Below are 144,179 nucleotides of genomic sequence, written 5' to 3'. Positions count from 1 at the left end.
AGCTAAACATCGCTCCCCTGTGTGAATGCGCAGGGGAGGGTATGAACCAGAATGACCTCCACAATTCTCACCCATGTCCAACTGAGGAGGAGGCATACAGCTCATTCTGGGGCCCATGTAAAACCTGCAGCTAATTCCCCGAACCATGTATATAATATACTCTATGTGCTGGACCGATACAGAGGGATCGACAGCTTGGATTAGAGCGGGCACCATGGGGTAATCATGATTTCACCCTTTGAGTGCCAAGTGAATTAGTAATAATAGGTGTGAAAATTGCCCAGCAAACCTTTTTATGCGCAAAATATCTGTTAAATATGCCGGCGTCGCTCACATTTGTTATATCAATTCAAATAAAAAAATGTTGTGTAAAAACAGATGATATTTCCTATATAAGGTAACGTTACGGGTCACTATGATGAATAGAAATGTTTGCTTGCCAATTTTCACACCTAGTTTGACAAATTCACTTTGGAACTCAAAGGGTTAAACTAATAACTGAGGGTTAAGTAATAATTAACCAAAAGATTGATGTTTCAAGGTTGGTATGAGACGCCAAGTTGACATGGTAGCAATACAAATGGGGGCAGTCATATGGTGATTACCCCCTCACTCAGACTCCACTGCGCATGTGCAGATGGCCAGAAAAATGGCCGCCGCGCAATGTCTGTAGCGCTCCTGCCACTGCCACAGGACTCCTGAGGGTAAGTATTACCAAATAGGTGCAGAGTTCGCCCATTATAGATACGCCACTGGCTTTAGGGGGCCTTGAAGTCCGAGGTTGGTAATGCCTGCCCTACACAGGGTATGGGTCATTGGGTCGACAAAAACACGTGTCGACCTTTTGACTGTCGACCTAGCTATTGCCGACCTAATGCTTGTGTCGACCTTCCATCCATGTCAACCTTAGGCATGTCCACTGGTGTCGACCTAAGCCATGTCGACCTCAGTGGTCAACCCAATCCTTTGGTGTGTCAACCTAACAATGGTATATATCCCTTTACAGAGGAAAGCACAACAGCACCACCTGCTGGCTGGTATCTGCATGCACTGCACTTATTCACAACTGGGACAGCAGATAGAAAAGTGATTTACTTGAAAATGTACCATAGTTGTCTACCTGACCCTCTCCATGAGGGAGAAAATGCTCTGTTCCTGGGCTTCCCTGGTAATGTATGATTGCCAGCACCTATGGGGAGCTAGGTAATCGATAAGAAAGGTGTTTCCCCACAGGTGATGGCAATCATACATTACCAGGGAAGTCCAGGAACAGAACATTTCCCCCCCACCCCTCACAGAGAGGGTCAGGTAGACAAGCATGAAATGTATCCAGCCTTGAAAATAAACGAGTACAACACAAGTTAAACAGATTATTTTATCACACACATGGTGGTCTCTGCCAAATTTAACCACAGACTAATAAAATAGTATTCGGACAGTTATTCAAGTCCTTCAGATCCATCAGATAACAGTCATTGAGACAAACTGGGAGATATGTACAAAGGAAATTGAAACATTGTATCCGAAGGTTCTCAAAGTTGGACCCCACACAGTGCATGTTTTGCAGGTCTCCTCACAGAATCAAGTGACATTGGGGCAGATGTATTAAGCCTTAATAAGAGATAAATGCAAGTGTGATAAGGAGAGATAAACGTCCAGGATTAGCTCCACCTGGGGATCTTTTAAAATGTCCCAGTCAGTAATGATTGCACCTGTCGGGTGACCTGGAAAAAGTGAACTTTGTGAGAACCGAGTTTGAGAACCACTGATTGTATCTATTTTTTAGCCAGTATGATGTAATATGGGCGGGGGCTGTGTGAGACTCCGCCCACTGACTGTATAAAAGCCAGGCAGCAGAGTCAGTACAGCTCAGAGAGCAGAAAGCACTACAGCTGAGGGAGTGCCTGTGTCTTGCTTCAACAGTGCTTGAACGGAACAGGACCCTTTCCCAAGCTTCTTACCACCTCGCACACCGCAGACCACATTTCCAGCCTCATCCTTGTGTAACACCTGAAGCTGCCATCATGAGCTCCCAGATCCGCCAGAATTATCATCAGTACAGTGAGGCTGGTGTCAACCGCATCGTTAACCTGGAGTTCCAGGCGTTCTATGTCTACCAGTCACTGGTGAGTGCTCAGTCATCTAGTGCAGCAGTCTCTGGGGATCTTCTATCCCATGTCCTCTCCTGCTAAAGGCAGGTTGCACATGCTTAGACTTGTAGTTCCTCCAGGTTAGTATATTCTTGCCCCACTGGTATTCTGCTGCATATATACCAGCTGCTCAGTTCCTAACTTCTAGCTGCAGAGCTGTCAGTGAGGTCCTGCTGCTCCCATACAGAGCTCTGGGGGCTGCTTCTCCTGGGGAGGCTTCTGTTCTTCTCCCAGCCCTGGCTATGAGCTTGGTGGTCAGGGCAGGCACAGAGAGTGAGTGGGGTCATAGCAGCTCAGGGTTTCTGCTTATGGGGTTCATGTTGCTGTCTTGCATGACTATGGGGGACAGAGCCGGCCCTAGCCTAAATGACACCCTAGGCAAGATTTTGGCTGGTGCCCCCTAGCACCGCCACTGGTTCCGCCTCTGACCCTGCTCCCCTTTCCCAGCACCATCAACCCTCATCATAGCAGTCATCATTTTGGTTCTCCTACCAGCAATATTTTAAATAGAAACAGTGCACACATTTGGTGCGCAGCCCAAACAGGGGTGTGTTCTTGCTGGGAAGGGGCATGGCCACCCAATAGTACCCCCAATTCACATTCTGCCACACAGTAGTGCAACTTTATTCACATATCATGCAATGGTGTCCCTTATTCACATTACATCACACAGTAGTACCACTTTACCTTATGTACATTACTCCTCACATTATACCCTAAGAAAAAAAGGTACTCTTTACCTAGAACGGCGCCCACGATTGAAATCGCGGGCATCGGGGGTAAAATCGCGGTAATCGCGGGCATCGCGGGTAAATCGCGGGTACATCAAAATCGGGTACCCGTGATTACCGCGATTTTCCCATAGGGAACAATGTTAAAAAGGAAGATTGACCGCGATTTTAGCGTTAAATGCCTCAATGCCCGCGATTTTCCCATAGGAATCAATGTTAAATGGGCCACAGAGCCCTAATAGTCCCCCTGAAGTCTTAAATGGCCCCCAAAATTTTTAACGCCACCCCACGATCAACGCGAACCCGAAGCGTGGCGAGCGCAGCGAGCCCGCGAGGGGCGGCGGTACGCGTCCTCCGACCTTTTCATGCCCTACTATCCACGTCGGCGTGGAGTTGAGAATAGAATAGTGTGGCGAGCGCAGCGAGCCACCGAGCCCGAAGCGTGGCGAGCGGACGCGGATACCTTCACAGTTATACGCGTCCCCTCGCGGGCTTCACAGGTGTCCGCGTGGCCACGGACACCTGTGAAGCCCGCGAGGGGACGCGTTTACCTGTGAAGGTATCCGCGTCCCCTCGCGGGGCTCGCTGCGCTCGCCACGCTTCGGGCTCGGTGGCTCGCTGCGCTCGCCACACTATTCTATTCTCAACTCCACGCCGACGTGGATAGTAGGGCATGAAAAGGTCGGAGGACGCGTACCGCCGCCCCTCGCGGGCTCGCCACGCTTCGGGTTGACGTGGATCGTGGGGTGACGTTAAAAATTGGGGGGGCCATTTAAGGGTTAATGGGCTCTGTGGCCCATTTAACATTGATTCCTATGGCCAAATCGGGTCCATTGAGCCATTTAACAGTAAAATCGGGTCCATCGCGGGCATTTAACATTGATTCCTATGGGAAATCGGGAGCATCGCGTCGCGGGTACATTTATGGCCGGCCGCGACGCGACCGACACGATTTTTCATGTTTAACATGGGTTTCAATGGGAAAATCGCGGGCGTCGGTCGCGTCGCGGGCAGACATAAATGTACCCGCGATGCCCGCGACGGGCGCCGTTCTAGGTAAAGAGTACCGAAAAAAATCCTGAGAAAATATTGTATTTTAAGCACCTCCATGGCCACACTGCAACCCAGCACAAAGCAGTGTGTGCTGGGCAGAGGAGAACTGCAGCTGCTGCTGTCACTTAAGGGGAGGAGACCCCGGGGCCCTTCCATCAGACTTTGGCCTGGGTAATTTGTACCCCCTACCCAGGGCCGGTGCTAGGGTGTCCGGCGCCCTCCTGCAAACCATACATTTTGCGCCCTTTCACATTGCCATTGCAACAAGCTGCAGCCCGATTGTGGGAGTGTATGCAACATGCGATCCTATGGAGGATCTCGGGTGCATGTACATGTATGCATACACCATCTTAGTGCTGTGTCCGCAAAATGTTGCAGGCACTAAAGGTGCCCATACACGCTGCGAGAATCACATACGTTATCGGCTAGATCGCATCGAATGGCATGCATGCAATGTGTGTGCAATGCGATCTGAAAGCAGTGAAAAAAGTATGTGCAGCACTTGTGACTGAGGGGAAAAGGAGGGGAGAGAAGGAGGAGATGGAGATAGAGGGGGCGGAGTGTTGAGGACTGGCAGCGGCACTGGCACAGCACACTGAGAAGAGGGAAGGAAGGGGGGGCGGTGCTGCTGCCTGTTCGTCATTTGATTGACAGCTGACAGGTGCAGGGAGCAATGGGTAGGGGGCGGATCCGGACATGATGTCATCCAGGCATTCACAGAAAGTATCCGTGAGGAAGAGGGGGCAGGTCGCAGGAGGAGGACAGTGTGTGCACGGTGCAGGGAGCTGCTCAGCCTCTCCATTCTGCCGCCCGTTGTCAGACAGGCGCTGCGGGCGGCGTGCAGGAGGCAGTGACAGTGAGGGCTGAGGCAGCTTTAGCAGACCAGGGAGGGAGACAGCGCCTTTTCAGCATGGCGCCTCCCTGCTTTGCAGGAGCTGCTGAGTGGGTAGCGCCGGCCCTGCCCCTACCCCTTTCTCTCGGCACCCCTGATAATACCACACAGTAATGCCCCTTACACATAACACACATTATTAATGTCCTTATAACCATAATGCCCCTTACACATTATGCCAACCTTTATTAATGCCCTTCAGACACACATATGTTGCACATTATTAATGCCCTTATACACGGCACACATAATGCCCATTACACATGTTGCACATTATTATTGCCCTTATACACGACACACATAATGCTTGTTACACATATGCCGAACACTATTGCACAACCAACCCACCCGCAGAGAGCACTCACATAGCCGCTAACACTGTGACCTCTGCCTCTGCTTGGATACAGATGTTTCCTCATACATATTGCCTGAATAGGCCATGCAGCTCCTGGCCAGTTCTGCTAACGTTCGCTGCCTTTTTTTGCTGAAAATTTGTCTTATTTGCATTGTTATGACAAGGAGCTTCCGATGATTAAAATGATGTGGCATGCCTATATTCTGTGTGTGGCTGTACCTGCATACGGAATGCTATGTTACAATGATTTCCATGAATACACTATTTCATATGCAGATACAGCCTCACTCACACACAGAATATAGGCATGCTGCATATCATTTTAATCAGCAGAAGCTGCTGATGTCCCTAAGCATTCCAAATGCCCTAGGCAATTGCCTAGTTTGCCTATGCCTAAGGCCGGCTCTGATGGGGGAAGTGGCTGCTATGATCAGCAGGTTATATGTATACTGGGTATGGGTCATAGGGTTGATGTACCTTAGGCTGACTGTGACGCCTGAAATAGGTTGACACAAGCATTAGGTCAACAATGGGAAGGTTGACAGTCAAAAGTCGACATGCATTCGGCACGCTACTATATTCTCCGCCACAACGTAGTGGATGGTAGGGCATGAAATACTGTCTGTCGGCTCAAAAAAAACATACTCGTGTTGACACTTTTGACTGTTTACCTTCCCATTGTTGACCTACTGCTGTCTGTTCTGCTGGTATATTTGCCCATGTTCCTGTGTTTTCCTATAGACTGCACCTTCTAGTGTTGCATGCCTTGGCTACTGCTGTGTGAGGCGCACTTTACTGTTCCCAATCAAAGTTCACATGGATGGGGAAAAGTGTGAAATCCAAGAAACGTGAGATTCATGTGGACTTATGGGCCCCATACATCAGCAATCACAATTTATGGATTTCCAGATACAGGGATTTTTTGGCCAGATAAATGGATTTTACAATCTATCTGACTTTGACCACACATTACAGATTTATTTCAGTGATCGGCAGATTCGGTACTTATGTATTATCTGGGCTCCCATGTTAAATGCACCCGATTTTTTTTTTTTTTCATACCCCTACTATCCAACTACGCATGGAGCTGATTTTATATAGTGTGGCGAGCGCAGCGAGCCCCGCAAGGGGACGCGGTCTCATAAGAAAAACGGGAGCCCAGATATTACATAAGTACCGCAGATTTTTCCATCTAAAGATTGCATCTTCATATCTGGAAATTGCCCAATCGATTGCTGTTCATAATGTAAATAGATGAAGACGAATTGGGAATGCCCACACATATAAAAAATCTGCAGATAACATGTTTAAAAACCTGATTAAGCAATCGATTGGCGATTTTGATTGGGATTGCCAAAAGGGGGAGCCCACACATCTAAAATTAATTGTGGCAATCCTCTCCATATCTGAAAATTGTCACAATTAATTGCTGATGTATGGGGCCCTTTAGACCAGGCTTTCCCAACCACGGTCCTCAAGGCACACCAACAGTGCAGGTTTTAGTGATATCCAGGCTTCAGCACAGATGGTTTAATCAGAATCCCTCAGGTACTAATTAAGTCACCTGTGCTCAAGCCTGGATATCTACAAAACCTGCACTGTTGGTGTGCTTTGAGGACCGTGGTTGGGAAAGCCTGACTTATACACTAAATGTATTAAGCAAACACTCTTAAGTCACCATAAGTGATTCTGGGGCAGAGTTGATGAAGGCAGCAGCTAATTGGCCTCTGACTGTCATTTTTTAAACCCAGTCTGTAACTTAAGTTAGGAGCTGATTGTAGGGTTACCACCTAGTCCCTTTAATTCCGGACACATATTAAGCTGATTGGCTGGTGAGTTATCCCCTGGCTACTTTCACATCACCAGGCTTAATCTGCCTTTTTTTTTTTTAATTTTTTTTTTTTTTTTTAGGATGCAATAAACCAAATCTGGTTGCTATGGGTAACATCACCTCTGCTCATTTTTAGAAGCTTTAGTAAAGTTATCCCTCCTGATTCTGGTTTCTCAGGGGTAGGTTTATGAATCCTGCTGTAAGGAACATTATGGGCACAGGTTTGCTTCATAACTTTATCGTGGTGAAGAGAACCTGACTTTCAACCGACTCTATTAATGTTTGTGTGCACGTTATGGGAGTGCGTTATCCCCTCCTGCCCGGGGATACGCCTGTAGGCGTCCGGCGGCGTCTTCTGCGCATGCGCCGGATACCTTGGTCTCGTGCTGTGTACCCGGCGCATGCGCAGTTTTCTGCTTGCTTGTCTCCGGCGTCTTCAAATTCAAACTGCGCATGTGCCGGGTAATGTTCGCCGGGGATGCTGTGTACCCGGCGCATGCGCAGTTTGAATTTGAAGATGCCGGAGACCAGCAAGCGCGAGTAACATCAGAAGAGACCTGCAGCGCCAGAAAATTCTGTCCATAAGGACAGCACCTCAGAGACGCACGAAGGGCACATAAGGAAGAATCATAAATTAGGTATGGCTAATGCGCGCTGTACTAAAACTAGTACATGCGCTAAGTCCCCACCCCGAACCGCTGCTGTTAAAGTACCCGCACAGCGAGGTTGATAGATCAGGGGACGCGCTATCCCCTGCTTTAGCGCACAGGGATAGCGCATATACCCCACTTCACCTAATGATAAATCTACCCCTCAGTGAGGATACTCCACATTTAGCTCCACCCTTTCGCTGCAGACACACAGATTGTGGGTGGTTTCCTATATTGTGGGAGGGGCCTAATGTCAAGCCCATTCTACCCCAATTCCTGCAGTGTCTCCTCCGCTTGCATCTCCCAGAGAGGAAACTTAAGGTGCGTACACACGCTGAGCGTCCATATTGCCTGCGAGGGGAGTGTGCACCGGCGATATATCGCTGGGTGCACGCTCCCGTTTTTACCCCCGTAGTGATCGCTGGTCGCAGGAACATGCTCCTGTGACCAGCTGATTTTCACTGCCGGGCTCCCCCAGCAGTTTCTTTTGCATCGGCGACCATCTCTGCAAACGGGACACAGCGATATATCCCCCCGTGTGTACGGGGCTTAACAAAGCCAGTAAGATCCTCACACTAATCTGGATGTTGCCTTAGTCCAGGCATGTCCAAACTGTGGCCCTCCAGCTGTTGTGAAACAAAGTCCCAGCATCCCTTACCACAGTTTTAGCATTCCCTAATAGCAAAACTGTTGCAAGGCATGATGGGACTTGTAGTTTCACAACAGCTGGAGGGCTATAGTTTGGCCATATCTATAACCTTCCTCCACTTACATAGTGTCTTCCTCCTCTACTTCAGGGGTTCTACTTTGACCGCGATGATGTGGCTTTGGCCAAGTTCTCAAAGTTCTTCCGTGAGCAGTCTGAGAGGAAGCAAGAGCAGGCGGAACACTTCTTGAAGTTCCAGAACAAACGTGGAGGACGTGTAGTGCTTCAGGATATCAAGGTAAGGCCCCGTCTTGGGAGCACAGTGTATTGGGTCTAATGGAGTAACTGAAATAAAAAGAGAACCATCCTTTTTGAGCACAAGTCCTTAGTGTGGGCTGGTGACTTCTGTCAGTTATTCATGGAAACTGGTAGTGGGCAAGGGACGGCCTGTGGCTCTCCAGGTGTTGCAAAACCACAAGCCCCAGAAACAGGGGCGTAACTAGATGTTCATAGGCCCCATAGCAAACGTTTGTAATGGCCCCTATTTCCCAGCCAATACTGATAAATGTATATAGCACATCTAACTTACAGAGGGAAGATGGGGGGGGGGGGAGGGGAGGGAGAGAGAGAGAGGGAGACACAAATCTCTGGGTCGGGGAAGGATGGGACTTCCAGGTTCGCTACACCTGGAGAGATGCTGTCGAAGCCTACATTAGTATCTGGTGGCATGTCTGCTGTCCTCTGGCAACTGATAGGTTGAACATTAGCACATTGGAGAGATGGTCAACAGTGTGTGGCTTATAATATTTCTTTTTGTTAGAAACCAGATGCTGATGAGTGGGGGAATGGAACCAATGCTATAGAATCTGCCTTGAAGCTGGAGAAGAGCATCAACCAGGCCCTGCTGGACCTGCACAAGATTGCTACAGACTATGCTGACCCTCATGTAAGTTCAGTACTGAATCAGTCTCCGTGTATAAACCAAACGTCTCTGATCAGAAATGAGAAATAAAATGCTTCTACTGTATACAGAGTATCAGTGTTGCCCTTGTATGGGGCCTTCATCTCCAGGAGGTCAGGTAACGATCACCAGGGTCTTCTTGCTAATTCCTTTCCCTGTCTATTCACACCTAATAATGGCAGCTGTGTAGCGCAGGTGGATGCTGGGTATGCAGCTGTCTGAACACACCTGGGGCACCTTGTAATGTAATCCTACCATAGAGAAACGTGCTGGATGCTTTACTCTGCACAACATAAGATTACCGCTGGGGTGAGTTCTGTACTAGCCCAAAATTAGAGGCCCTAGGTTAAGACTGCCAGCATGCTTTTTCTTACAGCAGGGGTGGGGAACCTTCAGCCCTCCAGCTGTTGAACTACACATCCCAGCATGCCCTGCAACAAATTTTTAGCATGGCCAAATAGCAAAACTGTAGCAGGGCATGCTGGGATGTGTAGCTCAACAGCTGAATGTTCCCCCATCCCTGTCTTAAACTATAGTAACACTACATGGGGCAGTCTTACTATTTGGTGGTCAGGTGTGTTGCATTACCTAATTCGGTGGCTCTCAACCTTGGGCCTCGCGTACCTCCGCCAGTGCACGTTTTCCAGGTCACCCGGCAGGTGCACTCATTATTCACTGACACATTTGAAAAGATCCACAGGTGGAGCTAATTACTTCACTTGTGATTCTGAGACCTGGAAAATGTGCACTTGAGTACCGAGGTTGAGAATCGCTGACCTACCTAATATGCTATATCCTGATGTCTGGCGCTGTGATATTCTCTGACCTGCTGCTATCTCCCCCCTGACAGATGTGTGACTTCCTGGAGACTGAATACCTGGAGAAGGAGGTGAAGCTGATGAAGAAGCTGGCAGACCACCTCACTAACCTCCAGCGTGTGAATGCTGCCGAGGGGGGCTTGGGAGAATACCTGTTTGACAAGCTGACCCTGGGGGAGGACAGTGATTGAGCATGTTCCTTTCCGGCCTGTGGCAGATGAATGACGCCCTGAGCCAACGCAACACTTCTGGGGATGGGGTCTCTGGTGTGTGTGGGACTTGCTTGCTCTGATAATAAAATCAATGACTAGCAGCACACTGGTCGTCTGCGTCCTCGTTAAGAATATGACTTGATCTTGTGCAAATGTGATAACTAGAAGCTATAACAGCTGTTATTGGACACCCTGCATAGGTGACCTAAAATGTAATCCTTGTTCCAGTGCATGCGGGTTTGGTTTGAACACACATGTTGGTGCAGACCTGTAAGTACAGACAATGTAGATGCATCGCTTTTGGTTGTTTGATCTAACAAACCTTGTGGGGAGCAGAGTGAGTAATGGGCTATGGCTGGGGGCCATGGGCGCAGAGTGAGTAATGGGCTATGGCTGGGGGCCACGGGCGCAGATTCATACTCAGGCAGGGTCTGACCTAGGAAAGCAGTTATCTCGGGAAGGTGGTAGTGAGACCTAATTACCAGGGAGGACGGGAAAACAGGTTTGGTATCGGTTGCTATGTTTCAGTAGTAATGGCATAGCCATGGTCACTGAGCATTTGTTCTATAGCCGTGTTGGATAACACCATATACTACAAGGGGTATATCTGCACTTTCCTGCGTATCTCTGGTCATTTCAATCGATAACCCAGATTCTCAGAACAACCGGAGTATCACTTATCCCATAATGTTTCCTAGTGCAGTCGCGTGCTCATGTGTCACTCAGACCTGGCTGGAGCTGCAAAATAGCCTCATTACTCCCCAACCCCCATATGAGCCATTAAATCCTATATGTACCCCGGGCCTCCCATTCATGCTCACACAGCAGTGGCGCACGTAGGGGGGTTTGAGTACCACACACGCACCGGCCCTGGGGAACCGGAGATATCTGACTTCAAAGCAGTGGTCCCCATCCAAGCCTGTTAATTGCTCTTCCCAGTCAGATATTTCAGGTTCTGTTTGACTTAGGGGCACATTTATCAAGTAATATTTGTGGCTAAATCCCTGAAACCGCCCGTTTTCAGGGGTTAACCGCAAATATTAAGTATCACCTAAATGTATTAAAGGGGGACTGCAGCAGGAATCTCTGATCCCTGCAGCGCCGCCATGCTGGTTTTTATGGGGGGGTGTGAAGCTGCCCGATGTATCAACATCGGGCAGCCTGGCTTCGCACCCCTGGGCTATTGCCATTCTGATATGATGATAGCCCATTGTAGCCTATGGCTACACATTGCACTGCCCAAGAGGTTGCGGGGGGTCAGCGCGTAATCGCGCATGCGCAGATTTCCCGGCTCTGGGCATCGCAGGGACAGGCTCCTTTCGGAGCCCTGTCCCTGCTCCCTCAAACTTGATACGTTCAGGTGATATGATCGCATTTTCCAATGTGATCCTGGGCGGTAATATTCCGCCCAGATCGCATTGTGAATGCGATCTTAATAAATATACCCCTTAGAGTTTTTCTGAGAGGATATTCCAAAAGCTGGGACTCTCCCCCTTTGATGGACACTAGTAACTTGTCTCTACTGTGCCCAGAACCAGAGATATTAGCCTTCCAGCAGCTGGTTACTGCTCCAGCTCCACACACCTGGTATGTAGTTTTATATACTCGTTGGCAGATTGCTCTGCCTCCTGAACTCTGATCCCCTAGTCCCCAATACCATTTGGTAGGTGGGATTCTCTAGTTTTTAATTCCATTAAAAGCTAAGCAATCTAGTTCCGGGAACTGGAGATATCTGCAGTCAAGCAAGCTGTCCTCCCACCAGAAAATTATGAATAATAAGCCCACTCCACTATACAACCCTCCTCTGCATATTAAATATCCTCTACCACCCTGGAAGTTATGTATCAGGGCCCCTTCATTCAGCCCAATGCCCCCTTCTCCCACCTCATCTCCCACCATCTGTGCAGTAAAGGGGTAATTTGTGGAAATTACTGATCCAGGTACCACCCGCGGGACATCAAAGCTTCCGCTCATAGCAGCCCCCACCAATACCGCTGGAGGATAAGTAGGGGCCCCAATAAATTGCTATGCCCAGGGGTCTACACTGCTGTTATGTATGTGTGTATATATATATATATATTTATATACATTTGTTCTATCTATAATACTTTAATTGACCTGGCATTTACTGGGTCACCAAAGTGTCCATCTCCGTGCTTTGCTCCGCCCCTCTCTGGAAACCACCTTCTGAAAATCCTGCGTTTGCCCCTGCACGGGAAGGACTTTAAGAGCCTAGAACACACCACCTGACTGACAACAATCTGAGCCCTGCCCCATTGCGGTGTAATACCATAATTAGTAACTCCCATCTGGATTTGCAGTATTAAGTAATCAGGGGGTGGGGCCAAATGTCACACTTGTCCTGCCCCACCCATAACAAGTGCTGCTGCATTTCATCTTTGATATGTGTATGTTGAATGTTCATATACATAAACCAGGCCTAGTTAACATGTGGCTCTACAGCTGTTGTGATACTACATATCCCAGCATGCTTTGCCACAACTTTAGCATTTCCTAATGGCATAACCTGGCAATGCAGGTCGTAGTTACACAACAGCTGGAGAGCCACAGGCCTGACATATAACAGTATGGATGGTCTAATAGTTACAGCTACCATGATAACCGCAGTGTGATTTACCCAGACATCCTGAGTAACCTGTGTGTTAATGAGACTTTTGTTGGTCTCACTGATGTTTTGGATGCAGCAGTGTACCAGAAGTCTGTGCATCTTCTGTAATCTGGCTGGCATGTGCGAACAGGACTGTCAATCACTAAGACATACCTCCCAACTTTTGTAGCGCAGCAGGCGGGACGCTGCTGCTGGGTGCCGGAGGCGTGCCAATTTTTTCGGGGGTGTGGCCTAATTTGGGGGCGTGGCCTATACTCGCGGCTCCCCCGCGAGGCCATGCCCCCATTTTGCCGCTATGGGGGCATGACCCAGAGGCTCTATGAGCCTCTAGCCATGCCCCCTGGCTGCGGGAATAGACGCTGTGCGCATGCGAACAGCGTTTATTCCCCGCTGCTTAGCAGCTGACAGGGGGGACTCCCAACAGCCCCCCACACCGCGGGACACTGCCGCCCGCGGGTGGGACAGCGGGACAGGCCCTGACAATCGGGACTGTCCCGATAAATTCGGGACTGTTGGGAGGGATGACTAAGAACCTGTCAGACATTGCGCCCTACACCACAGGACTGGATCACGCACCCACAGAACGGGTCCTACACATGGTGAAGCACCATTAACCGGTACTTTGTGTATCAGGGAGCAGATCCTACGGGACCTGAATTAGGGACATTATGCACCTGCACCCCAGCAGTGTAACTACACAGTGTGATAGTCGGCAGCTGCTGCCTCTGATCAGAGACAGGAAATACCGATAAGTACAGACAGGAGGAACAATGGGGGACAAGGCCCAACTAATGTCCTGAGTGGTTCTGTAGCATGCTGAGACTTGTAGTTCCAGAATTGCTGTGGACACACAGGTTACCCATAATGTAAAGTTGTGCATAAGACCGATGGAGGTTTTCTGGTCCCTAAACCTTCTATCGGACGAGGGGTGTCATGGGTGCAGGTCACTTACCCTTATACTGTAATGGAATAAAGACACAGAGACGTAGATTTGGCAGAGAAGCGTCAGCTGTTTATTAATATACAATTACTGATATATAGGAGGATCTGCCAAAAGAAAAAAATGCTACTAATTGTATTGGCAACTCAGCTAAAGTGGCCTCAACAAACATGAAGACACAGAGGGGAATATGGTGGGGGGGGGGGGGAACACAAGTGAACTCGGCAAGAGGTAAAATAAAAACCTGCTGAGGGACAGACCTAGAACCAAATTGTGTAATTGTAAATAGCCAAATTAGTCCGTCAGTACAGGCAAAAATTGTAAATCCCTCAAGACTCCCATTGCCAACAATGGCGAGTAGCTAATCTCCGAGTAGGATGGACAGGGGAACAGACAAGACAAACACAGGACAAACAACATTGGACATGACCAGTGGCGGATGTTACCTATGGGTTACAGGACTGCAGCCCCCCCAGGTAAATTCCACCACTGTGCTCTGACAAGTGGAGCCAGATGCAGCCTGTGAGACTGTACTGGAAGGTAGGGTTTGAGGACTGCGCTGTCCGGATATGTGTGTTTGCAGCTGAGTAGGAGGTGTAACTGCAAATTACCTCGAAGGATTCTACACAGGAAAGATGGGGTATACTCTGCGCAAAACTCACATATATTCTATCTACAAAGAAAAAAACTCTTCGAGTTTATGTTAAAGGAATATCCTGACGAAGCCGTGAGGCGAAACTAGTCGATCTGAAGGACGTTGGATCCCAAACAGTGCTGTGCTGGACACCACACACCACTAACCTGGGAAAGTCTGCCGGCAGACCCTCAACCACTGCAGTACTCCTGGTAAGCACCACATTTGGATTACAAGTTGCACCATTTCAGTGCAAAGACACAGAAGTGCATTTAACTATTTGGAATCCGGAGCAAACCATACATAACATTGCTTAAACTTTTAAAAGGACATATCCCCTTTATATGTTAAATGTAAGTTTGTCTTGTTTTGTTATACCATCCCCATGTGTATACCGGTATTAGCGTAAATAATTTTTATATGTGTATTTTTACACTGCATTTAATTGTACCTTATTCTTTTATTTTATTTTTATTTTATCATATGAATATACATTGAATAAACTATATATTCCTTTAACATAAACTCAAAGAGTTTTTTTCTTTGTAGATAGAATATATGTGAGTTTTGCGCAGAGTATACCCCATCTTTCCTGTGAGACTGTACTGGCTGCACTGTGACTGGTAGTGACTTCCTATTGGAAGTCCCACCTGCCAGTCACCCAAGGCAGTCCCATTGGGAGGGGTTCCCTCCCTCCGGGATGCCTCCATTGGCTGCTTTGGCTGCAGCCCATAAAATCCAGGGTATGTGTAGGGATGGCCATCGGCACATCCCCCATCGATGGTTGCCATCGATGGCTTCTAGAGCAGGAACCATCGATGGCTATAAACCATTCTACCTCACACCATCAATGGTTCCTACCATCACTTAGCGCGCATGTGCAGAGCAACGGGATGGGTTGCTGCGGGCGCATGCGCAGAAGAAACTTTAGCCATCAATTCAGTTTAAGTTTCTTTTGCACATGCGCGCACCTCCCGGTGGGCTGCCCGCTGGACGCAATGATGCTGCGCACGCAGTGCGCATACGCCCCCAACTTTTACCATCGGAAGCCATCCATCGATGGCATATAACTATTTGACCATCCACTATCGATGCCCAAAACATCGAGCACTAGGTCCCAACCCTCGATGTTTTGGGAACATCGATAGTCAATGGCCATCCCTAGGTATGTGCATGTGTAGTACCAAGGACGATACTGCACAAGCGCCTGTCCCATGACCACAGCGGGCACCAGTGGGGGCAGTGGAGGGGGCTGGCATCACGGCCAGTGGCAGCCCCCATCCAGCACGGAGCCCCCGCTGGACATGACGCACCAGTAACAGACTGAAAGATGAACACAAATCTGTAACTACTAGTTACAGCACCGGCCTAATATAACGTGTGTAACTGGCCGATCTCCATCAGCCCAAGGCCTTAGGGGGTACATTTACTAACATGGGCGTTCTATTGAAGATGAGATGTTGCCCACAGCAACCAATCAGATTTATGGTCTATGGAAAAATGCGGTAAAAACCCTGTTAACGTGGTTTTTACCAGATTTTGATATGCAGAAAACCAGCACCAGCGGCCTCAATCCCTCATCCCGCCCTCAATCTATTATCTTCTACATGGTGCTAAATAAATAACAATTGGAATCTGATTGGTTGCTATGGGCAACACCCCATCTTGAATAAAACTCCCATCTAAATTTACCTCTAATTTCTGGAACCGAAAAACCTGCTGCTGCTGCTGCTGTAGTAGCTGCGTTACTCTGGAGACATTGCGCTCTGACATCCCGAGACGAGAAGCCGACACTCAAAACGCAATGCTTAAGAACCACCCAAACTGATACTTTGTGAGCGGAGTCCAGTCCATATGCATGAGCCATGACCCAGGATGGAACATCCGCACCCAAAGACACATGGCATGGGCAACCGGGCAAATCCACTTATCCCTTGATGGCACCACCAATATTCACCTTCACCTACCCCTACCAGCCTGATCTTCAACATATTCTACAGAGGACCGACATCGGATAGGACAGTGATGGCTAACCTTGACACTCCAGCTTGACACTGGCCCACCTGTCCCCTTATGCAGGACAGTGTGTTATACTCAGGGAACAGGCCCCGGAGTAGGCTGTTCCACCTCACCCCTTGTTAAGCAGAGATTGCCCTATCACTACCTCCGCATCAGCCATTCATTGAGGCGGGCCTTTCACCCTCAGTCGCAGCCCAACAGACCCTGGAATACAAAGGGGCTTTACACGCCTGGCCAAAGAGAGGCCATTGAGAGGCCTCATTGTTGTTAGAGAGTATCAGCAGGATCTTTGACCCCATCGCAGGGTTCATTGTAGAGCAAGACTTTCTTACTAACAGTCCCGGCGCATTTATTACAAGGAGCTGCCCCAGGTAACGGGAGTTCGCTTGTCCCTCCTCAGAGGTTGTTGCTCAGTTTAAGTCACCTTGGAAGACCATTGCATCCTCCGCAGAGAGTCACCCTATATAACGGGGACTTGCCTGTACCTCTTTAAAAAGGGGACTGTTAATTCCTTCTGGCCAGAATCAGTAGTGTGCACACTAAGGCAGGGCCCACCCTTCCCCTAAGGATTTATCTTCATGGGACCTTTACTTGAACTCAGTGACTGTGTATTGTAGCTGGGACTACAGTGTCAACATAGCACCACCTGGCGGACATTAAGAGGTGCTGCAATCTATTTACAGTAGCGTGGCTAAATGCTAGTCCTATTTTTCTTGACATCATTTTTCTCAGAGTGTCTTCTTTAATTACGTCCTATGGTAATATCTTTCTGAAGTCATGCGGGGCGGGTCCGTGCGGGGCGGCGGTGGGTCGGTGCAGGGCGGTGGGGAGTCACATTAGAAGCCCATAGGCTTCTATGGGGCATTGCCAGATCTTTCTGGCGATGCCCCCGCCACGGTGACCCGGGGGGGATGCTTAGTGCATCCCAAAATGCAGTAAAAACCCAGATAACGGGTTGTTTTTTTACCGCATTTTTAGTTTAGAGAATCTCCCCCATAGTCTGGGCTGCTGCCTCACCCCTAGGGGGGATTCAATATGAAACCCCAGCGGTCGGAATCCCAGTGGTCGAAATACCGATGCCGGAATCCCGACTGCCGAAATGCTGACAAGGGGAGACCATGGATCACCCCCCGTTGGGGGCTCGCTGCGCTCGCCACGCAGTGGGCCCGGTGCATCGCTACGCTCGGCACACTATTTTATTCTCCCTCTATGGATGTCGTGGACCCCCATAGAGGGAGAAAGTGCCGGCATTGCGGAGGTCGGGATTGTGGCGGTTGGGATTTCTGAGTCGGTATTTTGACCGTCGGGATTCCGGCCACCGGGATTTTGACTCCATCCGCCTAGGGGTGCTAGGAGTGTACTACCCCCACAGTGTTTGTTCCCAGATTGTAAATAATATGTGTACCAAGTTTGGTGTAAATTGCTCCAATCATTCCAGTTATGCAGTCTGTTGAAATACTCTGTGCTGCTGCCTCACCCCCTAGGGGTGCTAGGGGTGTCTTACCCCACAGTGTTCCCAGATAGGAAGTAATAGGTGTACAAAGTTTGGTGTAAATTGCTGCAGTCATTCCAGAGTTATGCTGGAACATACATAGGAGCAAAAATGGTGGTTTATAATTATTAAAACATTAACAGGAATTAATTTTGATTTGCAATGTTGTGTTGCCTCAGCGGTGTTTTAATACACTCATTTGTAAAATGTCACAATGGGGGTTATTTTGGTTCACTCTTTCTGACAAATTCCTTCTTAGATGGACAAAACCATGTGCACTGCAGGTGGGGCAGATGTTACTTGTGCAGAGAGAATTAGATATGGGTGGGCGTTTTCTTCAAAGCGAGATCTATATTGCAGTGTAAAAATAAAGCAGCCAGTATTTTCCCTACACAGAAACAAAATAACTCACCCAAATCTAATTCTCTCTGCACATTTTACATTTGCCCCCCCCGGCAGTGCACATGGTTTTGTCCATCTAAGAAGGATTTTGTCAGAAAGAGTGAACTAGAATAAGGCCCAATGTTCCCTTGTAAATTGTGGATTTGTATGGGAAGACAGAAGGACAGACACATTTTTGCTTTTATATATTAGACTGTATGAAAACCTGCGTTACCAATCCCAATCACTATGTGCTCAGAATCTGCCATCTGTGGCCCCCGTACATTGTACATTTTGTTTACACAATCATCTGCAAAATGCCCAATCGCCCCAGTTTATAACAGATGTATGGGGGTCACATCTCCAAATGCCGCCTGCATGCTACCAGGGCAGGCGACAGGGGGGGTCAAAGGGGACACCTGTACTGGGCCTCAAGCTTGTTAGGGGCCCCAAGGTTCTGAGGTGCTCAGGGGCTGTTAGCATAGCTGCGGCAGTGCAGTGCCTAGCAATGGTTTATAAAGGCACCCCCCTGGTTCCTGTAAGGGTACTTACTCGGACCCTCCTCCGGTATTAGTGATATTTTTTAACAATAAAAAAAATACATTCAATATGCAGTATACTAAAATGCTTTCAGTGTACCGGGCCCCAAGATTTCTGTTGCCGGCCCTGCATGCTACACAGGGTAAGGTGACATGGGAGGAGATGTATCAGTGCTTGGAGAGTGAGATTAAGCCCCAGCCAATCAGCTCCTAGCTGCCAAGTCACATGATATATTTGAAAATGGCAGTTGGGAGATGGTTAGTTGGCAGTCATTCTCTGTCCACTATATCTCTCTCCAAGCATTAGCACATACACCACTTTGGGGGCGCATCTATCATGAGTTTTAGCTATTATAAACCCAATGTGTATGATAAATGGTCATCCAGCCAATCAGCCCCAACTGCCATTTTCAGACACATGACAGGAGCTGATTGGCTGGAGCAACACTGTACACAAAACTCGCTGATAAATGGTCCCCTTTACCTCTCCCCATCTTATATCTCTCCAAGCTGTCATGAATCTCCCCCAGAGTATAAGGTAGGACATATACTAATGTGCAGCTAACTCCAACTGCCGCCCGCATGCCGCACAGGGTGAGAGGACAGAGTGGGAGATTTATCACAGCTTGTAGAAAGGTAAAACATGGAAAGATAAAGTACAAGCCAGTCAGCTCCTTATTATCATTTTGATGGCAGTTAGGGGCTGGTGGTTTGGTAATTTATCTCTCCCCAGGCTCTGACAAAATTGCCCCCTTAGTATAGAATCACTTCCCCTAACATGTCACTTACCAGGATCTTCATGACGGCTCCTCCATCTTCTCTGGTCCTGGAGGAGCCCCCTCAGCTCTCTTCTGCTCATCTCCAGATGTTAGATGCTAGAAAGGAAAATACAAAATAAAAAAATCCAGGGAAAGCACAGATTTTATTGTGCACTGTGTATCAGTATCCAAAGCCGGAAGTATCACACTAGATGCCGAAACAGTCTAGTTCGCTCTTCCAGAGGCAAGAGTTTAGCACATCAGCAACAACTGCATCAACCACTTCAACTCATCAAATGCCACTGATGGTCCAGTCTGCATGGGTTTTATACCTGTCCCAAGGATTCAAAGTGGCCAATCAGCTCTCAGCACTGCACTCAGGCGGCCATATTTGGTATTGGCATAGAGAAAACCAGCTATTGAGAATATGTATTCCCATGAATGTATTGAGTAATATACACACTTTATAATAAAGCCCCTCCCGCTACCCCATAAGCACCTCCCCTGCAGGGCCACAGATATGGACTGTGTGGCAGCAATAGTGACAGTTGGCTGGTATGTCTCATGGTAAAATCTCATCTCTGTCCCATTGCTATCACAGCTTCCCCTGATATCTGCTCCATCCCAAATCATTACTCACCAGCCTGCAGCATAGTAATACATAGGCTCCAACTGATACTGTGGTAATTTGCATAGAATTCATTTTATCTGAAATTTGCACAAATGGAGGTTAAAATGCGCCAATGAGAGGCACAGTATTAGCGTATTCAGGTATTTCTAAATGTTTTCAGAATATGTACAGTGCAGGGTGGTGTTTTTAAGGTAGTTTTTTTTATTTGGTGGGAGAACACTTACAATAACACAGGAGGGTTTCTCACACATGTAACGCCATGTTATACAGTAAGGGCAGGGCCAGATTAACAATGGGGCGGATGGAGCTGCAGCTCCAGGCCCCTCATCAAATAGTCCCATCAGCATTTGCTGTGCTGCTGCTGTAGACAGGGTTTTTTTCCCCTAACTACAGCAGCCTACCAGTGTTCATTCGGGGTCACCCCACCCCCCAGCAGTTGGCTCTGCCCCCTCCCCCCCCCCATAGTGACATTGGCAGACCAAACAACATGCAAAACCTGATACTCATGGCAGCGCAGCGTAAGGCCTCACAAGCCATCTCTGCGCCACATACAGGGTCTCAGTCTAAGGATTGTTAGTAATACTACGTGTGCATAAATGGCTTATAACTAATCAACACATTAAGAAAAGATACACCACTATATATTGGATACTAGGTGATTCATCTCGCCCTATGGGCGCTCTTCACACGGCGTAAGGGCTGCGCCCCCTTAATTTGCGAACGTTTGTATTGTGAGACATATGGTTAGAATTGTATGTAAGATGGCCTGTATTGCAACTTGAGTTATAGGTGAAATGTGTTAAATAGAGAGCATATGATGTGGAAGGGGGTGTGTATTGTTTTGTTTAATTAAAGAGTAAGATGTACATTGATAGTGTGGAGGGTACAGTGACATTTGTGGGTGTGGGGGGGCAGTGTGCGTGTTGTTTAGGTGTGTGTGTGTGTGCAATAGTATAGTAGGGTGTTTTAGAGTCAGCGGCTCCCCACTGGCGGAGGTCACGACACAGGAAAACAGGAGGCTGGGTAGTGATAGGGGTGTGTGAGCATAAGGGGGACTAAAGAGGAGGGTGGGAGATACTGTGCAGCTTCTGCCAGTGGGTGAGGGTCCAGCGTGGCAGCACAGGACGGTGGCCCTGAGTCAGTGTCTCCTCCTACTGGGTGGGAGTTAGGGTGCATCAGAGCAGGAGGCTGGGCTATGAGGGGATGCAGTTAAAATCCCGGCGGTCGGGATCCCGGCGTTCAGAATCCCGACCGCCGAAATCCCGACACTTTCTCCCTCCGTGGGTGTCCACGACACCCCTGGAGGGAGAATAAATTAGCGTGGCGAGCATAGCGAGGCACCGGGCCCGCTGCGTGGCGAGCAGCAAGCCCGCAAGGGGGGGCGATCCACGTCCCCCCCCTTGTCGGGATTTCGGCGGTCGGGATTTTGAACGCCGGGATCCCGACCGCCGGGATTTCATACTGAATCCGCTATGAGGCATGATAGGGGTATGTGAGCAACACAGCGTCAGCGACTCCCCAGTGGTGGAAATTACGGGTTAGGAGAGCAGGAAGCTGGATAGTGATAGGGGTGTGTGGGTATGAGGGGGACTAAAGCTTTTGCGCTGGTGCAGAGGAGGGTGGGGGATACTGTGCAGCTCCAGCCTGTGGGTGAGCATCCAGCATGCCAGCGCAGGAGTACAGGACGGTGCCCCTGAGTCAGTGTCACTCCCACCCTCCTACTGGGTAAGAGATAGGGTGCATGAGAGCAGGAGGCTGGGTGGTAAAGCATGATAGGGGAATGTGGGCAACACAGGGTGAGCGGGTCCCCACTGGCGGAAGTTACGGGGCCGGAGAACAGGAGGCAGGGCCGTGATAGGGTTGTGTGGGCATGAGGGGTAGTAAAGGTTTTTGGCTGTTGCAGAGTAGGGATTGACATTGGTGCAGACGCCATCAATGGTTGGGATTGAGGTTGATTTTGCACCCTGCCATCGATAATAGTAAAATATTACTTGGATAACCATCGATTGTTGTAGCTATCGATGGTCATCCATCATATCTGACTGAATAGGCCATGGGTCAATCAAAACTCGGTGGCGGGACTTCCGGGTGTCTTCGGTTCTCCTTTCCCATCAATACAGGGAAACCATCTGGTCCTCCCACATCGATGGCAAAAGTATTCAACATCGGCCATAAACCATCGATGATTTGAAATCTTTGATGGTCGATGGGCATCCCTAGAATTGGAGGAGGGTGGTGGACAGTATGCAGCTCCCGGCAGTGGGTAAGCGTCTCCTCCCACTGGGAGGGAGTGAGGGTGCATGAGAGCAGGAGGCTGTATAATAGTGGTATGTGGGGCAAGACATAGATAAAAGTTGTGGCGCTGGTGCAGAGGACCGTGGGGACACTTCTGGCTTCTGCCAGGGACGGATTTCCCACCTAGGGGCGGCACTTTCTTGAGGTGGTACAGGGGGTCGCGGGAGCCCGCTGAGAGGGGGAAATTGCAGGAAGGGGGCGGGTGGGTCCACAAATTGCGGGACGGGGGACCGCGTGGGTCAAGGAATTGCAGGGGGGGGGGGGGTCCGCAAATCGCGGGAGGGGGTTGTGGGGGTCCGTGAATCACGGGAGTGTGTGTGTGTCACCTGGTGGCTGTGGAGTAATGGTGGATGGTGGGTGTGAACTGTAGCCCTGGCTGGGCGGGGGGAGGTGATGTCAAGGGGGTGGTGGTATCACACTGGTCTTTTCCCTACGGGGGGGGGGGGGGGGGGCGGGTTTGTGTAGAACGTTGGGGGGGAACGTTATTCACACAGGGGATGAGTGTCTTTTCCCTAGGGGGGCGGGTTTGTGTAGAACGCTGGGCGGGAACGTTATACACACAGGGGATGAGTGTCTTTTCCCTAGGGGGGCGGGTTTGTGTAGAACGCTGGGCGGGAACGTTATACACACAGGGGATGAGTGACAGGTCTGGCTAAATATATAAGAGATGGACATATATATTTCCATTTAATCAGAGAGGTGGAGTACACCGCTTGTGTTTACTATTCTTGGACATTGTCAGTAGAGTTTGTACAAGGATAAATACAAGATACTTACCAATACATATTTGTTTTATTTATGTTGAATATGTCATTTTATTGTATTTAAATATTAAATCTTAACAATGTAATTGATATAGTGCGCTCTCTTAATTGATTGAATTTCTCTATATTGATTACAGTGTCACCTTGGGAGCAGCAAACATTTATTAGTGAAGCATTCTAATAATTGTTATTAAACCTGTGATACTAATATACTGCATATAGTTGTTATTGTTTTAACATATAAGTTATACTCACTCCAGGGTGGCTCCCTTTACTCATGTAGGGGTGACTCCACCCAGGAGTGAGCATAGCATAATACTTGGACGCAGCATCAGATCATTTACATAGACTGCACCGTAATATGTCACACACTGCACAGGGGGAGGAGACAGCCGGTTCCCCCAGACATAGGGGTGTAAGGTTCGTACTCTGGCCCTACAGCAGAATCTAGGGGCAATATCCCCCCGGATTCCTCCTCACAGCCCTGCGTAAGGGTCAGTCAGACTCAGTAACGGCACACTTGAGGTTTCAGTTCTGGATTTGTTCCTGCTACTTCCAGGGCATTGGGCCTAATTCAGACATTGGGCCAGATGCACTAAGCTTCAAAAGTGATAAAATGAAGTGATAAACCACCAGCCAATCAGCTCCTACCTGTCATGTCACAGACTGTGTTTGAGAAATGTCAGGTAGGAGCTGATTGGCTGGCTGTTTAATAAATTGATATTGAGGTCAGGAGACTGAGATGGTCACTCCAGAACCTTCAATTTATTCTGCTGTAGCCAATGACAGGTCGGCTTGACCTTGTGTTTAGGATCATTATCATGTTGGAACATCCAATGCGCAGCTTCCGGGCTGATGAGTGCAAATTTTCCTCCACTATAGTCTGATAACATGCTGCCTTCATCTTACCATCCATTTGGACCAAGTTTCCAGTGCCTTTGTAGCTCACACATCCCCAAAATATCAGCGATCCACCTCCGTGTTTCACAGTAGGAATGATGTACCTTTCATCATAGGCCTTGTTGACTCCTCTCCAAATGTAATGTTTATGGTTGTGGCCAAAAAGTTTAAAAATTTTGGTCTCATCCCTCCAAATGACTTTGTTCCAGAAGTTTTGAGGCTGTTTGGAGTATTGTAAGCTGGATGCTTTGTGCCATTTGAGTAGTAACGGCTTTCTTCTGGTGACTCCACCATGCAGCTCATTTTTCTTAAAATGCCTCCTTATTGTGCATCTTGAAACAACCACACCACTTTTTTTTCAGAGAGTCCTGTATTTCAGCTGAAGTTATTTGTGGATTTTTCTTTGCATCCCGAAACAATTTTCCTGGCAGTTGTGGCTGAAATTTTGGTTGGTCGACCTGAACGGAATTTGGTTTCCACAGAATCTCTCATTTCCCACTTCTTAATTAGAGTTTGAACACTGCTGATTGGCATTCTCAATTTCTTAGATATCTTATTATATCCCTTTCCTGTTTTATACAGTTCAATTACCTTTTACCGCAGATCCTTTGACAATTATTTTGCTTTACCCATGACTCCAGACACGTCAGTGCAGCACTGGATTAAAGATGCAAGGGTCTTTCAGTGGACCAGAAACTCACTGACCTGTTATACACACACACTGATTACAAGCAAACAGATCACAGGTGAGGATGGTTACCTTTAGTAACCATTCAAACCCATTTGTGTCAACGTGTGTGCATGTTATTAGGCCAAAATCTCCACGGTATGTAAACTTTTGATCGGGGTAATTTGGGCAGTTTCTGTTGTCATTATGATTTAAAAAGAGTAAACAGTTGTTTGACAATAAATGGATTCACCCCTAATGGTACAGCAGCTTATGGACGCAGGCTACTACTGACTACACAAGTTCTCATAGAGGGGGGTAGATGTATGAAGCAGTGAAAGTGCGAGAAGTTGCCCAAACGCAATGACTGCCGCGGATTCTGAGGAAATATTTTATTCAATATAGATTTTATGCATACATTTATCTGTACTATACATTAAAGAAATGTGTCAAATAAAACACATTCACAGATCCAGTACAGCTATAAATATACACAAGTAGAATATTGGAATCTAGGCAAACACACTCCTATGGGTGCTTTATGTACATAGTACAACATATGGGCTTCAGTCAGCGCTCAGTATAATCAGGTACATAGTATAGAGCACATGGAGACGTCATCTGACAGAAGCCCACAGAGCTGCAGCCAGCAGACGTCAGTCAGTGCTCAGTATGGTCAGGTACATTGTATAGAACACATGGAGACGTCCTCTGACAGAAGCCCACAGAGCTGCAGACGTCAGTCAGTGCTCAGTATGGTCAGCTACATTGTATAGAGCACATGGAGACGTCCTCTGACAGAAGCCCACAGAGCTGCAGCCAGCAGACGTCAGTCAGCGCTCAGTATAATCAGGTTCATTGTATAGAGCACATGGAGACGTCCTCTGACAGAAGCCCACAGAGCTGCAGACGTCAGTCAGCGCTCAGTATGGTCAGGTACATTGTATAGAGCACATGGAGATGTCATCTGACAGAAGCCCACAGAGCTGCAGCCAGCAGACGTCAGTCAGCGCTCAGTATGGTCAGGTACATTGTATAGAACACATGGAGCCATCCTCTGACAGAAGCCCACAGAGCTGCAGACGTCAGTCAGCGCTCAGTATGGTCAGGTACATTGTATAGAGCACATGGAGACGTCCTCTGACAGAAGCCCACAGAGCTGCAGCCAGCAGACGTCAGTCAGCGCTCAGTATGGTCAGGTACATTGTATAGAACACATGGAGCCATCCTCTGACAGAAGCCCACAGAGCTGCAGACGTCAGTCAGCGCTCAGTATGGTCAGGTACATTGTATAGAGCACATGGAGACGTCCTCTGACAGAAGCCCACACAGCTGCAGCCAGCAGACGTCAGTCAGCGCTCAGTATGGTCAGCTACATTGTATAGAGCACATGGAGACGTCCTCTGACAGAAGCCCACAGAGCTGCAGCCAGCAGACGTCAGTCAGCGCTCAGTATGGTCAGCTACATTGTATAGAGCACATGGAGATGTCATCTGACAGAAGCCCACAGAGCTGCAGCCGGCAGACATCAGTCAGCGCTCAGTATGGTCAGCTACATTGTATAGAGCACATGGAGACGTCCTCTGACAGAAGCCCACAGAGCTGCAGACGTCAGTCAGCGCTCAGTATGGTCAGGTACATTGTATAGAGCACATGGAGATGTCATCTGACAGAAGCCCACAGAGCTGCAGCCAGCAGACGTCAGTCAGCGCTCAGTATGGTCAGGTACATTGTATAGAACACATGGAGCCATCCTCTGACAGAAGCCCACAGAGCTGCAGACGTCAGTCAGCGCTCAGTATGGTCAGGTACATTGTATAGAGCACATGGAGACGTCCTCTGACAGAAGCCCACAGAGCTGCAGCCGGCAGACGTCAGTCAGTGCTCAGTATGGTCAGGTACATTGTATAGAGCACATGGAGACGTCCTCTGACAGAAGCCCACAGAGCTGCAGCCGGCAGACATCAGTCAGCGCTCACTGATGGCCACTGGCTATTCTCCCCCGTGCCCGCAGCGTGGCGAGCGCAACGAGCCCGCAAGGGGCTTTGTTGCGCTCGCCATGCTGTCTGAGTCTGGCCAGTCAGGATCCCGACGTTGGGCTAGTGACTGTCAGGATCCCGACTGTAGGAACCCTATACCACACCCAAATGAACAAGCCAACCAACCGTCCATTTCCCCGCCCCTTTGTTCCCTAATAACAGTCAATAAACTCTGTAGAAGTTTCCTGTCCCACCCACACCAATATCATAGGATGCTGCCAGATTCCCGATGGATCCCAGAGCCAAGTACTGGCCTTGGGGTAAGGCTGCCAGGTACTAGGGGGAAGGGTTAGTTAGGCTATGGATGAGGGAGCTTTGGGTTAGGATAAAACAAATACTGCAATCTCCCAGGAGATTCTGAGGGTCGCTGTCCCACTGTTGGTATTCTGACTGTTGAGATCCCAACTGCTGGGATATAATACCCAATACAAACAACAACAGTATGGGCGAGATGTACTTAGCCTAGAAAAGTGATAACATGGAGGGTAATAAACCACCAACCAATCAGCTCCTCTCATGTTTCAAACCCAGCCTATGACATGGCAGTAAGGAGCTGATTGGCTGTCTGTTTATAACTCTTCATTTTATCACTTTTCAAGCTTAGTACATCTGGCTCTATGTCTAATAACAGTATGCGGCTTCACATTCTAGGGCTTGGGAAAAGTGACAGCCTCGCAGAACCCTTTTAGAAATGTAGGGACCATTTCACAGTCCCAACTTTTAGTGATCCAAGTATAGGTTCTTTCTAAACCCGTGATGGCTAACCTTGACACTCCAGCTGTTGTTGAACTACACATCCCAGCATGCCCTGCGCTACAGTTTTGTTTGGCCATTCTAAAACTGATGCAGGGCATGCTGGGGTGTGTAGTTCAACAACAGCTGGAGTGTCAAGGTTAGCCATCATTGTAACCGTAGAACATTTCCCTGGACAACCCACCCTGGCAACAAATTTTTGCAAGGATTTTTTTACACCAAACAGAAAGAGGTGAAACAAATGAGAACTAATCCAATGTATCCATCTACGTATTACAGGTTGGGATGACCGTTACCCTGAACCTCCCCAAAAAAGAAACTGAACAAGCAGATTAAAGCTTAAATCTTCCATTTATAAAGATCATTGCTACAATTTGGGATGCACGGGCAATTACATGACTGCTTTAAGGGTCACTGAAAAAGCTTACATTATAATAATTTCACCACGATCGGTCTTTCTGGTCACACATTGAGCTTGAGACTGCGCCCGCATGGTGCGGGTTCCTGAACGAGGCACGGGGCTAAGACCCCAGAAATATGGACACTTATTGTGTCACAGTCATTGCCGATTACAGATCATTCTGTGGCTAAGTCGTCCTCTACATGGGAGAATTAGCCCGATTCTCTGATCTGAATAGAGCCAGGAGCTGAAAGCACACAGGATACGGACATACCGCCCCTGTCCCGTGTTCTCAAACATGCCACAAAAACGGTGCTGGAAATCTATGTAATAAAAGGGGCGGATTAAACATCTGCCTTTAACCAGGTAAGGCATCACTGAAAAACTGATTTGAATGAATAAATCAGGAAAATAAGTGCTAAAGACCCAAAATTATTTTTTATTTAAAAAAAAAACAAAAAAACAAACATGTCAAAGCCATCCGGAGTTTCCAAACCAGTAATCAGGAACTAGAGAGCCCTGTGCTATAATATTATTATACTATATAAACTATGGGTCACTATATCTGTCTCCACTCTGAAGAAGTGCTGGGAGCAAATTTATATATTACATTTCCTTGACATTGCACTGCCAAGTATATAATCTCTGCCAAATATCAGAGGACAAACACCTCTCCCCTGGTATTTAACACACAGCACCGGTTGTCGAAGCCCCTCCCACCATGGACATTCCAGCAGTATATATATATTTTTTTAACTTACATTGAATAATATCCCAGATAACTGCGGGATCCTTAGTGAGACCCTGTGGTGATTAATTTGGGAATCCTTTTCAATTTAATAGAACTTTGAATAAATCTAAACCTTATGTTTTGGCGGAGTTTATCTTTGAAGCCAATTTCTACTCAGGACCTACTGTAAGTCACTGATCCTGGATAAGTATAACTCTGCACGGTCTGTGGAATATACAAATAATACCTTGTGTATAATAAATTGACTTTATCCTAATGGGATAATTATTGTGAACACAGATCTGTAGGAGGAGCTAGCATTGCTGTATTAGGATTAAGCACATAGGATCCCTTTCGTGTTCTCTCCTGGTAAAGGTCCTTGTATCTATCTCACCAGGTTCCACGCAAACCTTTCAGCGATCCTTATAACCAAATAATGATGACCTCAGGAAGACGATCGGTTCATGTGGACATTTAACTGGAAAAGGTTGAGCACCATGACCAACTTAAATCCCCCAAACATGATACTTTCGCAGAACTACGCAACAAAAGCGGTGTCGATTAGTGATTGTCAATATTTATAGCGTAAGTAATATGTGGGGCCTAGGACAATGGGTATGAATATGTATTTCCCTATTTCACACGGGCAAAAATACACATTACCCAAACTGGCCTGTTCCGTCGCACCGCCCATAGTTCTAGGATTTATTCCCGATCCTAGAACCACTGTAGGCCAAAGCAATTCAAGTGCCAAAGGGAATATCTCAGCCATTCTTAGCAATAAGAAACCTGTTGTAAGTGCATATGTAAGAAGGAGGTGGGGAAAGGAAGAACCTAGCGAGATCGAGGAAGGAGACGGGAAAAGGTAAGACGTCATTGGTGCAAGTAACACATGCACTATTGCGATTCAAGGTGCGTGGGCTACGTTCCTCATTGGTGGAAGAAGCTTTGGAAAACTGAAGACTGTGACACCTGACTCAGTAGGTCACCTACCTGGAGAGGCAGCCGGCCGCATGACACAACAGTTACCCCCCGCCCACATTCCCTGTATTAGAAAATACTATTTTACTTACACATCAGCAGGGTTAGTGAGGCATGGCCTCACGCAGCTACACCTAAAGCATCTCTGTACATATTACATCTACCACATGACTTGCGCTGAAGTCACCGCCGTATTCTCAGGACTGAAGAATTATTCTAAAGCCTAGCGTTGGGCCTTACTTTATAAAAGTGATCACCTGGGGGTAAAACAACCCTGCTTACAAGCCATGACTCTCCTCCATCAAACTGAAGTTCATCGAAAGTCAACCAGTGCCTTAAAACGGTATTGTTAGAGCCTCAGAAAAAGGAGACCTCCCTTTCCACCGGTGGCTGCTAGCCACGGACGAGTCACTGTAAAGCGGTTGACAAGTCTCCACCAGATCTTCTGACTGAGTTTGGACATCCGGGGAAAGAAGCCTTCTTCAGGTTATGCTGAAAACCAGGCCTATCTCCCCCCTAGAGAGTATCACCGATGTCAGAAAACTGATCTGCGTGCCTACATCATCCCTGAGCACATCGGGAGCTAGATAGGTCTCAAGTCCACGTTTTCAATGTCATCCACATCCCAGATCTCAGACAATAATGGTGGCAGTTTCTTGTCCTGAAGGCGGAGGGCAAACACCTGCTCCGAGTGCACGCTGCTAAGTGTCCGTAGGCTGACCAGCTTCATTAACATGCGAGGGAACATCAGGTGATCCTGCGGGAGAGACACATAACCATTATTTGACACGGATGAGCCACACCTGCCTTATAGTTATACCAAGGTTATTGGGGGGGGGATGGGTCATAGGGTTGACTCAATGAAGCTCGATATACACTGGGTCGACCACTGAAGGTCGACATTGCATAGGTTGACATGGCTAAGGTTAACAGGGTCGGAAGACAGACAAGCATCAAGTCGACAATGGGAAGGTCAACAGTCAACATAAATTTTTTAAGTTTTATTCTTATCCTGAATGTCGTCATGTACACCACCTAAGTGTACCGCTGCACTTGGCACACTATTATAGTCTCCCACCATGCCATTGTGGATGGTAGGATATGAAATACCGCCTGTCGGCACAAATAGGCAAAAAACTCCTGTCAACCTTCCCATTGTCGACCTAGTGACCATATCCCGGTATTGTGCGTACCAAATGCGCCCCCCCCCTGCAGGCTATCTATGAGGAGCTGTAAGTTATCCTGTTGTAGTGCAATTGGATGCTGCGCCTGGACTATTTGTTCTGCAGCCTGAAACAATATTAGTGACCTTTTGCGGCACAAGATCGCATTAGAGATGATTACTGCACGTCCTAATCCATTCCCCCTTATAATATGTGGTATGTTGAGTGTTAAATGAGATTTATCAATAAAACGGCTGTAAGCGCAAGTTTATTAGAACTCTGAGATTTCTTAAGTTTGCCAACTACGGCAGTCCCTCTGCAAGCATACTCTCAAGGCAATGCTGCCACCTGTAGGACAGGAGGAAGTAATGCGCCTACATTAGTAAATCGATCACTCTTATCAATCGAAATCTCTCTAAAATGTAACTTACAAGAACTTCCCCAAATCTACATCTGTGTGAAGGAAAGTCCCACTGCAGGGGTATGTAACTTCAGCCATCTACCGCCAAGTACCCTTACTTGCTGGAGACAGATGTTGAACACTTGCCGCACCATGATCGCTATGAAGTTTATCTACACTTTTGGGCGACTGTCTAAAGTACCTGAGGTCTCTTGATACGGGTGTAGGAGTGCAGCGCTTCCACATACGGCAGCTGGAGGTTCTCCACGAGCTGGTGGTTCTGCACGTTTGGTCGGTCAGCGGAGAAGATGTTTATCGCTATGAGGAGGGCGTATTCGGCGTCGTCCAGCTGCATCTGCCTCATTCCACGGGAGAACTCAAAGATGGGGTTTATGAACTCTACTTGTAATCCTGGGGATAGAGAATACACCAGAGTCACTGAGCCGCCTGATAGTACAATAGCTCTGCAGTCGCTCACAGACAGCGGCTACTAGAAGGGCTTTGGAGAACACAATGAAGGGGAAACGTTGCCCCCAAAGGTAGATCTTATGCAACAGAGTAGGTGCGGATTTAAAAGGCCCAAACTATCAAATGGCACCTTAACCTTAGTGAACCAGCTAGTAGATCAGACATGTCCAACCTTGGCCCTCCTGCTGCTGTGAAACTATAAGTCCCATCATGCCTTGCAACAGTTTTGCTATTAGGGAATGTTAAACTATTGCAAGGCATGCTGGGATGTGTAGTTTAACAACAGCTGGAGGGCCGCAGGTTGGACATGCCTGTACTAGATTGAGCGCTAAGCAAGCAAGATCACAGATCTGCACAAGTGTTTGTGATAAAAGGGTCTAATTCAGATTCAGGCAGGGAAAATTATTCTTAAAATGTACAAAACCATGCTGCACTGCAGGCGGGGCAGATATAACCGGTGCAGAGATAGTTAGATTTGGATGGGAAGTGTTAAAACGGAAATCTAAATTGCAGTGTAAAAATAAAGCAGCCAGTATTCACCCTGCACAGAAACAAAAGAGCTCACCAAATCTAATCTCTCTGCACCTGTTACATCTACCACACCTGCAGTGCAGCATGGTTTATAACAGGATATAACAGTGCCCTGCAGATGACTTTGTACTCACCTGCCCGGTGGAAGTCATCCTTGCTGTAGGTAAAGTCTTTCAGGAAGGTTATACATTCAGTGTCGTGGTTGTAGCGCCTTGCTGTCTCCAGCAGCATTATCTGTCAGTGTAAGGAATAGAGCGCCATCTAGTGTCTGATATATTACAGTGATCAATACTACTACACACTAACAGAAGGGATTATAATCCGGTTCACAGTGTTCCTACCATTCGTGCATGTGTATATACAGCCGTGTAAACGGCATGAAGGCACCCATAGCAACATATGCAAATTATACCACCCTCCAGCTACTTTCTATTGCTAATCCCACATGGCATGAGGCAATGCCATTGCCCCCCAGACGCAACCACCAAAAGTGCCATCTGGCTGACTGGTCAATCTGGTTGATCAGGGTCACTGTACAATACACTATAAAGTGCCTCGTCTCGTAATAGATTCACACACAACTAACCTCCCTTTCTAGCTGTTGGATTTATTTTTATTATTTATAATTATTATATCTTATTCTATATACCGAGTCAAAATCTCAGAGCCCTGCAAAGGTTCAAATTTAATGGACGGAGTTGAATTGTACACTCCTCATGGGCACAGTGCAGACGTAACCAGCGGCAACAAATTGTAAGCATATACAAGAGGGAAGATTAAAGTACAGGTGTACACTGATGGGGCAGTGTAAGCAGGATTGTAGGGGGAAGAGGGCACAGCATCGATGTTTGGGCCAGCTGTGACAAGCAATGAGGCAATAACGTAGATTTTACAATGCCAGCTGCATGTGTGATAGACATATATGGGTTGTAAGATTCTCCTTTATGTCAGTTTGTTTCTACCCAGTTTGTTTTATCAGTGTTGTTCCCAATTGTAAAACGGAATATGCTGCGCACTGTATATAAATATATATATTCCAATATGGCCATTCCTGCCCTAAGCGGGTTACCTCAATGGTGGAAGCCTTCAGAAGTGCGATCTGATCCTCCCGCGACAGCTCCATAAAACCTGGTACTTGTTTGGCAAAATCCACAATCTCCTGCACGGAGATGATGGCGAGCTCTGTGAAGTGAGCGAAGCGTTGTTGGCGAGCTTCTCTGCTGTTGGGGTCGCTAGTGAGGGGCCATGGCTGAAAAGGAAGCACGCAGGCTGTAACAGATCCCTAGTAAGCCCTAAAGGGGCATACACACGGAGCAAATTTGTGCTATGTTCTAAGCAATCTGACTAGATTGCTTAGAAAGTAAGCAAAGATCTCTCAGTGTGTATGCTCCAAGAGATTAAATATCTCTTGCTAACCAACTCAGTGCATGCAGCCAAAATCTAGTCAGATTGCCTAGGAAGTGATTGCAAATCTCTCTGTGTGTACAGAATGAGAGATACTGATCGCAATCTCTCATTCTGATCCACTACCCGGCTTTTTTTTTTTGCTTAAACAAAATAGCTTAGCACAAATCTCTGCATGTGTATGTGCTCTCCATGGGAGATATTGACACCAGATAATTTGCTTAGCACAAATCTCTACGTGTGTATGCCCCTTAAGAGTACAGCAAAATTGTTGCATTTTATATTAGACTCAGGGGTAGATGTATGAAGCAGTGATAAGGGAGGAGAAGTGATAAAGTGCCGGCCAATCAGCTCCTACCTGTCCTTTTTTAAACCCAGCCTGTAACTTAACAGTCAGGAGCTGATTGGCCGGTGATAAAGTACCAGGCACTTTATCACTTCTCCTCCCTTATTACCGCTTCATACATCTTCCCCCAGTAATTACTCTGGTCTCCGGCTCTTACTGCTGTATAGACAATTTTACTAAATGATGGGTCATAGGGTCGACACATTAACGCCAATAGGTCGACTACAATTGGTCGACAGGCAAAACGGCAACACACAAAAATGTCGACATGCTTTGAGTCCCCATGGTCAAACGGTCGACAGAAGCAGATGATCGACATGAGTTTTTCCCTTTTTGTTGTCTATGCCGACATGTACACCATATAAGTGTTCCGCGTCCCCTCGCATGGCTCGCCATGCATGGTGCCAGGCTGCGCTTGGCACAACATTATATTCCCCCTCCACGTCGGCTGGGACGGTAGCATTAGTCCTTTTTTTGGAAAAAAAAAAAATGCAAAAAACTAATGTTGACCTAATGCATCTCAAACTTTTTTTCACTATCGACCAATAGTAGTCGACCTTCTGTCTTCCGACCTAGATAATCAACCTAATAACCGCTTCCCCTCTGTATTTGTGCTGCGGTCCTACTGTCCCGTCATTGCACTCTGCATGCTATGTACCATAGCTTTATGTTACATCACCTGATTGTGAAGGGTCACTGGTAGATTGTACGCATCAAAAGGGCAGGAAATGAGCACAGATGACATCATACAAAATAGCAGCTTCGGATGGAAGATCTTCCATCATCATCCCTAATTCAACGTTTCTGTACCATGAGGAAGTATATTATTCTATACAAAACGACCCAACATTTCTCTCCTTGCATTAATACAAATAGATAAAATGTGTTTCACAGAAAGGAGACCAAATCCAGAGCCACCCCCTCCCCCCCGTCCGTTCAATCATGTACACTAAGAGAAGTTACATGTGGAGCTTTGTAACCCTCAGTTATATCAAAGGATTCCGTTTTATATTGCAGAGCCCGTGATGAGTCTCTGGGCAGTATTTGTGGAGAACTTGTGCTTTGTTCGCCTTGGACGGAACATTTTGCTCTCCAAAAGCGAGCAACCCTATTCAATGTGAAATGTTCTCCGTCTTTCTAAGTGATTTTCTCCGTGTAGCAATTCTCCATCTTTTGATGGGGAGCAGGAATATGAACTTTTAAACTAAAAGGTTTTTTTTTTTTTAATTTTGGTGTCAAAAAATCAGGTTTTTTTTCTGTGAAGGGGCATGTTATTTTTATTCATGTGCTTATAGCACATGAATATATATTTAATTTTAAAAAAAAAAAATATTTTTTTTTTTTTTTTTTTTTTTACACAGTGCAGCCAGCAGGGGGCCGGAGCGCTCGAGCCGCTCATTACATATTCATATATTCACTGCACCCGATCGTTAATATGCACGATCGGGTGCAGTGAATACTGGGTCCCCCGCTGGCTATAGGGGGGGGGCAGCCTGTGCTGCCTGGGTCTCGGAGAGCCCCCCTCATCTCTACATTCCTCTGGAGCAGCCAGGGAGACTATAATCTCTCTGGCTGCTCCATCCCCCGGCTCCCTGAAAGCTCCCTGCCGCGGACACTCGTCCGCTGCAGGGGTTAAGACTCGCCGCGAGTGGCGGCGAGTCTTAACCACATTGAATAGAGGGAGCAGGAGTGGCAGCGAGCCCTCCGGAACACGGAGAGTGCATGGAGAGCGAAATAAAACGCTCTCCATGCACGGAGAACTTGGTCATTGATTACTGCCCTCTGTAGGTCTGAAGCTCTCCCTCGCTAGGTGTCAGGGTGTGGTACGGGATCCCGACTGCCCGGACTCAGACAGTGGGGGGGGGGGGGGGGGGGGCAAAGTGGCTTGCTACACTCACCACCTATTCTATTCTCCCTCTATGGGGGGTCATGGACCCCACGAGGGAGAATAGCCGGTGGCCGTCGGGACCCCGACGTCGGGTTAATGTTGGGACCCCATCCGGCACCCTAGGTGTCATACCGTTACTTTGGGCTGATCGCTGAAGGACCTCTTGTTACACTGCTGCTGTGCGGAGACCAGCTGCTGGATCATCTCTTCCTGCTGGGCTGTGAGCTGGACAATATCCTGAGTCAGCATGCACGGGCTGGGGGGCACTAGGACCGCAGAGGACTGGACCACATCATCCTCTTGTTGCTGCTTCTTTATCTTTTTGCTCCGGATCTGTACTTCGGACAGAACGCCTGAAACACAGGACACGGCAGGGTCACAGTCGGCAGCTTCCACTTGTGGGATTACCCCAGGACAATTGTGATGAAGCAGAACTGGAAGACCAGTGTGGGGGTGTTGGATATGAGTGCGGATAATGGATTATGGGAATTAAGCAAAGTTCTCTTTATATATTTTGTCCGTCTACCAAAATAATGTTTTATCTTATTTCACTTTCCGTCCCACTGTAATAATTTCTATAAAGTAACAGCACAATAAGATATTAGAATAATGGGGCAAAAGGGAGGTGTGCCGGAAAAAACGCCACGTTCCTGTGCAAACACATCCAATCATTTTACAGACAGGGAATCACATGGCTGCACAGTAAGGGCCTGACTGTGAATCAGATACACCTGGGGGCGTGGCAGCCTGCTTGCTATCTATTGCGAATGTGAGTATACATCCCATCTAAGCTGAAGGGAACAAGTGAAATCACCGATAGCAACCAACTGCCTTCAAACAGCTACAATTTATCAAGTCTAAAATAACAGGCACAAGCCGATTGGTTGCTCTGGCCAACTACACCTCCCCCAAAGTCTCCGCCCACTCACACTGTTCCCGCATGCCGGCCTCTCTGCACTTCCGAAGCCGGCACTCCTGGCACTTCCGGCGCATGTACATGTCCATCTGGCACTTGCCGCTGTTCTTGCAGGTATACTTGGGCTTCTTGATGACGCTGCGCCTGAAGAAGCCTTTGCAGCCCTCGCAGCTCAGCACGTTGTAATGGAAGCCCGACGCCTTGTCTCCGCACACGCTGCACACTTCGTTACCCAGCATCTTTGGGGCAGGACCCTTCTTCCTTTTACGCTCCGGCTCCTCCGCTAATTGTGGATAAAAAAAACATTTGTTTTAAAACACACAGACTGCAAACAAGACACATGCACATCCCCTAAAGACTATCATAAAGGAGTTGCCGATTTATGGCTCTCTTTGGGGGAAAAGTAATAGGGACTGGGGTTTGTAGATGATTTTCAGCAAAATATATAAAGTGCCATTTTTTGAGAGATTCAAAAACCAACCTAATGGAAATACAGTAATATCGCTGCTTTGAAAGCGGCAAAATCACAGGCAAAATCCGTGCTGCGTTGCATTCCCCCTGAGCCGGTATATCCAGAGCATCGGCTGTTTTAGATAAAACTTGCTGCTAAGCTGTGAACAGCTCCACCTAGTGGCCACGTAAATCAAGAAACTTGTGTAAGCATTACTCAGAGCTAAAACCTCTTCACTAGGAATCCTACAGGGCTACACACAGCACAGGTGCACCCGCATGACAGCTGGGTTAGGGACTGATAGGCTATTGAACAGCCCTGTGAATAATAATAGGACTCAAGGCGCTTAACAGATGGAATGAATGTAATACAGTACAGAACCAATGAAGTACAGAAAAGCTTTTCAGAGAATGAAGGAAATGCTTGAGTAAACAGGAAAGTCTGGATTCTGTTTATGAAGCATTCTAGAGTTGGGGCCTCTCGAACTGTGCGGGGAAGCTGGACCCCCAGATGAATTACCAGAGATCCTAGGTACTGCTAAAAGTCCTTCATCTACAGATCGCAGTAATCAGGTGGGTCATGTAGGGCTTTAAAACTCAGTAAGTTGATCTTAAAAATGATGCACCATCCTATGGACAGCCAGTGAAGGGAGTAGAGAATGTGAGTTATGCCCATACACACTGGGCATCTTTGCCCAGTGTGTATGGACAGGGATAATGAAAAAAAAAAAAAAAAATTAAAAAAAAATAAATCGCTGGGCTGAAAATCCCTCAGCTCATTTTACCCGTTTTAGTGATTTTCCCCGGGGTGGACGCTATGGAAAGCTGTCCACCCCATCGCTTAATGAGCGCAGATGAGCGGCGGTGGCCGCTTTCAGCTCAAAGTCGCTGTGTAGGCCCCTTTAGAGGAAATAAACCGGGCTTCGGTAACCCTTCTCGGTTGCTTGGCAATGGAAGAGAAGCAACCAATCACAGAGCTTATTGCTAAATGGACACAACCCTGTCTATGGCCTGCCAAAATGCTGCATTATCACATCCCAAATGATCCGGATACTAGATATCATGAAGAGGACATTCCATAATAAAAGGGGTTTAGCTTTAAATGCAGGCCATGTGGCATCTAGCTGGAGGCCAGAGCACCATCACTGATAGAGGCCAAAGCACAAAGAAAATATGGACACTTACCAGCGCTGTGGGAGGAGCCTTCTCCATCTGTTCCCAAGACTTCATTTTCATTGGGCAGCGATGAACTTCCCCGAGACTCCGACCTCTCCTCCTTTATGTGCACCTTAGCAGAGCTGGCAGAATCCAACAGCAGAGTGTCCACAGAGTGGAAAGACTCTTCGTCTGGGCAGGAATAGAAATAAGGCGGATAACGCTGGTAATGTATATGTGCATTAACCAAGCCGCTGTATGGGTAGGGAATAGTCAACATTGACCTCTGATGGTATTACTGGGGTTTCAACCAGCCAGTAACATCAAACAGTGGCAGAGCTGGAGTAGGGGCTCATCCGCCGGTTCCCTCCAGCAGATACAGCGGCCAATGCCAATCAATTACAAATAACAGGGCAGCTATTAATTACACAGAAACAAATCCTATTTCCCATTGAAAATCAAAAATTAGAAAAATGATATTTATGTCTTACCTGTTAAATATTTTTCTTCGAGGACGTCAGGGGCCCCAGGGATAACATTGGGGTCTAGAAGTGACGTCATGACCAATCCAGCACCAGAAAGGTTAAAAACTTCTGGCTGCTCAGAGACAGCCCCTGGGCTCTCACCTCCTATACCCCGCCTCCCAGGCTAGTCAGTTTTTTTTCCCAAGCCAGGCAGGAGACAAGATAGAAGGAAGAGAAACCCGTACAGAAACACATTCAACAAATATATGTGTGTGTGTGGTTGCTCAATAGAGAAACCATAACTGTAACATGTGTAAACACCCTCAACAGAGGAAATTTTAACTAAGTTGACTCAACGGAGTAACTCTGAATGTTAATATCATGAAGCAGGCACGCCAGGGAGGGATCCCTGTGGCCCCTGACGTCCTCGAAGATAGATATTTAACAGGTAAGACATAAATATCATTTTCTTCTGCGGTAGACGTCAGGGGCCCCAGGGATAACATTGGGATGTCCTAAAGCGGCCACCTATGGGAGGGGGCGCGCCTGGGCCGCAGCCAATACACTCCGGCCAAATGCCGAGTCTTGTGAGGTAAACGTATCAAACGCATAGAAGCGTAAGAAAGTATGAGGGGACGACCAAGTCGCCGCCTTGCAAAGTTGCTCTGCTGTCGCACCACCCCTAACAGCCCAAGACGCACCCACAGATCTCGTGGAATGAGCCCGGAACCCCGTCGGAAACGGAAGGGCGGCACCCAAATAAGCTTGTTTGATGACAGACCTTAGCCACCGGGCAATGGTCTGCTTCGTAGCAGGACAACCTCTTTTCTGAAATCCATAGAGGACAAAGAGAGTGTTAGATTTCCTAAGTGCTTTAGTACGGCGCACATAGATACGTAACGCCCGCACTACATCTAGGAATCGCTGTTCAGGAGAAGCCTCCGGCCCACGAAAGGCTGGGACCACTATCTCCTGATTAACGTGAAATTTGGACACCACCTTGGGAAGGTGTGAAGGGACTGTTCGAAGGACCGCCCTGTCAGGGTGGAAAACCAGGAAAGGAGACTGACAGGACAGAGCCGATAAATCTGAAACCCTCCTGGCCGAAGCAATGGCCAGCAGAAAAACAGTTTTCCATGTAAGCCAAGATAGATCCACTGATCGCAATGGTTCAAAAGGGGGGCCCTGTAGAGCCTTAAGAACCAGAGAAAGATCCCATGGAGCAACCGGTGGGACAAACGGAGGTTGGATTCACAAAACCCCCTGCAAGAAAGTGCGAACGTCCTGCAACAACGCCAGCCTCCTTCGAAATAGAATAGACAAGGCCGACACCTGTACCTTTAGTGAGGACAGTCGAAGGCCGGCCTCTAAACCCTTTTGCAGAAAGGACAGAATTCGAGACAAACTATAGGTTTTTGGATTAAACTGGCGGGAGCTACACCAGGAAAGTAAGCCCGCCAGATGCGATAAGCACCAGCCGAAGAAGGCCTACGAGCTCTGAGCATAGTCGAAATCACCCGTGAATTAAAGCCTTTAGCTTTTAACAAGGCGGTCTCAACAGCTACCCCGTTAAAGACAACCGCTGCAGATCGGGATGGAGGCATGGCCCTTGCGAGAGCAGATCCGGCCACAGAGGTAGCCGGATTGGAGGGGCCACTGACAGGGCCTGCAGATCTGAGAACCAAATCCTCCGAGGCCAATGAGGGGCCACCAAGATCAACGGGCCCCCTTCAGCCTTCAATTTGCGAAGAACTCGGAGGAGCGGAAATGGGGGAAAGGCATACATGAGAGCAAACGGCAACTGGGCTGACAGAGCGTCTACCATGCAAGCGTTCGGATCTCGAGACCTGGAACCGTACAGGGTGACCTGGTGATTGTGGCATGATGCCATCAGATCCACCTCTGGTCTGCCCCACCGGTCTACCAACATCTGGAACGCTTTCGGATGGAGGGTCCATTCGCCGGCATCCAGAGTCTGCCGACTCAAGAAGTCCGCCTCCCAATTGAGGCGGCCCGGGATGAAGATTGCCGATAATGCCGGGATCTTGTTCTCCGCCCACAGGAAGATACAAGAGGCCTCCGCCATAGCTGCTCGACTCTGTGCCACCCTGGTGGTTGATATAAGCCACCGTCGTCGCATTGTCCGACTGGACCTGCACCGGGTGACCTTGAAGCCAAGGCTCCGCCTGGCGGAGGGCTAGTAAGACAGCCCTCAGTTCGAGAATGTTGATGGATAGCAAGGATTCCTGTGGAGTCCAAAGCCCCTGAAAGGATTTCTGACATGTGACTGCTCCACAACCACGAAGACTGGCATCCGTGGTGAGGAGAGTCCACCTTTGAATCCAAAAAGGCCTACCTTCCATGAGGTTCTGATCTAGAAGCCACCATGATAGGGAACTCCAAGCTGCCGGGGATAAGACAATCAGGTGTGACCGTATGTTGGAGTATGACCCGACCATTTCCTTAGAATTTCCCGCTGTAATGGGCGAGAGTGGAACTGTGCGTACTCTGCCATGTCGAAGGTCGAGACAATGGAGCCCAGCACCCTCATGCAGGCATGGATTGAGACACACCTGAGCGAGAGAAGATGCTGAACCCGGGACTGTAGGGCCTTGTGGCGGATCTCCGGCAAGTAAATCCGCTGATTTACTGTGTCCAACAGGGCCCCTAGGTGAATCATGGATTGAGTAGGAAATATGGATGACTTTGGCCAATTGATTATCCAGCCGTGGTGTTCCAGGACCGCCACGACTTTGGTCAAGTGTGCCTGGAGAACCTGAGGCGACTGAGCCAGGATCAACAGATTGTCCAGGTATGGGAGAATCCGAACACCCTGGTGGCGAAGAGCACTGCACATCACTGCCATGACCTTCGTAAACACCCGGGGAGCTGTAGCCAGGCCGAAAAGTAGTGCCTGAAATTTAAAATGACGGTCCTGCAGCGCAAACCTGAGGAACCGCCAGTGTTCTTGTTTGATGGGTACATGCAGATACGCATCTTGTATGTCGAGGGATGCCATGTAGTCCCCTGGTTGCAACGCCAGCACAATGGACCGCAAGGTCTCCATCTTGAACTTCGGGACCCGGAGGAATTTGTTTAGCCTCTTTAGATTCAAAATGGGTCGGAAGGTTGGGCTTCCGTACCAAGAAAAGACTGGCGTAGAAACCTGTGCATTGTTGCGACACTGGAACGGGGGCAATGACACCTGCTGACAGTAGTTTTTGTATGGCCTGTTCCAGGGCTACGCGCTTTTCCAAGTCCTTGGGAGAACTTGTTGAAAAGAACGAGCTTGGTGGTCGACGGCGAAAGGTTATAGAATAGCCTTTGGAGACTACATCTCGAACCCAAGCATCTGTCGTGGATTCCAGCCATATGTCTGAAAACAGAAGCAGGCGACCCCCCACCCTGGGATCCCCCAGGTGGAGCGCCGGCCCATCATGCCGAGGGCTTATCCTCGGGTTTATGTTCAGCACGTCTAGTGGGCCAGGGACGTTTTCCCCTGGCCCTAGAGGGCTTTGCGGGTTGGGCCTGAGTCTTTGTGAACGACTGTCCCCTACCCCTGCCCTGGAAACGCAAGGACTGGAACGCCGGTCGAGGACGTGGAGCAGGAGTGGATGGCAGGAAAGCCGCCTTTGAGGCAGCCACCGTGGCCACGATTTTGTCCAGCTCTGATCCAAACAATAGAGAACCCGCAAAGGGTAATGCCTCTAGAGTTTGTTTGGACTCAGTATCCGCTTTCCAAGAGCGAAGCCACAGGGATCGTCGTGCCGCCACTGCCGAGGCAGATGCTCTTGAAGTAAGAGTGGCTGCATCTAATGCAGCCTCCCCCAAATATAGTGCAGCCTGATGCATGATGTCAAGAATAGGAAACATGTCATCTACACTATCTCCCTCAGTAATACTATTAGTGAGGAGAGAAATCCATTTTACCATGGCCTTCGCCACCCAGGCAGATGCCAGGGTAGGCCGTGCAACCGCCCCAGTTGTTGTAAAAATTAGCTTAAGAAAGTTCTCCAACTTTCTGTCAGCGGCATCTTTAAGAGAGGCGGTTGGAATGGGTGAAGTACTGGAACGCACAATCTTAGCGATATGTGCATCCACTTTGGGAGGAGTCTCCCAGCGAACTCTATCCTCTGGAAGGAGCGGGTACAAGGAATTAAACCGCTTAGGGAGCGGAAACTTCCTATTTGGTAACACCCAGGCCTCGCCAAGGACATCCTCTAGCTCAGACAACTTAGAGAACACTGACCGCGTCTGCTTGTGACGCTTAAAAGATGGGCCCACAGACTGTGTGGGCTCAGAGACCTCCTGTAAATTTAACACGTCTCTAACCGCAATTACCAGGGCCCCTACATCGACTTTTGCTGCTATGTCACCTCTAGAGCATCTGCGTCGACTGTGTCGTCAACCAGCTGATCCTCCTCCTCATCATTATCATCTGCATCAGTATCCTGATGGGTGAGGGTAGAAGGAATCTCCCCACCCCGGGGCTTATGGGTTTTACCCTTCAAAGAGGCACGGATGCCCTGAACTGAGTCTGCCAAAGCACGCGCCCATGCAGGCTCCTCGGGGGGGGGGGGGGTACATGGCCGAGACACGGATGGTCCCGGCTGCAGGGATGGTGCAGAAGAGAGCTTGTCTATTAACTGCGACATGACCTGGGTAAGCTGGGCCCAAGCAGGTTCCCGCAAGGAAGCTGCCACAGGGAGCTGCGCATGCGTCTTTATACATTGTAAGCATAACCCCTCCAGTGATCGCGAAAAAACCCCAAAATTATGGGTCCCTGGGACCCCTCACTTAAAAAAATCGGGGTCCTACTTGACCTTTTCTGGGTCCCAATGGAATAAAGCCTCCTCTCCCCTTCCCCAGCATGGCACATACAGAAGCCTCCTCCTCTCCTCCATATGGCATATACCCTGAGCCAATGGCCAGCCTGAGCCTATTTTTTTTTTTGGCCTGGAGGTGACAGTGACACACAAGAGAGCAGTACCGCGAGGTAGGAGAGGAGGAGGGAAGACTGCAGCCCGAGTCCTGCTAGCAATAAATCCCCTTACATGACACAGCCAAGCGGCCTGCTAAATGGACCACGCACCCCTCTTACCTCTACTTCCTGCCCGGGTCTGCTCCGTCCTCACTGTCACACCTTCCTGGTTCTGGCCCCAATGCTTGTTTCGGTTCCTTGGGCTCCGTCCTCACACCAGCCACAGCTCTGTTCCCCTGCTGAGCAGCAGCTTCTGGTGTTGGCTCCAGCCGTCTGTTGTTGAGGCACAGTGCAGGAGCCAGCTTACGCGGCTTCCGTGCACTGCTGCCTATGACTCTGCGGTGACAGGGACCCTTTCATTTTCGCACCCAGCAAATGTGTGAAGTGGCCGTAAGTCACGCTGTGTCTTCTCCACGGTCACATCACAACTGAGGGGGAAACAGATCCCTCCGCCCTTGCCACACATATTAACACGGCGTGCAGTCCGAAATGGGCAGAGCGGGTCCCAGGGGACCCAGCCATTCATAAAAAATGAGTCCCTGGTGCTCCAAAGTGGGTAAAATACTCACTATAGCGAGTATTTGCGAACCCTGCCCTCTACAAGCTGGGGTACGCCCGCTCTGCAACGCGTGCAGGACACCAATATAGGGGCCCATGTGTCGTCACCGCTCTCCTCGGACATTGTACAAGAGGCAGCTGACTAACATTTAACACAATATACTTTCTGACAGGCAGTGATAGTGTTAAGACAGTATGAGACACAGCACACAGACAAAGCATGCAATGCAAAATAAAAAACCTGGCACTGGGCTCCGCAAAGCACAAAGGCCGGCAGGAGCATAAATTACTGTAACCTGGTGTCCTTGAAGGAGAGGTACAGGGGGGATTTGCCCAGATGGCCCAGCCGTGAAGAGATGGAACTCCAGACTGGCAGAGAGCTCTCTGTGTCCTTCCAACACGTGCAGCAGGCAGGCAGGAAGAGATCAGGGCTGGAAACCCCGTGGGTACATCCTAGCTCCTGTCTCCGGGGGAGGGGCTGTGTGAGGAGAGGCTCCCTCCCCCTACTAGCAAATGGCCGCCGGGATTTTATGAGTCATGTGGCGCCGGTAAAATGGCGGGGATCCGGCGCTTGCCGGGCGGCCCTGCGTACCGACGCCACTGCCCACACTCAAAGTCTCCCTGGTGGTCCAGCGGGACAGAGTGCTCAACACTACAAGAGGCGGCGGTTCTGCTACTTGCTAGTGCAGCCCGGCGATCCCCCTTCGCCGAGCTGCTCAACCGCCATTAGAAATGCGCAAGCGTGCGCTCCCGGCGGGGAGCGCATTACCTGTAAGCGCTGCTCACCGCTGATGTCCCGGTCCCCGTCGCGGCTGTGCTCTTCAGTGCTTCAGAGCCAGCCGAACACCCACGTGGGTGGTGTGCGGATGCCGGGTCCCGGGTGATGGAGCGCAGTGCAGGGGTCTAAAAGACCCCCGGCGCTGCTGCTCTGTCACTGACTCCGGTCAGTGTAAAAATCAGAATAAAAAAAAGTAAAAACGAAGTTTTATGCTGCTATTATAGCAGCACCTTTCAAATGCGTGTTGGCTCCTGCCAGCACGATAAAAACTGACTAGCCTGGGAGGCGGGGTATAGGAGGTGAGAGCCCAGGGGCTGTCTCTGAGCAGCCAGAACTTTTTAACCTTTCTGGTGCTGGATTGGTCGTGACGTCACTCCTAGACCCCAATGTTATCCCTGTGGCCCCTGACGTCTACCGCAGAAGAAATACAAACTAACATTTGTCTCTCCTATATTATATAAGTAGCCTATATCAGCATTTGCACGTACTGTGCTAAAGCAGAAGGGTACTTGTGGAGTATAACGGCTCCCATCGTATGGCATCGTATGCCATATGTAGTGGCATACGATGGCATACAATGCGATGTTTTACCGATTTTTGAGCATTTTTGCTCAAAAATCGTATGCCATCGCATGGCATCGTATGCCATATGTAGCTGCATACGATGGCATCCGATTTTGCACTGAAATGCATCAGAATGCATTGAAATGTGTATTAAATTAGTGAAATGCCCCCAAATGCCATTTTTCATAGTGCACCACCCCCACTATCAACGTGAACCCGAAGCGTGGCAAGCGGCGGCGGTACGCGTCCTACGACCTTTTCATACCCCCACTATCCACGTCGGCGTGGAGTTGAGAATAGAATAGTGTGGCGAGCGCAGCGAGCCACTGAGCCCGAAGCGTGGCAAGCCCCGCGAGGGGACGCGGATACCTGTGAAGCCCGCGAGGGGACGCGTATAGCTGTGAAGGTATCCGCGTCCCCTCGCGGGGCTCGCCACGCTTCAGGCTCGGTGGCTCGCTGCGCTCGACACACTATTCTATTCTCAACTCCACGCCGACGTGGATAGTGGGGGTATGAAAAGGTCGTAGCACGCGTACCGCCGCCGCTCGCCACGCTTCGGGTTCACGTTGATAGTGGGGGTGGTGCACTATGAAAAATGGCATTTGGGGGCATTTCACAAGTTTAATACACATTTCAATGCATTCTGATGCATTTCAGTGCAAAATCGGGTGCGATCGCATCGCATGCGATGCGATTTTTAGCATACGATGAAGGTCGTGGGAGCCGTGATACTCCACAAGTACCAGCAGAAGTGTTGGTTTTGTGCATCATTAATCTGGTTAGGGGGGTATATTTATTAAACAGCAGATTTTTTTTATTAAAAGTGGAGATGTTGCCTAGAGTAACCAGATTCTACTTATTGATCTAGCACCTTCTAGAAGATAATAGCTAGAATCTTATTGGTTGCTATGGGCTAAAACTCTGCACTTCTAAAACCCTGTACATGCAGCTGGAGCCATCTAGTGTCCAAAAATAGGAAAAGAGTTTAGAAAGCATTGAAAAATGATTGTAGCGGCTGAGATTAGTTTGGAATTATGCAGCCAGCGCCTGCAACGAAAATGCGTAGTGGCGACGTACTTTGGCAATATGATCATTTCAAATGCACTTTAAATATACTGGTCAATACCATTGCTTAATGGTCTGGATTTGCAAAAACCAGTGCTGGGGTCTAATTCCGAAATCTAGGCCGAATATCCGTAAACCTAAACATGTGCTCTTCTTCCTCAACTCCTTGCAAGTACGATAACTCCTGTGTTGTTGGATTATTGGCACCCGGTCTTAAGGGGTGTGTACACATGGGCCGGCTGTTGATACAGATTCAACATCGATGGCCGTCTGGACCAGGTGGGTTGCCGGCATCGGGCAGGGACGGTGGCGTGCAGGGGGAGGGAGGGGGGATGCTGCATTGAGCAGCATGGAACTGCTTTTGACTGGCAGATCGAAGCAGAAATTTACTTGCCTGCCAAGTCTATTTCTGCTTTCGGTCCCGATGCCGTGAGGCCGCGCATTGGGATCGAACCTGCATCGAATGCAGCTCACACTGTGTGATTCAGTGTCATTTTCGATTCAATTTGGACTATATAGTCCAAATCGAATGGAAAATTACACTGAATTGCACAGTGTGTACACAGCATTAGGGTCAAACTACCACGGTAATTTTCCTCTAAGAAGAATTTCATCAATCGGAGAATTAACTAGAAATCGCAGCTGGTGTAGTCGCTAGCAGATGTGCCTTACAGCAGTGACACTGGAGCGGTGTATGTAAATAAGTCATCATATGTATAAATCCTGATCTATCAGAACCTACGGAGATTGATAATATTCTCTGCCTGTAAAAAAAAAAAAAAAAAAAAACCACATGCTTTCAGGACCCTCAGCACTTACCAAGTGAAACATCGGAGCCATCGACAGCCGCGGCTGACATATTGGGTCAGGCGTCTCCAGGCATTTTCCAGGCCAAACACTGCGCAAAACACAAACTGAAAAAAATTAAATATTACTCATGCTCACTTATTCCAACCACTCAGCTTAATCTTAGTCCATATATTTTCAATCTCTTTCAACTCGTGGCACACCAAACAACATTTGAAAATAGCCAAGGCACCCCATCAGACCCCCACAGGAAAAAAAAAAACACCTATTGACTTCTATATGCAAACAAACAATCACACTGGTCTCCACAGGTAACAAACATAAACTGTCCCTGGCATGAAAACAAGAGACCAGTGAACAACAGGTGAACTGGTGGAGGCTGTAAACTGGTTTGGGCATCTCTAGATCTGGGGGCACACTTGAAAAAAGCTCAAGGCGCACTAGTGTGCCACGGCACAGTGGTAAAAAAACGCTGCCTTAGTTTGACCCACAGGTTTGTTGGGGGGCATACAGCTTGGTGGGCAGACCTGGGGCCTGGGAATCTGTGCCGGAAGCCAGTATATAGTATCCCCCCCATCCCCGGCTGACCGCCACCGGACAATAGAATTCCTTGGAGGCTCCTTTACATACCACAATGTTCAGCGGCGGTTATTTCAAATGGGAGCCCGATGTCCTAATCCATCACTGGGATTAAACGCAGTCACTTCTTAGCCTGGAATCTGCAAAACATGGGATTCAAACATTAAGGATCGGGCAAATAGCGGACTGGCGGAACGTTAACCAAGACACTGTGATAAGGGGGTTTAAAAAAAGAAAAATATCAGCTCTGCATGTGACAATTAAGGATGCAAGAAAACACGAGGCTCCTGTCTGGCAGCACTGTTTCCCAATCAAGTTCCTGTATCTCAGGGGGGGGGGGGGGGTAAAACAGGACAAGCACAGAGAATTCAGCAATTACTCTGTTATCTATAAAAATAAGACATAAAAAAAAAAAAAAATACTGAGGTTTCTGGACAAAATGTTCGGGATCTGCGAGTCCTTGGCCAAAGGGGAAAAAAAAAATTCCAAAGAAATTTCAAGTAATTGTTCTCACACTCCAAACTCATTTTGAAAAGTGAAACGTCTCCTCTCTGCGACACATCCATTGCTTGCTGTATTTCAAAGTGCTCACTATAGCTGGGTACACACTGTAGGCCTGATTCAGACCCGTTCGCTAGGGAACAGGAAGGACCCCCAAGTGCCTGAATTCCCTCACTAGCATGGGAGTAGATGTGTACATCGCATGCAGCCGAAGGAGAGAGAAATCTTTCGATGGTCACTGACCATCAAATGATCCCCCCCCCCCCCCCCCCCCATCGGTAATAAAAGTCAGTCTAGACTCTAGACTGACTTTTATACAGGCCGCTATCTGCCAAACTCGGGGCGGGCACTGACGCCCCGAGCAGGAGCCTGTTTCTTCAAGGGGACACCCAGGGTTTTTAGGGAGATGCCCATTAAACGCCCCCGCCCCCTAGCTCGGCGAGTATGCGCAAACCCCAAACATCGGGGACAATGGTGAATTCTGACCCAAACAGGGTCTGAGTCGGGCCCTATATGACTTGCATGAACGATATACACGACGATCCTGGTAACGATATAACCGTGCATATTGTTCAGTACGTACCCACTATATCATTACCAACAATCCTGATCATCTGAGCGTGCACTCCAATCTGACAATATAATCCGTGACTGCATGTTCAGCGGGGTCCCGATAACGGCACTGAACAAAATCATTTAGTGTTTTGCCGTGGGTCGTTCATTTTCACGGCACCGCTGATAACAACAGCCGCATATCGCGCAGTGGGGTGGTTTTACTGAAGGTGGATGTCGTACGATTTGTGAACAATGTTGCTCAATTCAAACTGTTGGATTTCCAAGTCTAAACCACACATTTACTGACAGATGCTTTTTATTTTCACTTTTACAGGTTAGTAAATGTGTGTTCTAGCCCTGGAAATCCGACCAGATCCATATTTAAATCGTTCAGAATGGACCTTCGGTGGACACAGCCCTTGACGTGAATCACGTACTATAAACCCCTAGCACCACACAACGCAGGAGTGACCAGAGACTGCCGCCACTTACCGTCCGGTTACCATAAAACCGCCTTCACCGTCCCTGTAATTAGCATGCTGTATCCAAGACCTTTAGCACAGAAGACGATCACTGACAACCACCCCTGTAGGGAGCAATGACCGTGGGTAACCCGTAAAGACTTCCTGAATGTAATCACTGCATGTGTTTAGCCTTCGGCAGGCACAGCAACGAGCCATCCTATCATTCACAGTATCTGTAGTACAGACACAAGGGGCAAAGTCCAGCAGAAACCAGGGAGAAGATATTCTCTCGTTCAGTGACATGCAGCATCACCGTGAAGGGTGGGTGTCGCTTTGTTGCACAACACCCACATGTCCTATAGTAGCGGTGTGGCCTGGGTAAGGTGAAACGTGAGCGGGCGTCTGTCTGTCCGTGCAGTAACGCAGGGGTAGTCAGCCTTCAGTGACAACAAGGCCACAAACCATCCACAATTCATGAGGGAGACGGATAAAATCAGCCACCAAAACAAAGAGACAAAATGTAACCAGTGGACTTACGGCATCCAGTCTATGGGACGATTCAGTCCTGCTCGCTAAGCAGCATTCTTTCACTGCGTAGTGAGCGTTTAAACACTGCCCGCCCTGCGAGCAAATGCCTGCACCCCTCCTGCCGCGTGAATTTCCGTGCCGGCATACGAATGGATGCGTAGGCACCCACTGTTTTTGTGGGCATGCCCAGGAAACACTGGCCGTCCCCCCTGCCCACCCCGCTGCGTGCAAACTGTGATAGTCGCTGAAGGCGTTCACACATCAGGTCTGCACATACGTATATATTCGCCGATATGCTTGCGCATACCCAAAACATTGGTTCCCTCAGCGAATTTGCAGGGGACTGGGTAAACCTGAATCAAGCCCTATGTGATAATGCCCATACAGTCGATGAACGACATCATTCACAGACCAATCCGGGTGGCCCTGCTGCGTGGCTGATGAAAATGGGAGTGGTATGATTAACTAACAGTCAAAATACCGACATAAAAAAATACAATGTCAACAGGTAAAAAAAGTCGACATGAGGTGTTTTTTTCCATTTTTTGGGCGTCTATGTTGACATGAACCCCGTCTAAGTGTACCACGTCCCCCCGCATGGCCCACTATTATAGTTTCGGTACTTGTGACTTATCTGGGCGCCCGATTTTCTTCATCGCACCTAAAAATCGCATCGCATACAATCAGATTGCATGCGATGCGATTTTAATACGTGAAGGCACCCAGATGCCCGTTTCATATGTTAAATGGCCCCCCAGACCTCATTTTTAATTGTATACCCACCCTGATGGCTAAATGCCCCCCATTGTTAACGCCACCCCACTATCAACACCAACCCGAAGCGTGGCGAGTGCAGCGAGCCCGCGAGGGGCGGCAGTACGCGTCCTCCGACCTTTTCATACCCCCACTATCCACGTCGGCGTTGAGTTGACTTTATATAGTGTGGCGAGCGCAGCGAGCCCCGCGAGGGGACGCGGATACCTGTGAAGCCCGCAAGGGGACGCGTATAGCTGTGAAGGTATCCACGTCCGCTCGCCACACTATATAAAATCAACTCCACGCCGACGTGGATAGTGGGGGTATCCAAAGGTCGGAGGACGCGTACCGCCGCCCCTCGCTTCGGGTTGGCGTTGATAGTGGGGTGGCTTTAACAATGGGGGCCATTTCACATATGAAACAGGCATCTGGGTGCCGTACATATTAAAATCGCATCAAATCGCATTGCATGCAATACAATAGCATACAATGCAACGCGATTTTCTCTTCAAGGGAATTTCAAGGGAAATCGCGTCAAATCGCATGCTTAGGGTACTGGCATACAATTTCAACATCGGGCGCCCAGATAAGTCACAAGTACCATAATTTCCATCAATGCCCACTGGGGTGGTAAATTATGAACAAGTTGGTTTTAAAATAAAAAAAAAAAAAAAAAAAAAAAAAAAAAAATCAGGAAAAACGCATGTTGACATTTGTTTCCATGTCGATTAATTGTCCGAAACCCAATGAAAATATATCACCACATCGGCCTTTGTGTATGAGCATCAGGCACAGAATCCATTGATTATGACATCACAAGGGGGCTGGTCGGACATACTGGACGGCTGTTTGGGAAGGTTTGGGAATAAACCTTCCCAATCAATACATCAGACGGCCCAATTGGCTAAGTGTGTACCCAGCTTATAAATTCACTGTCATCAGGGACAAATGGGTGGCGGGGGGCACTCTGTGGTAAAATGGCTGCCTTCATTGCGAGGCGAATTTGCGCTGCAGATGCTCAGAACACTGCCCATGTAGCTTTCTGACTATTTCTGCCAGTGTACAGCAGCCTGGATGGGCTACAGAGGGCAGGATGAGTTAATTGCAGGAGCAAATCAATTGTTTTACCCCACGGCTGCCACTAGATGTCACAATGCAATTGTTACTCCAATCAGGTGTGAATAGTTGCACAGAGGGGGATTTATCACCTCCTGAGATGGCGCAAGTGTTCCGTGTGTGCAACCAACGGCACTTTTCACGAAGCAGCCAGGACGTTAGCCGATTTGCACTTTAGGGCACGTCGGAGGAACAACTAAATTGTCCTCATAAAGGTTAATTCATAAATGATCGGATGGGGGGGGGGGGGGGGGGGGGGCTGTGCATGCGCGTATTTGCACTTGTGCAGCACCGGGGAGAAAGCGGCTTCGGCGAGTGTCACACTCTTTCCAGAAGGGGCGGGGGGACGGACACGGGGCCGGAGCAGGAGTATACCCGGCACTTTATGGACGTCCCCATGAAAGCACTGGCCGTTCCTCTGGGAATTCAGGCGCGCGGATGCTTCCCCCCTCCCCGCAGGCCCCGACAGAAATAAAAGTCTGTTTTCACCGACTTATTTCTGAAGGGAAGAGAAATCATTCGATGGTCGCGAATGGCGTTCGGCCAGGCGGCGTTAAGACGCTCGCTAAGCAGCAAATGACAGCAAGCGTTACTGAATCAGTCCCATAATGTATTACCCCAGTCACGGGATAGGAAGGGATTTGTTGTACTTTTTATTTCATTAATAGTCACTGATCAGCAGAAAACCCATAATCATGAAGCTGATTTCCGCCTCTCCTTCCTTTCCGTCAGTTCCCGAGCGGTCACGTTTCCTAGGTTTGCCTACTACACACACCACCTATATTGATTCGGAGCCCAGCAGACACAACCTGTCCCCTGCGAGGACACTCACTGCATGGTCACATTCCGCAGTCTCGTGTCTAGGTCACATCTGTCTGTGGATCGTTTGGTTGACAACAGGTCAATCACTATTTGTTGACAGGCAAAAGGTCAATATCTCAAAAAAGGATGACATGACTTAGAGCGACACAAGCAAAAGGTCAACAGGATTTTCTACATTTTTTATCTGGTGTCAATGTCAACATATGTCGACAGTGACGCTGCATTATACAGCCCCATTTGAAGCAACCCCTTTGTCCTCCCAGATGACAAAATTCCTATTAGATAGAAAGCTGCAGTCTTGGTTCAGTAAAAGCGCTACTGTACATTCTCCAACATGGCTCCTCCGGGGATGATGCTTCATTCGCCTTACCAAGATGGCCACCCGTATTACTCCTGCACACGAGCAGCGCCATCTTGTTACTGTGTAGGAGATGGAACTTTATCTCCAAGAGCCCTGAGATTACCCCTGATAAAGCTGTTTTAGCACCCTGCACCATTACCAGCCACCACTCCCAGTCACCAGCTGTCAGACCCCAGCCAACAGTCAGTACAGCTGTGTCATTACTTATCCATAAACCACAATACCTGGTTTAGTCACTGGACTCGGAGATCTTAGGTTCAGCATGCACAATCTCCGGCTCCGATCCGATGATCGAACGCCACACACATGCTATTTGGGCCAATTTCACACAACCATTTCTTGGCCCGGTATGACCGAAACGGGTGAAAATCAGGCTTAAATTGCATGGTGTATGTGGACCTTATACTGCTTTGATCCCCCCCTGTCGGTCCCGGAGGCCACCAGGTTGCACCGTGTGTACACACCAATAGACTTGCCAGCACAGTCTATTTCTGCTTTCGAACCCGTGCATCAGAATCAACTCTGGATCGAATGTCGATGTACATGTTATATATACGGGGCAGTACGGATGGTGTAATGGTTAGCATTACTGCCTCACAGCACTGAGGTCATGGGTTCTATTCCCCACCATGTGTTATATATACGGGGCAGTACGGATGGTGTAATGGTTAGCATTACTGCCTCACAGCATTGAGGTCATGGGTTCTATTCCCACCATGTGTTATATATACGGGGCAGTACGGATGGTGTAATGGTTAGCATTACTGCCTCACAGCATTGAGGTCATGGGTTCTATTCCCACCATGTGTTATATATACGGGGCAGTACGGATGGTGTAATGGTTAGCATTACTGCCTCAAAGCACTGAGGTCATGGGTTCTATTCCCTCCATGGCCCTAACTGTGCAGAGTTTGTATATTCTCCCCGTGCTTGCGTGGGTTTCCTGCTGGTACTCCGGTTTCCTCCCACAATCCAAAAATATACTGGTAGGTTAATTGGCCACCCACCACCAGAAGGGGGCGCACGTACGAGACGTTCCGCCGGAGCCCTCTGTCGCCGGTCCCCTGCACCTCCGCGCAGCCCCCACAGACTCCTCCCACTCCCTGAAACGGAGACAGGCAGGGAAACCGCTCCCCACCGCTATGCTGGTGGGGACACACATGTATGTGAGGTGCACCATCTGTACTGAGTCTGCAGACTTGTAGCGCTGCCTGGGGCTAGTCAAGCCCGCGCAAAGCACTGTATCTCGAAAACTGTAATCCGGGCGAGCCCTTAATAAAAAATTTCTTCTACAACCAAATCTTTCGATTCATTAACAATAGTTGGATGTGGGCAGATATAAAGTGCAGAGTAGAATTCATTAACCCTTTGGATGCCAACGTTGCTTTGGAGATCCTCAAAACATCCCGGATCCGCTAAAAATGCCATCGTCGCTCACAGCAACTGTTGGTTTAGTATAAATAAATACAAATGCAGCCAAGACAATTCATTGAAGTTTAGTTAATTATTTAGTTAACAGCAGCGCTGCCATTTTTAGCAGATGTTTCGTGGATCTGTCACAGCAATGATGGCACTCTCTTGGTTATATCGAGCAATAATACTGAACGTTGCTTGACTGGGGGGGGGGGGGGGGGGGTGACAAGCATCCTTTCTAAAGAAATTATGAGAATACAAAGGAGATGCAGGATCAGATGAGAGCCAAGGGAATTACACACAAGATGATCATACACAAGGATGGGTATTTACGCTGCGGAAAATCTTAGATACTGGAAGAAGACTGACTCACTGCCACATTCAGCAAATATTCATGAACAGATTCCATTCAGTTTGGGTTTTTGTTCCCTGCACCGTAAGCCAGACACAGGGGCCTCTGTCTGTATTGCTTACATACACAATTTGGTTAATACAGCAGATTTGGATGTGTAATCAGCATATTATACACAACAATGGCAATTGTGCCCTAAATGGCAACCCAAATGCATTTAAAAAAACGTGGTGTATATTTAATTAAAAAGCCAGGCACAGGCTATGAACACGTTAAGACATTCGTGATTTAGATTTCACCTTATCATCCCTTACAAGGATCCACGTTTTATTTTCATAGGAATGGACAATAACGAATTCTCAGATATGTACAAGAATAACTCCATAAGAATGGTCAACGACAATGACAGCTGCCAGTCATTAGACAGGAAGTGCTAAATATAGCTCACTGCTTAGTCAATTCTAAATAACATTTTAACATTGCTGCAATCAGCCACATTAAAGTGGTACGAGCCCCCTATCGTTGGTTGGGTTCTGGGGGAAAAAAAAGAAGAAGTAAGATTTCCAAATATGTACAGTAGATGTAACAGGTACTGGTCGGAACTAAATATAGAGCACCCATGTTTCCCTCCCATTTCATACTGCTTCCAGTTCAAGTAGCCAGCCAATAAGTAATGAGAGATTACAGAATTCTATCAAATACGGTGTTAGAGCTGCTGGAGGTGTCCAATCAGCTACTGACTTCTCCAGTGATGCCCCGCCCCTTCCCCAGCTAGGATAGGTGTGCAAACGTCAGTGTTTGGGGTGTATCTACAGCACAATGCAGAGTAAATCTGCCATTCTCTCTTATTTAAACATGTAATCTAGATCACACATAGGGAATAACAATTACTCTTTCTAACGTGCAAGTTTCATTTACTGTGTATGCAATTCTCAAATTTGGGGTCTATACTGTTAGTAATGCCATATAAATATATACATATGGCATGGCAAACTTCACATCGACTCTATGACCCATAGGCGATCGAAATAGGATAGTACGTTATAACCCTTTTACACCAAAATCCCGCATCCGAATCGGTATTTGGAATGCGGATCCAAGCCAGGTTGGATCTGGGGTTTGCTTCCTTTACACTGCGGTGCTGACCCACAGTGTAACCGGGGGCGGCGCTTGGAGATTACATCATCCCCAAGCGACGGAACTGCCGCACTAGGGGCAAGCCCAGCACCAGGGTTAGCTGCTGTATTTTCCCCAGCCTCCGTGCAACCCCCCTAGCCCCTGTCCGCGAGATGAATGGATGCCACACACAGGCATCCATTCACCTCCTCCCTGCCTCCGCTGCAGTACAGCTATTTTGACCAGAATGTCGACAGTCGACGTGGACACAGTTTGAAGTGCACCGCATCCGCTTGCAATGCTTCGGGCACACTATTTTATTCTCCCACCACGCCCTAGTGGATGGTAGGGCATGAAATACCGCCTGTCAGCATATGTTGGCTCAAAAAACAGTGAAAAACCCCAATGTCAACCTTTTGACTGTCGCCCTAGCCCATGTCGACCTAGACCCATGTCGACCCAATGACCGCACCCCGCCGCCAGCATCTGCCAATGCAAAACAATCGATTCCACCTGTCACCACCAAGCCGGGTGTGCAGGACAGCTCCTTACCACAGCACCATGTACACTCTTGTACAGGGCTGGGCAACACCGGCCCTCCAGATGTTGATGAACTACACAACCCAGGATGTGGCCATGCTGAAACGGATGCAAGGCATGCTGGGATCTGGAGGGCTGGTGTTGCCCAGCCCTGCTCTTGTATCACCAGGAGGTAACATCGGCAGAGGCAAGTCTCCACAATGCTACAGTTCCTTACCACATTACCCCGAGTATTGGGATTGGTCCTCATCGGACATCTACGCCACCCTGAAATCACCTGCCCTCCATCATGCCACTTTCTTCAAACCAGCACAGGGCTGTGCAAGCAGCGTTTAATCCACATGCAACGCTGTGAATTTTGCAGCGTTGCGTGTGGACCAGCGTAAGGTCACAAAACCAGCTATCCTAACACAGTATGGAAGTTGGTAAACACTGCGTCAACCAATCACTGCTATTCTTCAACCGACATGGGGGGGGGGGATTCAATCCCCACCGCTATTTCTGACAGGGGAAATAGCGGCGGCATATTCAATGCTGTCATTTCCGCCAGCATTGAAGATGGAATTCGACAACACGCATCCGACTATAAAACCAGTCTAGTATTCCCTCCTAGCATCTTTTGTAGGGTGCTGAACCCTGCCTGTTTCTAAAAGCTCAAAATGCACCCTGCCCTTTTTGTGTGTGACACTGTGCGCCCTTACGATGCCCCCCATCAAGCTGACATGCCGCTGAGATTTTTCAGTGTGTGCCATCATGTTTAATGGGCATTATTGTGTGTGGTATAATGTGTAAGAGGCATTACAGTGTATGACGTCATGTGTAATGGGCGTTATGGTGTGTGGTATAATGTGTAAGAGGCATTACAGTGTGTGCCATAATGTGTAATTGTCATTACAACAAAATATGTAATGGGCACAGCAGAGTATGACAATGTTTAATGGGCGGAATCCTAGTGCAGTGTGCAATTTTTATATATATTTTTTGTTGGTTATAATGTAATTCTAATATGTGCCCTCCTGATTGAACAAAGTGCCCTGCCCGGTGGTCAGCACCCTGCCCTAAAAAAATCCTAGAGTGAACACTACAGTCAGATCTGTTTTGTGAAATTCACAGGCGGATCTTGACAATCCACGGCCGTTTTCGCCGACATGCCCACTATTTGACAGTAGACAGGCAGAATATATTCTGCCCGTCAATATACTGTCAAGCCGGGCAAAACCGACCAGGATTCCGGTTGTCGGAACGTTCGAGCAGTCGGAAACCAGGGCTGAATAACCCCCATAGTTATTGTGAGCAAAATACCTGAGATTCTCTGTAACCATTGTCAGTGCCATATCGTCCTGCAACTATAATGCCACTTAAGGTGCCCACCTACTAGAAAGATCTGTGATGTTAAGATCTATCTAGAACTCCCCGTCCGTCCTGGACAAAAGGTTTTGTGCAAAGATTACATTCTGTCAAAGATTTAGCTTAAGATTTCAGAAAAACGTGAACCCCTTTGGTGGTATGCTGCCAGCGCATGCCAATGACGTCACTCCACCACACACACTTCGCTCACACCCCTTCCCCCACCCCCCGTTCGCCTAGAAGCCCGAACACTCGAGCGCCAGAGCGTCCCAATGGCTGAGCACTCAAGCGTGCCCAAATACCCAAGCACCCAAACAAGCCCAATTGACCAAATATCTGAGGATTTCAATGCGCCCAAATGCAATCAAACACCTCAGCGCCCGAACTTGTTGAGTGTGCGAACACGGTCAAACACGTCCCATTACTCGAACTCCCAAATACATGATTGCACAAATGCACCCAAACTCTACCAAGCATGCAAACGTGACGAAACACCAGAGTGCGTGATCACACAGAGCCCCGAATCCATGAGCACGAGCAAGTGAATACGCCCGAACACACCCAAATCCCAGAGTGTCCGAACACCCGGCAGTGCTAACGCTGCCGAACACCAGAATCCACGAAAACCCAAACATGTCCGAGCGCTCCAACTCATAAATACCGGAACGCACGAAGACCCGAATACCTGAGTCCCATAGGTCTTTAGCTGCATCTTTCCTGCAGTAGGTTTGATCAATAGATCCCGCTAAAGATCTGCAAATCGCTGTGGTCTGTGGGAACCTTTAGTGCCTGTTATTCCAATGTAATGCAATCCCACAGCCAGTGTAAGAGTGCCATACACCTGTCCTCTGCTCTAATATAGTGTTGTAGTGCCATACACCTGTCCTCTGCTCTAATATAGTGTTGTAGTGCCATACACCTGTCCCCTGCTCTAATATAGTGTTGTAGTGCCATACACCTGTCCCCTCTACTCTACTCTCCCACAGCCAGTGCTGCAGAACCATACACTTGCCCAGTCAACTACCCTAGAGTGCCATACAGCTGCCCACCTTAGTTACACTATAGTCTGTGCTGTAGTGCCGATATACCTGTCCACCTCTGCTATCCCATAGCCTGTGAGGTAGTGCCATACATCTGCCTATCTCTGCTCTCCCACAGCCAGTGTTACAGTGCCATACACCTATCCTCTGCTCTAATAGTGTTGTATTTCCATACACCTGTCCCCTCTACTATCCCACAGTGCTGTGGTGCCATAAACCTGTCCTCCTCTGCCATCCCACAGTGTTGTACTGCCATACACCTGTCCTCCTCTACTATGCCATAATACCATACACCTGTTCTCCTCTGCTATGCCACAGTTCTGTGGTGTCATACACCTGTCCTCCTCTGCTATGCCACAGCGCTATAGTACCAATACACCTATCCTCCGCTGTTGTGCCATAGTATCATACACATACACCTGTCCTTCCCTGGTATGCCATAGTGCTGTAGTACCATATACCTAGCCACCTCTGCTATGCCAGTGCTGTAGTACAATACACCTGTCCTCTGTTATGTCACAGCGTTGTAGTGTCATACACCTGTCACCGCCTGCTATGCCACAGTGCTGTAGAGCCATATACCTGTCCTCTGCTATGTCACAGTGCTGTAGTGTCATACACCCATGACCCTCGGCTATGCCACAGTGCTGTACTGCCATACACCTGTCACCCCCTGCTATGTCAGTGCTGTACTGCCATACACCTGTCTTCCTCTGCTATGCCATAGTGCCATATACCTATCCTCCTCTGCCAAGTCACAGTGCTGTAGTGTCATACACCTGTCACCCCCTACTAAGCCATAGTGCTGTACTGCCATACACCTGTCACCCCCTGTGATGTCAGTGCTGTACTGCCATACACCTGTCACCCACCGCTATGTCAGTGTTGTAGTGTCATACACCTGTCACCCCCTGCTATGTCAGTGTTGTAGTGTCATACACCTGTCACCCCCTGCTATGCCACAGTGCTGTAGTGTCACACACCCATCAACCCCGGCTATGCCACAGTGCTGTACTGCCATACACCTGTCTTCCTCTGCTATGCCATAGTGCCATATACCTATCCTCCTCTGTAATGTCACAGTGCTTTAGTGTCATACACCGGTCACCCCCTACTATGCCATAGTGCTGTACTGCCATACACCTGTCACCCCCTGTGATGTCAGTGCTGTACTGCCATACACCTGTCACCCCTTCTATGTCACAGTGTTGTAGTGTCATACACCTGTCACCCCCTGCTATGCCACAGTGCTGTAGTGCCATACACCTGTCCTACTCTGGTATGCCATAGACCTGTCCTCCCCTGTTATGCTGTAGTGCTATACACCTGTCCTCCCCTGCTATGCCATAGTGCTGTAGTGCTATACACCTGTCCTCCCCTGCTATGCCATAGTGCTATACACCTGTCCTCCCCTACTATGCCATAGTGCTATACACCTGTCCTCCCCTGCTATGCCATAGTGCTGTAGTGCTATACACCTGTCCTCCGCTGCTATGCCATAGTGCTATACACCTGTCCCTCTGCTATGCTATAGTGCCACACACCTGTCCCCTGCTATGCCATAGTGCTGTAGTGCTATACACCTGTCCTCCCCTGCTAAGCCATAGTGTTATACACCTGTCCTCCCCTGCTATGCCATAGTGCTGTACACCTCTCCCTCTGCTATGCCATAGTGCTGTAGTGCCACACACCAGCGCGCTGACCACCTATCTGACCCAGTGCACCCAGGTGCTACATACAGCCAGCAGCAGGCTCCTCCCCCGTGCCCTCTAGTGTCACCTCCTCCCCCCGTCCCACAGCACCGGTCCCAGGCAGCAGCAGTGCCGCGCACCCTCCCCCTCGTCATTACCTGCCCCCGGGACACGGCCACGGCCGCCGCCGCCGCCTCGTCCCATCATCCGCTGCCAAACTCTCTCCAGCAACTTCTTCTCCTCTTCCGCGAGTGGCCGCGCGACACTTCCGCCGCTGGCCCCGCCCCCGGGCACGGGACTCAGGCTCTCAGGAGCCCGGCAGCCAATCAGGCAATATCAGGGCATTGACCTCGCCGCTAGTGGCGGAGGCGGGTCCTAGGGGCGGGGCTGCAGGAAGACGGACGGCGGCCTCTGCCAATCTGACATTGCGGTGGGAGGCAGTGCCGCTTTCCCTCTCTACATATTACACTGCGTCACCCCTACGCAATCAGTGCAGCTGCTACTTAATACCACTGGCAGCCCCTGTGCATATAGTATGCTGGGTGACTGACAGACAGCGCTAGTGTCACTCATAGACAGGGAGAGCGGTGCTCAGTCAATTCCCTTGGTTCCCCAGTACAAGTCTTCCTAACAGGCTGGGGAACTACAAGTGCCAGCTTTCCCCGCCACACTGAGTAAGCTGTACATGCAGATAGGCCGTGTTCAGATGATGCTGGTGTATTTACTGTCTACACATAATCATTTATATATAATGTCTGATTCTGTGTCTGCAAAACATTGCCATCTGTTGGCAGCAAGTGAAACTACATCTATTTCTCACACATGCACAAACACAGGTGCAATCACAAGGTAGACTAGCTTTCAAAGCATTTGCTTAGAGCGGGCTTACTAGTATATATACTGTATATATACAGTGGTCGAAGTGGGGTGGTATGGCATACCTGCACTTTTAGTTTTTCATTTTCTTTTATTATTAAAAAATTGTAGAGGCAGTGCAGTGAGTAGCTGCTCGATGCTACTCTGCTCTGGGGTGCCTCCCATTCAGTCCTGCTGCCACTGAAGTCCTGCAGCCGGGCAACACCATGAGGTGCGCCCGACTGAGCTCTAAGCACTGCGGCCACTGGAGCCCCCCCTCGCCGCCCACCCAGCGTTATCATTGGTGCTGTATGCACCAATTGACAGGCATCAGCGGTGCCGAAAGCATGAAGAGCAGGCTCCACAATTGTAAGCAAAAGCTGCCCGGTTCTCCCCCAAGCAAGCGCCAACCCACCCCCAGTCATTCCCTGTTTCTCATTCCCTATCTCCTGATGCCACGCCACTATTGTCATTTAGTCACTCCTCTAGCTTTGTGTGACCACGCCCCCTCATGACACATGGTCACGCCCATTTTTTGGTGGAGGCTATCAGTACCACCAAGAAAAAATTCTACTTGCACCACTGCTGCTGCTAGAGCCTCTGTGCCGGGCGTGCAGGTAGGGTGCACCCGGCTCTCATCCTCACCGGTGCTGGACACCTGCGGGGCATCACTGCTGGACCCCTGGTAGGTCTGTCCCTGCTTCCCCATGGTCTCAGTCCCTGTGTCCCCATGGTCTCTGTCCCTGCATCCCCACCAGGGGTTAAAGTAGGGGGGAACGGGGTGGAACTGAGTTCCATTACCTCTAATGGTAGGGAAGACTGAGTTCCACCTCTACCACAGTCCTGAACAGTAATTCCAACAGGAAAGCCTGTCCCAGCAGCTTCTCCTCATGGTCTCTGCCTCCCCTCCCCAAATTTTGGCTCAATCTGAGTGGCATAATGCGAAGTTTGGCTCAATCCAGGAGGCATGATGTGAAGTTTGTCTCAATCTGTCCCCACGGTCTCTGTCCCAGCAGTCTCTGCCCCTGCATCCCTGCGGTCTCTGCCCCTGCGGTATCCTCCACATCATCTTCATGGTATGCTGTCCCTGGCACAATATGTAATCCATAGCAATGCACATGCAGGAGGCAGTGTTTGTCTACCACCTCATGCATGCATTTTGTATTAACAACAGTTATTATTACCAGTTTCTTATATAGCGCACACATATTCCGCAGCGCTGCACAGAGAATATTAGAACATTCACATCAGTCCCTGCCCCAGTGGAGCTTACAATCTATATTTTCTACCACATTTGTGTGAGATGTGAGAATTGTGGGAGGAAACCAGAGTACCCGGAGGAAACCCACACAGGCACGGGGAGAATATACAAACTCCTTACAGTTAGAGCCATGGTGGGGATAGAACCCATGACCTCAGCGCTGTGAGGCAGTAATGCTAACCATTACACCATCCGTACTGCCCCGTATATATAACACATGGTGGGGATAGAACCCATGACCTCAGTGCTGTGAGGCAGTAATGTAACCATTACACCATCCGTACTGTCCCGTATATATAACACATGGTGGGGATAGAACCCATGACCTCAGCGCTGTGAGGCTGTAATGCTATAACCATTACACCATCCGTACTGCCCTGTATATATAACACATGGTGGGGATAGAACCCATGAACCTCAGCGCTGTGAGGCAGTAATGCTAACCATTACACCTTCCGTGCTGCCCTGTATATATAACACATGGTGGGGATAGAACCCATGACCTCAGTGCTGTGAGGCAGTAATGCTAACCATTACACCATCCGTACTGTCCCGTATATATAACACATGGTGGGGATAGAACCCATGAACCTCAGCGCTGTGAGGCAGTAATGCTAACCATTACACCATCCGTGCTGCCCTGTATATATAACACATGGTGGGGATAGAACCTCAGCGCTGTGAGGCAGTAATGCTAACCATTACACCATCCGTACTGCCCCAGTATATATAACACATGGTGGGGATAGAACCCATGGGGATGCAGTTAAGATCCCGGCGGTCGGGATCCCGGCGTTCAGAATCCCGACACCGGAATCCCGACCGCCGAAATGCCGACACTTTCTCCCTCCTGGGGTGTCCACGACACCCCTGGAGGGAGAATAAAATAGCGTGCCGAGCGTAGCGAGGCACCGGGCCCGCTGCGTGGCGAGCGCAGCGAGCCCGCAAGGGGGGGCGATCCACGTCCCCCCCTTGTCGGCATTTCGGCTGTCGGGATTCCGGCGTCGGGATTCTGAACGCCGGGATCCCGACCGCCGGGATTACATACCGGATCCAACCCATGACCTCAGTGCTGTGAGGCAGTAATGCTAACCATTACACCTTCCGTGCTGCCCTGTATATATAACACATGGTGGGGATAGAACCCATGACCTCAGCGCTGTGAGGCAGTAATGTAACCACTACACTGTCCGTACTGCCCCTTGCAATTGCAAAAAAACTGTGATGTGATCACAACTATAGAGGAACATAACAACCATGGATTCTTCTGCAACTGTAGCCTGAGTAAATCTGCCTTCAATCAGGCTGTCAGTTGCAGGGGGCCCTCTGAGGCAGATCTTGACCTCTCCACACCTGGGAAATACATACCTCCCAACTTCTGTCCGTATGAAATAGGGACACTCGCGCAGCGTCCGAAAAGGGGGCGGGACGTATGCAAATGAGGGCGCGGCTTATGCTAATTAGCCGTGACCTCATTTTCATACGAGAATAGATGCTGTGCGCATGCGCACAGCGTCTATTCTACTAGATTGGGGGTCTCCCAACTGTCACCCCCCGCAGCGGGACAATGCCTGCCGCGGGTGGGACAGCGGAACAGGACCCGAAAATCGGGACTGTCCCTCTAAAATCGTGACAGTTGGGAGGTATGGAAATAGGGTGACCCCCCCCACACACACACACACACACACAATATCACAGGAACAATCCTGCACATGCGCAAAAACAGGTTGACCATTTTAGGCCCACAGTACACTAAAACTAAGCAGCTTTCTGGATTTAGGGTTGATTTAAGCAACCCCACCCCTCCTTCCCCAACGATCCTTCCTGGAGTACTTATTTGGCCGACGTGTAAAATTGTACCTTCCAGCTGGATTTGTTCCTAACTGTAAGTGAGGCCCCATGCGTGCAGCGCTTATTTGTCCTCTCTCCAACTCAAGCATCCTCTTGTTATAGTAAATGCAGTTGTATGTCCTCCTGAAAGACAAACAGGCCAGCCCTTGATACAATCCAGCCATTCTCCATGACCTAATGGTGACAGAGAGGATGCAGCCATCTAGAGCCAGGAAGAGCCTGGCGTACACTTCCTTCTGTAACATTACAGAACAATAACTAGCAGATTGCGTGTGTGAGCTCAGAGCTCCATCGGTTCTTATCACTCCAATTGTTTGCTCCATGGCGGCAGAATTACCAGTGTATTGTCTCCTCTTGGTGTTCTCCATACCTCTCTTCTCCATCACTTCCTCCAGTATGGATAATCTGGCCTTTGTGGTTGTGGTGAGTAATTCCGTTGGCATCTACTGTATATAAGAGAATAGGTAAGTGGAGAGTTCTCCCATAGGAGGCTCTAGAAATTCTTGATGATACAATTCTACCTGTAGAAAGTTGGAAACCTAGGAAGAATACCAGGGGGTAAATGTATTAGGCTTCCATCTGCATCTGCGGTTTCCCGGCATGTCTGCCCAATCTCCTAATACCCCCCTTTCACATAATAAATGCAGGGATTTAGCTGGGAACACGGTAGCCGGATCATGCAGGGACATTCCCGAGTTGGCCCCTTTCACCCCAGCCTAGTTCCTGTATTATCTGGTGTGAGCGGGGAGAAATAGTGTGGGCAGTGGGAGGTGGGGGGTTACTGCGGGCGGGAGCACCCAGCAGCTCCGTCTACCAGCGGCGGATGCGGGGGGGGGGGGGGGGGGCTTCGTGTCTCTATAGCGATGGGTGGGCAGCGACAGGCAGGCGGGGGCTCCCAGCAGCGGGGGGGGGGGGGTGGCGCCCGGCAGCTTCATGTCCCCAGAGCGACATGGCGGCAGCAGCAGCAGGTTCCCGTCCATGACCGGGAACCTGGGTAAGTACCTTTCACACCAACCTGTATCCCGGGCTAGCTAGCAGGGTTGAAATTCCAGGAATTCAAGCTGGTGTGAAAGGGGTATAAAGAATAAATAGTTTACAAGGCAAAACCAGGTTGTGGGTGAACAATGCCTGCAGATCACTGGCTGTTACATTTGGTTATAATATTTGCGCCTAACCTCTGAAAATGGTATTGCCGCAAATATACTTTGATAAATGGGCTCCATAGCGTTACTGACGTTGTACCTGATGGTTTATGGTAGATCTTCAGTCAGCATCCCCCTGCAGGGGCCAGTATTTGTCAGGACAAGTGCGGCAACAAAGTGAAAGATTAAATAAAATTAAAATCAAGACAAAGTTCTGTAGAGACGTTTCGGACATAGCAGAGGCGCTTTATAAGAGCAGGAGGCCCGTGTGCAGCCTCCACCGTTCAGGCCGCCTACTCTCTCCAGCACCACCGCTCAAGTGCCACCGCTCCAGTGCCACCGCTCCAGTGCCACCGCTCCAGTGCCACCGCTCCAGTGCACAGCACAGTAAAGTCTAAGCCCAACTCTACTGCCCATATGGAGAACTCCGCTACTGCCTTCATCTCGGGACTCCAGAGGGGTAAGTATTAAAAATGGGGCAGCGAGTGAGGTGTGGCCCGCCTGGGACTCAGGGGCCCATGTGCACCACGCACATTGCACCTATTATAAATAGGCCATTGGGACAGAGGCATCATTAGGGAGGTGTCACCCTTTCATACCTTCCAGAACTGTACGCTAGGCTGCCTAAAATGACGGCTTCTGCAATGTACTTCCACTTTGAGCTGTGACAGTTTTTACTTTCACTTTGAGCTGTGACAGTTTTTAGCCCACAAACTCTCCACCCCACCCCAAGTCCCTATCTGCTCCTACCTCCAATCTCTGTCTTCACAGCTCCCTCTCTCCATATCCAGCAAGTTTGAAACATATCAGTGTCCCTGCAAAAATTGCTTTCACTTTCTGTTATGGTATCTTTTAGCACACAAAGGAGTGCTCGTCAAGTGGCCTCTAGTGGTCAGTGGCGGTACTTCACCTCATAGAGGTGAGGAGTAGTTAGCCACTTCTATAGATTCATTTAATGTAATATACACCATTGGTTTAACGCCTTCTTATCAACTAAATAGGTGCTGCCAATCATACAGTATATGCAGGGGGAAGTCCAGGTAGAGAGCAGTTTGTCTCTCCTGAAATGGGTCGTGTTGGGATGTTTGCCCAATCTAATATACACCCCCCTTCCCCAGGGCCCCCCTGATTTAGGTGCATCTGGCCCCCGAATGCTTAATCCGGCTCTGATCTCCGTGAATGATGGCAAACCTTCAGAGTGATATAAACAGGGGGTCCTTGTTAGGCTAGACCGTTTCCCATCAGGCCACATCCCCTTCCTGCTAGACCACGCCCATGGACACCTCACATCAGGTTTCAAAGCTTAGTGACAGAAGACCTATGAACCCCCTTTTCTGTTGTGCTGTGGAGGACACACCCCTAGTGGACATTGTTGATTGTAGTGTAGATCGTACCTGATCTTGGAGGTCTCTTCTTAGCCGTCTTCTTGTCATGGCACAACAGAGAACCCCAAATCCCAAAGCACAAGGAGAACACAAGGAACTAAAGATCTAGGCCACAGCCATGTGAACACTGTTGGGCCTTTTTTTGATAGACGGGAAATGTCACATAATGCAAACAAATACTCAATCACATGCAGTCAGTTTAGTTATACTATCTACCTCAAGCACAATGAGCCCTGCAAGGAATGGTTAGTGGCCCTTATTCTGGTTCACTTGCAAAGGCAAATTCATGTGCGCTGCAGGGGGGTGGGGGCAGATGTTACATGTGCAGAGAGATTTAGATTTGGAGGAGTTTTTTTGTTTCTGTGCAGGGAAAACACTGACTGCTTTATTTTTACACTGCAATATTATAGATCTCACTTTGAAGTAAAACCCCACCCAAATCTAATTATTTCTACACAAGTTACTTACATCTGCCCCCCCCCCCCCCCCCCGGCCATTGCACATGGTTTTGTCCATTTGAGAAGGAATTTGCCTTTTGCGAGTGAACCAGAATAAGGGCCATTATGTAATCTTCACTGGCCAGCTCTCATTGGTGCACATATAAAATGAGGAGAAAGTGGACAACTGGATTTTAAATTTGAACCAAGAGTCTCTGTTGCTTATGAGGTAGATTAAAGCTTGTTGTACTGCATGTTCCTAAGCACAGACAGTTTGTCCCAACAAATTGTAGAACTAACGTGCGTCAGGGTAGATAAGTCCTAAAGAAATACACAGTCCTTTTGTACTATTGCCGTAACAATACTGTGCCCTTGCAGAGATGGTCGCTGATGAAAAAGAAACTGCCGGGGGGAGCCCGGCAGTGGTAATCAGCTGGTCACAGGAGCATGTTCCTGCGACCAGCGATCACTACAGGGGTAAAAACGGGAGCGCGCACCCGGCGATATATCGCCGGTGCACACTCCCATCGCGGGCAATATGGTCGCTTAGCGACCATATTGCCCGCGATATTACACAAAATCGCCCCCGTGTGTACGCACCTTAAGTTTAGCCCTGTATAATGCATACCTCCCAACTGTCACGATTTTAGAGGGACAGTCCCGATTTTCGGGTCCTGTCCCGCTGTCCCACCCGCGGCAGGCATTGTCCCGCTGCGGGGGGGTGACAGTTGGGAGACCCCCAATCTAGTAGAATAGACGCTGTGCGCATGCGCACAGCGTCTATTCTCGTATGAAAATGAGGTCGCGGCTAATTAGCATAAGCCGCACCCTCATTTGCATACGCCCCGCCCCCTTTTTGGACAGAAGTTGGGAGGTATGATAATGGCTTGTGCTTGGCTCAATCTGCAGTCAATATTATAAATGATCACGCTGTCTCCTAATTGCAAATGCTGCACTGAAAAGTGTAAGGCTACAAAGCTTCTCTTACATGGGTAGTTTCAGGGAGCAGGCTTAAAGAAATGAAAACACAAGGCACTGGTCTTGTGGTCCAGCGGCCTAACTACTGCGCGGCAGACCCTGCGGCTGCTTGGGGGAGCGAGCACCAGCGGGGTCTGTCGCAGGCGCATCAGGTGGCAGAAGCAGCACCAGGCGGCAGAAGCAGGGAGGGTGGCTCCAGTAGTAAACGAGCTCCGGGAGCACTGTGCACCCGCCGAGAGTTGCCCGCCATCGCCAACCTCCCGTTGTGTTAGGCTTGTCTGCCGCAGCGCTGCCGAGCAGTTGTACACTTCGTACTGCAGGTAGTCCTTGTCCCTCATCGAGTGGGGAGTATGCTACAAATCAGGGGGAGGGGGCGATGCTAGACGATATTTTGGCTGGGGGGAGGGGGCACCAGACTATATTTTGCCTGGGGGAAGCAAAATTTGTAGTTACGCCACTGTTGTGGTCTCAATGTACTATACACTTGTAAGGTGCACTGAAAATCAGGGCCGGCGCCACCACTAGGCAAATCTAGGCATTTGCCTAGGGCGCCGGCCACTGGAGGGCGGTATTTCGCCCCCAGTGCTGCCCGGGTACCTGTCCTGCGGCGTATATGTGCGTAAAAGCTGGCTGCGGCGGCAGCGGGGGGTCCCTGCAGTCAAGAAATAACGAGCGCTATCCGCCGGGCTATGCGGAAGTGCTTCTGTTTTGGAAACACTGGGATTGAGCCAATGTTGACTGAGATTCAGCCAATCAGCGTGCGCCGTGCGGCCAGTGTTTCCAAAACAGAAGCGCTTCCGCATAGCCCGGCGGATAGCGCTCGTTATTTCTTATTGACTGCAGGGACCCCCCGCTGCCGCCGCCGCCGCCAGCTTTACAGCGCCGCAGGACAGGTACCCGGGCGGCAGACACCGGGACACCCCCACCCCGACTTGCCTGGGGTGCTCTGGTGCCTTGCACCGGCCCTGCTGAAAATGTCAGAACTGTTCCCATTGGTGGGACAGCGGGAGAGTGCCTGAAAAATGGGACTGTCCCACCAAAATTGGTACAATTGGTAGTTATAGGACAAACTGGAAGTGTGGCCATATCCCCCACAAAGGGGAGCATCTGTCCCCCTCAGCAACTAGCTCAAAGCCCCTTTGGGCCCCTTACACAAGGCTAGACTCAATAAATTATTGACCAAAAATATCCCCCCTCCAGCACCCCAGAGTAAAACACATATTATGATAGAAAAACACCAATTACATACTGACATAATATTAGGCCAAATATATAATTTTGTGTGACATCACACACACACACAGCAAACAAACTAACAATGGTAAACAATGGATTATGCTAATGACATTGTCATTATTATTGTTTTCTATGTAGACTAATGGAGGTGGTGTTTGTTACTGTGAAGGAGGATGTCGCTGGATGTTTTGTTACCAACACAGAACATTACTTGTAGTTCTGTTCAGCTTTGTATTATTCCCGCAGTGTTATCTGTTGCTTACAATCCTGAGTGCCTGCAATACACAAACAACAGGGATCTCAAGGACGCTGTGGCTGGATGTGTCTGCTGCAAGGTGCTGAGTGTGGCAGAATTACGCACACTGAACGCTAGCCAACAATTACACAGCTATCCTGCAAGAAATATACATGTGTAAGCATACCGAGTTACTAAGGGGCCAATTTATCTGTTTCGGACCAAAATCATGTGCAGAAGCCGCAAGAGACGTCCTACACGTGCACAGAGGGCATAATTCAGACTTGATTACAGGGAACATTTTTTCTCAAATGGACAAAAACATGCTGCACTGCAGGTGGGCCAGATGTAACATGTGCAGAGAGGGTTAGATTTGGGTGGAGTGTTTCCAAACTGAAATCTAAATTGCAGTATAGAAATAAAGCAGCCAGTATTTACATGCACAGTAACAGAATAACTCATCCAAATCTAACTCTCTCCGCACATATTACATCTGCCCCACCTACAGTGCAGCATGGTTTTGTCCATTTGAGAAAAAAATTATTTTGCAATCAGGTCTGAAGTAGGCCCCAATGACGGCTTTCACTGGCTGCATCCGAAGATGTTGTATCGGGCCCCCGGCATAAACATCAGCCGGACCATAAGATAACAGGATTCTGTTGGGAAGCAGTTATCTCACCTCAAACTGCGGAGAGAAGCGTTTTTATTGGTGCCACCCATGAGGACTTTCCTGTGTGATGTCACCACATCTGGTCTGCCTAAGAAAGCTTTATGCCTCAGGTGTCTGCCTATGCATCACTTGTGTGACCATCAATCAAACCCCCCCCTCCCCCCACCTAACCCTCAACGTCGAGCTGCCCGCATACTTACCACTGGGCCTCCGGCACCGGGATCAGACTTGATGTCAGGATCCTGGCCTCCAGGATGCTAACCAAATCCCGATCGCAGGGCCCAAGGACCATCTATCGAACTGGGGCCCTAGTTTCCTCTTGACCGCCCTACATTTATGTTGCGAAAAAAGTTCACCAAGTACCACAGCTGTCCAAAAGTGCAATGGTGCAAATAAGCACATCTATTATCTCTTATATATTTAGCCAGATCTGTCACTCATCCCCTGTGTATATAACGCTCCCGCCCAGCAGGATACACAAACCCGCCCCCCCTAGGGAAAAGTGTTGTATGTGTATAACGTTCTACACACCCCACCCCCTTGACATCACCTCCCCCCGCCCAGCCAGGGCTACAGTACACGCCCACCATCCACCATTACTCCACAGCCACCATCCAAAAACACCCCCCCCCCCGGACACACGCGACCCCCCTCCCGCGATTCGAGGGTTCCCCCGTGACCCCCCCTCCCGCAATTCGTGGGTCCCCCGCGACCCCCCCCCCCGGGTTTAGCGGCACCACCCGCGACCCCCCTTCCCTGATTCGCGGGACCCCCGTGACCCCCCTCCCCCGATTCGCGGGACCCTGCAACCCCCCCTCCCGCGATTCACGGGACCCCCGCGACCCCCCTCCCGCGATTCACGGCCCCCCCCCGCGACCCCCCCCCCTGCCGCGATTCACACCACCCCGCACGACCCCCCTCCAGTGATTCATGGCGCGCCCCCTCCCGTGATTTGCGGACCCAAGCCCCCTCCCGCGATTCCCGGACCCCCCCCTCCCGCTATTCACGGCACCCCCCCTCCCGCGATTTGCGGCCCCCCACGACACCCCCTCCCGCGATTCGCGGCACCCCCGTGATTCAAGGCACCACCGCACCCCCTCCCACGATTCTCCGCTCCCCTTTCACGTGATTCGCTGCGCCCCACTCCCGCGATTCACGGCACCCCCCCTCCTGCAATTTGCGCCCCCCTTCCCTGTGATTCTAGCCCCCCTCCCACCATTTGCAGACCCCCGCCCCCTCCCGCAATTCATAGCACCCCCCGCGCCCCCCTCCTGCAATTTGCGGACCCCCTCCGCGATTCACGGACCCCCACGGCACCTCCCTGACCCTAACCCTCCTGACTAGTGATTAACCCAAACCCCTGCACTCTGCCAACTGACCCCCCCCCCCCCCATAACCATAACCTTCCACTCCCGCACGCTAACCCTTAATTCCCCTGCTCGTGCCTGAACCTACTCACCGATTGGTATTCCAGCATTGGCATCATGATTCCATTTGATGTTCCAGCCAGGGGCACTGACAGGTAAAATGGAGGGGCGTGGTCACCAAGAGGAGCTTGTGCTGAGCAGGGGAGAGAGGCTGTACCCTCTATCAGACGCGGGCCCGGGTAAAAAGTACCCTCTCCCCCCCTCTCAACGCCACTGGTTTCAGCACCAGCGTTTTAATGGCAACATCAGAACAATGAACGCCGGGGTGCTGACTGCTTCCCAAACCAGGATATGTGTTGTGTACAGATAGGCAGAGATTTGGATGAAGTAACAGCGTCTGTGCCTGAGCTGTCCTACTGTATTACTCCTGAGATTATGTTACACACCAGCGATTCCCTGTGAGTACGCTGGAATGTCCTGTATGCTGTAGTTACAATATCCTGTTTGGCCCTGGATACAGAATGCCTCACACACATCATGGACCCTGTCTATCATTTCCCACAATTCCCTTATTGCGTCTCCACGAGGTCCTTCTCTTACTCACTGGCACTGGTGATGTCACCTACATTATTAAACTATTTATATGACACCACGAGAGTTTTGTATTGGCGTAACAGTAACATAGAAATCGCTTCTCGGCCTTTTGGCTAAGATCAAGTGTAGTATCTGTTCTTATCAGTGGGTATGGACTGGCCTCTGGCAGAAAATAGAGAAAGGCTGGACTGAGTAGCTGCTCTGATGGGCGTAGGGTGTTGGACCCCTCTTTTTTGCCTGGGAGTGGTGAAAAGTCTGGCTGAGTAACTTCACCTCTGCCTTTGGTAGGAGGTGTTGTTTCCGTAAATCCACTGGTAAGAGGGGGGGAGAAACACTGGGCCTAGTAGTTTGAGTCTCTTGACGGGGTTCGTAGCCCCCGAAGGATGAGACAGCGAAAGGCTCAGTCTAGTATCCATTCCCAGGGAGCGGAGAAAGGCTGGGACTGAGTAGATGGCTCCTGTTCCAGAGGTTCGTAGCCTCTGATGGGGAGACCGCGAAAGGCCCAGCTTAGTACCTTAACCTTGGGATCGGAGAAACACTGAGACTGAGTAGATTGCTCTTACGAGGGTGTCGCAGCCCCTAAGGGAGTCAGTCGAAAAGCCCAGTGGAGTACCCATTCCCATGCCAGGGGCTGGAAAGTGCCCTACGATGGGAGCAGAGAAACACTTGGGCCCTTATTCTGATTGACGCGGACTTTACCGCGTACTTACGGATCGCGTCTTTACGGCGTCTGCGCATGCGTGGAGAACGCTACGCGCATGTGCCACGCCTTGACTCGGTACCAGTTCGGCCAAATCCCGTCCAAAACTGTTCACCGCTATCAGTCGGGAAATAGGGGCGTATTATGGGCGTCATGCGGAATGACACATGGGCGTAGTTTCAAAGTGGGCAAAACGGGGCGGAAACATGGGCGGACACGGGGGAGTACACTTATGTTGGGGGGCGTACATTCGGAAACCACTCCGAATGCACGCGATCAAAAAGGGCAGAAATGTGCGGTGTCCACAAGTGTACTATTGCTTTGCGGACACCACTCGTTCATGCGGTAGGCGAACGTACGCCTAATGACTACAACCATTAACACCTGAACCCAATAGAATCTACTCCTTTACTCATTACTCACTAATAGGACGCTTGTCAGTGCTTTAATTGAAACCATTGCACTTCAATTGCTGTAAGGGTTAATGTGTGCAATGCATGTGTTAGGCATGCTTGTAAGGATATATTGGCATCTAATTGATTCCAATTCCAAATAAGCAGTTTTTTATGAGGATAGGTAATTGAATAAGTGGGTCATGTGATGTATTGCAGAAGATACTTAATAGTGGGTTGTTTGGCGTAAATACTCCGCTTATGGGCGGTAGCACCGCTTGGCTCCCGTTCGGATGCGGTATTTCCGAGCATACTCTGTAATACTCTGTAATACCGTGCAGAATCGGAGTGTTTCTCCCGCACACGCATGGTTTGTATGTCGTCCGTAAACACGCCCTGTTCTTAAAGAGTCAGTCCGTCCGAATGCGGAGGACACGTGGGCGTTTCTACGGACGATGGCCGCATGCGGCAAAACACTGTGGCGTGCGGACCGCTCCGTAAGAATGCGGGAATATCCGCACCGATCAGAATAAGGGCCTTGGTCGGATGCTGATCGGTCGGCTGCTTGGAGTCCGAGGCTGCACTGTGCCCCAGGGGAAACTCGGGGGTGCTGAACATGCACGGGTGATCCCAAAATCACCATGCACTAGTAAGCACTAGCACTGCGCACTTCCCTCTAGGTTAGCGCTTCACATCCTTACCTCGTCCTTTTGGATGGGGTAAGACAATTTTTCACACCCCCACCCCGGCCTTCTGGCTAGGGTATCTTTATTATTTATTTCTTTTCCTTCTCACGTTCGTCACTTTCACGTTTTCTGTTTTTTTGTAGTTTGTCACGTTTTTTTGGGTAGTGTGGTCGACCCTTACGGGCCTTCCATTTCCCCAATGTGCCGAAGCTCTCGCCTTTTGGGGAGAGCTTCGGTCCCCCCGAGGACGACCCCGAGCCGCAAGTCGGAGGGAAGTCCACTGAGGGTCTCTCCAAACCTTCGGGTGCGGAGGACCCACCCTCCTAACCCTTCCGGGGGTTGAGGAATGAGGGTCTCTCTAAGCTTCGGCGAAGAGGACCCACCGTTCCCTATTTTCCCCTCTTCGGCCTTATGGTTGAGAGGGGTTAGGGGAAAAACGGGGCCCGTCTCCTTCGGGAGATAAGCCCACTTCGATCGCACGGCCCCCTTTGCACGTGTTTAGGCACAGCACTGGAGGTAGGGAGCACACCTCGGGCTCCTGAGTTTCTTCAAACTCAGTAACATAGAAATATAACATTTGCAGGCAGGTAAGAAAAGTGTGATCCCTTTTAGTCTGCACCTTTATGGCTAGAGGATCAAGTTTAGGGGTTTGAGTTAGGGTATAGGTTTAGGAGGTATAGTTAGGGTTAAAGTCAGGGGCAAGTGTCCTTAAGCCCTGTGCACACAGGGCGACGGGAGCCGGAGGACACAGAACAATGATATGGTATACATGTCGACTTGCGTCGACATTGGCCAACCAAAACATGAAAAACTGAAGTTGACCTTTTGACTGTCGACCTTCCCTTTGTTGACCTAATGCTTGTGTTATTATTATTTACAGTTTCTTATATAGCGCAGCATATTCCATTGTGCTTTACAACTTGTTAACCTTCTGGCCCTGTAGACCATGTCGTCTTATTTCATGCGTCAGCCTAAATCCTGTTGATCTTTAGTGGTTGACCTCAATTTGTGACATCACGCGTCCTTTTACAAAACCTTTGCGGTTACTTTGTGGTGGGAAGCAAGTAAATAAATGTCAGTAATGTATAAAAGCTAGCACGTCTCCAAAAGTAACAAAAATACATATTACAGCATAGTTACCTCACCTGCTGCATTCTGCAGGAGACTCCCTGACATAGCAGCAATCTCCCTCTCTCCCTCATTAGTCTAGCAATCTCCCTCATGTCACCTAGCCCACATTACACTGTTACATCATAGTTACCTCCCCTCCTGCATTCTGCAGGAGACTCCCTGACATAGCAGCAATCTCCCTCTCTCCCTCATTAGTCTAGCAATCTCCCTCATGTCACCTAGCCCACATTACACTGTTACATCATAGTTACCTCCCCTCCTGCATTCTGCAGGAGACTCCCTGACATAGCAGCAATCTCCCTCTCTCCCTCATTAGTCTAGCAATCTCCCTCATGTCACCTAGCCCACATTACACTGTTACATCATAGTTACCTCCCCTCCTGCATTCTGCAGGAGACTCCATGAAATAGCAGTAATCTCCCTCTCTCCCTCATTAGTCTAGCAATCTCCCTCATGTCACCTAGCCCACATTACACTGTTACATCATAGTTACCTCCCCTCCTGCATTCTGCAGGAGACTCCCTGACATAGCAGCAATCTCCCTCTCTCCCTCATTAGTCTAGCAATCTCCCTTATGTCACCTAGCCCACATTACACTGTTACATCATAGTTACCTCCCCTCCTGCATTCTGCAGGAGACTCCCTGACATAGCAGCAATCTCCCTCTCTCCCTCATTAGTCTAGCAATCTCCCTTATGTCACCTAGCCCACATTACACTGTTACATCATAGTTACCTCCCCTCCTGCATTCTGCAGGAGACTCCCTGACATAGCAGCAATCTCCCTCTCTCCCTCATTAGTCTAGCAATCTCCCTCATGTCATCTAGCCCACATTACACTGTTACATCATAGTTACCCCCCTCCTGCATTCTGCAGGAGACTCCCTGACATAGCAGCAATCTCCCTCTCTCCCCCATTAGTCTAGCAATCTCCCTCATGTCACCTAGCCCACATTACACTGTTACATCATAGTTACCTCACCTGCTGTATTCTGCAGGAGACTCCCTGACATAGCAGCAATCTCCCTCTCTCCCCCATTAGTCTAGCAATCTCCCTCATGTCACCTAGCCCACATTACACTGTTACATCATAGTTGCCTCACCTGCTTCATTCTGCAGGAGACTCCCTGACATAGCAGCAATCTCCCTCTCTCCCCCATTAGTCTACCAATCTCCCTCATGTCACCTAGCCCACATTACACGGTTACATCATAGTTACCTCCCCTCCTGCATTCTGCAGGAGACTCCCTGAAATAGCAGCAATCTCCCTCTCTCCCTCATTAGTCTAGCAATCTCCCTCATGTCACCTATCCCACATTACACTGTTATTTTTTTGGGGAAAACTGAATGAAAGACAGATAGTTACATTGAATCATCAGCGCCATTTCCTAGCACTTTACCAAGTATAGTATCTCTTACTAACTGCTTTGGGGCTCATCTACATTTGGATATAAGTAATTTTAAAAGATTCCTCTCAGATGTAGCAGTACACACCCACGCTTCTAGGTGCCACGTTCACAATCTCTTTTCTCAATCTCTCCATATATGGAACTAGACACGCCCTTTAAGTGGAGCATGACACGCCCCCTCAATGAGGCGCTGTGCAAAATTCTTCTACCAACTATAATCTCCCTCAAACTAGTTTTCAAAAGTAGGCAAGTATGTTACAGAAAGATGAGCTGTTTATTCCATATACTGCTGACCTAACAGATGATAAATATATGGCTTCCATATAATCTGTATGTTTATGTGACTCGTGTTCTGTTCGTCTTATAGTAAATAATAATCTCACATAAAGACCGTCTGTCTGCAAAAACACAGAAGCATAGAAACATCATCGTCCGCACTCTGGAGTCTGCTATTAGGGAGAAGCTTTATAAACACACATCCAATCCGCCTTCACGGGTTCCCTAATGTGGTTCAATCTGGGCCTTTCATTTGTGGCAAACTCTCAGGGTTTATACAGTGTTTAATGACAGGCTTCAGTTTGTGCCCATTCAGCAACCTGTCCTGCTTCCTGTGTCTGGTTCCCCCCATCCCTGATAAAATGCGAGAGGTGATAGTTAGTAAGAGAGTTGGTGTCCTTGGTGTTCATCTCTCCATGATGTGGAATATACCAGTCACATCGCTGGGCATGTAACATGACTTTGTCATACGTGTGGCCTCTGTGCGTTGCATTTCTCAGTGGATTCACGCTCAACGGTTCTGCCAAGAAGCTGAAGTTTGTCACTGTGGTAAGTTACGCAATGGTGTAGCACAGGGCTAGGCAACCTGTGATATTCCAGCTGTTGTGGAACTACACATCCCAGCATGCCCTGCTAAAGTTTTGCTATTAGGGGTGTGCTTAAATCGTGGAAGAGCATGCTGGGATGTCTAGATTCACAGCTGGGTTGAATTTGCTCAGAATGGTTATTGGGAAAGTTTACAAATCGCCTCTAATTGTCAGACCAGTTTTGATTTGCGCCATGTCTTGGTCGAATTTTGGCATGAGGAATTTGTGTCAATTTGATGGCTTTCCATTGGAATTCGCATAAGAAATTGTGCTCAAATGTGCCAGAAGTGCAATTATCTTGTACTTCAATTCACCATCAATCAATGAAATTCCTAAATACATTACAGAAATGTATTTTCATAATCATGATGGTTTTTCGCATGGTGCTTTTTGAAACTAGTGCATTGAGGTACAATTTCGATTGGGATTTGATTAAACTTAATAAAAAAAAAAATCATAGCACCTCTGTAATACAATGTATGGAGGAGAAATCCGTGCACTGCGTGGAGCCAGCGGAAGGAAATAATCCAAACTTTGGGCCAGACGTGTCAAGCTTCCAAAACTGATAGTGAAGAGTGATAAACAGCCAGCCAGTCAGCTCCTACCTGCCATTTTTAAACCCAGCCTGTAAATGGTAGGTAGGAGCTGATTGGCTGGTGGTTTATCACTCTCCCTTTGATCACTTTTTGAAGCTTGATACATCTGGCCCTGCGTTACACATCCATTTTCACGCTGCGAACGATTGTCATTCATATCCGTACACTGGATTGTACACGTTCAGACCAGTTGTTTGTCCTGCTTTACTCACCTTTATATGTTTATTGGAGGAGCGATAAACTGGAGTATTTGTCCATAGCAACCAACTTTTAGTTATTTATCTAGTGCACTCTTTAAAATGACAGTTAGAAGCTGATTGGTTCTTATGGGCAACTTTAAGGCTATGTGTATACTCTAACCCCCGGGAAGTCTGTCCCCACGGGATGCTGTTATGTGTGTCGGTCACTGTTATCGACAGAGTGACAGATCCTTTCTGGGCCATTGTATAAAACCAGAGATGAAGCTGCTCAGTGTGTTATATTTCCTTCATGTATACTGCAGTTTCCTCGGTATCCAGATGGCTGACATCATAGCTGCCTCCCGTCCTGCATTCTGCAGGAGACTCCCTGAAATAGCAGCAATCTCCCTCATGTCATCTAGCCCACATTACACTGTTACATCATAGTTGCCTCCCCTCCTGCATTCTGCAGGAGACTCCCTGAAATAACAGCAATCTCCCTCATTAGTCTAGCAATCTCCCTCATGTCATCTAGCCCACATTACACTGTTACATCATAGCTGCCTCCCGTCCTGCATTCTGCAGGAGTCTCCCTGACATAGCAGCAATCTCCCTCTCTCCCTCATTAGTCTAGCAATCTCCCTCATGTCACCTAGCCCACATTACACTGTTACATCATAGTTGCCTCCCCTCCTGCATTCTGCAGGAGACTCCCTGAAATAACAGCAATCTCCCTCATTAGTCTAGCAATCTCCCTCATGTCACCTAGCCCACATTACACTGTTACATCATAGCTGCCTCCCGTCCTGCATTCTGCAGGAGACTCCCTGAAATAACAGCAATCTCCCTCATTAGTCTAGCAATCTCCCTCATGTCATCTAGCCCACATTACACTGTTACATCATAGCTGCCTCCCGTCCTGCATTCTGCAGGAGTCTCCCTGACATAGCAGCAATCTCCCTCTCTCCCTCATTAGTCTAGCAATCTCCCTCATGTCACCTAGCCCACATTACACTGTTACATCATAGTTGCCTCCCCTCCTGCATTCTGCAGGAGACTCCCTGAAATAACAGCAATCTCCCTCATTAGTCTAGCAATCTCCCTCATGTCACCTAGCCCACATTACAATGTTACATTTTAGGGGGGAAAAAGTAATGAAAGACAGAGGGGGAGATTCTCTAAGAATCTCCGCCCCCCTTCTCCGCCCATCGCATACTTAATTATCGCATATGTTGTAACATATGCGATAATTAAAGCAAAGGACAGCTCTTGCGTTAAGAGATGTCCTTTGCGGTGGGAGTCGCCGGGTCCCAGCAGGTCCCGGCGGCTCCCCCCTCCCTCACACACCCGGCGCTGCTGCTGCGCCGGGCTCTCCTCCTCCCTGCACCCGGAAGAGGATCAGTGCAGGGAGGAGGTCACAGGTCCGGGCAGCACTGCGCTGTGCTGCCCGGACACAGGTGAGGGGGCGATGCGGGGCGGCGGGGGGGCGGCGTGGGGCGGCGGAGGGTTGCGATAGAAGCCCATTGGCTTCTATGGGGCATCGCCAGATTTTTCTGGCGATGCCCCCCGCCGCGGTAACCCGGCGGGGGATGCTTACAGCATCCCAAAATGCGGTAAAAACCCAGATAACGGGGTTTTTACCGCATTTTTAGTTTAGAGAATCCCGCCCAGATACATTTACTTTGAATCATCAGCACCATTTCCCAGCACTTTAGCAAGTATAGCAGCTCTTATGTGGGGTACATACCAGGACGATATGGCCCAAAACGGGTCAATTTAGGTACAAACTCGGCCGATTGTATGTAAATTGGCCATTTTTGGGCCATTTTTGTGCACTTTTGATGCGATCCCGATCCGATATCGCATCAAAGCTTCTAAGTGTCACGTTCGCAATCTCTTTTCACAATCTCTCCATATATGGAAGTAGACACGCCCCTTTGTAACGCCACCTTAATGGGGCACAGTGCAAAATTCTACTACCAACTATAATCTCCCTGAAACTAGTTTTCAAAAGTAGGCAAGTGTGGCTGACATGGACAGCTGTGGTGAACCGCCTGTAATGCAGGGTGGCGGTAGAGAAGAGTTCCACCACCTCACCGGGACCACTTTAATCCCTGGTTGTGTTTATTTTAGGATTTAACCGGTTACTTCATATTCAGCAGTCAGCGTACAGCAAACAGGCTGAGATCACAGACAATGGTGTTAATTATTTCCCATCAGCACAGAGGGCATAATTCACTACCAATCGCAATTCGGGCATTTGTGCGTATGTGCAATCCCCAACACCGAACGGCTTTGGCGAGTTACACACTCACCGGGCCGTTCGTTGCGGGGAGAAAGGGGCGGATGGCGCGGAAACGAGGCTGCAGCAGGGGAACGCCTGGCGTTTTATGGGCGTCCCTATGAAAACGCTGGCCGTTCCCCTGGAAACGCAGGCAGGCGGCTGACGTCACAGGACCTCAGCGTCCGCCCCGTCAGTTCAGACTGACTTTTATTTCCATCGAATGGTGACCATCGAATGATTTCTCTCTCCTACGGCCACATGCAATCCCCTTGCATGGTCCCGAGGAGAGCTGCATTCTACTAGCCATACTGTAAAATGATAAGAGGCCCATTTATCAAACAGATCTTTTGTGATGTGATATGGGTCCAATGCAAGCTTATACCATAACTCCCAACTGTCCTGCTTTTCATGGGAACATCCCATTTTTTTAGGGGGCGTTCCCATGCCACCGTCCGGGCCGGCAGTGTCCCATGAAGGGGGGGGGGCAGTTGGGATTCCCCACTGTCACCGGTGAATAGACACTGATGCGTACAGCATCTATTCCTGCAGCTAGAGGGCCAGGGGGCTTGGCTAGCAGCTCACAGAGCTGCTGGTCAGGCCCCCACAGCAGCTAAAATGGGGGCGTGGCCTTGCAGGAGTGTCGTGCATATAGATGACGCCCATTGACGCTAGGCCACACACCCCAAATTTTGGGTGTGCACAGTGTCCCTCTTTACAACCCACCTCGCCCCTCTCCAATCCATTCTTAACGCCGCTGCTAGGCTCATCTTCCTCTCCCGCCGCTCTACCTCCGCCTCCCCCCTCTGTCTATCTCTTCACTGGCTCCCCATTCCTTTCCGAGTTCTCTTTAAACTCCTCACCACCACCTACAAGGCTCTCTCCTCCTCCACCGCTCCTTACCTCTCTTCACTGATCTCTATCCACACTCCCTCCCGTCCTTTTCGCTCCATCGCTGACCGCTGACTGACCTCTCACCTAATCACCTCCTCCCACTCCCGTGTCCAAGACTTCTCTCGCGCTGCCCCCCTGCACTGGAACAACCTCCCGCCACCCATCAGGCTTTCTGATTCCCTTGCCTCCTTCAAGCACTCCCTCAAAACCCACTTCTTCCGACTAGCCTATCCCTCCTCCTAACCTCTTTTGATCCCCCTATCCTGCCTCCATTCCCATCCGTTCCTACTTTCCTATTGTTTTTCGTTCGTCCACCCACCTCCTCTTAGTATGTTAACTCTTATGAGTAGGGCCCTCCTTCCTCACGTACTCACCCTACCGCATTACCTCACCTGTGCTCCTGTCCTGTTCTTCCCTTCCTCTACTTCATCCTCAGTCTCCTTGACAATTTTGACACCTACTTCTGAACTGATGCTGATTTTAGTTCTACCAGCTATACCCCTATTCATACTGTATTTTTCAACACACCCTGTACGTTACCTTGTAATTTGTTTTTTTGTTTGCTATGTACGGTGCTGCGGACACTTTGTGGCCCCTTATAAATCAATAAACTACTACTACTACTACTTGTGTCAACCTTGTGACCCTGTCGACCTTTTTCATGTGTTGACCTAAGGCCTGTCGATCTTTAGTAGTCGACCCAATACACACCTCCCAACTTCTTTGTGTTATGAAGAGGGACACTTGCGTGGCCTATGCAAATTAGGGCTTATCATATGCAAATGAGGACACCATCAGACCACGCCCCCCATTGTCCGTCCTCTGAGTCACTGAATAAACGCTGTGTGCAGTGTCTATTCTCTCCAGGTTTGGGGGACTCCAAACTGGCCACCCACCACCGCAGGACACTGCCGGCCCGGGCGGGGGTGCATACCTCCCAATGTGACCCTCTCCAGGAGGGACACAATGCTCTGTTCCTGGACGTCCCTGGTAATGTAGGATTGCCAGCACCACAGGTGCTGGCAATCCTACATTACCAGGGAAGTCCAGGAACAGAGCATTGTGTCCCTCCTTGAAAGGGTCATGTTGGGAGGTATGGGGACGGGGCGGTCCCCAAAAAAACGGGATGGTCCCATGAAAACCGGGACTGTTGGGAAGTATGCCAATGTATGTCAACCTTAAAAGTGTCGACCTAACGACAGTATACATAATACATGCAGTTGCTTGAAGATACCGGCTGCATGCGTTAGTGATACTGTATCTGAATCTATCCCTGATAAACAAACCTCACCTGAACTCTGGGGAACAGGAAATACTTGAACTCTCTACAACCTAAACAGGACATGTAACATGTTACACACAGAACCTCGCCCTCAGCTGATTACATTGCACAGAAAATATATAAGGAGAGAGAGAGTGAGAGAGAGAGAGTGAGAGTGAGAGAAAATGTCATATTTATTATCAGTTATTTATATAGTGCACACAACTTTCATTGGTGGACCAGCGGGACCTTCGAGCGCAGCTGCGCCTCGCGCAAAGGTCCCGCTGGTGCACCAATGAAAGTCCGTTATTTTGTAGGCGTGGCCTTGCAAGGAATGGGCGTGTCTTTCAAATGTGCCACTCGTGCGAGGCCACACCCCCGTTTTGCTGCTGCTGCCCCTCTGCCTGCGGGGAATAGACACACTGCACAAGTGCACAGCGTATATTCCCCGATGACAAGCGGGTAGCAGCGGGGACTCCCAAATCCCCCCCCCACCGCGGGGCACTACTGGCCCCGGAAGGGCCGCGGGAACGTCCCCAAAATCCGGGATGTTCCCGTGGTAAACGGGGCAGTTGGGAGGTATGCACACATATTCAGCAGCGCACTACAGAGAATATATGAACACTCACATCAGTCCCTGCACCAATGGAGCTTACAATCTATATTCCCTACCACATGTACACGCACACACAGACATTCTAGGGTTAATTTTGTTGGGAGCCAATTAACCTACCAGTATATTCTTGTATTGTGGGAGGAAACCGGAGTACCCGGAGGAAACCCACGCAAATATGGGTGGTGGATATCGAACCAAAAACCTCAGTGCTGTGAGGCAGTAATGCTGAACATTACACCGTCCGTGCTGCAGCGCACCCAAAAAAAATAAAAAAGTGAAAACCTCATGTGAACGATGTGACCGTCTACCACACTTCCATTGCTGTAACGTTGGCGTCTAACTTCCATTACTGTTGATCTAGACGCAGCCGCCATCTTTAGGCTTCTTACTTGTTCATAACATGGTCAATCTGGTCAGCGTTGTTCCACTATATCAGGGGTGGCCACATGCGGCCTGCGAACAGCTCCTGACAGGCTCGCTGCTCAGCGCTGCTGTATGTGTGTCCGACGGCGGCTATGTGCACGTGGCGTAGTCCTGTGTAGCCAACGCTCAGCCTGTGCATAGCAGGCGCAGGCCAGCGCATGCGCGTAAGGCTGCAGGACTATGCCACGCGCACACACAACCGCCATCGGACACACATACAGCACCAACGAGCCGACGCGCCCCCTGCATGTCACTACAGCCGCAGCGCCACCGCCGAGGATGGGTGAGTTGCCGTGACTGCATGGGGCTGCAATCGGCGCCATTTTTCTAGGCTGGCACACAGGTGTGTGGCATTACTAATGGGGGCAGGTGTGTGGCATTACTAATGGGGGCAGGTTTGTGGCATTACTAATGGGGGCAGGTGTGTGGCATTACTAATGGGGGCAGGTGTGTGGCATTACTAATGGGGGCAGGTGTGTGGCATTACTAATGGGGGCAGGTGTGTGGCATTACTAATGGGGGCAGGTGTGTGGCATTACTAATGGGGGCAGGTGTGTGGCATTACTAATGGGGGCAGGTGTGTGGCATTACTAATGGGGGCAGGTGTGTGGCATTACTAATGGGGGCAGGTGTGTGGCATTACTAATGGGGCAGGTGTGTGGCATTACTAATGGGGGCAGGTGTGTGGCATTACTAATGGGGGCAGGTGTGTGGCATTACTAATGGGGGCAGGTGTGTGGCATTACTAATGGGGGCAGGTGTGTGGCATTACTTATGGGGGCAGGTGTGTGGCATTACTAATGGGGGCAGGTGTGTGGCATTACTAATGGGGGCAGGTGTGTGGCATTACTAATGGGGGCAGGTGTGTGGCATTACTAATGGGGCAGGTGTGTGGCATTACTAATGGGGGCAGGTGTGTGGCATTACTAATGGGGGCAGGTGTGTGGCATTACTAATGGGGGCAGGTGTGTGGCATTACTAATGGGGGCAGGTGTGTGGCATTACTAATGGGGGCAGGTGTGTGGCATTACTAATGGGCGCAGGTTTGTGGCATTACTAATGGGGGCAGGTGTGTGGCATTACTAATGGGGGCAGGTGTGTGGCATTACTAATGGGGGCAGGTGTGTGGCATTACTAATGGGGGCAGGTGTGTGGCATTACTAACGTAAGGGGCCTACTATTGTGTTGATAATGTATAAAAGGGGTATATGGTGTGCTACAATACATTCAAAGACACACCCTCTTTTGAGTGACCACACCCCCTATTTATTGAGTGCGGCCCTCGAATATCTGCTGGAAATATTAAGTGCCCCCTCCCCCCAGCTGAAATAATTGCCCACCCCTGTACTATACCCTAACCGTGTACACACAGTGCAATTTTGGTTTCCGATTTTGACTAGTAAAATGGTATAGTGTTAGCAATGCATGTGATACTGATGCTTGGCCCGAGAGGTCAGTATCGCAGGTAAGGATAGACTGTGTGGGAGATAGGAGAGGCATGAGGTACTAGGGGAGGCATATCCAACCTCATTCCTCAACGCACACTAATACTCCAGATTTTAGTGATAGCCAAGCTTGGTCACACTGACCCCCGTCCCTGCGCTGTGGCCTGGGGGAATGAATCCGCAGTTAACTCTATAGGTGCATACACACTGTACAATTTTTTTGACCAATTTGGTTGAAACACATTTCCATTGAACCCAGTGTCCTGGACGGAAGATGTTGACAAAATATATTGTCAACAAACAAACAATGAATGATGATGCGCATACCCGCCAGTTGTTCATCAAGATTGTTCGTCAACTGTGCATGCAGCTCAATTTGAATATCTTTCAAAAAGAGCCTATAAACTGTAGCTAGATCTTTCTTCTTTCGTCTGTCATCAACATCTTTAGTCCAGGACACTGGGTTCAATGGAAATGTCTTTCAACCAAATTGGTCAAAAAAATTGTACAGTGTGTATGCACCCTATGCGTCACCAGCACCAGGCTCACTTTTTTTACGCAAATCTGCCAAGACTGCATTTCCCATTATAAGTATGGGAAATGCGATCTGGTTCAGCTTTTTTTACTACTCTAAAAACCCTTCAATGCAGTCATGTGATACTAAAATAATGCGAAAAGAGCATGAAACACCCGATTTCACATTACTTTAGTACCAATAATGTTACTAAATGGACCGCTTAGCTCTTTCTGTGTAAGGATGTTCATATGCCTATCCCAAGCAGGTTTAATGTAAATTGCACTGCTCTCCTAACCTCTACCACCTCTGACGGGAGGCTATTCCCCTTATCCACTACCCTTTCTTTGAAGTAACCACCTGCGGCACCGTGCATCATTTGTCGTTTACACTGGTGGTTCTCAACCTCGGTCCACAGGAACTCCCAACATAGCACATTTTCCAGGTCACCCGGCAGGTGCACAGGTGCACTCATTACTTATTGACACATTTTAAAAGATCACAGGTGGAGCTAATTACTTCACTTGATTCTGTGAAGAAACCTGCAAAACATGCACTGTGTGTGGGGTCCTTGTGAGGCTGTAATGCAAACTGCTCCATCATCATACAATCTCCGGCATGTACAGTATACTGTGCTTGTACCGAGACAAATACAGTTGTTTCTAGGATCCCAATTGAGCAATGAATTGTTTTAATCTATGGTCCAGGTCTTCTATTTAGTGATGTTATTATTATTGTATCATTCTAGGTCTATCGTCATGGAGATCGTTCCCCAATTGATACATACCCAACTGATCCGTACAGAGAAAAGGTTTGGGATAATGGACTGCAGCAACTCACCCAGGTAGATGCAAGAAATCCACACAAAGGCCCTTATTCTAGTTTACTCTTTCTGACAAAATCTTCTTAAAATTCTTAAGCCCCGTACACACGGGGGAGATATATTGCTAGCAATACATTGCTGAGCAATATATTGCCCAGTGTCTCCTTTTCATCAGCGACCAGAGCTGGTCGCTGATAAGGAGGAACCTGCCGGGGGAGCCGCAGAGGTAATCAGCTGGTCGCAGGAGCAAGCTCCTATGACCAGCGATTACAATGGGACTGAAAACGGGAGAGCGCACCCGGCGATTTATCGCTGGTGCGCACTCCAATCACTGGCAATATGGTCGCCAGCGACCATATTCCCAGCGATTTCAGCCCCTATCGCCCCCGTGTGTACACAGCTTTAGATGGACAAAACCATGTGCACTGCAGGTGGGGCAGATGTACCATGTGCAGAGAGAATTAGATTTGGGTGGGGTTTTACTTCAAAGTGAGATCTATATTGCAGTGTAAAATAAAGCAGTCAGTATTTTCCCTGCACAGAAACAAAATAACTCACCCAAATCTAATTCTCTCTGCACATGTTATATATGACCCCCTGCAGTGCACTTGGTTTTGTCCATCTAAGAAGGATTTTGTCAGAAAGAGTGAACTAGAATAACCCCCAAAGTGAACAATATGCCACAATGCCTTGTTATATAGTATCTCCATTATGTCACAATGCCTTGCTATATATTATCTCCATTGTGTCACAGTGCCCCATTATGCCACAATGCCTTGTTATATAGTATCTCCATTATGTCACAGTGTCCCATTGTGACAGAGCGCCCCATAAGACCACGCAGTGCCCCACTAGGTTCTCTCTAGTGACTCTAAGCCAGTGCCAAATCCAAAATGACACCTGCTGGTCCTGATTGGCTGCCTGTCCGTGAGCTGCAAGCATGCCAAATTGAAAAAAGCCACAGCCTGGGGTTGGCCATTAAGGTGGTCGCCATCGTTGGCTGACACCAATAGTGATACTGCAAGTGGCTATCGATGACAGCATACTATGTAATGGAAGACCATCGATGGTTTCACCATTCTATGGTCATCCCTTTTCTTTCATAAACTGTCCCGAGAGCCAATCAGAACATGGGGCTGTGTCATCAATGTAGGGAAACCACCTTCTTCTCCCCCATTGATGGCAAAAAGTATTCTACATCGATCGTACACAATTGATGATTATGAATCATCAATGGTCTATGGCCATCCCTAACCCAGCACCTTCTTGACCGACACAGTGACTACGTACTTGCTTCATGCCAACACACGTCAAGCTCTGATTCTTATTATACATTAATCTGGGAATAGATGTGATAACCACAGGTGTACGTTGGTTGTGTTGTCTTACCGGTGCTGCCGCTTGGAGGGTGCTGCTTCTTCTAGGTCACAGAGTATCAGAGGCAGGAGACTCAGCGTGGTTCAAAATGGGTTAACACTTTATTTGCGCAGGATTAGGCAACCTGCGCCTTCAAAAAAGACAGTAAATAATACACAATGACAGTAATACCCCTTTCACATCGCACTTTTAAAACGGTATATTGCCGTTTTTTTTCCATTTTAAAACGTTTAAGGCTGCAATGTGAAAGTGCCAGAGTTGATTTACCGGTTAAAGTTAACCGGTATTTCAACACGGTTAAAAAGCAGAGTCCTACACGTTTTAAAGCCGTTTTTTTGGCAGTTTGAACAGCTCTATTTCATTGGCTTGAAACGTGTCCCTTGGGGGTTAAACGGGTTGAATGTTTGAATGGTATTAAATTATTTTTAAAACGTTTTTCACCTGCAATGTGAAAGGTCTCAAGGCTCAGACCCGATTTAAAGTCCCATTTAAGAATACCGTGTCATTACCCATTTCTTCAATGTGAAAGCAGTATGAATAATTTACCACGTGCCTGACTGGCTACGACTGCAAGGAATCGCTAGCTCTGCAGTCCTGACTGTCATTTTCGATCAATTGGAAAATACACTTCACCTACTGTTTCTCATACTACAAGTCTAAACTCACATTCAATAGAACATAACCCGAGTAACACATTTGCATGAATCATAACAACATGTACAATGGTTATTGCATAAATCACAATAAACAAGTAATTATTGTTGAGCAATAATGAACGTTCCTATAGTGCACTTTTGGTACCTGAGTGACATCACCGTAGTTCAGTAACTTAATGTGTTCTTTCCTTTGTATATTCAAATGGAGTCATGGGAATTAGAGTTCAACTATCCCTCAGGAATATATAAATAACTACAGCGTCTTTAACGTTAACTTGCTTGCCTCCAAATAGGGCCTTAGGGGCATTTGTAATCCACAGAGTTATAATGTACTCAGTACAGGTGTCTCCTTGAAAGTTCCTTGAGCAGGGTGCTGCTCGTCACTCAATTCAAGAAGGGTTCTTAAGTCAACTCAACTATGTAGTGGGGAAGTGTAGCGGAGGGGTCACTAGGTCACAGCCATTCCTTAGCCATTAGGCTATTTAGCCCAGCAATGCAGCCCAGCAATGCACCTGTCTCACTGGGTTGGTCTCTGCAGGGTAATCTCTCTGTGTTGCCCCTTTTTCCTTTAGCTTAGGGGTTGATTTGGGCAAGCAGCTATTTCCCAAGTGTGGGATTAGGGGGCGGGATGTACTAAACTGAAATTGCAGTAAAACCCCGTTATCAGGGTTTTACCGCTCTTCTGTATGCTGTAAACCCCCTCCGCCGGGACAGCGCTGCTTTTATATAAGCCTAGGGGCTTCTCTCTACAGGGGACCCTCCCAGCATGCCCCGCGGGTGGGCTGTCACTCTGTCAGCTGTCCCTTGCATTACTAATCGCATATGTTAGTGCATATGCGATTAGTAAGAATGCGGTAGCCAGCAGAGACAGGCGGCGGATATTAGCACAAACTCTCTATTATAAAATGATATTTTATCTGGTTGGGACACTTATAAAACAGCTGCACGGAATAATTCACCACATGAGATATACAATCACAAATCGCCAGATATAAAACTTTATTAATAACACCAGGTTTGACAACCCACTCTGTGCAAGGCTCACTGCAGTCATGCAAAGGTCATCTAACGCTAGCAACTACAAAGCCACCCACGCATGACACAAACCTGCCAAGTGGTCGAAACAGCGCACCATGAGGCCAAATGACATCACATCCGGCCATTTTGGCCCTCAAACCAAACATCTGGATTTCTTGGCATCAATGAGATTGTCCAATTAATCTGCTATGGGTTAAAGAATCTTTCTCCGGCACACTCATGCTTCCCCACATATTGTTGTAAAATAAACCACGTAAGAGTACAATAGCTCTTCAATTCCTTGCACTCTTTAAAATGCTCAGAATAATGACCTGGATTTGCATGCAAAACGTATGGTTTATGTACAAATCTGATGTTTGTGGGTCTGCACAGGCGTAGAATGGCGCTTGTGACAAGGCTCACAGCCAAGGTCAAATAGAGGGGGCATGGTCACCAGACACGGGAGTGACCTCTGGAGAGGGGCATGGCCATGCCCCTGTGGGGAAATAATAAAAAAAAATAGCAGCATGTGCTGAACTGGGGAGAGAGGCTGTGCTGCGAGTCGCAGTCTGTCATCTCTCATCCCACTGCCCGGCTCCCTGCAATGGGAGATGCAAGAGAGCTTTATAGTGACTTCCCTAGGACAACAAGATCCCAAAGATGCTATTAATTAAACACAGAACATATGCAAATATATAGGGACAAATGTAATAGGGTGTGAGAATCAGAAAGTGAGAGATTTTGGGAGAGTCTTTCCCTTTTTTTTTTTTTTTTTAAAGCGGCAATCATTTACATGGCACAATCTATCTGGTTTTGCAGTGTAAATGATTGCCGCTTTAAAAAAATGAGAATACTCTTCCAAAATCTCTTTTACTTTCTGATTCTCTCACCTTATTAAAATTGGGTCCATAATATATTTATTTATTAACAGTTTCTTATATAGCGCGGAATATTCCGTTGCGCTTTACATATATACATATTTGAACACTATATCGTCTAATGTGTACACTGAATATCATTAACGATGCGCGCTCGTGTGCATTGTTAATGACCCGCTCCCTTATCCTCCATATTCAGACTAGAAAGGGTCCGTATTAACAACGGTCAATCTGCAGCTGCAGCATGGTCGTCGCTCCCCCCGTCACCTACATTTATTGTATGTGCAGATCAGTGCCCTCAAACATCGCAATGGACCAGGGAGTAGCTGCCAGGAGGAAGAGACAGGAGCCTTACCATGAAGTGGGAGATTGGGAACTTAGAAAGTGCAGTACTGGTTCTATAATGTTTTTGTACATGTTTAACCTTTTCCTGACCACTTACCTTATTTAAATGTTTGAAACAGCTTATCCTAGTATAGACCATCTGTACTGTTAAATAATAATACTGTATTCCATACAGTATCCAGTGTATAGAAATACCAATTTTCAAGGCTGTTACTACTCCCCTCCCAGATTTTGGATTACATTTGGAAACCCCCTCTGCACGGTGCATGTTTTCCAGGTCTCCTCACAGAAACAAGAGAAATAATTAGCTCCACCTGTGCATATTTTAAAATGTCAGTCAATAATGAGTGCACCTGTCGGGTGACCTGGAAAACGTGAAATGTGTGGGGTCCTGAGGACCAACTTTGAGAACCACTGGTCTAACTTAAACGGCAAAGCATTCATAGGCCGAATGTCAGTGAAACCGCCACTATTGTATTTTTATTGGAAATGGCGCAACATAATGTATCTGTCCTGTCACCAGGTGGGCATCAGACAACAGTACGAGCTGGGGCAATACCTGAGGAAGAGATATCAGAATTTCCTGAGCCCATCATACAGGAAAGAGGAGGTAATTGTGCTCATGGCACCTCACGTTACATGTTTGCATGTTGTAGTAAAATAAATATTCATTTACACTGAAGCTGAAATAAACAGCCGGCACTGTGGGTGGCATTTGGGCCACATGCAATGCTGCGAGATTCGCAGCATTGCATGTTGACCAGAAAAGGTCCCATGTATGAGACACAGGAAGACACAGCCCATAGACCACAACATTCACTCCTGACTCATCAGTGACATCTGATGGTGCACGGAGTTCGGTCTGTGTGTACTCCTTGACCTGTATTACACTCACAGCCGGTATCCCCGGCCTGCTAATGTAATGTGAGATTTCCCCCTGCAGAAAGCATTAGAGCGTAACCGGTCCAACCACTATCATGATGGAATATTGCAGCTGCACAGGATACGAAGGAAAGCACAGGAGGAAACAATGACATTTAAACTTTGCGTTGCTGATGGAGGATTGGACTATTTTATTGTCATTAGTAGTATATACAGTATGGGACATATTCAGACCTGTTCGCTAGACCACGTAGGGTCACAGCCTATCGAACAGATTAACGATGCCCACCGCCCGACTGAATTCCCCCCCCCCCACTGCAGGATTCACGCATTTGCATGCGAGGGGATATAAACGCTTGGGCTCTGGTTCTGGTTAGCTCGCAAAGCAGCATTAGTTCGCTGCTTTGCGAGCCATGTAACGCTGCCCACCTCCCCTACAAACGCCCGCCCTCCGCTAATTGTTGAATTTCCCTGCAGCAATGCAAATAGATTTTTTGCATAAACATCCATTCGCAGTTTTGCGTGTGGGTCCGAAATCATTCAATGGTCGCCGACCATCAAATAATTTCTGTAGTGCCCACCTGTGGAAGGCAGATGGCCTCCCCCGTTCACAGGTGGACACCCAGCGGTCCTCGTTGTGGGGCGAACCAATCAGAATGAGGGCCTTGATGTGTCGCTCACCATCGCATGAATTTTTCTCCGTTCGTGGATACAGTAAGTCTATACTTACTTTTATTCTGGGAGGAGATGTCCGAATAGGGGGGGGGGGTGAAAGACGCTACGTGATGTTAGTCGCCTGCTCCACACAGGCATCAACACACCTGTGTTCCCAGGGGAACACCCAGCGTTCGTAATAAAACTCCCCTGCTGCCGCCTCATGCCACCCCCTTCCCGCACACCATTGAGTGAATGGCCCAGCTAGTGTGACACTTGCCAAAGCCGTTTGCTCCAGAGGATTGCACATGCGCATATTTGCGCATATGCAAACCTCAAACATCGGACAGGGGAGAGAATGTGGTCTGAATCGCCCCCATTGTGAAGCCACAACAGCAGAGTCTCCTGGTGTAAATCAGGTGCCGGTGCTGCCCTCCAGGAGCATAACCTAACTTTGCAGGCTGCGCAGAACACAGACATATAAGGTTTGCATTAGCAGTTGGGGGGTCATCAGCTCCCTTCTCATGATCATCGGACAACATATCTTGGTTTAGACACGACAAGCGCTCTCTCTATAGTGCCAACTACCATTGTGTGTATTCATCAAAGGCCAGATTAGGTCACAAAAGACCAGAACACCGTGGGCGGGATTCTCTAATAACCGCGGCCGCACATTGCCAGCATTCGCATTGTTAATAATCGCATATGCACTAACATATGTGATTATTAACGCAAAGAGCTAAGAGCTGTCCTTTGCGTTGTGGCCGGCGATGTGCAGCGGGTCCCCTCTCCCTCCCTGGACTCTTATCCGGCTGCCAGGGCTCCGCTTCCTCCTCCCTGCACCTGGAAGCGGTGCAGAGAGGAGGAGGAGGTCACTGGTCCGGAGAGCACAGCAGGAGGCTGCCCGGACACAGGTGTGAAGGGGGGGGGGGGGATTGGTGGGGACACGTGGGGCGGCGGGGGACACGAAGGGAAGCCCATAGGCTTCTATGGGGTTATGCCATCTAGGCTGTGGTAAAAACCCTGAAAATGTTTTTTTTTTTTTACAGCATTTTTGTTTGTTGCATCTCGCCCCTTGTATGCACTTAAGTTTGTGTTTTTGTAGCTTAATACTATTTAGTATTAAGCTACAAAAACACAAACTTAAGTGTCTGCCTCTGTTGTTTCTACATACAGATCTATGTACGCAGTACGGACTATGATCGGACTCTGATGAGTGCACAAGCCAACCTGGCAGGATTGTACCCACCAAATGGAACCCAGCTGTGGAATTCCGGCATTCCGTGGCAGCCCATCCCAGTGCACACAGTGCCAGTACCACAAGACAGGGTTGGAGACAGTAAATCTCTATCATATATTGTGTGACTACATTTGTTTCTGTATTGTCTTGTAGCCCAGAGGTAGGCAATGTCTAGTGTGAAACTACAAGTCCTCAAAGCTGGCATGACTTATGCCCCGTACACGCGGGGCGACAGGAGCAGCTTGCTGAGCGATCTAGTTCAGCACAGAGCACCCAGCATTCTGTCACAGCCAGTGTTCTCAATGAAGAGAACACTGGCGATGACTAGATTTATGCTGCATGCAGTATAAATCTAGTCAGGCGATAGCGATGCGCGGTCGCCAGGGACCATACACATGCCGGCCACTGGAGGGCAGAAGTTGGAGCAGGTGTCTCCCCGGATGGTATGGAGGTGAGCGGAAAACTCCATCCCTTCCCCAACCCCCCCCCCCCCCCCCGCCGACATGGAACGACTTTCCAGGCTGGGGTGAGAGCAGTGCGGCCCGCGCCGCACGCCCAGCACCCACAGCAGCAGCCAAGGTCTCCCATTTCTGTCCCAGCGTGCAGGCATATGTAAGTATCTTGAGGGTCACTTTTATATGCGTGTACCTTCCACATCTTTCCATAAACATCCATTTGCAGCCTGTGCATGGGAACACATGCTACGAGGGGGGGAGGGGTGGGGGGGAGGTGGCAGGTGGCCCGGTGAATTAACCAGAATAACCCCCTAATTCCGCTAAACTCCCCCACTTCATCTGCTGAACCACAAATGCCACTTTTGTGCCCTGTGAACCCATGTGACTTGGCAGAAATCTATGCGCACTTGGGCAAATTTGCTGCTAAACGAAAGCTGGTATTGCCCTGTGCACCGTTTCATGCTTCCATTCTTTGTATATGTGTTTTATGCACAAAATATGGCTGTTATAAACATTTGGCACTTTTGTTCGTGTACCATGGAAATCTTGTTTTTCAGTATTAGTGATCCTGTACCGATTTATTATTTGCTGTCTAGCTTCTGATATTTCCTTCCAAAGACTGCCCCCAATATGACGAGCTCATCAGGAAGACCACCCAGATGTCCGACTATCAGAACAGGGTGAACAGCTGGAAGGTGAAGCACGTGACGCAATATGACAATCAGATGGCTTTAATGACCGATTGTAACATCTCCAAATGTGTATATTGTTATGTCTGTGCGTATGTCCGCCACCCGACTGAACGTCCCCTGTCCCCCGAGCAAATCCCCTCATTTGCATGCAAGGGGATGTGTACACTTACACAGCCCTTCGCATTAGACCACACAAGGGGAAACTCATTCATAAACTGACTTTTATTTCAGACGAAGATGGGCGAGAAGGGGGCGGGCACCGTAGTCATGTGTCCTCCCTGTGCTCGCTTCAGGACACCTGTGTTACGGTTTGACAGGTGTACCACCCCAGTCAGACTCCCAACCTGCCAATTTCCCCGTAGAGGGTCATGTGACCGTTGGGAGGTTTGATAGTGTGTACCAGCAATCACGATCAAGTGAAATTGAAGCATGTCGAATGTATGAACGGTCAGCACCGCTGAGGGTCCCACCCGCTGCTGCTATCGGCTTTGCCAGCAGCAGACTGCAGTGAAGCGCTATCTCCACAGCGGGGACAGCACTGTCCATGCTGTTGGCTCTGGGCTGCACTGGAGATCTCCCGTGAGTAGCAAGATCCCGCGAATGCCCAGTCCAGCCGGCCGGGGACTGATGCGCTGTCTCCAGGAGGGGACATCGCCGGAGGGGGGAGTTTGTGCTCCTCCGCTTTGGCAGACGAAATATTAATACATCTTTTCAATGTCCCTTCCTGCTATGCGCCCCTATGATACATCTGCCCCACTGTTCCATAAATCGGGCCGATTGTCGGTTACTGAGTGTGTACATGGCTTTAGTACATATGACCCTAAGGCAGGGGTTCCCAATCTTTTTTGAATCACGGCACCCTAGAGTATCAGATTTTTTTCACGGCACCCCTAGGCCAAAACAAAATTAATTAGATTGGGTTTATAGATGATTCCTAGGGTCAGTTATGTGGTAAAGGGCAGGATTTGCTTCTGTTTGTACACATTTTATGATTGGCAGCCACCAGCACTGGTTTTGCTCATAAATAATTAACCATTAATAATATGAGTTGGTCCTGGACCACCAACCCAGGGCACCCCTGCATGTGTCCCGAGGCACCCCAGGGAGCCACGGCACACAGTTTGGGAACCACTGCCCTAAGGTATTTCACACTGTTTTTATCTTTATTAGATACTGGTTTATTGACCCTGCCCACTTTATTCTGACCCCACCTCCCTGCTCCATGCTTGTGTCTATGTATCCAATAACCATTTTATTCTCTACTTTATTTGATTCCCTCTTTATAACCTGCTTTGTATCAGGACTTTACCGAGCGCATAGCAAACAACACAGGCTACAGCGCGGACCGCATCATCCCTTACGGTGCGTTGAAGGTCTACGACACCCTCTTCTGTCAGGTGAGATGGGTGAGAGGTGGGTGTCATTGGGTTACCGTAATGGCACTCTGCAAAGCTGATGGCACGTCCCCTGTTGGGAGTCCCCCCTGTCGGCTGCTGAGCAGCAGTGAATAAATGCTGTGCGCACGCACAGCGTCTGTTCCCGCAGCCAGGGGGCTCGGGGCATGGCTAGATGCTCACAGAGCCTCTGGGTCTTGCCCCCATAGCATCAAAACAAAGTTTTTGGCACGCATACCTCTGTCCCTCCTCCGTCTCCCTAGAACTTGGGAGGTGTGCGTGCATGTAATAGTTACTATAAGGAACAAGGGGCCAGATGCACTAAAGCTTCAATTCAAAAAGTGATAAAATGGAGAGTGATAAACAACCAGCCAATCAGCTCCTACCTGTCATATTTCAAACCACGCCTGTAACAGGCACCTAGGAGCTGATTGGCTGGTTGTTTATCACTCTCCACTTGAATTTTAAGGTGCATACACACTGTACAATTTTTTTGACCAATTTCGTTGAAAGACGTTGATGATCGGTTTCCCTTGAACCCATTGTCCTGGATGAAAGATGTTGATGAAAGACAAACAATCTAGCTACAGTCTATAGGCTTTTCTTGAAAGATATCCAAATTGAGCTGCATGCACAGTTGATGAACAACTGGCGGGTATGCGCATCATCATGAAAACACTGAAAAATATTTTGACCAATATCTTTTAGAAGGGCCAAAATGAGCTAAATTGGTCAGAAATATTGTACGGTGTGTATGCACCTCTAGTGCATCTGGCCCAAGGCCTTATATGATCTGCACTCATAATGTTATGTAAATGTGTCTTGGCTGCAGAGCTTGCACAACCTGAGCCTACCTACCTGGGCCACGCCAGACGTACTGAGAACCTTGCAAGAGATGTTCGCTTTCGGCATCGAAACATATATGGGACTCTACAGGCCTAAAGAGACGGCCCGGCTGACGGGAGGTGGGTGTCCTTTATCTCAGCTATCCCCCAACATAACCACATATTTTACTTAAGCCTGCTCTTTTAGCAGCCAATATGTTTGGCTGGGCGGCATTAGCAAACAGGCCTGAATCAGACCATCAATGGTGAGCAATATAAGCCAGTGTTTCCCAACTCCAGTCTTCAGGGACTCCCTAGCGGTGCATGTTTTCCAGATCTCCTAGCAGTTGCACAGGTGTGTTCATTACTGACTGACACATTTTTAGAAGAATCACAGGTGGTGCTAATTATTTCACTTGTGATACTGGGAAGATCTGCATTCTGCACAGCATAGCTGCGACCCAACTTGAGACCCCTTTACATTGTTAGCTTGGTGACATCACTGGAGGCGGGTTCAGGGCTGGCGCTGGGAGATGAGGTCATCTCCCAGCAGCAGCTATATCATTGCTGTAAATGGGTCCAGCTTATCTGTGTACACCGCACTGCGAGTCAGATTAAATGCCTGGTCGCTTGACCTGGGTCATTTCAACTAGGTGGCCTGCACAATATCCCAGGATGCTGCACCTTCCTGAGCAATAACTCTGGATATTTATGGCAGTGTAAAATGCAGATACTGCATACACACTATAAGATTATCTGTCCAATCTTTCTGGTTGGAGCGTAAATCTTATAATGTACGGGACCACATGCTCCCAAAAACTGGAAAATGGACAAAAATGGTCATTCAGATAAATTAGTCAACAAAAAAACTTGTCATTTTTTTTTCTTCAGAGCTTGGGAGCAAATAGTCAGTTTTCATTTGCTCCCATACATTACCAGATTTTTGTTCTAACCAGAAAGATTTTAGGGTACTTGTTTAGTTTCACGGCAGCACTTCCCAGCAGATCGTATGCAAATCGCACGCAATATTTGCATACGATTCGATCTGCGATGCAATTTAACACACCCCCACTATCCACGCCAGCCCGAAGCATGGCGAGCGCAGTGTGCCCCGCAAGAGGACGCGGTACACTTACTCCCGACCTGTTCATACCCCCACTATCCACATCGGCGTGGATCTGATTTTATACCGAGCCTGAAGCGTGGCGAGGGGCCGCGGAAGACACGTCAAGCAATTAATGTCCCCTCACGGGGCTCGCTGCACTAGCCACGTTTTATAAAATCAACTCCACACAGACATGAATAGCGGGGGTATGAACAGGCCAGGAGGCCACGCTTCGGCCTGACGTGGATAGTGGGGGTGTGGTAAATCGCATCATAGATCGAATCATATACAAATTGTATGCAAATCACATGTGATATTTGCATACAATTTGCATATGATGCGATCTGCTGGGAAGTGCCGCCGTGAAACTAAACAAGTACCGAATTTAGAGATAATCTTTTGATCCAGCTAGAGTGTTACATTACTGTTGAAACAGGTTGTGGTAAATGTACTGATATGGGAGTTCTATGGGAAGATGGGATGTTGTTATGGGCAACCAATCAGAAACTATCTATTATGTTTTAGAAGATGTTTAATAAATAAGCAGACTTGGGTTGGTTAATATGGGCAACATCCCATTTTAATAGAACTCTCATCTTAATAAATGTACCCTGTAGTGTGGCTATGCTCCGCAACAACCAGATTACTGCAATGTAGCAACTGAGCGTGCGTCCAGTGGGGTAGAGGGGGTACCAGGGGGCCCGCTCCCCCATTGCAGGGAGCCGGGCAGTGGGGAGAGATGTCAGGCTGCCGCCGCCGCCGCAGCACAGCCTCTCTCCCCAGCCCATGCTGCTCAGTGCAGTGTGCTGAGCTGGGGAGAGAGACAGCTGCAGCGGCTGCCTGTGCTCTCTCTCGCTCTCATTTAATTTCTTTTTCAGGGGTGGTGGCCACGCCCCCTCAATCTTACCAGGGCCTGGACTACCTGTTGGTGCCTCTGCGTGCGTCCATACACACAGAGCTATTTGTAGCCTAATGAGTACTGGTTGGAGGTCTCAATTTTAAAGCAGCTCATAGGATGTGATCTCCAGATACCAACCACTGCAGGAGCATTTCAAGGTGGTAGGTCGCCCCAATAATTGCGTACATTAGCTGTATCCCTAGCTTGTATCTGTATCTCTGGGGAAATAATATCATTTACCACTACTGCATTCTGCTGGCTGAAATGTAGTTGTTTTTTTGGTTTGAGACTCCGGATTAATCCAATACTCTTTTTTTTATCCCATAGGGATTCTTGTGGGAGCTGTCATTCAGAATTTCACGGACGCCATTCGCAAAACGTCACCACTGAAAATGGTGATGTACTCGGCTGTAAGTGCTACCAGTAGTAAGGCTGAAGCCGGCATATACCTTTACCATTATCTGTCCAACCATCCAACTAGTAGGCTGGCTGCAATGAAATTCAATTAGCCTGAGTCCCTCAGAGTCAGACGGAACTCGCAGCTGAAAAGTCTGCGTATAAACACACACACTGGTTCTGCAGTTTACACGGAATCAGTGGGTTTACATTCACGAGTCCGGATTATTTTTTTCAGAGTGGGAAAATGGCTATTTCATTGATAGCCTTTCCCTGCACCACCGGGATTTTAGCCAGCAAGTAGCTCTGGGGAAAACCTTGGGAGCAAATGATAATGACAGTACAACAAAACAGGCTTGCATTGACCAGTGTACAAGTGACCTATATATATATATATATATATATATATATATATATATATATATATATATATATATATATATATATATATATATATATATATATATAATTCCTAATTCCTCAAGGTATTGCCTGGCACGCACTCCAATTAGCAGTATGTGCGGTGCCCTCTCTCCTTGTAACTAATGTACCAACAGAATGACGAGAGGCACTCCCAACTATCAGCAAATCAGCAGTGTAAGAATTACAGTCTCACACAGGTAGGTAGTATCAACTTTTCAGTGTATTGATAAAGGTTTTCCATACCCGAAACATCAATACAGTACCTGCGTGGGTCTGTAATTCTTTACACTGCTGATTCACTGATAGTTGAGAGTGCCTCTCGTCATTCTGTTGGTATATATATATATATGTCTTGCTGATGTCCGGCACTCCCCGCACTCGTAGTGTTCTTGCCTGGGTGCCATCCAGGGTGGAGTATCCACCAGATATAATGAAAGCAGAAGGTGAGGCGTCACTCCAAGGCTTAGTAGAAATAAACTTTATTGTGAGGCGGTCAACGCCGTTTCGGGTTGGAGCACTTTTTGGTCCTGACGACGGGGAAACCCGAAACGGCGTTAACCGCCTCACAATAAAGTTTATATCTACTAAGCCCTGGAGTGACGCCTCACCTTCTGCTTTCATTATATATATATATATATATATATATATATAATTAAACCTAGTTAGCTCTCTGCCTTCCCCTGTGAAATGGGTGCCAGACGCGGGATCCCGACTGTCAAAACTCCGACGGACGGGTTCCCGACAGCCACCGGCTATTCTCCCTCGTGGGGGTCCACGACCCCCATAGAGGGAGAATAGAATAGGTGGTGAGCGCAGTGAGCCACCGTGCCCGCAGCGTGGCGAGTGCAGCGAGCCCGCAAGGGGCTTTGTTGTGCTCGCCATGCTGTCCAGCCAGTCGGGATCCCGACGTTGGGCTAATGACTGTCGGGATCCCAAATGTCGGTACCCTATACCACACCCTGTGCAATAGATAGGAGGAAAACATATAAGCCCCGTACACACGGGGGAGATATATAGCTCAGCTTCTCCTTTTCATCAGCGACCAGAGATGGTCGCTGATGAAAGGGAACCTCTGCCGGCGGTGCCGCAGAGGCAATGAGCTGGTCGCAGGAGCAACCTCCTGCAACCAGCGATTAGAACGGGGCTGAAAACGGGAGCATGCACCCGACGATTTATCACCGGGGCACACTCCCAATACTGGCAATATGGTCGCCAGCGACCATATTTCCAGCGATTTCAGCCCCTATCGCCCCCGTGTGTACACAGCTTTACAGTAGTATGTAGGTGCTAGATTGGGCGTTGGTCTAAATGATATGTATATCAGCAGCCCCCAAGAAGGAGGTATGCCGGCCTCCAAAAATACTAAAATTTAAATACCACCAGGTTAGCGCTGAATAATACATTTGCCACAGGATTACATATAGGCCCTTATTCTGATCGCTTCGCTTGGACGCGTGCACGGGCTGAAGCGAATGTACCAAACCCCGCCTAGTGAATGCATCACCTGCTCCACCCACGCCCGGCATGCGAGCGGATGTTTTATGTGGACATCCATTCACATGGCCTGTGGGAGCCTTCCCCATCATTCGATGGTCACGACCATCGAATGATGTGGAAAATGCTCAACCGCTCGCTCCCTGAGTACAGACATACACAGAAATTCATGTCCAAGAGAAGCGATCAAAATAAGGCCCATAATGGTATTTATTGAAAACAAAATAAAATATTTAAATCTCCCTGGATTAAAATAAATAAATACTTCAGTCTAATAAATTTATTAACATAATAAGGAAATTTAATAAACTATGTTTAAAATATGTCTTTATATATCTCCAAGTCCTGGCATACCCATACCTCCCAACAGTCCCGATTACCTCGTCTATTCCCGCAGCCAGGGGCTGGGGGCATGGCTAGAGGCTCACAGAGCCTCTGGGTCATGCCCCCATGGCAGAAAAACAGGGACGTGGACTCACGGGGGGGAAGGGGGGAGCCGCGAGTATAGACCACACCCTCTTTAATTAGGTCATGCCCCCATGCATTCCTCTGTCCCTCCTCCATCTCCCTAGAAGTTGGGAGGTATGCCACACTCCTAGCTCGGAGATACCCAATGCGGCTGAATAGCGCAGACTTTCCCAGTAAAATTTTGATCTTATGGCAGACGCAGGATAAAGCCGCCCCCACCCCGGTACAATTTTGGGGCGTAGCCTAATTACGGAAGGTGTGTCACCTCCAGCGTTAGGCCACACCCCCAAAATGTTTGGGGGTTGTGTGTGAAAAAAACAAGGGAGTGTTATTGTCCCCCCTCCCTCAGCATCAGCACACAACTTCAGCTGTAGGTGTGTGCTTCTGCCTGCCCGGGGGGGTTGGACCAGGGCTCCTACCGGGCCCCTCCAGCAAGCCTGGGCTTGGGTAATTATTACCCCCCCCCCCCTCTCTCAGCTGCCCTGCCCAGCTTACTAGAGACGCTGGGCTCAGAGGCGTAACTAATAATTGTGCGCCCCCCCCCCCCCCAAAAAAAAAGAGCTGGGACCCGGACGGTGCACACAGGCAGCCAGACAGTGACTGTCGTCCCGCAGCCCCCCCGGCGCCCACATACCCTCAGCGCCTCCCCACCACGGCGGGGGCTGCGGGACGATAGTTACGCCTCTGGCTGGGCTGCAAAAATAACTGCACAGGGAACTACTTTTACACACAAAGCTGCAGATAAAGCACAACAGAACCTGGCGCGGGGAAACGCAGCCGATGCTGCATCACATAACTTCTCACAAAGATTCAGACCCGTACACACGTGTGTAAACGTCGCACATAAAAGTGATCAGTGTAATCTAACAATGTCGTGTTGTCACCGATAGGTTTTATTTCTGCAAACAAGATGCCCATTTTCAGCAACAATAAGCATCCCGTCTCTGCGCGGCCAAGTTGCACAGGAGCTGGTGCGCAGAGAGGTGCTATAAGCAGGGACTTTGAGGACACTTCTGTATTTAAACAGGCCGCAGAGTTTTCAGCTGACCTATTGTCATCCCTTGTAACACACTGACATATAGATGAGGAGTGCGACAGAAAGATGAATATGGATTCCGTTAGGGGAACACACTGAGCTGACAATACACACAGATAAAGCAGTGTATTTACATTATAGTTATACCGAAGACGTTCTTCATGTTGATAAGTAATTGAATGTCATTTGCAGCATGACACCACTCTCCTGGCCCTGCAGGGGGCACTGGGCATATATAACAGGATCCACCCTCCGTACGCTGCATGCCATATATTTGAGTTTTACAAGGAGAGTGATGGGTAAGTTACACAGCTGTTTATTTACATAGTTACATAGTAGATAAGGCTGAATAAAGACTTGCGTCCATCTAGTTCAACCTAGGTTTTAATAGCTTATCCCTTGTAAAAGACAGAATATGGTTCTTATTAGTACCCCTGGATATTTTTATCCAATAAATGCTTGTCCAACCTTATTTTGAACGTATTTATTGTATCTGCCAACACCACTTCCCCAGGAAGAGAGTTCCAAAGTTTGACTGCTCTGACCGTAAAGAAATTTTTTCTTTTGAGGGAACGAAATTTTCTTTCCTCTAATCTAAACTCGTGCCCTCGTGTCCTAGATTCCTTTCTTGCAGTAAAAAGGGTGTGTGACAGTTCCTTATATTTGCCCCTGATATATTTGTACATGTTGAGCATGTCCCCCCTTAAACGTCTCTTCTCTAGTGTAAATAGTCCTAGCTTGCTTAATCTCTCCTCATAGCTTAAATTCTCCATTCTTCTAATAAGCTTTGTTGCTCTTCTTTGGTTTTTTTCCAATTCCATGATGTCCTTTATAGTGTGGGGCCCAGAACTGTACTCCATATTCAAGGTGTGGTCTAACCAATGCCTTGTACAGTGGCATAATTACTTTTGAGTCCCTAGTTTCCATGCCCCTTTTAATACATGCTAGAATTCTGTTGGCCTTTTTTGTTGCAATGTGACATTGAACACTGCACCCCAGCTTATTATCTATATGGACTCCTAGATCCTTTTCAAGTGCTGAAGTACCTAATGCCTCCCTGCTTAGGATGTAACTTGCACACTGGTTACGTCTCCCGAGATGCATAACCTTGCATTTATCCACATTGAACCTCATCTTCCACTTTTTAGCCCACTCATCTAGTTTGTTAAGATCATTTTGAAGTATGTTCACATCCTCTGTTGATTCAATAACTCTACTCAGTTTTGTGTCATCAGCAAAGATGGATACATCGCTGAGAATCCCCATCCCGATATAGTTAATATAAATGTTAAACAAGATGGGCCCCAGTACCGAACCCTGTGGCACTCCACTTAGTACTGGTATCATAGTTGATACTGCACTGTTCACAACCACTCTTTGGGCCTTATTTTGGTTCATTCTTTCTGACAAAATCCTTCTTAGATGGGCAAAACCATGTGCACTGCAGGTGGGGCAGATGTAACATGTGCAGAGAGAATTAGATTTGGGTGGGGTTTTACTTCAAAGTGAGATCTATATTGCAGTGTAAAAATAAAGCAGTCAGTATTTTCCCTGCACAGAAACAAAATTAATCACCCAAATCTAATTCTCTCTGCACAAGTTACATCTGCCCCACCTGCAGTGCACATGGTTTTGTCCATCTAAGAAGAATTTTGTCAGAAAGAATAAGGCCCTTTGTTCTCTATTACGCAGCCAGTTCCCTACCCATCTACAGATATTTGCACCTAGTCCCAGGTCCACCATTTTATTTATCAACCTCTTGTGTGGTACTGTATCAAAAGCTTTTGCAAAATCAAGGAAGACCACATCTACTGCGTTTCCATTATCAAGGTTTTTGCTGACATCCTCATAGAAGCCCAGTAAATTTGTCTGGCAGGAACGATTTTTCACAAACCCATGTTGGTTAATACTAAGTAAACTATGAAGGTCTAAGTATTCCAGGATACCATCCCTTAAAATTCCTTCAAATATTTTACCCACTATTGATGTTAAACTCACAGGCCTGTAATTTGCAGGGTCATCCCTTTTACCTTTTTTAAATATTGGCACTACCTCTGCTATTCTCCAGTCTTTTGGTACCATACCTGTTGATAGTAAATTTTCAAAAATGCAATATAGAGGGGTCGCTAGTTCCTCCCTTAATTCCATTAGTACCCTAGGATGTATCCCATCTGGCCCTGTTGATTTGTAATGTGGGGTACACACCAGGACGACCCGCTCACGATGGGGGGGGGGGGGGGTGGGGTGTGTCGCGAGAGATGCCGGGACATGGCCACATCGTTCATCATGCCTACACATGGCCATGATCCTGCATGACAGATCGTTAATCTTTTTGTGTGCTCAAGGGATCAGCAGGCCCGATGAATGACCTGCGGGCACCCGCATCGGATTGTCATCAAGCCCACATACGGATAATCGTTCCGGTCAGTCAGAAATGACCATATCCAGAGCCCCTACACACGAAATGATTCCCCACCGACACCGATATTGGCGGCATCAGCAAATGCATACACATTTGCCAATGCCGGAGGGGAAAAGGGAGTGCAGGTCATGCGTTGTCGTTAACGAATGTGTATGGGGCTTTAACGTGTGGGGGCACCTTTATGAAGCATCATAGCAAAACAGCATTTGTATATCTGAAACCGGTTCCATAATTGTGATCAGGAAGAGATGTCATAGGACAGGATCGATGAATAACATTGTAATCCTTTCCCAGCACTTACAGTGTCGGTATGTACTATCGGAATGAGTCCACTAAGGAGCCCTATGAGCTGGTGCTGCCAGGCTGCCCATCTCCCTGCCCATGGCCGATGTTCACTAAGCTGCTGGCACCAATCATCCCAGAGGACTGGAGGAAGGAATGCCAGCTTCAGGAGCAACAGCAAAAGCCAGGTGACTCCATGTGGGCAGAATATGTCTAGTTATTCTCCCCGTAGTAAAGGAAGGAAAAAACACACATCGAATGGTTTTTAGAACACGTTCGATCTGCATTCAATTCAATGCGCGCTCCGGTTTTTTCAAAATCGAATAGAAAAATTGGGTACTTATGTAGTATCTGGGCTGCCGATTTTGTGATTGTATGCCTTACCTTAAGGCATACAATCAGATGCGATGCGATGCTGCATAGGATTTAATGTTAAGAAGGTCCTGTTCATTTCCCCACTATCCAAGTGGGCATAGAGTTGATTTTATATAGTGTGGCGAGCGCAGCGAGGCGAGCGAACGCATATTTCTTAAAAAGTATTCTGTGTCCGCTCGCCACAGGTTTATATCCAACTCCATGCCCACTTGGATAGTGGGGAAAGGAAAAGAAAGGACCCCTTTTTCCCATTGAATTCTATGTTAAAATGGACTCAGACCATTTTAACATTGAATCCTATGGAAAAAATCTTGACCATTGCATCGCATACGATTTGGTCGCATGCGATGCGATGCGATTTCTAAATCGAACGCCCAGATACTACATAAGTACCGAAAAATCTACTGTGCAGCCAAGGAAAACTCCAATTCGATCCAGTAAATCATACAGTACATTGTGCCTACATTGTGAAATCGAATCAAATGCAAAAGTACAGATCTAATGCCAAATCTAATAGAAAATTGAATCTAACATCAAATCTAAAGCAAATCTAAGCCTGTGTACAGGGCTTTAAGCTTATGTACACACTTCGTTTTGCTTTAGATTCGATGTTAGATACGATTTTCTATTAGATCTGGCATTAGATCTGTACTTTTGCGCTATTGATTTCGATATCGAATTTGATTTACATTCATGGTACATTGTACACATTTACTGGATTGGATTCGATATTTCCTTGGCTGCAGTCTATTCTTCTTTTCGATTTTGAGAAAACGGGAACGAGCATCGAATCGAATGCAGATCGAAAGGGTCCTAAAAACCATTCGACGTGGATTCGATTATGCTTCTATAAGCAAAATCGAATCGAAAGCAGAAAAAAAATAAAAAAAATCAAAGCGTGTGTTCAGGGCTTTACTGCTGGCAGAAGATCAGACCTGGAAGCTCAACAGGATCAGAATAGAGCACGCATGTCCAAACTGTGGCCCTCCAGCTGTTGTGAAACTACACATCCCAGCATGCCTTACCGCCATAGTTTTAGCATTCCCCAATAGCAAAACTGTGGCAAGGCATGATGGGACTAGGAGTTTCACAACACCTGGAGGGCCATAGTTTGGACATGCCTGGAACAGGGGAATTGGCGAGTATGTGGCACGGGTTATGAGCACGCTTGATATGGGGGGGGGGGGGGGGGGGGGGTAGGTTTAGACACTAGTGGGGAGGATTTGGATTTAGGCATTAGCAGGGAGTGTTAGGCTGCTGGAGTTCATACCAGACATCTGGTGCATCTGCACTAATACCATGGGAATACCAACAAGTGTCCCCCTGCACTGAGCATATTTGACCAGAATGTCTGCTTAGGGCTGCAAACAGGTCCAAAAAGCTGGCCCATGCAATGTATCCAATGACAAATAGGTGACCGTGTGTTGCAGGGAGAATACTGGTCATGTGGGTGTGGAAAGGGCATTAGATTAGAGCTACTGAGGAGAACAGCTTCGTATTTACAGGAAGTAGGGCTCATTTATTAGGACCTGGTCTGGTCCCCTATTTTGGTGTTATATTGTAATGCCCACACTACTGTCGCCCACAGTCCAACTCAAGTAATGTGACACAAGCCAACAGCTCCTGTTCAGTCTTTACAAACTGCCTTTTGTTTTGCATATATTGGCATAACATGGAGAGTAGCCAGCCTAAAGCTGTGTACACATGGAGCAATACAGTCGCTAGCAATCATATTGCTCAGTATCCTGTTTCCATCAACGACCAGAGATGGTCACTTATGAAAATGACACTGCCGGGAGAAGAGGCAGGGGAAGTCGCTGGTCCGCGGGTGCATGCTCCTCTGACCAGCTACCATTAGGGGCTAAAAACAGGAGCATGCATTTAGTGACAGTGCACCCTCCAATCGCTCAGCGACTATATTGCCAGGGATTTTATGCCCATGTGTACGCACCTTTACAGTCATGCATTCCAATACATGCAATTAGAGCCGGCTTATGACGACAGAAGGAACCAAGGGCCTTATTCAGCACGGACGCTGGTCAGACAACCACACATGGTGCATGCATGAGCCATCCGTGCTAACGGCCATCACTGACTGTTCGCAGGTTGAGTGACAGGCACTGGGCATTTGGGGGCAGAGTTTTCTGGGAATGCCCCAAAAATTGCAGGTGTTGCTTGGCCGCTTCTTTTTCCCCATGGCCATCGCAGCACCGTATTAAATCCTGGACCACTGCTGTCGATTCTCTCAACAGCCTTGATCCAAGCCCTTTTATGTTTTGCTGAACAGTAAATCGGCAGGCAGATTCAATGTCCCGCCTTCCGACCTGCAAAAAGTGGGCGTGTCCAGGTAAAACTGCTGTGGATTGTCAATCTGCAGCCGTTATCGGGCCCAACAGCTTCTGAAGTCGGGCTCGTTCTGCCATGATCCCTCTTCCATGTTGTCGGTAAAGACAGCATTGAATAGGGCCCTGGTGTCATTTCCCCCTTCAGGAATAGCAGCGGGAGATTAGATTTCAGGATGTATTCAGACTCAGCAGCTGCTACCAGGTGGAACCCAGGATTGCAAATCATTTTATTAAGTGCATGGCTGCAAATGTATTTGCCGCTGTGCGCAGGGGCAGTCAGCATTTACCTGGTCTCCAAACATTTGCAGCCCAGCGATCAGGTCTGAATTAGTCCCCGTGTGTCAACATTTGAGGAGTTTCCAGTTAAATATTTCATTGCGTATGTATCAGAGTATGATAAACAGACCATCTTTCATGTAGGTGGAGCCATCCTAGCACTGTCCATTGTAGTGGGATGTCTGGCACTTGCCTGTGTGCTACGGTGATTTGGATATGGAGAAGCAATCGCAGGAGGAGACCTTAACGCCAGACCAACAAGCCATCCTAGGCCCAAAGAGTGCTGGAGCCTACAAGTTTTGTTTAAACTAGAAAGTGCCTAAAGGACCGTTGTAATTGGCTGAATTAGGGACATGCATCAGTTTTACATTTCCTCATAAAGCAGGATGCTTGTGCCCTGGAGAGTACAGCTGCTGAGCACCACCCATCACTCTCCTTTCTCAGCCACTGTAATTGGCTGGACTGCTCAGAGGCTCTCAGCTACAACTCATTTGTAAATGCAAAGGAGTATTTAAGTTACAGCCAATCAGATTTCTGAAATATTTTCTCGGCCAATGGCAGAGCATGCCGCTTCCATGATGCTTATTAGGCCCAGACACTAACAGCAATGTATGACCAGGCTGTTCATTCAGGTGTTCTGGTAATACTATGTTGTAGCCATATGACGCCTGTCTAGATCACTTTACTGGACCCATTAAACCAGAACTGGGCCATGTAAATCCAGAGATATCTTTAGAACATTACAAAGGCTATAAAAATAAAAAGCAACAAGCTTATCAGTACATTTTTTTATTAAGTCTATAAAATAGAGTAATTCCCACCATTGCATGTATTATGGCACATGTTTGATGAAACAAAGGAATTAAATACAAACATTTGTTACACTGGACACTGCTTGTTGGCTTTTTCTTCCAGCAATTCTCTTTAATGGCCTTTAATGATCTGCAACTGAAAAACAAACCATAAACGATTAATTCCATAGAAACGTCAGTAACCCAGGCAGAAGAGTAATACAATGTACACTGCAATTCAGGGTCACATTCTATTCGTTTGGGCTATATATGCAAATAGAAGGTTAAGGGGCATACACGGGAGTCACCCCATATGTAAAGGGCTTTAGTCTGAATTGCAAATCTACAGCTGCATTTGATAATGACACAACCCTACTAGAACGGTATCAAATGGGCAAATAGACAAATCCTTTACTATATAGTCAAAGTCTAATGCAATCCCATGGAAGAATCACTGCAAACACCTAAGACAGTGGTTCCCAAAGTTTTTAAATCACAGCACCCTAAAGTTGAAATTTCAAAACACCCCTAGGATAAGTATTGGAAAATTAAAAAGGTTAAAATTACACCAATTGTGTTTGTCAATCTAAAACTGGGTACACACTGAGTGATATATTGTTAATGCTATGCCCCATATTGATATATTTCACAATATTGTGTGCATATCGTTCAGTGTGTATGTTAACGATGCTTGGCCACAGGTTGTTAGTGATCCCTGTTGTCTGTGCAAGCTCAGTCTGACAATAGTCAGTGACCGCATGGATGGAATACAATATCTGCCAGTGTGCCCTATATAGTTCTCGCAGCACCACCGATAGTTAACTTTCTAGTGTACCCAGCTTTAGGTTCAGTTACACAATGTGGGACAGACTCCATTCTGTTTGTCCAGATAGTCTAAGACTGACTGCTACCAGCCCATCATAATGACCATAAATAACTTGCATATTAACAGACAACCACCCCTTAAAGTGTCCCGCGGCACTCAGGGTGCCTATGCACGGTTTGGGAACCACTGCCTTAGACTTGACTGCTGGCCAGTTCAGGGTTAACCAAGCTGGCCATTAATTGATGCTTTATCAAGACTGACAGCCCTATCAGAAATGCACCACAAGTCATAGGAAGATTCAGCGCTCAGGTAATCCTGATACAGACACCAAGCTCCATATACACGTGAGAAATAGCATCAATGACCACCCTACACATCATGCAGGTTCCCACCAGCAGCCTGTCCCTCAGACCCACTGCATGTCAGGACAGTGGGGCACAGTTCTCATTCACAGGAATCAGAGCCCAGTGCTGACATCATTGGGACAGGACAGCCTCATTCATACAAGTGAATAAGATCTGATAACTCAGAGACTTCACTTATTCTACTGGGCCTGCTTGGCCAGAAGGAGCCTGCACACAGGTTCCTATGCAGCTGTCCACTCGCAGTGAAGCTGCAGCATTCTGCGGTTGGACCAGATGACAGGATTCCAGGGTGAGAACATACATTTCATTATGAAATACAGTCAGTGGCCAGATCTAGAGTAGCATCTGTGTTAATGGGCTCTCCCCAATTGCTTGGGGGATGTTCCCAGCAAGGAATTTAGGAAGTGGGCACTTATAGAGGTGTCTAACATCTCATGATTATGATCTCCCTTTAAAGCCATCCTTGTCATGTCCCGCAATAGTTACCTGGTCAGTGGCTGTGTCCCTGGTTCCTATAACCACTCAGTCACTTTTTGCTTCCATTGCTTTGTATACAAGCAGCATTTCTGCCGTCTCATGCATTGCTACTGCTCTGATGACATCACCTGGAATAGAAGGAATATAGCAGTTACAGATAGGCCTCCGTATAAGCTATAAAGAAAACAATCTCCAACTTAAGTGTGGCTTCAGAGTCCATCCACTGAAGGACCCAAAGTGTTTGAGCAGTGGTTCTCCAATTCTACACACCATTACCATAACACCCCAGGTTTCAGAAATATAAGTGCTTTAGCCAGGCATGTCCAAGCTACTGCCCTCCAGCTGTTGTGAAACCACAAGTCCCATATTAAGAGGAATCTCGCGAGAACTAACAACTTCTCACAGAACTCCTCTGTACTTGACTACCGGCAAAGCCGCCATGCGGGTCACTCAGTCCAGCTACAGGGGCCATAGGTTCCCCACCTCTGGGGTATAAGATACCAGGCATCCCGAGTGGGATCACGGTAGAGCTGCTTCAGGCCATCCCTCCCTTAGAGATCTTAGACCGCCAGCCACGGAATGATGTGCAACTATCCACATACACCCCCCACAGCGAACATTCACAGTGACCGCATGCACCCAGTGTATACACATGTGCAAAACATTGGTCCCCAGGCGAACGGACCACAATAAGGTCCCACTGTACTAGCGCTCCGAAATACAAAGTTAGGTAGCAGGTGTATATATAGTCTAGTCAGAATGACTGTTCTATTGCCGATCATCTTTTCCCTCAGACCCTCTGCATGTCAGGACAGAGGGGCACAGTTATCGCTCACATACATTCAGAGCCCAGTGCTGACATCATTGGGACAGATTTAGGACTTTATAACCAGTAGTATGAAGCTCACAGGTGTACAAGCCATTTCATATATGTACAGTATCAGGTTGCAGTACAGATACGGCTATAGTGTTCCACACATACCTTTAGAACCAAACCAGGTCTTCCATCAGACGCCATTCCGGAAGTCACAGGTTGCGGTCACCCACTGTCCCAGGGACAGCTAAATGTTAACCATCGTACCGGCACGACCATAACGCTGTAACAAAGATGACACCATTAGACAAAGACACCGGTTACAGTCAATGGGTAAAGGAAAGTCAGCACAGAGCCCAGCCCAGCAATAGTGTCAAGTGAGAATACATTAGAAATAGATGGCAAATAAGAACCATTTGCCCCATATCTAGTGTGTCCACAGATAACTCATCACACAGAGCCTGACCACACAGCGCAACGGCTTCCCGACATAGAGAGTAAAGCTGGCCATACATCAGAAAGATCGATCTTAAGATCGATTGCGCTCATGATTGTGTACAATTTCCCTTGAAATCCCCGGCAGTCCTTGGTGGTTTTTGGACACACAATCCATCTGCTGTATGATTGTGTATACAAGATGTGCACACAATCTGCATACAATCAGTCATACAATCCATCTGATGATTGATTGTATGATTTGTGTACACAAGATGTGCGCACAATCTGCATACAATCCATCTTACAATCAATTGAGATTGTATGATTGGGTACAATATCTTTCTGATGTATGGCCACCTTTAGGTAGCAGGTGTATTAATAAGCTGGCCAAAATAACTGTTCCCTCAGACCCTCTGCATGTCAGGACAGAGGGGCACAGGTATCGCTCACAGAAATTCAGAGCCCAGTGCTGACATCATTGGGACAGATTTGTGACTTGGCAGTCTCACCCCTATATTCTGCAGCAGCTTTATAGCTATGAAGATTGGGTACACTATGAAATGCCAATGTCTGCACTGTGTATGGTCATCGGTTTGACAAGAGGAATGTAGATGTGCAATGGGTTGACCACTGAAGGACAGGGTCATTAGGTCGACAGTCAAAGGACATGAGTTTCACTTTTTTATGCCAAGTGTCAGTCAACATGGATACTAAAACAGTGCGCACGCCATGCTTCGGGCACGGTGCCACGTTATGCTCAGCAAACTTTTACTCTCCCACCACACCGTAGCCGAGGGTAGGGCATGAAATGTGACCTGTCTGCAAACATCAGCTCAAGAGTGAACCTTTTGACTGTTGACCTAGTCACTAGTGCATGTGTCAACTTAACCCCATGTCAACCTTCAGTGGTCACAGTGCATGCCGACCTTCCTATTGTCATCCTAGTTATCGCATCCCATCTGCGCCACCTCAACCCTAACCTGGCAATGTACTTATCAAAACGGACATAAACGGTGTACCCTCGTTACTACAGTGCAGTTAAGAACATAGTGATAGTATTTTACATGCAGAGAAATACATGCAATACGTATGCTTTCTGGGCCCAATCTGATGCACGCAGGACTGTGCATCTAATGCTATTTGGGTCGATTTTAACCCAAATTGCATAATTTATGAGGGACTTTAGTACTACACACGCAAAGAGCAGCTGGCATGCGTGGGCATTACTATCAAAAAAGGCACAGGGGTAGGGTACTATATTAGGCTGATCAGGTGTGTAACATCAGCACCCAGCTGTAGTATTATACATACAGGGCAGCTGGCACTAACCACACATAACTTGTGTGGGCACCACCCTCTGCAGGACACCAAAAGCAGAGACTATGTGCCAGGGCAGTCAGGTTAAACAGAAGTGCCCCCTCCGCCACCCGCACAGATTACTTACCAGTGGCACAATGTTAATCACACAGTCACCGATGTGGCCGGAGAGCGGCGCTGGTACCGTGGTCCACACCCGGGGAGGATGGGGTCTGTAGCACACGACAGGCCGCGGGAGCACATGCATCGCACACCATCTCATGCCGGGAACAGAGCGAGAAAGAGACACGTGCGCCTGCCTGGGGGCTTTATGTACGGCGTTGTAAGGACCCCAAGCACGGCGCCCTGCACACTGCCTGTTTTCAGTGAGGGCAGGTGAGGTATTTATCCGGGGGTATGGCGCTGTAATATGAACAATGTTATTATATTCACTAACAAAGTGTAAATGTACAGAAAATAAATCCATTTAGTGCAGGCGTTATCCAATGGGTGCGTGTGTCTATAGACCCACACTTCCGTTTTTGGGTGGGTGTAGATCCCCTTCTGTTTCTTGATGCTAAGGATGTGACGTTGGGTGAGGGCGGAAGTTGTGAGATGCCCTCAGCGTTTTTTTATGTTATAGTTTATGTAGGGCATGTTGTGGGTGCTTTTCCTTTATTTCAGCTGGTTTGTACCCTTGTAGGGGCACTCCATGCTTTGGGCACAGTGGCTCGTTTCACTCGTCCACAGATTTATTATACATGGACATACCCTCCAAACAGTTTCGTAACTACTGTAAGGCAGCCCCAGCAGCCGCTTGGGGGAGCAAGCAGCAGTGGGGTCTGTGTGGGCACCGGCTTCCGCTCGACGCAGTGACATGCTGCTGCATACCCTCCAACATGCATACCTCCCAACAGTCCTGATTACAGCGGGACTAGGGTGACCAACTTTCCAATGGCCCAACCCGGGACAGGTCTGGGCGGGCTCGACACCCCCCCGCGCGCGCGCACCAACCGCCGCGCCCCGCCCGGAATGTCGGGTAAGACACTGTAACGGAAGCTGTTGCGCTATATATAAGACGCTGTAACGGGATATGCTGCACACTATATAAGACACTGTACCAGAATCTGCTGCTCTATATAAGACACTGTAACGGAAGCTGTTGCGCTATATAAGACACTAACGGAATCTGCTACACAATATAGGTCACTGTAAATAAAATAAATAAATTTAATGGGATTTCCATTCTAGGTTTTGTATGGAATTATGTAATAAGTTTACATAGTGCTGTGTAAAACAAAATATAGTAACACAAGAGATTTCAGAAAGAGAAACTTCAATAAAAAGAGTTTATTGAATCAGATAGCCTATACATTTACAGGTCACAAATAGAATTAGGCCCCAACATGTCTTTGAACAAATGAAGGTGCATTAGCCACAAGTACAAACCTAGTAGGCCCCAACATGTCTTTGAACAAATGAAGGTGCATTAGCCACAAGTACAAACCTAGTAGGCCCCAACATGTCTTTGAACAAATTAAAGTGCAATAGCCACAAGTACAAACCTAGTAGGCCCCAACATGTCTTTGAACAAATGAAGGTGCATTAGCCACAAGTACAAACCTAGTAGGCCCCAACATGTCTTTGAACAAATGAAGGTGCAATAGTCACAAGTACAAACCTAGTAGGCCCCAACATGTCTTTGAACAAATGAAGGTGCAATAGTCACAAGTACAAACCTAGTAGGCCCCAACATGTCTTTGAACAAATGAAGGTGCAATAGTCACAAGTACAAACCTAGTAGGCACCAACATGTCTTTGAACAAATGAAGGTGCATTAGCCACAAGTACAAACCTAGTAGGCACCAACATGTCTTTGAACAAATGAAGGTGCATTAGCCACAAGTACAAACCTAGTAGGCCCCAACATGTCTTTGAACAAATGAAGGTGCAATAGTCACAAGTACAAACCTAGTAGGCCCCAACATGTCTTTGAACAAATGAAGGTGCAATAGTCACAAGTACAAACCTAGTAGGCCCCAACATGTCTTTGAACAAATGAAGGTGCAATAGTCCTACTGCGGCCTACCCTCGCTCGCTGCTCGCTCGTGAGTCGTGCTTCCTGTCAGTGTGCTGCTGCTGTGCTGAGCGGCTCGCCTCAGCCTGAGCCTGTGTGTGAGACTCTCACACTCACAGTGAGAGTGAGAGTCAGAGAGTAGTCTAGTAGGCCGCCTACTAGACTACTCTCTGACTCTCACTCTCACTGTGAGTGTGAGAGTCTCACACACAGGCTCAGGCTGAGGCGAGCCGCTCAGCACAGCAGCAGCACACTGACAGGAAGCACGACTCACGAGCGAGCAGCGAGCGAGGGTAGGCCGCAGTAGGCCAGAGTCTACTCACTCAGTCTCCTCGCTCTCCCTCCAGGAGTCCACGCACTGCACTGCGCTGTCTCATGCGGTGGACGGTGCGAGTGGTGACCCGCTGCCGCGTCTCTCCTCGGCTCGTGGGCCACGAGTCGTGGCGTGGCCCGGGCGGTGGTGGTGACGGACGGGAGTCTACGCGCCGTGGTCCATCTCCGTCTTCTTGCGCGCCTGCCCCACCCCAGCATGCGCAGCACAGCTTTATATGGGGAGTGTGTGGGAGGTGTCCGGCCGGGTCACGGGTGGCTAAATAACCAATAACAAGGAAGCGGGAGGCCGGAGGGTGGGCGTAAGAGTTCCCTCCCCTCCCCCTGACCCCCTCACACTCATTTTTATGCTGCGCCGGTAATTGTTTGCACGCGGAGGGATCAAAACCCGGGACTTTCTGCGTCCCGGCATGGGTTCCCCCGGGACGCGGGATTTCACTATTGAAAACCAGGACAGTCCCGGCAAAAACGGGACGGTTGGTCACCCTAAGCGGGACAGTCCCGAATATCAGGGCCTGTCCCGCTGTCCCTCCTGCAGCCAGCAGTGTCCCACGGTGAGGGGGGGCAGTTGGGAGTCCCCCCTGTCGGCTGCTAAGCAGCGGGGAATAAACGCTGTGCACGTGCGCACAGCGTCTATTCCCGCAGCCAGGGGGCTGGAGGCATGACTAGAGGCTCACAGAGCCTCTGGGTCATGCCCCCATAGCGGCAAAATGGGGACGTGACCTCGCGGGAGAGCCGCGAGTATAGGCCACGCCCCCAAAAATTTTCAACGAGCCTGCGGCACGTAGCAGCTACGTCCCGCCTCGGGGACGTCAGAAGTTGGGAGGTATGAACATGACCCATTGCATTCGATACACAATGCTCTGCTCCTGGACTTCCCTGGTAATGTATGATTGCCAGTACCTGTGTGGAACTAGGTAATTGACGAGAAGGGTGTTTCAACACAGGTGATGACAATCACACACACCCACACACCCTGAGGAAGCCTCAGCAGGAGGTGAAACGGCCGTTGGTGGAAGTGGAGGGTCGCCATTTCACATACTATCCCCCGCAGCCAGAGCCAGCAGCTACCAGGAGCCTACCAGCACAGCGGGCGCGTCAGCGCGCTGTGAGTTACTGCTTATTCGGCACCTGGCATCACAGGAGCAACGCTCCCACGGACGTAGTTCCCGCAGTCTGTAGATAACAGCCGCCCGGGTCCTCCGGGCACAACGAGCGCACCAGCGCGCTCAGAGGTATTTGCACACATACTGATCCCTGCTAAGGGACAGCGGCACTGTGAACTCTCAGGCAACCGCTCATCCCAGCATCAGGGCATCACCTGTAACCTTATAACGCGGACATAGCAGCAGCTTTTTGAAAGTCTGCTTCACTAAATTAACAGTATCTGGAGATATTTACTGCGTACACACCAGGAGATATTCAATTGGTTTGCATATTTAAAACTCCTAGAAAACCTGCTCCATTAAATTAACAGTACCTGGAGATATTTACTTCGTATACATTGGGTGTTTAATTAACCGGCTTGCATATTTAAAACTCCTATGCTGTGTCTGTATCCAGTGGCAACCTAGGTGTTAATTAATGAATCTGCATTGGTCACTGTGAACTCTCAGGGAACCGCTCATTCCAGCATCAGGGCATCACCTGTAACCTTATAACGCGGACATAGCAGCAGCTTTTTGAAAGTCTGCTTCACTAAATTAATAGTACCTGGAGATATTTACTGCGTACACACTAGGAGATATTCAATTGGTTTGCATATTTAAAACTCCTAGAAAGTCTGCTCCATTAAATCAACAGTACCTGGAGAAATTTACTGCGTATACATTGGGTGTTAATTAACCGGCTTGCATATTTAAAACTCCTATGCTGTGTCTGTATCCAGTGGCAACCTAGGTGTTAATTAATGAATATGCATGTATAAACCCTTATGTTATGTTTTCTCTTGAGTAACAAACAGCTATAAACGCTGCACCCAAGAGTCTTTGGCCCACTGTGATCATACCATTTGTTTCAACTCGCTATAAAATTGTATCCAGCTGTTACCCATATGTAGCGCATTTAAACGCTCAAAAAATACACTGTTTCTGTGATCTCCAACGTTTAAACGTCTATGCTGTGTCTGTATCCAGTGGCAACCTAGGTGCTAATTAATGAATCTGCATATATAAACTCCTATGTTGCGTTTTCTCTTGAGTAACAAACAACTATAAACGCTGTACACAAGAGCCTTTGACTCACTGTGATCATACCATTTGTCTTAATCTGCTATAAAATTGTATCTAGTAGTAACTCATATGTAGCGCATCTAAACGCTTTAAAAATACAATGTTTCTGTGACCTCCAACGTTTAATAGCAGTGTATCACCCGGAACAGTATTTGGACTGTCTGGGCAAATGTTATCTCAGAAGTGTAGTTGTATCCATGAACCCATGTCAGAAGGTAAACTGTACTACTCCGGGGTATTATGGATACAGTCATAATTATTATGCAGCACAAGTAAACGCTTCTTTCCCTGTTATCTCCAGCATATAACTACAGCCGCATAGCTTATATTTTATACGCACACTGCTTGGAACTGTATTAAGACAGTTTCGATCTATAATTAGATTCATAACCACTCCGTGTAGACAACAGCCAGTTACATAAAATACCCAAAGAACAAGTGGTTCTCTAATCCATATACTTACCTGTAACTCATTTTCGAGTTTCTCATTTACTTACCCCTTTCTGTCTTGGCTGGTCTCTAAACTGTAGGCAGCACTCACCCCCCACCTCTGTGGTCAGCCACAAGGGGAGGACAGCAACGTGCCACACCAGCACTTTCTTTCATCTATTTTCTCAGGGTCGCTTACCCAGTCTCTACCCCTCAGTATCTCCCTGTACTGGAAAATCTCTTTTCAACAGGGAGACGCGGGAGAGAATTGGACAACAGCACCCTTATCTATTGGCTCCCTATTTAGGAACCCCCCTGCTGTGCACACAGGCCCGCTCACCCGCAATACCCCAAAGGGCCCACCTAATTTAAACTGGTGGCAGCCTACCAGGCATGTTCGAAAACATTTTCTGAGGAAGGGAGACCTCCTCGGATAACATGTATTAATTTCCAGTCTGGTTATAAGGTATATAAAGCTGGGCAGCAGCCGCCTGTCACGCAAGGGCCCATACAGAGCCAATCACCACTTTTTCGAGACCTGGAGGGGAGGTGCTCCCCCACAATACCTAGAAAGCCCACACGATCTATATTGGTGGTAGCTGACCACAGGATTCGAGGGACCTGCCAGTCAGGAAGGGTGACCTTCTGTGAACTGACCAGATCCCACTACCTGTCTGTTGAAGGTATATAAAGTCGGTTTGGGAACACCTCACATCATCCCCACAGGAATCCTCAGATCACCCACTTATTCTTGCATCTTTCTTCCCTCATCAGAACCCTACCTCTTAGATTCCTAGGGATAGCTTACAATTAGCTGGCCATCCTAGGCTGAGATCCACCAGAATCCAGCTTACGGGCTGCACTAGTGGGACACCAACAGATTAGCGGATACCAGAATTTGGGTGAACATAAAGAAGCACCCTTATAGTATCGATTAAACTGATATCCCAGATCTGTATTTGGCGAAACTTCACTACTGACGGGATATTTATATTTATATTTGTATAAGGATTGACAAACGGTGTACGTATCTGCCCTCTGTGGCAATCACTAAGTATCTTACGACGGAAATTGTTAAATACCGTATCGTGCACCGCATTTCTTCTTCCTTTTTTATGTTATTTATGTATGTGTGTCTAGTTCAAGTTACATGTTTGTCCAGTAATCTTTTTTAAGTAATACATTATTAAAAGTTATATTTTAAGAAACCCATTTTTCACTAGGAGAATGAGGGGAATTCCTCATGAACTCCCCCAGCCTCCTGTACATTGTGTAAACTAGATCAATTATTCACGGTTATTCTACTACCAGAGACATTGTTTCTCCATCTATGTACCCAACAGGTTAAACCTAGTGTAACCCTTTCCCATCCTATATAAAAAAAAATTTTTGACCATTCCGGATACGCAGGGAAAGAGTGCCCCGAAAAACAGAGAGTCTTTTTCTTCTTTCTTTTGTCTGACAATCATACATTACCAGGGACGTCCAGGAGCAGAGCATTGTGTACCGAATGCAATGGGTCATGTTGGAGGGTATGCTGCCACTGCCCACTGACTGAGCACTGGAGGCGAGTCAGCTGCAGCATGGGTGTGGCCAAATCCCCCCCATTGATTCAATTGGCTGTACACAGAGCCAGCTATTGGCTACTGTGTACAGGATGGGCGGGCAGATGGACGTGCTAGGTCAGTCTGGGATGCGTCAGAACCAAGGGAAGCAGCAGTGTCCGCTGGTCTCTCTTCCTCTCTCCTGCTTCAGCTTCTCCGTTAGGGGGGGGGGACGGGACGGACACAAACTTTTTGGCAGGGGGGAGCAAAATTTATAGTTACACCACTGCCTCCAACTGTACTGATTTAGCCGGTACATTACCATTTTTTTACGGTCTGTATTGGCTAAATCAAAGTGTACCGAATGTACCGATTTTTTAGGCATCGGAGGTACTGTACACAGCGGCAACCAATCATAAGTGGTGGCTGCAGAGTGTCCAATCACAGCGCAGGGGGGCGGGAGGCGGCGCTTCAGTCCACTGCTCTCAAGGGCGATTAGCAGTAACTGCAGCCCAGCCTCCGCTCCTGAGTGACAGCTCCTATGGACAGTCGTCACTCCACCCACCCTGCCTCTCAGTTGCAGACCATCGAACGGTTCCCGAGTCCCGACCACACCTGCGCAGTGCGCACTCTCCATTCCAAGACTGCAGGCTCCGGCGGCAGCTGGAGCGAGCGGGTGACCGGCTGGTCCAGATTGCTGCAGAATACAAGCCGAAAGCAGCTCTCTGGTCAGTGTTAAAACTGTGTTACACACCTAGTCACTCACCAACCAATAAATGCGAGAAGCGTAACACTACATACATGAATACTACGCTCCTGTAACTACTGACATACTGTATATACCCATTTCTGTTATTCTCTCCCGTCGGGTGTCTTCCTCACAAGTCTGACTTATTGAATATTTATTTAGGTGTATTATTATTCACGTCACTGTTGATGACATGTCCATTTTACCCATAGCCACTCCCTTTTGACAGTTGCCATGCCCCTTCCTAATGTGTACCGATTTGGTACTTGTGTACTAGCACGGCGCCCACAATATTTTATAAGCCCCCTATGCAATGTTTAATTGTATAAGCACCCTAATGGGGGCTTACAATGTTAAATGCACCCCCACGCCACCCCCACTATGAACGCCAACCCGAAGCGTGGCGAGCGCAGCGTGCCCGCGAGGGGCGGCGGTACACGTCCTACGACCTTTTCATACCCCCTTTATCCACGTCGGCGTGGAGTTGATTTTATATAGTGTGGTGAGCACAGCGAGCCACCGAGCCCGAAGCGTGGCGAGCGGACGCGTATGACTTTACATGTATTCCGCATGCCCTCGCTGCGCTCTCCATGCTTCGGGCTCGGCGTCTCGCTGCGCTCGCCACACTATATAAAATCAACTCAACGCCGACGTGGATAGTGGGGGTATGAAAAGGTCGGAGGACGCGTACCGCCACCGGGTTGGCGTTGATAGTGGGGTTGCCGTTGGGGGTGTTTTTAACATAGTAAGCACCCAACACATTTAATTAACTTATAGGGGCCACTTTTAACATGGGAAAACCCTTTAGGGTGCTTATACAATTTTAAATCGCACACCATTGTATATGCGATAGACTGGCATACAATGCCATACAATTCGATGGTATACAATTTCACACCATGCCCGATCATGGAGAAAAGGAGGAGCCGGCTATACTTTAAAAAAAAAACGTACAATCGGTACCTTCTGATTTAGTCGGTACAGACCGTTAAAAGCGGTACTGTACCGGCAGTGGTGTAGCTAGAAATTTTTCTCCCCCCTGCCCAAAAAATTCTGGCACCCCCCAAGAAGGGGCACCGCTGGCTGAGTTGACAGACGACCCAGGCTGCAGTGAGTGCTGAGCATATGCATGGGGCAGGGACCCACTCATTACATATACACTGCACTGTGTCCCCACTCATGAAATATGCACGGAGCAGGACCTGCTCAGCACTCACTGTTGCCTAGGTCGTCTGTCAGTACAGCCCAGGCGCCCATCACAGACCCTGCTGGCGCCGCTCCCCCAAACCACCGCAGGGTCTGCCACATATGTAGCTACGCCACTGTGTACCGGCTAAATCGGTACAGTTGGAGGGTATGAACATACAGACACTCTACAATTAAATACTGCATACATATGCACACTAAAATAATGAAGCTGAGGAGCTTAAACACTGGGATATAACCATCAATTATGTTTTTTTTCACTAAAACTATGCCATTGTGAAAAGAATCGCAAATAATGGATTCAAATGAAGTCTTTGGTATTTATTCTGTATAGCAGGTCACTGCATACCAGATCAATCCCACAGGCAAGTGTAGTTACAGCACACAGGAAGTCACAGCATAGTACAGGTTTTTCCAGATGCTCCAGTGGTCCCTACCACAGCCCACAGCCCGGCCTATCACTTGGGCAGCTGATCCACCATCAAGGGCATTTACCCATTCTTTGCCCTGGAAACACTTACAGTATATCAGATCAGAGGTGTTGCTGATCACACAAGCTTGCTTCTGCTAATGATCCAAAAGCTGGTCTGGATCTTCCACATCATGTGGCGATATGCTGACTTTGCCACTATATATGTATAATGACCAAAGGGTCTGGCACTCCGATATATGAATACAACAGCCTCCGGTGCCCATCCAAAGTATCAATATGTATGTCCAAAGATAGATGTCACTCAGAGTAAACAGCAAGGAAACTACACAACTGTAATCAAGTAGCCGGCTACTTAACTACAATCGTGTATTTTCCTTGCGGTTTACTCTGAGTGACATCTATCTTTTGACATTATATATATATATATATATATATATATATATATATATATATATATATATATATATTCCCAAGTATGGATCACACTCTCCTCCAGCTGGGTGTCGACTGCCGGGGTGCCAACTGAGGTGTTTCCAGAATAATCCAGATACCAATATAGCTTACAGAGAAAAATGAGGACACTCACCGGGCTTCATATATGGATAGATAACTTTTTTCTTTTTAATCCATCTTCAGCAGTTCACAAACATAAAGTGCAATGTGCATGACAGTGGGCCATGGGCCAACGTTTCGGTCTGCCCCCAGACCTTTGTCAAGGCCCCCACTATCTCCTCCTAAAGTGCACTGATGGATTAAAAAGAAAAAAGTTATCTATCCATATATGAAGCCCGGTGAGTGTCCTCATTTTTCTCTGTAAGCTATATATATATATATATATATGGAATGGGATCATTCTTCAGACTGCATTTAGGTCTACAGTCATTAGGTCGACCCCACTAGGTCGACTGGCAGGAAGGTCGACCTGACTTAAGGTCGACATGGGCCAAGGTCGACATGACAAGGTCGAATTTGCATAAAGGTCGACATGAGGAAGGTCGACTGGTCATAAGGTCGACGTGGGTTTTTCACTGTTTTTTGATCCGAATGTCGACACAGTCGACATGGACACAGTTGGCAATGAGAATCGGACCCTCGCATCGCTCGCTTCGCTCGCAATGCTTCGGGCACGATGCCTCGCTGCGCTCGGCACACTATTTTATTCTCCCACCACGCCCTAGTGGATGGTAGGGCATGAAATACCGCCTGTCGGCACATGTCGGCTCAAAAAACAGTGAAAAACCCATGTCGACCTTATGACCAGTCGACCTTCCTCATGTCGACCTTTATGCAAATTCGACCTTAAGTCATGTCGACCTTGGCCCATGTCGACCTTAAGTCAGGTCGACCTTCCTGCCGGTCGACCTAATGACTGTAGACCTAAATGCAGTCTGACGAATGACCGCATCCCATATATATATATATATATATATATATATATATATATATATATACAGAACAGGAACAGAGTGCGCTTAAGAGTGAAAGTACACAACTTTTTCCACAATGTAAAAATTTAATAAAAGCCCACAACACGGCTCATAAAAAATACAGTGATAGTACGGTCATATATTGGAATCAATTTGACAAAATCTGTGATAATTCAGTACAACAGCAGGCCCAACGCATTTCGTCAACCACGTGACTTCATCAGGGGCATTTGACGACTTGATTATCAAAGCTGCAGTTGCTCTAAAAATAACAATAAAGTATATCAGAAATAAACAGAGATGGAGACATGTGTATCTCATTTAAGCTGGAGAAGAGATTCGGAAGGAGGAGGAAGACACTTTATTATTAGTTTATTTCAACGTAGTATTAAAATCCAAATAAGTAGAAAGGACCTTATATAGGGGGAAGACTTTTGTCTTCTATCCCCCATTTGCTTTAAATAGCTTGGATCAGGATAAAAAAAACCACTGCTTAATATGGCCAGTGCAAGTGTGCTCTCCAGTGTCCAAATAGCAAGTGAGTCGGAATACAAAAGACAAAACTTCCCCCCGTATATAAGGTCCTTATATTTGGATTTTAATACTGAAGGTACAGTGGCGTAGCTACGTTTTGGGCGCCCCCCCGCCGTTAGGGCCCCCCCCCCCGTCGCCGCCCCGCCGAGCACCCCTACCCCGCCGAGCACCCCTACCCCGCCACCCCGCCGCCCATGCAAACCCCCCCTCAATCCCCCACAGCCTTACCTATCGCGCTGGTCCCGGCGGCTCCGTTCTTCTGCTGAGGACCACCAGAAAATGGCCGCCCCCATACAGCAGACAGTTTCAGAGAACTGTGTACTATATGGGGGCGTCCATTTTGTGGTGGTCCTCAGCAGAAGAACGGAGCCGCCGGGACCAGCGCGATAGGTAAGTCTGCGGGGGATTGAGGGGGGGTTTAACTATAGCACCACAGCCCCCGGCGCCCCCACATGCACAGCGCCCCCCCCCCCGCGGTGGCTGCGGTGCTATAGTTACGCCCCTGTGAAGGTACCTTGCACAAACTCCATGGTAAAAAGGAGTGCGGGCTCCTGCAGCACATCAGACTCGAGCACTGTACAGTGCAGCAAGTAGGTGGCTCAGGCTGCACTTTGAATAATCTCCTCACTTGACAATCCATCGTATGAGGTGCATCATGTGCACCTGCTGCCTGCAGCTCATGTCACACACACCCTCCAACATGACCCATTCCATTAGGTACAAAATGCTCTGTTCCTGGACTTCCCTGCCAGTGGCAGTTGCAGAGGTGGGGCTCCAGCACAGTCCAATATTCAATGATTCTGTTGACCTAATGTCCCTAATAACCTAACCTATGTCAACTTTCAGTCACGTCGACATTCATTCATGTTGACCTTCAGTGGTCGACCGAATGCTTGTTGACCTTCTCCTTGTTGACCCTGTATCACTGTAGCCTGCTATCAGCAGCAAAAATATAGTGATATGGATTGTTTTTGGAGGAGGGCCCCTAGGGCCCCACAAGGTCTAACTCTGCCTCTGGTCTTCGCTGCAGGAAGCAGCTGTGGATCTCCCCATGCAGTAATTGGGAGCCAGATCGGATGATGGTATAAATAAAGTGCATCTTTATCTTCCTGTTGTCAGCCTTCCGACCATGTCAACCTTTCTTTTGCCGACCATACAGTGTCGAACTTTTCATTGTCAATCTTATTATTGATGATCCGTCATCCCTATACCTGAATACCTCAGCACATGACTAAGGTGCCTTCTAGCACCGAAACGGCTGTCGTGCGATGACCTTTGGTGGAGGATGACCGGCTTTACCTATCTTATGCCTACTGCTGTTAAGTATTTAACATGCTTCTTGCTGGACTCCTCTTTTTGAATTTTTGTCACTATGCACTTTAAAAAATATGCCATACAAAAATTTGGTTACTTAGAATTTGACGGCAGATAAGAACCACTTGGCCCATCTAGTCTGCCTCTTATTTATCCTTCAGGTAATCTCAACCCTTTTTAATCCTTATTTCTTTGTAAGGATATTCATATGCCTATCCCAAGCATGTTCTACTGTCTTAGCCTCTACCACCTCTGATGGGAGGCTATTCCACTTATCCACTACCCTTTCTGTGAAGTAATTCTTTCTAACATTTCCCCTGAACCTACCTCCCTCCAGCTTCAGTGCATGTCCTCGTGTTCTATTACTTATTTTCCTTTAAAGAAAATTTCCCTCCTGTACTATGCTAAAACCCTTGATATATTTGAAGATTTCTATCATGTCCCCCCTTTCCCTTCTCTGCTCCAAACTATACATGTTAAGATCTTTTTGTCTATCCAGGTAAGTTTTATGATGTAGGCCATGCACCATTTTAGTTGCCCTTCTTTGTACACTCTCCAATGTATTTATATCCTTCTGGAGATATGGCCTCCAGAACTGGACACAGTATTCCAGATGAGGCCATACCAATGACCTATAAAGTGGCATTATTACGTCTTTTTTTCTGCTACTGATTCCTCTACCTATGCAACCAACCATCTGACTAGCCTTCCTCATTGCTTTCTACATTGCTTTCCTGCCTTTAAGTCTCTTGAAATAGTGACTCCTAGATCTCTTTCCTCCTCAGTAGTTTCCATTATAGTATCCTTGATACTATATTGAGCCTTTGGAGTTTTGAGTCCCAAGTGCATAATTTAGCATTTTTTTGCATTAAACTGTAGTTGCCATGCTCTTGACCAATTCTCAAGTTTACTTATATCATCAGTCATTTGATTTAACCCTCCTGGTGTGTCTACTCTGTTGCATATCTTTGTGTCATCTGCAAAAAGGCATACTTTTCCTTCAATACCATTTGCAATGTCACTAAGATATTAAAGAGCACTGGTCCAAGTACAGATCCCTGGGGTACTAAAGTCTAGATATGCCACATCTGCGCTGCGGAATATGTGTGCGCTATATAAGAAACTGTTAATAAATAAATAAATTAATAAATCTACACTCCCCCCCCCCCCCCCCACTTCATCTAGTATTTTGGTCACGGAGTCAAAAAAAAAGTCAATAAGATTTGTTTGGCATGATCTCCCTGCAGTTAAACCATGCTGTTTTGGATCCTGTAAATTGTTTAATTTAAGATATTCCACTATTCTTTATTTTAATAGTGTTTCCATTAATTTCCCTACTACTGATGTAAGGCTCACTGGTCTGTAGTTACTTGCTTCTTCTTTGCTTCCACTTTTGTGCAGTGGAACTACATTTGCTCTTCTCCAGTCCTCTGGAACTGCACCTGTATCTAGTGACTGGTTGAATAAATCTGTTAATGGCGCTACCAACATATCTTTTAGTTCTTTTTGTATCCTTGGATGCACTGGTTCTACTGAAATCTGATGTTGCTGGCTATCAGTTTTGTTTTTCTACATAACTCCATATGTCTGAGCCAGGCACTTAGTAATTGGACAAGTTTCTGTGTGCGGTTTATCCTCTATCTATGCATATACCTTAATAGGGGGTGATTCAGGTTGGTTTGAAGTAACATAACATGTGCAGAGAGAGTTACATTTAGCAGAGGATAAATACTGACTGCTTTATTCTTACACTGCAATATTGATATCAGTTGAACACACCCCTCCCAAATCTAACTCTCTGCCCCACCTGCAGCGCAGCATGATTTTGCCCATTAGAGTGTGATTTGCTATTGTGAGCCAACCTGAACTATGTTCGTTCCATGTAATGCCTGGTAATTTGCACAAGGGGGCAGTATATTCCATGCGTTTCTGAAACTCCTTGTACCAATACAAAATTAGTCCTGGCTCAATAACGGACAAAACTCAGTGGCAAACGCAGGATTTTCAGAAGGGGGTTTCCAGATGGGCGGAGCAAAGCACGGAGATGGACACTTAGGTGACCCAGTATATGCTTTGATGTCCCGCAGGTGGTAAGGGGTATTATATCAACCGCTCAGCATGTAGGGCCTGGATCAGTAATTACCCCTTTACTGCACAGATGGTGGGAGATGGGGTGGGAGAAGGGGGCATTGGGCTGAATGAAGGGGCCCTGATACATAACTTCCAGGGTGGTAGAGGATGTTTAATACACAGAGAGGGGTGTATAGTGGAGTGGGCTTATTATTCATAATTTTCTGGTGGGAGGACAGCTTGCTTGACTGCAGATATCTCCAGTTCCCAGAAATAGATTTCTTAGATTTTAATGGAATTAAAAACTAGAGAATCCCACCTACCAAATGGAATTGGGGACTAGGGGATCAGATTTCAGGAAGCAGAGCAATCTGCCAACGAGTATATAAAACTACATACCAGGTGTGTGGAGCTGGAGCAGTAACCAGCTGCTGGAAGGCTGATATCTCTGGTTCTGGGAACAGTAGAGACAAGCTACTAGTGTCCATCAAAGGGGGAGAGTCCCAGCTTTTGGAATATACCCTCAGAAAAACTCTTAGTCAGAGAGAACCTGAAATATCTGACTGGGAATTGCAATTAACAGGCTTGGATGGGGACCACTGCTTTGAAGTCAGATATCTCTGGTTCCCAAGGTCCGATTTTAAAAATTCTTGTACTCCTGGAAAGAGGGGACCCTCAGCTTTCAGCCTAGGTCCCTTAGACTCCTGGGGGGGTTTCTGGGTACTCGGAAACCCCCCCTGCGTGCGCTACTGAAACTAAATGTCCCCCCCATCAGGATGTTGCCCAATTTACACCCAAATTCTCAGCCCGATCTGTCGGAATTCGAATAAAAATTGGACAACTAGGACACGTATATGGCCCAAATAAGTAAAAAGATCTTTTGATTACTACCAATGACCCCAAGAATATCTGTATTTATAAGCATGCGTAAGAAAAGTTTTATTGTTCATCAGTGAGAAAAACAAAATAGCAATCTAGCAAATATGATACCTTTTAATGGCTAACAAAAATAAATGTTTTGTTAGCCATTAAAAGGTATCATATTTGCTAAATTGCTATTTTGTTTTTCTCACTGATGAACAATAAAACTTTTCTTATCAACTGGCTAACACGGTACCAAACTTTTTTCTTTTAAGCATGCGTATACACATCTAATAGGGTAAAACTGTGTGTGTCCGATAATAATTATTACCATGTGTAGTCATTGTGCCAAGTAATGATTCAGTATAATCACATGGCGTATATGTAGAAATCACAGCAGATTAGTTTCATTCTTGTGCTGGAAATGATACGGCCTCACTCTCTCCACTGCAGTCATGTGTTCATATAGTTGTTCTAAGGTTCTTCCATGTCACAGAAAGAATAGAACCATTTCGCTGTATTTAACCTAAATGAAATCCTCAGAGTCAGGAACTGGGTACACCTTGAGCCATTTCCAGTACCGACAATATTGTTAACTATATTGTCGGTTCGGCGGTGTAATGATATAGGGCCTGATTCAGAGCTGATCGCTGAACAAATTTGTTCTCAAAATGGGCAAAAGCAGAGAGAGTTAAATTTGGGTGTGCTGAAACTCAAATCTAAATTGCAGTGTAAAAAAAAAGCAGACAGTATTTACCCTGCACAGAAACAAAATAACTCACACAAATGTAACTCTCTCTGCACATGTTACATCTGCCCCACCTGCAGTGCACATGGTTTTGGCCATTTTGAGAACAAATTTGTACTGCGATCAGATCTGAATAAGGACCATAGTGCGGGTATGGATTGTATGGTCGACAATCGTTAGGTCGACACCACTAGGTTGACATACTGCAAGGTCAGAAGTGGTCTAGGTCGACATGGCACAAGGTCGACAGGTCGTTAAGTCAACACAAGCATTAGGTGAACATGGTTTAGGTCAACAATCAAAAGGTCGACATGGGGTTTTTCACTTTTTTTTTACCTGAATGTCGACACGGTCGACATTGACACAGTTTAAAGTGCACTGCGTCCCCTTGCATGGCTCGCTGCGCTCGGCACACTATTATATTCTCCCGCCACGCCCTAGTGGATGGTAGGGCATGAAATACCGCCTGTCGGCACATGTCGACTCAGAAAACTGTGAAAAACCCCATGTCAACCTTTTGTCCTTCGACCTAGACCATATCGAACTGATGCTTGTGTCGACCTAATGACCTGTCGACCTTGTGCCATGTTGATCTAGAACCCTATCGACCTAGTGGTGTCGACCTAATGACTGTCGACCATCTTTAGGTCAACGAACTGACCGAATCCCCGTAGTGCATGCACACTGACCGATATAAGTAACCATATCGGTCAGTGACGTAACCCAGCCCCGCTCCGTGCATGCAGTCATTGACTAGACCAGTGGTTCCCAAACTTTTTTGAACCTCGGCACCCTAGACTATCAGAATATTTTTCAAGGCACCCCTAGGTCAAAAGTTTCTTGTTGATAAATTTAGAAAAAATATGAAATGAAGTAAATTGTGTTTATATATCAACCTTGGGATCAATCATGTAGTGAGGAACAATACTCGCTTTTGCTTGCCACATATTTCATGATTGGCGGCCACAAACTCTGGTTTTGCCTATTGAATTTGTCCTAGACCACCAATCCAAGGCACCCCTGCAAGTGTCTCGAGGCACCCCAGGGCCTAGGCACACAGTTTGGGAACCACTGGACTAGACAGTGAAGATTAAGCTGCATGTGCAGGCGGCAGGATTGGACATTAATAATGCTCAGGATCGCTCATGGTTTACCACATTCATCCTGACAATGAGACCAGCTCGCTAGGCTGATTCAAACTTTAGATTCTCATACCATCCAACATGACCCATTCCATTAGGTACAAAATGCTCTGTTCCAGGACTTCCCTCTTACTTATATGATTGGCATCACATGTGTTGACACACCTTTCTTATGCCGGCCACACATCAGACCAACTTTCCTCCAATCATCCAACTAGTTGGTTGGTTGGACTCAAATTCTGGTACTGTATGGGGCAAATGCCAATAAGCAATTTGCTCACAGACTCAGGAGAATGGACAAAAACATTCAGTGAAGTTGTTTAAAACAAATAGGTCCAACTACAGTACATTGTCTGAGTGACAGTTGTTTTCCATTTTCCGATTTGGGAAACAAATGACTTAATTACAAATGACATTTGCCCCCATCCAGTTCCAGGTTTTTATTCCATCCAACCAACTAGTTGGATGGTTGGAGAAAAGTTGGTCTGATGTGTGGCCAGCATAATAAATGAACTACTTCAACACAGGTGACAGCAATCATAAATTAAGAGGGAAGTCCAGGAACAGAGCATTTTGTACCTAATGGAATGGGTCATGTTGGAGGGTATGGATTCTCCTAACATGTTTTTACCATTAATAGATGACTGCACACCTCTTTTTAAACATGAGGTGCTAATGGACTTGCCTGTTGTAAATGTATGTTTTCGAAACACGCGGATATGCTAAAGAGTCACGATCCGGGCGCTGCCATAATTGTTTAGGAGACCAGACTCTCACCAGCTTCATACATAAATAAACGGCAACGGAGCTTCTCAAGTCCCATCAAAGAGGGGCTAAGAGGCAGGCCGAGCCCTCCGTCGGGTGGGGCGCATTTTATTCTTAGCTCAACCAGCTGTCATCTGGAATGCAGCGAGTGGAGGAACAAGGCTTCACAAAACCAGGAGCCTGCCAATACACCAGAGTCACAAAGTGTCAGCCTGGGATTCACTGAGATTTATTTATGAAGGTAAAATCTTTTGCTTTAATGATCCGTATCCATTCTGCCCAACATTTCTCTGAACATTTCCACTTGGAACTCTTTGTGAGCAAATGATAATAATAATAGTAATAATAATAAAATAATTATTTTTGATTTATATATCGTTCTCTGATAAGACTCAAGATGCTTTAAATTGTTCTAAAGCACAGCTCACTGTATACCATGGCATGCCACAAACCACTTAAACACATGGCAAATGCTTTTATTATTATAGAAAAAGATATAAATAGAAATCTAAATATAGATTATAGAAATCAATACATGTAACAGTCTTGGACAGATGTTTTTATGATCTACAAAACCAGACGGGGGTTTATTTAGTAAGATTGGAGTTTGATTGAAGATCATAACAACCAATCATTTATTTGGCACCTTCTAGATGGTAATAGATAGGTGCACCTGCTGCACCAATGGTAGTTCCGCCTCTGCACAACACAGCGCAGCCACTGTCCGGGAACAGTTACCACTTGGCAAATCAACCCTGTGTGTGGGCCCAGAGACGACCGCCCTGCCCCTCCCCGGTCAATATGGCTTCCTATGTTAGTGGTTCAGCATCTCCAATAGAGATGGGCAAAACGGGTCACCAAGACGAGCCGGGATCCATTGGCTCAGTCCGTGAAAAGATCTGTATCTTTTACACGGAACATCGACTCACTTTGAAAAAGGGGTAATTTGATAATAGCGAAGCATAATTTGTATTACAATCATTTATTGCCATTTTTTTTTAAAACAGTGAGCAGAACAAATAGTAACATACATAACCGAGTAAAAACACTGATCGATGGCTGGGTGCAGAATCGCCATCGATGGCAACCATCGATGGTGTCTGCACCAATGGCCATCCCTAGCAGCAGCAGCCTTATTATTCCTTCTTTCACTTGCAGTAACAGCACTGTACTCAGTCTCCGGAGTCAGTACATCTAAGCTGCCACAGGTGGCAGTACTGAGATCAGGAAAATGCATTGTAATTGAAAACGAAACTGAAAGTAAAGGAACGACGGATCACTCTTTTGCGATCGGCGGTTCACTCAGTCTTTCATGGGATCCGTTCAAAAGATTTGCTTTGTTCGTGAACGACCCATCTCTAATCTCCAATCGCAACCCCCCCCCCCCTTCCCCTCCGCCATTTGCGTTCTCGGCCACACATGCAGATGATAAGTGTTGCGCCAATGGATCCGTTATTGCAGCTGCGTCAGCCCCAATGTATCTTAGTGGAGACTGCGGTTTCCGTAAGGAGTGCTAATAATGACAATCAGTGACCGTTAATTAGCGGTAACGGGAAATGGCTAGCTAAACACAGATGTGTTACCGCCATTATGTGGGCGTGTCGCTACTAGCATCTTCGTGCTTCGTGTTATATCCGTGGTGGCTTATTTCCACCAGACATCCCGAGCAGCCATGGTGTGTGACGGATGGTGCGTTAGCAGTGTACCACTGAGAACCAAGACGCAGTCCACCTGTGAAGGCTGCCGGGTGTCTGAAAGTTGATGATGAGATGGAATAAAGGGGCCGATTCAGCGCTGTTCGTACAGGTCCGAATTCAGCCCAGTCCCCAATGTGTTTGGTCCGTCTCCATTCTGCCCAACATTTCTCTGAACATTTCCATTTGGAACTCTGTGGGCAAAAGATAATAATAATAAAATAATTATTTTTGATTTATATAAGGTTCTCTATACCACTTAAACACATGGCAAACGCTTTTATAATTATAGGGGGGGGGTGTCATGCTCCACCCAGAAGGCGTGTCTAGTTCCATATATTTAGAGATTGAGAAAAGATATTGTGAACGTGGCACCTAGAAGCGTGGGTGTGTACTGCTACATCTGAGAGGAATCTTCTAAAATGACTTATATCCAAATGTAGATGAGCCCCAAAGCAGTTAGTAAGAGCTACTATACTTGGTAAAGTGCTGGGAAATGGTGCTGATGATTCACTGTAAATGTATCTGTCTCTCATTCCTTTTTTACCCAAAATGTGACACTGTAATGTGGGCTAGGTGACATGAGGGAGATTGCTTGACCAATCAGGGAGAGAGGGAGATTGCTGCTATGTCAGGGAGTCTCCTGCAGGAGGGGAGGTAACTATGATGTAACAGTGTAATGTGGGCTAGGTGACATGAGGGAGATTGCTAGACTAATGAGGGAGAGAGGGAGATTGCTGCTATGTCAGGGAGTCTCCAGCAGAATGCAGGAGGGTAGTCAACTATGATATATATATATTACACGTTACCCATGTTGACGTACGATTACATAGACAACAAATCATGAACAACTCATGTCAGCCTTTTTGCCAGATCTTTTGCCTAGTCCCTGTCGACCATTAGTGGTGGACCTAGTCACTGTCTATCCTCTATACCCTACCCGCCATTAGAATCAGAATCATCTTTATTGGCCAGGTATACTTGCGTATGCTTGGAATTTTTTGTGGTAACAGTGCAGCATCAATCAGGGAACACAAAGGTGGGAAGAGAGGCATAAACATACATCACATACATTCCACATATATCTAGAACAGTTCGAGTTAGTATTTAGTATTTGGTACGTTCAATACGGTTTAGCTGGTGGGCAGCTATTGGGAAGAAGCCTTTTGTAGTTCTTGTCGTCTTTGCTGGGATGGACCTAAAGCGTCTGCGCTGGGGCTTTTATGTAGTATATGTTAGCCGCACGTCACTACTAAGCGCACACACTGCACGTGTGCCAATGCTGTACACAACATCGCGACCGCTGCACCTGCTCTGTGTACATGAATGGTTCACCTGCTAGGCCGTGGTACAGTGGCCGGCCTTACTACCTACTCCCAGAGGACAGACTCGGCCAAGCTTCACCAGCAAGTCTTCATGTGCCAGAATGAATATGGTGCTCTGCATAGTTTATAACAGAGAAGAGTAGCAGAGTCAAGTTCCCTCTCACTCCGTCCCCAGCGACAAATGGTCCACAGAATATCCAGGTCACCGGCCAACTTTTAGGACTTTTATCAATGGATTATGCCACCTACACACCTATGGCTGTTCCTCTGTTGGGAGGGGGGTACACACAATGCTTCTACGCCGGTACTATGGCTGTGAAGAGAGTTGTAGGCCAGGCAATGAGGCAGATTTATTAAGCCTGGTGAAGTGATAATGCATCAGCCAATCAGCTCCTGGCAAGTTACAGACTAGGTTTAAAAAATGACAGAAGCTGATTGGCTGGTGCTGATCATTTTTTTTTATCACGTTAGCGAGCTGTCCAGGGGAGCGGCACAGAGTCTCTGAATGCATTATGGAGACCCTGCGCCCCTCCAAAAATGGCCTCTGCCATAGAAAAGACATGCTAGAGGTGGTGGTCATCTTTGGAGGAGTGAAGGATCTCTGTAATGCTGTCCCTACGCGGCACCGCTCCCCCCCCACAATGAGTATTTAACTCCACCCTGGGCAATGAGCATTTAACTCCCCCCTGGGCAATGAGCATTTAACTCCCCCCTGGGCAATGAGCATTTTACTCCCCCCTGGGCAACGAGCATGTAATCTCCCATGGCAACGAGCATGTAACCCCTATGGCAACAAGCATGTAATTCCCTTTGGCAACAAGCATGGAACCCCTGGCCACGAGCATGCATGTAGGTTTTGTGCCTAACTTATGTGCCTAACAATGCGATTAACCGCAGAAAAATCCTGCGATTAATTGCGATTAAAATTTTAACTGTTGCCCAGTACTAATATATATAATGTGCTAATGACTGAAATCAGACATTTTCAAACCGGCTGAGCAGAGTTAATACCTTATCTGCAGAGACTTGTGCTCAGACATTACATAATGCACTGCAGCTAAGTGGTCACAGATCGATATCCGCAAGAAATGGAATGCTGGATGTTTCATTGGAGCCTCTTGCTGCTATTATTTATAATGGGTGCGGTTATACTTTCCATCTTGTCTGCTGATGTACTTTGATTTAAAGTGTACAGTAGGAGATTCATATTATGAATGTACATCTACATCTATGTGGTAAGTATATTCATTATTAATGACTAATGAGGACTGAAATGGTTAGAGAGGAAATTGTAGTCTGATTTACATTTCAGTAATTATCAGACTATGACATTTGCATTGTCCAAAAGGCAGCAATGACAGTTGTGACACATTGGACTACTATGGTTTTTACCCCAAGCTAATTTGTGCACTCTTGATTGGTATAAATGAGATGTTGTCAGGATCCTGGAGGTTGAAATCCTGGGCAGCGGCATCCCAGCGTTAAGTACTGGGTTTAGGTTTATGGATACACACTAGGGGAGGGTTAGGCTACGGGAGGAGTGGGTTAGGTTTAGGGTTAAAATACCGCAATCCATCAGGATTTTGAATGTCGAGGTGCAGCTGTTGGCATTCTGACCATCGACATTTAAACCACCGGGATTCCAGTACCATCCTGTTTACAGCTGCTGGGTTTCTCTTCTCTTATTTGTAGCAGTCAGGTCCTCTGCACAGTGTGCCTTTAATTCATACTATGGGGGTATTCAATATGGGACTCCGACTGTTGGAACATCCGACAGTTGGAATCCGGGGCCGTTTTCGTTTAATCCAACAGCAACTAGACAGTTGGAATTCAACATTCCGGCTGTTGAGTGTGGGAAAGTCCATCGATCAGCAAAAATGCCTGGCGATTGATGAAAAATGGCCGTGAATTAGACAACCGCAGCCATTTCTAACTAAACAGATCAGACTTTAAAAAAAAAGTTGAATCTGACACCTTTAAATGCTGTCGTAATGGCCATTATTTCCCTGACTGGAAATATCGCCAAATATTGAATACCCCCTAAGTATGTTATTTTTCTTTATACTAAACATGTTACCATGTGGCCTAACGGCATCCATCCTTGAGCCTTGAGAACTTAATGGTTGAAGTACTCCCAATACCGCCATCACCGTAATATTCCTTTTTGTAGGAATCTACAAAGTTTATGCCAAGATAATCTAATGGGGAAATTTACTAAGATCATCTATTTTGGCCGTTCTGCAATTCAGGTGGTTACGAACAGGATCGGAGGTGTTTACGGCTGGAGAATGCGGCTTACAAAGATGCAAAGTTCTCAGGATTCATATTTTCTGATGGGGAAGTCATTCGTATTTGTCTTCTGGGTACTCTTTACCTAGAAGGGCGCCCATCTCGGCCATCTCGGGCATTGAATGCACTAAAAAATCAGGTGCCATGCGACAGACTAGATGCCCGAGATTTCCCATAGGGAACAATGTTAAATGTCTCAATTGACCCGATTTTCCTGTTCAATGCCTCAATTGACCCAATTTTTCCATAGGAAACAATGTTAAATGGGCCACAGAGGCCAAATAGGCACCCTGAAGTGAATAATGGCCACCCGAATTGTTAACGCCACCCCACGATCAACGTCAACCTGATGCGTGGCGAGCGCAGCGAGCCCGCGAGGGGCGGCGGTACGCGTCCTACGACCTTTTCATACCCCCACTATCCACGTCGGCGTGGAGTTGAGAATAGAAAGTGTGGCGAGCGCAGCGAGCCACCGAGCCCGAAGCGTGGCGAGCGCACGCGGATACCTTCACAGGTATCCGCGTCCCCTCGCAGGCTTCACAGCTGTCCGCGTACCCTCGCGGGGCTCGCTGCGCTCGCCACGCTTCGGGCTCGGTGGCTCGCTGCGCTCGCCACACTTTCTATTCTCAACTCCACGCCGACGTGGATAGTGGGGGTATGAAAAGGTCGTAGGACACGTACCGCCGCCGCTCGCCACGCATCGGGTTGACGTTGATCGTGGGGTGGCGTTAACAATTTGGGTGGCCATTATACACTTCAGGGTGCCTATTTGGCCTCTGTGGCCAATTTAACATTGTTTCCTATGGAAAAATCGGGTCAATTGAGGCATTGAACAGGAAAATTGGGTCAATTGAGACATTTAACATTGTTCCCTATGGGAAATCTCGGGCATCTCGTCGGTTGATCGCACCCGATTTTTTAGTGCATTCAATGCCCGAGATGCCCGAGATTTTTTACTAACGATGCCCACGATCAAAATCGTGGGCGCCCTTCTAAGTAAAGAGTACCGTCTTCTGGGTTTGCCAGCAGCCAAACATGGCCTATCCTGAAGTATCGCACGGATCAGTCAGCATAAAAAGCTGGTTCCCTCCAGCGAAACGCATCATGCGTTATTCGTCAGCGAACAACTGTGATCAATTGGACCCTGGTCTCTGGACAGCAGTTGGAGTCCCGTGTGTAGATGCGTTTTGCCTCCTTAATCCCTGAAAAATTTATCAAGACGATCTTGATAAAGTGTCCAGTGTTTAAAGAGACGAAACGCGTCGTCACTCCCGCCCACATCTTCTGCCATTCAGACCACACATAGGCCCTTATTCTGATCTCGGCGGTACGGCCCGCGTGCGGCCGTACCGCCGATGTTTTCACTCTGCACATGCGCAGAGGTCACTCTGCGCATGTGCAGGCGAAATCGCCGCACAAAAATTTTATACGCCGCAAAGGGGGCGTATAGGGGCGTGAGGGGCTTAATACCCTCATTTCCCTATGCATACGCCCCGCGTTTCATGGGCGTTCCCATGCAAACGCGGGGCGTATGCATGGTAATGAGGCTATGACGCCAGTGATGGGGGCGGAAAGCTGACATCGCCGGATGTCAGCTCTCCGCCCCCATACAAGCTTTCACACGGACGATTGTCCGTGTGGTCTAAGCTTGCGTGAGCTGGTGGAGCGTGCGGCCCTGCCTTCGATGGTCGTCGACCATCGAATGCAGGGGGCAGCTCCCACCATGGTGGAGGCGTACGCCCCACCATTTTCATGCGGATCGCCAGCCGTCCGCGTACGGACGGCCGTGGCGATCCGTCTTGTAGGCGGGGATTGGTTTGTGCGGCCGGAGCAACGTATGCGGCTCCGGCCGCACAGATCAGAATAAGGGCCATAGTTTGCAGACTTCTGCCCAGCTCTTCCCCTGACACTGTGCCAGTGCATCTACACATAGGACATCAACTTCTTTTAGTTGTTTGCCATGAGTTTGAGACTCCCGGAATCTTTCAGCTCCCCTAACGCGGTGTGCAGCGGTCTCCATGCAGTGGGTGTTATCCACGTCCAGCTAATATTTATTTATTTATTTATTAACAGTTTCTTATATAGCGCATACAAATTCCGCAGCGCTGTACAGAGCATAGTTATGAGCAAACACAAAACAAAATTACATTACAAGACAGTTTAGGACAAGTACATGGTTAATACATATAGTTGCATCAGGGGACAGGACACTGCAGCAATCATCAGGGTGGCAGTGGTTTATATATTCTAAGAAAGGCACATGAGGAGAGAGGGCCCTGCCCGTGAGAGCTTACATTCTAAAGGGGAGGGTTAGACAGACAGGGGTAACACAGAAGGGGGAGAGGTGAGCATAAACAGGTTAGGATGAGAGATGGTCAGGTTTTATGCAGGAGGGTCGGAAGAGGTCAGCTTAGTTTTTGATATTTTAAGTCTAAAAAAGCGCTGGGTCATCCAAGAGTAGACAGCAGAGAGACAGTTGGAGATATGAGTTAGGATGGAAGGAGAACGAGGGGTAGATTTTTGTATTTTCGGCATAGTGGAAGTCGAGTGAGCAAATAAGTTCACCCAGAGAGGACATGTAGAGATAGAGAAGAGGGCCAAGAATAAAATAATCAGGGACACCTACTCTCAATGGAACAGCAAGAGAGGTAAAGTCATAAGAGGTACAGCTGGGCATTTTCAAAACGGACAGTGCAAGTACAAGCATAAAGAGTGATATTCAAAAAGTTTTAGCAGATGGAGAAATGGTGATATCACAGCTGAATAGGCAGATTAAGCAGCCAGGAGTAGTATGATGTGAGAATGAAGTGAGCTCACTCAAAGCAGTCTCTTGGTTTTCTGGGTTGCTGGTGTCTTTCTGAGTCACTTTGATACGAAGATGTTAAGTTGGTTGGCAGTTTCTGTCCAGTTTAGGTCCAGAATAAGTCCAAGCTTTAATCTTTGTAACTGTTTTTGCCCTACTTAAAAATATTCCTACTTTAAAATATGACAAACTAACAATAGTCAGCCAGGCTGAGGTCAGCCTTGTGTTCACAATATATACTAAAAGCTGTTTCTAATGCCCCTTTCGCACTGCAGGCTTTACACGTGTAAATGCCGTTTTTTTAACCTTTTTAAACGGCTAGAGCTGCAGTGGGAAAGCTCCAGGTTGCTTTACACGGGTAACAAATACCGGTTTTTGTTACCCGTGTAAAAAGCAGTGTTTTTAACGTGTAAGAGCCGTTTTTTCGGCAGTGGGAAAGGGGTAGCCCTTTACACGTTAAAAAAAAAACGGCATGGGGTCCCCCCCCACTGCCGTAACCAGCACCAGGCTGAAGGAGCCGGGGCTGGTATTAAAAAAATCAGGAAACCCGACAAATAGGGGTTCCCTGATTTTTTACAACCAGCCCCAGGCTCCAGGTCCGGGGCTGGTTCCCAAAATACGGGGGACAAAATGACTAGGGGTCCCCCGTATTTTAAGAACCAGCCCCAGGCACAACCAGCCAGCAGGGTAATGCCACAGCCGGGGGACACTTATGATATAAGTTCCCGCGGCCAAAGCATTAACCCTACCGACCAGTCAGCCTGGCCAGGGGCCCTGGGGGAGTGGGGACCCCCCCAATAAAGGGGTCCCCCCCCCTCCAGGACTTACCTGACCAGGCTGAAGCCTGGTGCTGTCCTCGATGCCCCTGGGCGGTGGGCATCGAGCTGATGGTATGGTGTAAAAAATAGAATAAAAACCATTGTCTTTTACTGGTGAACTATGAGTCCCAGCAAGCCTCCCCCGCAAGCTGGGACTTGGAGAACCACAAGTCCCAGCCTGCGGGGCATTAAAGGGCCCGCTGGGTCTTGTAGTTCCACAGTAAAAGAAAGAGTTAAATAAACACTGACACACGTGAAAAATAAAAGTTTAATACATACATAACACATACATACTGATACTTACCTATCTTGAGCCCGTAGGTAGCCCTGGTCCTGATGTCCTGGTCCGTGTCGGCGTCTGTATCCATGTCGGCATCCCTGTCGGCGACGGCGTCGGCGGTCCGGAGTCCGAAGAAATCCATTTGGGAAGCTGTGGAAGGAAACCATACTCACCTGTCCCAGCGCGACGTAGTCCAGGTAAGGTCTTTGCAAAAAAAACAAACCGACACCCGAACCAAGCGGACAGGCAGAGAGCCTCACGGTGTGTTTACATCGTGCGGCTCCGCCCCCGAATGCCGCTATTGGCCGCCTTGCGGCCTAGCGGCCAATCAGGAGCCGCTAGGCCGCAAGGCGGCCAATAGCGGCATTCGGGAGGCGGAGCCGCACGATGTAAACAAACACACGTGCGTCTCCGTCAGTCCGGTCTGGTTTCGGGGTGTCGGTTTGTTTTTTTGCAAAGACCTTACCTGGACTACGTCGCGCTGGGACAGGTGAGTATGGTTTCCTTCCACAGCTTCCCAAATGGATTTCTTCGGACTCCGGACCGCCGACGCCGTCGCCGACAGGGATGCCGACATGGATACAGACGCCGACACGAACCAGGACATCAGGACCAGGGCTACCTACGGGCTCAAGATAGGTAAGTATCAGTATGTATGTGTTATGTATGTATTAAACTTTTATTTTTCACGTGTGTCAGTGTGTTTATTTAACTCTTTCTTTTACTGTGGAACTACAAGACCCAGCGGGCCCTTTAATGCCCCGCAGGCTGGGACTTGTGGTTCTCCAAGTCCCAGCTTGCGGGGGAGGCTTGCTGGGACTCATAGTTCACCAGTAAAAGACAATGGTTTTTTTTCTATTTTTTACACCATACCATCAGCTCGATGCCCACCGCCCAGGGGCATCGAGGACAGCACCAGGCTTCAGCCTGGTCAGGTAAGTCCTGGAGGGGGGGGACCCCTTTATTGGGGGGGTCCCCACTCCCCCAGGGCCCCTGGCCAGGCTGACTGGTCGGTAGGGTTAATGCTTTGGCCGCGGGAACTTATATCATAAGTGTCCCCCGGCTGTGGCATTACCCTGCTGGCTGGTTGTGCCTGGGGCTGGTTCTTAAAATAGGGGGGACCCCTAGTCATTTTGTCCCCCGTATTTTGGGAACCAGCCCCGGACCTGGAGCCTGGGGCTGGTTGTAAAAAATCAGGGAACCCCTATTTGTCGGGTTTCCTGATTTTTTATTACCAGCCCCGGCTCTTTCAGCCTGGTGCTGGTTACGGCAGTGGGGGGGACCCCACGCCGGTTTTTTTTTTTAAATTCTCCCCCCCCCCCCCCTATCTTTACACTGCTTAAACGGGTTTTTAAACGGGTAAGTGGGAATGTGACAAAAACAGCTTTTAAACGGTAATTTACCGTTTAAAAGCTGCAGTGGGAAAGAGTCTTTATGGCTCTTACCCGTTTAAAGACCCGTTTAAAAAAAACGGGTCATTACCCGTGTAGGCAGTGGGAAAGCAGCATAAGTTAATTGATTGAGACCCCACCCAGCCAGAGCCCCTCTTCCACTAGCAATAAAACTAAGATAACAAATGGTAAGAGGTTACATACCATCCCAGCCACTAATAAATTCTAACTCACTTTCAAATCTTATAAAAAATATTTACACAATTACCTAAATATAGCAGTTTGCAAGCAGCTACTTCAATACTGGTGTAACAGATGATATGAGTTACCTAAATATAGCAGTTTGCAAGCAGCTACTTCAATACTGGTGTAACAGATGATATGAGTTACCTAAATATAGCAGTTTGCAAGCAGCTACTTCAATACTGGTGTAACAGATGATATGAGTTACCTAAATATAGCAGTTTGCAAGCAGCTACTTCAATACTGGTGTAACAGATCTAATAGCACCCACAGTCAGGGGGCGTGTTCTAATTTAATTTACAGCATTAATTAGGAGTGCACTGTGCTTCAGAAAAACCGGCACCGAATGAATCCATTGCGTGACGGCTTACACGCTAATTATCTGCTATTACCGTTCATAACTACTAACCTACATGCTTTCTGGCACAAGCTACTAACAACTGCATGCATATTACAGGGCAATAACCCATAAACAAGGCACACTAATACTGATTTCCATCCATCTGGGACGCCGGCCTACTAATTTACTATCTGAGTCTGCTAGGGTGGATCCGATTATTTGCAGAAGTTTGTCTATGTGTGTATTTTATATTCCCCTATACTAATATATTTTATATGTGTTTTTGTATATTTTATGTGCTTCTTTCTCTATAAATATTTCATTATTGAATCAATTGGTCTTGTGTATTTATGAATCGCATGAGACGGTCTAATTATTGACCCCAACAAGCAAAGTGTATGTTGTTTTTCATCTTTGGTTGTTCACACACCATAAAAGTAGAACTTAAACATACATGCCGACATACTGACACACACATACTTACCTACCTATGTTGACACGATAGCTCAGTCCACTTGTCCTTTCAGAAATCCAATTGAAGCCTATGGGAAAAATACTTATCTAAATTCAGTTTAGATCGGTCCTCTTTTTTTTCCCTGCAGGCCTCCAAGGACTAGGACAGTGGATTCACCATCTGGACATTGGCAATGCACACACTCTGGACCAAGATAGGGAATACACTCTTCATGCGCACCGGAATTGGAAACACTCTGGACTAGGATGGTGGATACAATCTGCATGCTGTATAGGTCATTGGTACGACCTCACCTAGAGTATTGTGTTCAGTTCTGGAGGCCATATCTCCAGAAGGATATAAATACATTAGAGACTGTACAAAGAAGAGCAACTAAAATGGTGCATGGCCTACATCACAAAACGTACCAGGAAAGACTAAAAGATCTTAATATGTATACTTTAGAGCAGAGAAGGGAAAGGGGGGACATGATAGAAACTTTCAAATATATCAAGGGCTTTAACAAGGTACAGGTGGGAGACATTCTTC

At 48.0% G+C, this 144,179-nt stretch overlaps 3 protein-coding genes, 1 long non-coding RNA gene, 3 other non-coding genes and 1 pseudogene across 8 annotated transcripts; 3 read left to right on the top strand and 5 right to left on the bottom strand.

The window, feature by feature from the left end:
- The first annotated feature begins 1,853 nt into the window (after positions 1-1,853).
- On the top strand, positions 1,854-10,405 carry LOC146042325 (ferritin light chain, oocyte isoform-like). The gene is made up of 4 exons (XM_083162299.1): positions 1,854-2,126; positions 8,460-8,606; positions 9,129-9,254; positions 10,120-10,405. The coding sequence occupies exons 1-4, from the start codon at positions 2,025-2,027 to the stop codon at positions 10,276-10,278; spliced, it is 534 nt and encodes a 177-aa protein (XP_083018425.1). The 5' UTR covers positions 1,854-2,024; the 3' UTR covers positions 10,279-10,405.
- A 17,667-nt stretch (positions 10,406-28,072) lies between these two features.
- On the bottom strand, positions 28,073-61,283 carry LOC146042324 (oxysterols receptor LXR-beta-like). 2 transcript variants are annotated; one of them, XM_083162298.1, is made up of 10 exons: positions 61,129-61,283; positions 48,420-48,508; positions 47,802-47,896; positions 38,603-38,764; positions 36,981-37,250; positions 36,184-36,404; positions 33,483-33,662; positions 32,548-32,647; positions 31,617-31,825; positions 28,073-30,608 (listed from the first exon to the last, which is right to left on the bottom strand). In XM_083162298.1, exons 3-10 carry the CDS (start codon positions 47,839-47,841, stop codon positions 30,435-30,437), a joined length of 1,356 nt encoding a protein of 451 aa, XP_083018424.1. In that variant the 5' UTR covers positions 47,842-47,896; positions 48,420-48,508; positions 61,129-61,283; the 3' UTR covers positions 28,073-30,434. The 2 variants fall into 2 exon arrangements, with proteins under 2 accessions (XP_083018424.1, XP_083018423.1); XM_083162297.1 differs by having other exon boundaries at positions 47,802-47,880.
- A 3,810-nt stretch (positions 61,284-65,093) lies between these two features.
- Positions 65,094-110,016, top strand: LOC146042322 (testicular acid phosphatase homolog). Its single transcript, XM_083162296.1, has 11 exons — positions 65,094-65,360; positions 87,119-87,214; positions 91,990-92,076; positions 94,179-94,331; positions 95,294-95,392; positions 96,691-96,786; positions 97,616-97,748; positions 99,938-100,020; positions 103,620-103,726; positions 106,144-106,319; positions 109,272-110,016. The coding sequence occupies exons 1-11, from the start codon at positions 65,259-65,261 to the stop codon at positions 109,334-109,336; spliced, it is 1,197 nt and encodes a 398-aa protein (XP_083018422.1). The 5' UTR covers positions 65,094-65,258; the 3' UTR covers positions 109,337-110,016.
- On the top strand, positions 73,075-73,210 carry LOC146044440 (U2 spliceosomal RNA; annotated as a pseudogene).
- On the bottom strand, positions 109,908-114,456 carry LOC146042323 (uncharacterized). Its single transcript, XR_014463836.1, has 4 exons — positions 114,283-114,456; positions 112,569-112,683; positions 111,596-111,714; positions 109,908-110,075 (listed from the first exon to the last, which is right to left on the bottom strand). It is a non-coding gene; the product is annotated as an uncharacterized LOC146042323 (long non-coding RNA).
- LOC146044521 (small nucleolar RNA SNORD88) lies at positions 111,144-111,232 on the bottom strand. The gene has a single exon (XR_014464958.1). It is a non-coding gene; the product is annotated as a small nucleolar RNA SNORD88 (small nucleolar RNA).
- Positions 112,370-112,459, bottom strand: LOC146044523 (small nucleolar RNA SNORD88). The gene has a single exon (XR_014464960.1). It is a non-coding gene; the product is annotated as a small nucleolar RNA SNORD88 (small nucleolar RNA).
- LOC146044522 (small nucleolar RNA SNORD88) lies at positions 113,235-113,325 on the bottom strand. Its single transcript, XR_014464959.1, has one exon. It is a non-coding gene; the product is annotated as a small nucleolar RNA SNORD88 (small nucleolar RNA).
- Positions 114,457-144,179: the final 29,723 nt, after the last annotated feature.

The sequence above is a fragment of the Crinia signifera genome, chromosome 19, assembly GCF_055691185.1.
Source record: "Crinia signifera chromosome 19, ASM5569118v1, whole genome shotgun sequence".
Taxonomy (NCBI): domain Eukaryota; kingdom Metazoa; phylum Chordata; class Amphibia; order Anura; family Myobatrachidae; genus Crinia; species Crinia signifera.
This window is presented reverse-complemented; position numbering and strand designations above follow the sequence as displayed.

Excerpts from the sequence above, each read along its gene's own strand:
- LOC146042325 (XM_083162299.1), top strand. The coding sequence starts at position 2,025 with ATGAGCTCCCAGATCCGCCAGAATTATCATCAGTACAGTGAGGCTGGT. Across the intron at positions 2,127-8,459 it reads TCTATGTCTACCAGTCACTG|GGGTTCTACTTTGACCGCGA; the intron begins GTGAGTGCTCAG and ends CCTCTACTTCAG. Across the intron at positions 9,255-10,119 it reads CAGACTATGCTGACCCTCAT|ATGTGTGACTTCCTGGAGAC; the intron begins GTAAGTTCAGTA and ends CCCCCCTGACAG.
- LOC146042324 (XM_083162298.1), bottom strand. The coding sequence starts at position 47,841 with ATGTCAGCCGCGGCTGTCGATGGCTCCGATGTTTCACTTG. Across the intron at positions 38,765-47,801 it reads TGGCTCCGATGTTTCACTTG|ACGAAGAGTCTTTCCACTCT; the intron begins GTAAGTGCTGAG and ends ATTCCTGCCCAG. Across the intron at positions 32,648-33,482 it reads TGAAGGCTTCCACCATTGAG|ATAATGCTGCTGGAGACAGC; the intron begins GTAACCCGCTTA and ends TTACACTGACAG.
- LOC146042322 (XM_083162296.1), top strand. The coding sequence starts at position 65,259 with ATGGCGGCAGAATTACCAGTGTATTGTCTCCTCTTGGTGTTCTCCATA. Across the intron at positions 87,215-91,989 it reads GACTGCAGCAACTCACCCAG|GTGGGCATCAGACAACAGTA; the intron begins GTAGATGCAAGA and ends TCCTGTCACCAG. Across the intron at positions 97,749-99,937 it reads GACGGCCCGGCTGACGGGAG|GGATTCTTGTGGGAGCTGTC; the intron begins GTGGGTGTCCTT and ends TTTATCCCATAG.